This window comes from Quercus robur, chromosome 2, assembly GCF_932294415.1.
Source record: "Quercus robur chromosome 2, dhQueRobu3.1, whole genome shotgun sequence".
NCBI lineage: Eukaryota > Viridiplantae > Streptophyta > Magnoliopsida > Fagales > Fagaceae > Quercus > Quercus robur.
This window is the reverse complement of record NC_065535.1, coordinates 73412408-73530243: the sequence shown is the minus strand read 5'-3', so window position 1 is coordinate 73530243 and position 117836 is coordinate 73412408. Positions and strand designations below refer to the sequence as shown.

Below are 117836 nucleotides of genomic sequence, written 5' to 3'. Positions count from 1 at the left end.
CCTATAGTGAGGTTTATAAAGACCTATAGTGGCGTTTTGTAACTTGATATCCATGAAATCGAGTTATAGGCAATTTAATTGCCTATAACTCGATTTCATGGATATCAAGTTATAAAACGTCACTATAGGTTCTTAAAAACGTCACTATAGGGCTCTAGAATTTTTTTATTTTTTAACTCGATTTTGAGAAACTCAATTTTCAAAAGAGGGGCATTTCCCTATTTAGTTTGGGAAGAAGGGCAAAAGGCTAATTATTTTGCCCAGAAATGGCAGAAGCCCATTTTGTCCCTCAATTTTGTATATCTTAAAATAATATATTACGATATTGATGAATTCTGGCAAATCAATTCAAGCTTATATACACACATTTGGAGGGGGCTGAGCATCCTGGTTTGTTGATATATTTATTCGTGAGAGTTTTGTGCAACAATTGGAAGTTCGTTCTTTATATTGCTTAGTTTTCTATTATCTTGATTTTCTTCAATATTTGAATTTCTAATTGTTAAAAATGTTATTGTAGGGTTAAGGGCCCAAATCATATATTGGACCTTAGGCCTTGGCCGAGAGCATGAGCAATCCGAGGAGGAACAAAGGGTAATAAATGATTCAGGTTCAGGATTTGATGAGCAAGATACAAATGGAAGGGTGATCCGAGGAGGAATATCTCCTCGGACACAGTATTACAGCTCAAATATGTATTCCAATATCCATAGCGACCTTCCATGAAACTCCAGTGATAGGGATGTGCATCATGAACATACGAGAATGAGGGGAACCTAAAAATATCTAAGGAAAAGTTGCTACCACCGCATTGAATGCACTACAACTACTTTTCTACCCACATTTATGTGGAAAGGACCTCTGAACAGTATTGTCTTGGCTACCGTAACTCACAGAAATCCAAAAAGGGTGTTTAATGGGACAAGTACTCAAATAGGAGCTCAGATGACCAACAAGTGTAGGATCAAGATAGCCCAAAGGAAGCTATATAATGTAAGGGATCCTCCATGAGGAAGGAGAGAGAAAAACAAGAAGAGAACACTATAGCCATAAAAATTATACTTGCATTCAGTCCAATTGATTTATATAAAGACTTACCTCCTCAAACAGTGAATTGATTCAGATCAATGCTTCTTGTCCTTGTTTGATCTTCATTTAAATCCATATTAGCCGTTGTCCAATTCATTAGGGCCTAATTCTTCGACCCACTCTCTACAAATTTATTGTACTGGGCTCACTGGACCAAGATCTCATACATCTTGAGCTTGGGTTGCAAAACGTGTCCCTACAGTTATCTTGTTTTTATTTTTATTGATTACTTTTTAAATAATACGTTATATCATATATGTATATGTTACAATTAAGAAGTTTACAAGTAGAGGAAGAATTGAATGATTATTCCTCAAATATATTGATAAGTTTGAGCTCGTTTTGATGTTGGCTTACCGTGTTAAGGTTCTGCTTATGTATGCACAATTTGAAGGGGTTGAACATCCTATTTTGTTGATTAATTGATGATCAATACTGATTGAGTGATAGTGCACTGTGTTATACGGCTGAATCAAGAGGCTGTTTTTTTTTTTTTTCTTTTTTAAATTCAGTAGTTGTGATGGCAAACTTATTTAATTGTGTTTCGATTTTCTAATATTTAGGGGTTGACGTGTTTTCGAGTTTATCACCAATTTTGAGAATTGTTTTTTTTTAAATATATGGATTAATAGTAGTTAATTCGGTTTTATAATTTATCAGCTAATTATCCATTAATGAAAATAAACTATTGATTAATTGATATTATCCATAGTAGATTGTTAGTCTTATGCATGCATCAGCATTACTTTCTCTTCATTTTCTCACGCAAAATCAAGAGAGGTTCACAGTAGCATTCTGGCTTCCCATGTGCGCGTCTTCCCATTAATTAATCGGATAGTTTACCTTTCATTAAACACTACTACCAAAATCCAAGTGATTTATTTATTAAAACTGCTATTGGGATGACCTCAGAAATAAAAAAAACTAGAGGTGTAGTACCGGTGGAAGCTTTTTTGGTTTAATCTCACACCATTCCTAGACATGTATTCATTGGATGAATGGTTTTGCAGAACAGATTTCCAACCAGGGACAGAATGCTCAAATGGGGTTTAAACAAGAGATACAACCTGTCGTTTCTATCTTTAGGAGTTGTAGTGATGAATGCAGAGATCACATATTTTTTTGAATGCCCCATGGCTAAGAGGATTTGGAGAATCAGCATATATATAGGTCTCTGCCTTGTTGCAGATTCACTCCTATAGTGAAATAGGTCTGTTGTTTAATAGCATGGTGGGCAATTGCTTATAATCTATGGTCACATAGGATAGGAATGCTGTGATTCATGATGGAGAAGCTCCTCTTTTTTTTTTTTTGGTAAACTGGAATAACATTAAACTAAGAAGAAAGATCAGCCAAGGCTGTACACGGTCTTGGGTGATAAACTCCCAACATATCAGCATTCATGATGGAGAAGCTCCTCATTGTCATAGAAGAACGTATCAATAATTTCATTGAAGCCAGGTGGAGACCGGAGAAAAAAAAAATGCTGGTAAAAAAAAAAAAAAAAAAAGGAGACTGGAGAAAAAAGTACAAGCAATGAATGGACTGGATTCCTCTAGGATCCAAAGGATCTCAATTGGGGTTGTTTGTGTGGTACTTGGGGGTTTAGCCATCAGCTTTTGGTGTGTACTGTTTACTATTGAGACTTGCAGGATTCTTTTTGTATTGTCTTGTCAAAGTGTGAACTTTGAAGGGGTATTATTTGTCGCTTTTGATAATTTGACATGGAATTGGGAATCTTTTGTACGGAGGATTGTGTTGTAACTTCTTAGTTGGATTGACCTTTATTTTGCAAGGTTGGGTGTCGGACTTTGTAATGTACTTGTCCATGGAGATAGGGATTGAGATCCCGTCCCGTGCAATAGCACAAATTTCAGCGTTTTATTTAATCTAATGGCTCATTTTTTTGACACCTCACCGAAAATAAAAAGACCCTTCACCCTTAAAATTTTTTGAAGCCCGCCGTTTCTGAGTTCATATTCCATCATGTGTATTGGCACAGAGGGTAGAAAGGTTGGGGGATAAAAATCAAATTATTATTATGCTCTTACTATATTTTGAAACAATTGGATAATAAGGGTAATCTTGTAATTTCATATTCATAGATATTTTCTATCTTCTTTTCTCTCCAATTGGGAAGGAGAAAAATGGTAAGTTCAAGTGAACTGTTTTCACTTACCCAAATTTTCTTTCCTCTCTATTTTCACCCCTACCAACCACACTCCTCATTTGGGCTGATGACACTTTCCACCAGACAAAGGCTTAGAATTTTATTAGGGTTGTAAATAATAATTCAGACTCAGTTTGATAAAAAGTTGGTTCCTGTTTGTTTGTTTATAAATAAGTCAAGTTTGAACTTTAATTTTAAACTCATTTAATAAACAAGTCAAGCTCAAGCAAAAAAAAAAAAAAAAAAAAAAAAAAAAATTTGTTTATGAACATGCTCGTGAGTTACAAGGCTTGATATAAAACAATTCAAGCATAGACTCATTTATAAGTTTATATATGTTAGCTAAATATACTCATTACACATATCTAATGACATGGCTAACATGGGACCACTACCCATTACCTTAATTTTTTCCTTCCCTTTAAATTAATCAAGAACCACTTTAGACTTTAATTACATTTAAAAATAAATTAATTAATTAAGTGGGCCACATATGATCCTTCCCTACCAATCATCTAATGTAAAGTTATAACATATATTAGTATTTTCCCATTCATAATAGTTAAAGACAAGTAATCTAACGTGAACGTAAAAAATTGTATTTTGAACAATTGTTGAAATTGTAGACAAGGTAGGATATATAAATGAATTTAATTATGTAAATTTTTAATTCGAATAATGGTTAATCATAAATAAGCCAAGTACGTAGGATTGGACGCATGATAAAATGAGTATGCTATTTTATTTTCTTCATTTTTTCTCTTAATTTTAGATATTTAAGCATTATCAAGATAATGTAATTTTCTTAGATCTCATGTTAAAAAGTTTGACCTAAGCTCGAGTTTGAGTTTGATATTAAGTTTGAACTTGGCTTGACTAATTAATCAAGCCAAGCCAAGCCAAGCTCAAACTTTTCGACTTTCCCACAAGCTTAAGCTTAAACTTTATTTTTAGGCTTGTCCGAGCTCAAGCCAAATTTGAGCTTTTAACTTTTCCTGACGAGCCAAGTTTGAACATACACTACTTGACAAACCTTGGTTTGCTTACAGCCTTAGGTGGGGTTATATATAATATTGTAAAAATTAATTAATCTACCACTTCCCTCTCCTCTCTTGTTTCTTCTCACTAATCACAAATATTTCAATAGTACTTAGAAGTTGATCACTGCACACCCTTGACGTAATGATCACTCCATAAGTACAAACTACAAAATTCTTGTAGGATCGGTGAGGACAAGAGCTGAAGTTCAAATCAGCTTATTTAATTTAGGCATTTTTGTCTAAAATTTGGTACACCCTAAGTTAAAGAATGTAAACTAGTTTCTTACCACCATGGTGTACGAATGTTTAGTTCACCAGTCTGGATCTCGTAAAAGCCCGCTGGAACTTCCTTTGTCTTGTAGAACTTGAAAGACTTAAGGGGGCACTGGTTTGCAACTTTTTTAGGTGCAGTCAACTCAATCTATGATGGTTTTACCCAATAGATTAAACATTCAAACATTTAAGCATTGTTAATTTTTCCAAAAAGTTAACAAATTGTTATAATTGTGTTGTAAATACAGCAGACCTGCTTGGTATCCTCCAAGTGATCTATCCAATCATGTATCATAAATTGAATCCAAGAAGCTGCTATGATGTTGAATTGTTTTCCTGTGTCTTTGAATTTTCTTCGAGCAATAAGTTTTGTGGCCACCATCTCAGGATCTGGTTTCAATAGCTACACATTTTGCAACTAAATTGTTATCGGAATCAAAACATAAATAAAATCGCAGAATAAAATATGCTCGTCACTTTGCCTAAGAAATGCATTCTGAAAATGGAGTTATAAAGTTTGTACCGATTGCAAATATAGTTATGAAAATAATTTAAAATTGTTTTGAGATTAATTATTATTTAAAAAAAAAAAAGTGGGGTAAATGGGTTCTTTGATCCACCCAAGTGTTAGAAACCATTTTGTTTTATAACATTTTACAATAGGGCATTTTACATAAGTTATTTTTATCTAATATATATATATATATATATATGGAAACAAGCTTTTTCAAGTTTCAACTAAAGAGAAAAGCAAAAAGTATTGATCCAGAGCCCCCCCACCAGTCCCAAAAAATTAAAAAGGTATCCAAGGCCCTATTAAATAAATAAGAGTCCTTCAAAATTGTAAAAAAAAAAAAAAGAAAAAAAAAAGCTGCCGAAATTTTAGAATAATAATTATTTTTAAGAAAAAACTATGAGTGGGTTTTACATTCTTTCCCATCTCCAAAAATGTCCAAAATATATATTGAGATAATAGAAATCTAACCTAATTGAAAACATAAATTATTTTACCAAAAATCTTATGACTATGCTAAATAATTATTAATAATTAATTTTCCTAACAACTTGTAAAAGATATGTTAATAAAACCTAAACACAAAAATTTAATTAGCAATTTTTCATATAAAATAATAATAATATAGAAAGTTAAATAAATTATATTTAATTAATATTTAAATATTTTAAAAAAATACAATAAAGTTTTTCTGTCTTAAGTCTCAAAATTAATTAAGTTGGTTCTATACTGATTAATGAGACCATTTTATATTTTTAAGCCTGTTATACTCTAATGTATAATATTTAATTGATTTAAGAAAAATTTGATTTAAAACTTTTAAAAATTGTAATTTTAATTATATTATAATTTAAAATATTATTTCACACGATTTAATGAAAAAATTTTATTTTAATATAAATTATATAAAACTGATTTGATGATTTTTTATATATACAAATTTAGGTTATACTAATTGAGTTCTTGTGGATTTTCACTTCTTTTATTTATCGAATTATTTTATATTACCTAGAATTTATACAACTCTTCTTTCATGCTTATTTTTTTGGGATTTGAAAGAAAGGTCAGCTCATGATTTCTATTGTATTTTTAAAATAAATTAAGGTGCTTATTTTGTGCTTCTTTCTTAATTTTCTCATGTTATTATCCTTTTCCTACAGAGTCTCCTTTCTTCTAGCTAGCTCGGCCCACAAATAAAAAATGAAGGATTATTTTATTAATAATGTATACACGCACATTAATTAATAATGATATATTCAAAAATATTAGGAATGAAGAAATCATGCAATCAAAAATATATATTTTCATTGGGTTCCATTTAGCTCAACTGGTAAAGTCTCTGATGGTTGTATAAGATATTTGGGGTTCAATTCCCGCCTATACCAAAAAATAATTGGTGTCTTGGTCTGATGATAATGAACTATCATCAGGAGCGGACGCCATAGGTTAAAATTATCTCTAAAAAATATATATATATATATATATATATCTTTTCATTTTTTTTATTTTCCTTTTCAGAAAATATATCATTTCTTTCTGAGTGAAAAAAAAAAAAAAAAAAAAAAAAAAAAAAAAAAAAAAAAAAACTGGCTTTTTGGGAAAGTTAAAGTAATAAGAAATTAAATTACTGAAATACCCTAATCATTGTATTGTAATGTGTTTTCTTGCTCTTTTGTTTCAGTCCGTGCGAATCTTGCAGGCTCTCATCATTCACTTTATAGCCTTTTTAGTTATCTTCGGTGCTTTTCAGTTTTCACCGACCCGCTGATGAGACCTCTCACTCTTGAGTCTCTCTTTATTTGCTCAACCCTTTCTCATCTTCCACACCCCAATAACCTCAAAGAGAAGAAGAGCCTTCATATGAAGGAAGGTAAAGCCTTTTCAACGCTCGAAAAGGTACTCATCTGTGGGCCGTTTTTTTATGTTTTTTTTTCTGTTTTCATCACCATGATGCACTAGAATTTGTACACCCAAAGCTTGAATTTTTGTCGGATCTATATTTAGTGTTTGTTTAGATAGAATCTCTTATTGGGTTTGTTTTTAGGATTAAGCATGTGCATTATTGTTTAACCCAAATTTTTATTAATTTTAAATGCTTTCCCTTTAGATTCTGCATAAGAAAGTTCCTTGCTCTTCCTTCGAAAGTTTACGAAAATTTTAAACTTGTTTTTCGTCAACAAAAATCATGTTAAAATTGTATTATAATATTTTAGTTATAAAGGTTTTGATTATTGGGGTTTCATATTGCACTTAATATTTAGCTAATTAGTGCTTGCTTAAACTTTTATTTTTTGAAGGATTGGGCAATAAAGAGCAAAGACTGGTGGTTCAAGTGTTGGAGGGGGTGGAATAAAGAATGTTTACTCCTAAGCCAACGTGTTCGTGGAATCGTGGAAGTTTGAAGAGAACACGTCTATTTTGGAATGGAAGGATTTCGAAAGAAGGTATTTTTTCAGTTTAAAATTATCTTTACTTCTTAGGCTCTAGTCTTTTATTATTCGTTTGTTTTTTTTTTTCTTCTTTATATTTTTTGACTCTATGATTTTATCTTCAATTTTGTTTTGGTACGAAGGATGTGGGTAATAAGGATGCGTTTGACATTAGCTGTTAAAAGACAATTTATTTTTACTATTTAACCTATTTATGTTATTATTTATGGGCTTATTACACTTTCTAGTATGAGATATTATTTCAGTTATCTTCTAACATTATTTATTGTACTTTTAGTAAAAAAAAAAAATTTTAATTTCAGCTAAATAATATGTTTCCAAACACACTTAAAAGGGAAATTTGGTTTGTGTTTTCAAACAACCATTTATAGTTTTTAAAAAGCATTACACGTATTTTTATATTTTTTTACTCACATATTTCTATAAATATTTGCAAACAAAAATTTTTAATTTTTAAATACAATTTTCAATTTTTAAACACATATATCAAACTAGTATTAAATATTCTTCTTATATTCTTATAATCAAAATATTCCCAAACAGCCTCTAATTGATAACACTAATTATTCTTATAATCTTTTGCAAATACTCTTTGGAAATAGCATACTACTAATTGTGTGACATGATATATAATGACTAACTTTTTTTTTCTTTTTTTTTTGGCCATTCGTAGGATATTATTGGTGGTGTGAGACAGCTTGAATACTTAATTAGGATTTGTGGCAAAAAGCATGAGTAAATGAGCTTAGAAAATGAAAGTTTCAAGTCCTAATGGGTTTCAACTAATGAAACAAAGAGAAAACTTGCACGCCCCGTGAGAAGAAATTTTAGAATCAGTTCATAACATGAAGGTTTTAGAAGATTTTTATAAAAACGAGAAAAATATTTTTCGGTGCAACTTATAAGAAATTAAAGAAAAAACAAACACATAGAACATAGTAAACAACAAATAATTGGATTCAACTGAAAGCAAAATATTGCATTAGCAAAATATATTATTTATTTTTATTATTATTATATGACTACAAACATTGTAATAATGCAGGAGATCTAGTAAGATTTTCTATAACTCAACCCTTTATAAATTGTATTATTGTGATTATTTTTATAATCCTTTCTACTTTGTTATTATCAATTGTTACATCTAATCCATTTCACAATAATCCATATCCACATGGGCAGTATATATAAGAACAACATTGTTCATCACATCACAACCTTCCTAACAATATCCTCATGTAGGTGATTTATGCACGCCGCCAAATACATGAACATGTGCTCCAAACTCTGAGGAAGATGCATCAATTGAGGACAGTGGGGAAGATGCAGAAGATGCAAAAAATATGAAGGTGTCATCAGATAATGAAAGTGACGAAGGTGGTAATTATCCAACAGATTTTGATATTAGAACACGGCCAAGGTGCATAGGAAAAAGTCTCTTTTCTAAGACGGTTGTACCTGTGCAAAGTACCTTCAACGAGGAAATAGGCATCCTCCATGTTGTGGAACACAACAAAAATTTCATGTACCTTATTGTGGCAATCACTAATCAATATAAAATGGAGATGTCATCAAATGATGAAAGTGATGAAGGTGGTAATTGTCAAACAGATTTTGATATTAGAACACAACCAAGACGCATGGGGAAAAGTCCCTCTTCTAAGATGGTTGTACCTGTGCAAGCACGAAGATACCCTCAACGAGTAAATAGGCTTCTTAATGAGTAAATAGGCATCTTTCATGTTGTGGAACACAACAAAAATTCATGTATCTCATTGTGGCAATCACTGATCAATGTAAAATGACTGTCTATTAAGAATATATTAAAGTATTATTGTTGTTTATGCATTATTGTAGCAAAAAATATTATGCCTATATAGTATACATATCACGTTATACTACTAACTACAAGACTTGCAAAAATAAGAAATGTGTATGCATGTCTTGGTATTTCAATTTAGTGTCCAATTAATCTAATCTTACATTTATTTAATATTATTGTCCAATCCTACAATTTTAACATAAATCTGTGTAGCCATAAAAGTAGGCGCAGAATAGGCAAAAAAATAATGTGTCAAACTTCTATTTTTGTAGTTGATCTTTTATCCTTTGCATGATGACTACTATGAGAGTTTTTGGCTAAATATTGTAAAAAACGGAGTTTATTGTTGTTATAGGCACTATTCAAAGTTATTTAGCAAAATTAGGAGAGAGACTGAATTTCGGCAATACTATTGCGGAAATTGTAAGAAAAAGTATGAGAGAGAAGAAAGTTGAGTGATGTGATTGAGAGGAAGAAAAAAATGAATTTCAGTAATGAGATTACCGAAATTTTTGTCCTGTCCAAGCTCTGCTCATGAAATGTCCAAGTGGGAGTGCTTAAATGATTTACCAATTGTGGCAACCAAGTTGCCGAAATTGTAGATAATTAAGGAGAGTGAAAATATGAATTGTGGTAACCAAGTTGTCGAAAATGGGAGGAAAAAAAAAAGTGGCTGTCGAAATCTGAGGAGGAATTAAAAAGAAAAGGTGCTACGTTTACAATATTTTTACAATATTTTCACAACAAATCACAGGTAATTAGTTGTTATTAGTTTAAATTTGAATTTAACACTGAGATTACTTTTTTAATCCAACAATAACAACCAGTAACAACCTACCATTTAGAATTTATTGTAAAAATGGTGTGCACATCATTTCCAAAAAAAAAAAATGTGGCAATTGATTTTGTGGCAATGACATTGTCGAAATAGAGGGGAAAAATAATTTATGGCAATGGATTTTTGGCAATGGCATTGTCGAAATAGAAGGAAAAGAAATTGTGGGAATGAATTTTTGGCAATGGCATTGCCGAAATAAAAGGGAAAAAATTTTGTTGCAATTGGTTTGTGGCAATGACAATGCCGAAATAGAGGGGAAAAATAATTGTGGGAATGAATTTGTGGCAATGACATTGTCGAAATAGGAGGAAAAAAAATAGTTGCAAAGAAAAAATTATTGTTGATTTTTGGCAATGACATTATTGAAATAGGAAATTGGAGGAAAGAGAGAGAGAGAGCTATCTAAATAAAAAATAAATATAGTACACATATTCGTATTCTTCAGTAGTTTTTTTGACCTGTTTTGTTTGTATGTCATGTTCCTTCCTTGTATTGTAAATGAAGAGTCAATCAACCAATTACCTCACCTCTTCATCTGATTCTTATTCTCTGCTTGGAATATATTCATTGATCATTCCCAATAAAACCACCTATTGATATCACGCCTAAATCTATCTTAGAGATTCTTTTTTGTCTTTTTATTTCTTCTATTCGTAATAAAAGGCAAGTAACCTTGTCTTTTTATTTCTCCTCCCTCGCTGAAGGATTGCATTTCCTCACAAAGTTACATCCTCCGATTATTCAGTTACTCTCTTGCTTTGCTTTAGTGTGCACAGCTATGGATTGTAAGTTTTTGGTTAATGTAAGTTTTTTTGTTTTGCTTATTAACTTACAGCTCTTAAAATTAACAAATTTATTATTATTGTATAAATATATACTTTGTAAATATTAGAAGCTAATACATTGTAAAATATTATGTATTGTTGTAGTTAATATTATTTGTATGCCTATGATTATGATTATTGTTGTTGTTGTTATCATTCAAATTTTAGATTAATGAATTATTTTTTATGGTTATCTGATTGTGTGTGTGTGTTTTTTTTTTTTGGCAAGTATCACACTATAATTCTCACTCTTTCAGTTGGTATCACAATTGTGGTAAGCATCTCAACTCTTTAATTAAATTTATGTATGTGTTTTGTTAATTTTGAAATTGTGTAATATTATTTAATATTATTTATTGTTATTATTAGTATATGATCACAAAAATTGTAATAAATTGTATTATTGTGATATTTTTATAATCAATTTTACTTTGTTATTATCAATTTTTACATCTATTACTTGGAAAAAATATATTGCATAATATGTTTATTGGTTTATAATAAAAATATGTATGTGCATTATTATTATTATTATTATTATTATTTAGTATAATAAATCGTACATTTGTGTTTTTTTTTCGATCTTTAAAGTTTAGTTAGTATAAAAATTATTAAGTTTCTTGAATCTTTACTTTTTAGGGTGGTTATAGGTTGGGAAATGGTTTCTCAAAAAAAAAAAAGTTTGGGAAATGAAAATTAATTATATGCTTTATAAATATTATACGCTAATATATTGTAAATATTATATATGGTTATATTATAGTTAATACTAATTATTGTGTGTATGATTATTTTTGCTAAAACTGTTATTACTATTATTATTATTATTATTAAAAATTTTGCTTCATAAATCCTTTATTTGAGTTTCTTTCAATTTTATTATGAACCACAAGCATTGTAAGTTACATTTAATATTTAGCATAAAAAACTGTAGTAGTTACTATATATTAATTTTATTATTTTTTATTATTGTTCTTTTGATTTTATTTAGGATTTTTTTTTTGAAGATATTTATGAATATTTGATTGTGTTTTTTTTGTTCTTTCTTTCTTTTCTTGCAAGTATCACTCTATAATTCCTACATTCCTTCACTTCATATCGCAATTGTAGTAAGCTTCTCGGCCCCCTAATTTCATTGGAAATTATTTTCTTAGTTTGTAATTTTTTATATAGATGGTTTGTAAAAAATATACCTTCAGATGGATGTTGCATGGTTTAACTCATTGTAGCATTTAATGTAGGATATATTTGAAATGAAGCCTGGGCCATTCGATCATTCTTTGCTAACCCAACAACAATATCAAATCTCTAATGATGCAATGGAAGGTAATGTACGTTGCGAGATTAAAATTTATTAATGTCCTAATAATATCTACAATTGTTCAATTTACATGAAAATAATTTCAACATTAACAATATAACATTGTACATTTAAAAAAAAATTCAAGTTTCCACCTTATGACTGCAACCCCAACAGTTTGCAACCCCCCCCCCACCCCCCCCCCCCCCCCCCCCCCACCCGGCAGTTAGGCAAGTGCATCACCCCATATTTGCAACAATGTAGAATATACCGTGTTACCCGCCTACCACATATAAATATTGACTGGGGTCTTATCACTTCTTTGGTGGAGCGGTGGCGATTTGAAATCCATACATTTCACCTATCTACTTGTGAAATGTCGATCACTCTATAGGATATATCAATCATTGCAGGATTGCCTATTGATGGCAATGTAGTGTGTGGGCCCACTAATTTGGATTGGGGACAAGTTTGTGATAATTTACTTGGGGTGACACCACCTGCAACAGCATTGGTATATGGTGGCCCTAAAATAACATGGGTAAGGAATACATTCTCAAACCTACTAGAGGGTGCCAATGTTGTAACAACCCAACAGTATGTTAGGACATACATGTTCTAGGATTTGGCTTTACTATTGGGAAATAAGAGCTAAAGTAGATTGCATTGCTGCTTTCTCCAACTATTAGAGGACTTTGGTGTAGCTGGGGTAGTGCCATACTTGCTTACCTTTATAGAGAATTGTGTACTGCTGCTATTAAAAAAAGTACGGAGGTTGCAGGTTCTGATTTCATATTACAATTATGGGTGTGGGAGGATCTTCCATATCTGACCCCAATTCCAATATATCCAACAAATTTAAATGACGACGACTTATACGGTTGCAGGTATAATATTTACTTTCTATTTCTATATAATATTGTATACTATAGCGTTTATCCTTGATACTTTTAAAGCCTAAAATCTGTGGCAATCATTAATTGTGTATAGCTGGGATACCAAGAGAACGTTTACTCACACACCAACGCATGTTCTTCATTTTACTTCTTCTAAATCAAGGCAAATTATATAATGTTCTCATGCTTTCATACGATAATTATCAAACAAATTTCTAATATTGTACAATTTTCTTTATTATTATTATACGTAAAACTTAGATATTAAGGTTTATGAGTATATACTAACCTTTTTTTTTTTTCTTATAGCATACATGTATATTATAGGTTAACAAACTAAGTATTTCTTTAAGGAAATATATGTCAATTTTGAAATATATTTTTGCTATATGAAATTTTAGGCAAGAATTCATGGACAAATAATTTAAAACATATCATACAACTCAGTTCATCTTGCAAAACACATAATACAAAAACAAGATTTTCATGAACAAATAATTTAACAAAAACAAGATTGTCATACTTAGCTATACCCCTAAAACATATCAACATGAATATTATAAAAAGAAAAGTAACTACTTAAGAGATGTAACTCACCTTGTAAGAGATAAAGAACAGATAGATATTTGCAAATGTTGTTCCTTATAGTTGTTTGTAGAATGTATGGCATGCATGAATTGAAAATGATTGGTAGAATTATGAGGGGAATAAAAGTGGAGAAGAAGGTTGATGGAATTTTTAGGGGAAAAAGAGTAGAAAATAAGAACCGTGGAAATTTCAGTAACACTAGTGCTGTTTAAATAGGATGCAAGTTTCATATAGTTAAATTCTTAGATTTTAAATTGTATAATTAGATACGCAATTGACCAAATACAACACAACACAGATGGGACACTCTAATACAAATAAATTACTTAACTATTAATATATATTTACTGCAAAGAATCTCCGCAAAGAATCTCTGCAAAAATCTCAATTTCTTTGTTTTTTTTTTTGGTTTACAGTGTGCACATCAATCATTTTTTTTCTTCCGTATTGTAAGAATCTATGTATTTTTTTTTTGTTTATAGCGTGCACATCAATCATTTTTTTCTTCCGTATGATAAGAATCTATATACTTTCTTTACTTTTTTTTGTTCACAGCGTGCACATAAGAATCTATGTACTTCCTTTGCTTTTCTTTTTGTTTATAGCGTGCATATAACGACCCAAGGAAAAGCACTAGCCACATCTGCGCTATACCTCAAAAGGACTAGTCACAATTAAGGCTCCTTGTAGTTGTTAATAAAGCCCAGTTCAACCCAGTAAATACCCGATGTGGGACTTATCACACACCTACACACATCACACAATCAATCAAATTGGGGCATCACAATCTCCCCCACTTAAATCCCTAATGCCCTCATTAGGGCCCACTTTGTGAGGTAGTGTCTCTGAGCCCACATGGAATTACCGGGTCAGCTCTGATACCATATGTAACGACCCAAAGAAAAGCACTAGCCACATCTGCGCTATACCTTAAAAGGACTAGTCCCAATTAAGGCTTTTTGTAGTTGTTAATAAAGCCCAGATCTACCTAGTAAATACCCGATGTGGGACTCATCACACACCCACACACATCACACAATCAATCAAATTGGGGCATCACAATCTCCCCCACTTAAATCCCTAACATCCTTGTTAAGGCCCACTTTGTGGGGTAGTGTCTCCGAACCCACACGAGATTACTGGGCTGGCTCTGATACCAGATGTAACGACCTAAGGAAAAGCGCTAGTCACATCTGCGCTATACCTCAAAAGGACTAGTCACAATAGAGGCTCCTTGTAGTTGTTAATAAAGCCCAAATCTACCCAATAAATACCCGATGTGGGACTCATCACACACCCACACACATCACACAATCAATCAAATTGGGGCATCACAATCTCCCCCACTTAAATCTCTAACGTCTTCGTTAGGGCCCACTTTGTGGGGTAGTGTCTCTGCCCCAATTTGATTGATTGTGTGATGTGTGTGGGTGTGTAATGAGTCCCACATCGGGTATTTATTGGGTTGAACTAGGTTTTATTAACAACTTCAAGGAGCCTCAATTGTGACTAGTCCTTTTGAGATATAGCGCAGATGTGACTAGCGCTTTTCCTTGGGTCGTTACAGTGCATATCAATCATCTTTTTCTTCCGTATTGTAAGAATTTATGTACTTTCTTTGCTTTTTTTGTTTACAGCGTGCACATCAATAATTTTTCTCTTCCGTATTGTAAGAATTTATGTACTTTTTTTGCTTTTTTTTTTGTTTACAGCGTGCACATAAAAATCTATGTACTTTCTTTACTTTTTTTTTGTTTACAGCGTGCACATAAAAATCTATGTACTTTCTTTACTTTTTTTTTGTTTACAGCGTGCACATCAATCATTTTTTTCTTCCGTATTGTAAGAATCTATGTACTTTATTTGATTTTTTTGGTTTACAGTGTGCACATCAATCATTTTTTTCTTCTATAAGAATCTATGTACTTTTTTTGTTTTTGTTTTGTTTACAGCATGCACATCAATCATTTTTTTCTTCCATTTCATATTGTAAGAATCCATGTACTTTTTTTTAGAATAAGAATCCTTGTACTCATTGTACTTGAATCTATCATTATTTGTTTCATAGGGTACTTTTACAATACGAAATAAAAAGAAAAAACCAAACTGCTTCGGTCAAGGGTACTTTGTGAAGAGATGCAATCCTTCAGCGAGGGAGAAGAAATAAAAAGACAATTGTACTTGCCTTTTATTACGGAGAGGAGGAATAAAAAGACAAAAAAGAATCTTTGAGATAGATTTAGGCGTGATATCAATAGATGGTTTTATTGGGTATGATCAATGAATATAAACCAAGCAGAGAATAAAAATTAGATGAAGAGGTGAGGTGATTGATTGATTGACTCTTCACTTACAGTACAAGGAAGGAACATGACATACACATAAAACAAGTTAAAAAAAATTATTGAAGAATAAGAATATGTGTACTATATATATATATATATATTTTTTTTTTTTTTTTTTATTCAAACAACTCTCTCTCTCTCCTCCAATTTCCTATTTCGGCAATGCCATTGCCAAAAATCAAACAATTATATTTTCTTTGCAACAATTTTTTCCCTCCTATTTCAGCAATGCCATTGCTACAAATTCATTCCCACAATTCCCCCCCCCCCTCTATTTCGACAATGCCATTGCCACAAACCAATTGCAACAATTTTTTTCCCTCCTATTTCGGCAATGCCATTGCCACAAATTCATTCCCACAACTTTTTTTTCTCTTCTATTTTGGCAATGCCATTGCCACAAATCCATTGCCACAAATTTTTCCCCCTCTATTTCGGCAATGACATTGCCACAAATCAATTGCCACTTTTTTTTTTTTTTTTTGAGAAATGATACGTGCACATCATTTTTACAACAAATCCTAAATGGTAGTTTGTTACTGGTTGTTATTGTTGAATTAAAAAAGTAATCTCAATGTTAAATTCAAATTTGAACTAATAACAACTAATCACCTGTGATTTGTTGTGAAAATGTTTTAAAAATATTGTAGACGTAACACTTTTTTTTTTTAATTCCTTCCCAGATTTCGGCAACCACTTTTTTTTCCTCCCATTTTCTGCAACTTGGTTGCCACAATTCATATTTTCTCTCTCCTCAATTCCCTACAATATTGGCAACTTGGTTGCCACAATTGGTAAATCATTCGAGCACTCCCACTGGGGCACTTCACGGGCAGAGCTTGGGTAGGACAAGAATTTCAGAAATCCCATTATTGAAATTCATTTTCTTCTCCCGCCCATTTGCATTACTCAACTTTCTTCTCTCTCATACTTTTTCTTACAATTTCAGCAACGGTGTTGCCAAAATTCAGTTTCTCTCCTCATTTTACTAAATAACTTTGAATAGTGCCTATAACAACAATAAACTCTTTTTTTTTTTGGGTAATATTTAGCCAAAAGACTCCTACTGTGGTGTACATTTCTATTTTCGTTCTCCACAACCTCTCTTCCAAACCCTTGTAAAAGTGTCAGAAAAATAAAACTTTCACCATATAATTTTCGTCCAAATTTACTGCAGCAACTTGTGAGTTAATTTCGGTCTTCAAAAATTGTGATTTTCAAAAAACTCAAAACTGGAAAGTTGTAGATATTTAAGTCACAATTTCAGCCCATCCGGCCTTGAGTCAATTGGATTTTGGAGGAGAGAAATACGTCCAAAATACTGATTAGTGCTCAAATCTGATTTTTCCTCTTCAAATTGTGGCCCTTTGATTTCTTTCTTTATTTGAAGCTTTCAAACATGGCAAATGACCCAAGCACTCCATAAAAAGTATACATTTTTTAAGGTGTTATTGAATCCCTAAACTGGAATATGCAATATATACACACAGACACACACGCAGACACACTGACACACAAAAAAAATGTACACTCTAATCCAACTTGTAGTGATAGAAAACATCATAGCATATATGCTTGTCAGTGAAATTAGCACCAACTTGTTCTTTCAAATACTACAAACTAACAATATGTACCAACTCCTAAAAAAAAAAAAAAAAAAAATACGGTCCAACCAATCCACTGAAGTAGATTGAATACTTATGTTGGGTCATTCAGATTGACTACTAGTGGAGCTAGCCACAGTTCGAGTGGTGCATGTTCTTCTATTTTGGCCTTCTTGCCTACAGAGATTGCACAATGGCCTTGGTTGATGCTCTGTCCCTAAATCCATTTCATTTTGAAGTCGAGTTGACCTTGGTCGACCTTTTGCACGGTACAAATTGACATTAGGATACAAGACTGGAAAGTCAGGCTTATTCGAATGTACACTGTCTTGAACCATGCGAAATCTAGGTACATAACAAGCAACTTGTTCTTTCAAATGGTAGCAGCGGTCGATATATCGTATTACAGAGATGCTTTGATATTTGCACACGGCAATGACATGTGAGCACGAAATTTTATAAACCTGCCATTTTTGACAACTACAAGTTCTCTGCCTCAAATTTTCCTCATGACAATGATTACCCCTATATGCAGAGTTAGGGTTTATTGGTGTTCTGACTTCAAACAGATCTTCATGACTGAACACAGTAACTGAATGTTTTGGTGCCTTTTTTTTTCCCATTTATTGAATTTATTCTTTGCGTAGGCTGTAATGAGTTCACCGGTTGTAACCTCTGCACGTGCCTTGGTATATTGATCGGCAAAGTGGGCTACACAATGGTAGTATGTAAGTTCGACTAACGCAGTTATGGGCAGATTTCTAGCACTCTTTAGATTATCATTGAAGCTTTCACACAAGTTTGTGGTTATTGCCCCGTAACGATGTCCACCTTCGTGTGCTAACGTCCACTTTTGCAGTGGTATGTATCTTAAATACTTATCACCATTTGCATTTAATTGAGTAATTCTATCCTTGGTTATTTGATACTTTCGTAGCTGATTCTCCTTGCCTACCCACATTACCATAGCCTTCTAGTTTTTATTCCCAATTTGTTGATTGAAATTGCTAGCCACATGGCGAAGGCAAAAACGATGATACCAACATGTCGATTGACATATAGTCTATATCGCTAACATTATACTAGGGTGACGATCAGATATGACACATAATCTATCCCGATTAGTGACATTAATCTGAATACGACACAAAAACCAATACCAGCTATTATCAATTTCCTCCTCCACAATGGCAAAGGCAAGTCACCATCCCACGTTGACGCAATCAGTAATTTACCTTTGTACTTACAATATAGGAAAGTTCCATCTACACTAATCACTGGCCTACAATGTTGAAAACCTTCAATTGATGGACCAAAAGCCTAGAACACTCTCTCGAATATCGCACAGCCTGACATAGTAGCAGGTATTGTTCTCCAAATAACCCTACTGCCCAGCTATGAATCAGTCAAAGCTTTCAACCATTTTGGCAACAATTGGTAAGATTTGTCCCAATCACCAAATGCTCTATCAATTGCCTTTTGTTTCGCCTCCCACACCTTAAAATAAGAAGGCCGGTATTGGTACTTATTGTGAAGAGTTTGTTGAAGCGAAGAAATCTTTATGGTGTGATTATTTTTGACAACATCCCTCAACTCTTTCTCAATAATATGGGTCTCTAATTGCTCGTGATCTTGTGTAAGCATGGACTCTGTACATGTGTGTGAACCATTGTATTTCCTAACCTCAAAGAACCCATGTGTAGCTCGGAAGCATGCTCGAAGACGCTAAGAACAACGTTTGCACCTTGTAGACCAACATACTGGATCTAACTCTTTTAGACTAAATGTTTGGTTCCTCTTGAAGTGATATTGTTTAGCAGCAGCTTGTAGTTCATCCTTATTAGCAGAAAGCAAGCCCACATAAAACTTTGGGTAGGGTCCCAAGTACTCTGAATGGGCTTTTCAAATGGTGGGGTTGGATCAATCATATTATCCCACGTGTTCTATGAAAATTTTAGTGATGAAGGTTGACGAAATGTCATTGTTGGACTGCTTTCATGATTAGGTTCATTGGGAAGCTTCTGTTCATCTCCAACATCATCAAGGATCTCGTCGTTATCAAGTTGGTCATCACTATCCATGGCCCGCATCCTTTTTGATAATGTATGGACCGCATTTTGAGTAGTGGCAGTTATGCGGTGTGTATCATTGGGATCATTAGCAGCTCTCTGAGGGGTGGTTTGGTCATACTAAGCTTCAAACTCAAAACAAGTAGTTTCTGGGTTGAAATGTTCAGTTGGATTATCATAGTCAACATCACTAGTGTTCATTGGCCGATAAGGAACATGTTGGTCCTCAGTTGCAACATGGGTATATGGAGCATGATAGTTAGCACCAATAATGTTGATTGGGGAGTGAGCCGCATCTTTAGAATAATAACATGTATGAGTGACATATGGATCATGAAAGTGCCTGCCATGTGAATAATTAAACGATGCACTCGGTCCTTCGTTGGCATATCGAATGGGAAAAACATTTTGGTGGCTTCTTATGGGCTCTACACCCATGTACAACTTTGCACCTACAAATCCATATTGGCAGCCTAACATATCAAATATTGCATTGACACCATTATCATTTTCTACCAAAACTTGCTAGTAAATCACAGGATGTGGATGACATTGAAAAGGAAATCTATACCAAATAGTAAGTTTTGAATCTTCTCTATTTATATGAAGCGTGGATACTATTCCATTACATAGATCTTCAAATGTAACACTCCGGCTTAATGGAAGCATAGAAGGAGGTGGCCCTTTGTAATAAACCCCATTTTCGCCATGTTTAATTATTCCACCGGAATGGATGAAAAAAATGAACAATTTTTTTGCCATCTACACTAAAACATAATAATAGTATTAATATATTAACACTGCACAACTATTAAAAAGCAATACAAGGTAATCCATTAAAAATATTCAATGTTTAAATAGCTAAAACTGAGATAATTCTATTAAAGAGGATTGGTTCACTAATAATTTATTACTGTCCATCATAGTAGTTAAAATTATTTTTTGTTTCCCTTTTCTTAAGTAACTTAGCATAACATTAACATTTAGAAGGATCTGCTACAGTTATGTTAATTATTTTATGTACCTTTTCATTTTGCTTATTCTAAAACAAGACAAATTATATAATGTTTTCATGCATCCATATGATAATAGATAAATATTTCTAATATCGTACAATTTTCTTTATTATTATACCTAAAACTTAGATTTTATAGTTTATGAGTATATACTAACTTTTTTTTTTCCTTATAGCATACGTGTATATTATAGGCTAACAAAGTAAGTATTTCTTTAAGGAAAATTTATGTCAATTTTGAAATATATTTTGTTATATGAAATTTTAGGCAAGAATTCAAGGACAAATAATTTAAAACATATCATACAAATCAGTTCATGTTGCAAAACACATAATACAAAAACAAGATTTGCATGAACAAATAATTAAAAAAAAAAAAAGATTTTCATGCTTAGCTATGCCCCTAAAACATATCAACATGAATATTATAAAAAGAAAAGTAACTACTAAAGAGATGTAACTCACCTTGTAAGAGATAAAGAACAGATAGATATTTGCAAGTGTTGTTCCTTATAGTTGTTTGTAAAATGTATGGTACGCATGAATTGAAAATGATTGGTAGAATTATGAGGGGAATAAGAGTGGAGAAGAAGGTTGATGGAATTTTTAGGGGGAAAAGAGTAGAAAATAAGAACCGTGGAAACTTCAGTAACATTAGTGCTGTTTAAATAAGATGCAAGTTTCATATAAGTTATATTCTTTGATTTTAAATTGTATAACTAGATACGCCAATTGACCAAATACAACACAACATAGACCAAAATCAGACACTCTGATACAAACAAATTACTTAATTATAAACATATATTCACTGCAAAGAATCTCTACAAAAATCTCAGTTTCTTTGTTTTGTTTTGTTTTTTTGTTTTTTATTTTTTTTATTTACAGTGTGCACATCAATAATTTTTTTCTTCTATAATTTTCTCTCATGCATGGACAAGAATCTAGCATTGAATAAGAATCTATGTACTATTTTTTATGAGAATAAAAATCAATGTACTTGAATCTATCATTATTTGTTTCATAGGGAAAATCATGCAAAGAATACTTTTATAATACGAAATAAAAGAACATGACATACACACAAACCAAACTGCTTCGGTAAAAAAAACTACTGACACATGGAAAGAATAAGAATATGTACACGTGTACTTTTTAGAATAAGAATCCAAAATATTTTTTTTTATCCAGACAATTCTCTCTCTCTCTCTCTCTCTCTCTCTCTCTCTCTCTCTCTCTCTCTCTCTCCAGTTTTCGGCAACTCCATTGCCACAATTCTTTTTTTTTTTTTTCCTTCAATTTCGGCAACAACATTGCCACAAATCAATTGCCACATTTATTTATTTTTTTTCCTTCCATTTCGGCAATTCCATTGCCATAAAAAATATTTCCCCTCATTTTCGGCAACTTCATTGGCAAAATTACTATTAAATTCCTCCACCGGTTTCGGCAATTCCATGGCCACAAATCAATTGCCACAAATTTTTTTTTTCCTCAAATCCATTGCCAAAATTATTGCATTGATTTCCTCCCCATGATTTCGGCAACTTGGTTGCCACAATTCCTATTTTCTCTCTCCTCACTCCCCTACAATTTCGGCAACTTGGTTGTCACAATTAGTTTCCCTTTCGGGCACTTCACCTAGCACTTCACTTGGGCAAAGTTTAGGGTAGCAAGAACTTTAGTAATGATGTAAGGTTGAATTTATTCAACCATCTAATTGGCTTTATTCCGTGCCAAATTTGCTTGTAATTCAGCATTTAGTAACCCTGTATTTAGGTGGGTTTGTTGTAAGGGTAGTGAGTGAGATAGAGTGAAGTTTGCTCAAGAGTGTGCAAGAAAACAGAGACTCGCGGTTGGGACTCGCGGGTGACTCGCGGTTGCAAGCCGCCAGAAGCAGCACACGTGCCAAGCATGCTGGAAGATGAACAGTCATGCTAGCTGGAGCACTACAGGACAAAACAGGACAACTGGCCATACGGTTAACTCGCGACTGGATCTCGCGACTTAGTCAAGCCGCGAGGTCAAGCCGCGAGCCACCCCTGTTTTGTAAAACCTGACGTTTCACATTCCTCTCCCACTCCAGTATAAATACCCCTTTAACCCACGATTGAAAGAGAGCTTCCAGAGAGAATTTTGAGAGAGAAACCCTAAAGAAAAACAAGATTGTTTCACCCACAATCCATACCTTAGAGTCTCTTCAAATTCCTTTACTCTCTTCCTCTCCATTGTCAAATCCTTGAGAGGCATTATACCAAACCTGGTTCTCACCATCATCATCACTGTAAGACAGTTGTTTGGGTTTCTGGGAAGCAGTTAGGAAGGAGCCAATCTTCATTGGTTGATGCTACGGTCTAGTAGCGGAATCCGGGAAGCTAGAAAAGAAAAAGGTTCGGCGCAACCTCGTTGGAGCAAGAAGCTTGGAGGGCTTAGGTGCACTGGGTAGATTAGGCTTGGAGGGTCTATTGCTGTCCTTGTATCCCAACTGTATTTTCTAGTGGATTGATTACCGCTTGGAGGGCGGCGGAGAGGTTTTTCGCTGAGGACTTCGGTTTCCTCTTCGATAACACATCGCGTGTTGTCTTTGTGTTTGCATCTTCCTTCCTCTCTATCTTTGCCTTTATTTTATCTGCTGTGGTTTTATTATGTTATGGCTTAGATAGATTTTAACCATTTTCATATTATAGCATGTGTTAAGTTTCCGCACATTAGTTGTTTGACATATTGCTTGAATTGGTTAAGTTGTAATTTGGGGGTCTAAACGTTCAAAGATGTTTTGTACACGTTTTTGAACTTTCAAATGAGATTACCGAAATTCAAAATTTTCTCCCTCTTTTCTCCCTCGTACTTTTTGTTAGAATTTCGGCAACGGTGTTGCCGAAATTCACTCTCTTTCCTCAATTTCCTAAATAACTTTGAATAGTACCCATATCATAAATAAAATCGATTTTTTGCAATATTCAGCCAAAGGACTCAGTCAATATGTGTATTATCTTTATCTATATATAATATAAAACTGAAACTTTTGACTTTAATTTAACTTTTCATAATTTTGACAAATGAACTTTGCAAGATTCAAAAATGTACAAATCATTCTTATTTATTTTATTTTTAAATTATTTTAATTAGACTACAATACAAAAACATAAAAGCCAAAAATAACATGCTAGTTAAAAAAAAAAAAAAAAAGAACCCAGTACTATTGTTGCTGATATAAAGGTAATGGATGTTGCCAAAGTATCTTCATATTTCTTTAAAATCATAGAGGTCCTCTCTGTCCAAAAAAAAAAAAAAAGGTTAATTTAGTTTGATTTATCGACAATTTTATGAAGGTAATAAATGTATTCAAAGCATCTTTTTATTCATTCGTTTTTAACTCATTGTAGCATTTAATATAGGATATATTTGAAATGGAGCCTAGACCATTCGATCTTTCTCAACTAACTCAACAACATCATATCTCTAATGATGCTTTGGAAGGCAATGTATGTTGGGAGATCAAAATTTATTAATGTTCTAATAATATTTACAATTATTCAATTTACATGAAAATAAATTCAAAATTACCAATATAACGTTGTTCTTTTTTCTTTTTTCTTTTTTTTTTAAAAAATTCAGGTTTCCATTTTACGAGTACGATGCCAAAGGTTTGCACTTCCCAAGCAATTAGGTGAGTGTATTGCCCTATATTTGCATAAATGTAAACTATATCATGTCACTCGCCTACCGCATAGAGATCTTGATTGGAGTCTTATCACTTCTATGGTGGAGCGGTGGTGATCGGAAACCATACATTTCACCTACTTACTTGTGAAATGACGATCACCCTACATGATATAGCAATCATGATAAGATTTGGACTAGGGAACCTGTTAGGTTCTAAAGACTTCGGATTTTATGTATTTAGAACTCTAATGTGTATTGTTAGCAAACCATGATCAAAACAAGATGTTTAGTCGTGTTTAGACTTGCTTAAAGTTGGTTCATTTATGTAAAGTTGGAATAAGTTGATGCAGAATTTATTTATGCTTCTTAGCCTGGTTCAATCAATTGAAGTTTAGGCTCAATCAATCGAAAATCGGGTCAAATGCGTTTTCTGCAGAATTCCAACTCAGCCCTAGTTTGTTTTAAAACGTTTAGGGTTTTCTAATTTGCCCTAGATATAAAAGGCAAACCCTAATCACGTTTTAGTGTGGCTCATATTGTTGTTTGTGTAAATCTCTTGTGAGATCTGTGAGGAGATTTCCTTTACACAAGCTTAGGATTATCAAGAAGGAGATTTCTTCAAGAGTTTAATGATCATTCAGTTGCTGCCATAAGAACTTAAAAAAACACAAGCGGGTGTGTTTGTACTTGCAGGAGAATCCAAGAAAGAAGGAGTCTGTGGTTTCGGAGCTTGCACGTGGTCGTGTCAGTAAGTTTCTACTAGTGGGTAGCAATAGGATGTTAGTGGTCTAAGTCCTATTGAATAACTTCGATTCTTTCATAGTGGATTCAGGTTTACCTTTAGGATAGCTAGGTTAAATCCTCCCTAGGTTTTTATCGGTTTGGTTTCCTAGGTGATCATATCATTGTCTTATTTATCTTTCCGCTGCTTTGCACGATATGATTGTTTTGATTGTGATAACCTAGATTTGTTAATTTGGACTAAGTAACAACTTGGCTAATTACCTAGGTAAATCCAATTGTGTTTTTAAGGGGTCTAAAATCTATCAAGTGGTATCAAAGCAGGTAGCTCTTTTGTTTTAGATCTTTTGATCTAAGAGCTGATCCTTGACCCCTGTTGTCATGGATAATTTGAAGTGTATTTCTGATCATGTTTCTGCTCTTGCTTCTGTTGATTTTATTGATACCTGTGAAACTCTTCGTAAGGAATTATTGGAATCTATGAAAATTGCTAAGAAATTCAAGGAAGAGTTAAAATTGGCTAATCTTGAAAAAGAGGAATTGGTTGTTAGATTAGATGAATTAAACAAAAAGAATGAATTTTTGAGAAATTAAATTTCCTCTCAAGATGAGAAGATGAAAAGCTTGGAATAAGAGTTAGTTGAATCTAAAGCTAAAATTGAAAATTTGACAAGTACCCAGCCTGCTATTGATAATAGAAGTGTTTCTGTTTCTCTTAAGCCTAAAACTGAGAAAGTTTATATCCCTCCTTTCAAGAGGAATAATAAAGAAAATGCTTATTTTTCTAGGTTAGATAAAGGTATAAGTTCTGATGTAGACGCTGAAGTTTCTAAACCTATGTCTAAACTTACTGTTAGAGAGCACAATAAATCTGTTTTTGTGCCTACTTGTCACTTTTGTGGTGTTGTTGGTCATATTAGACTAAATTGTTCTTTGTTGAGGCAAGAACCAAAACCTGTGACCGGAAACCCCACTAGGAATACTAATGTTCCTAAATTTGTTCCTGTCTGCCACTTTTGTGGTGTCCGTGGTCACATTCGTCCTAATTGTCATAAACTGAATTTTAAGCATTCTGTGTTTCAGTCTAGGATATGTGTTGATAATTCTTCTGCTATAAGTCCATATAAATTGTTTCATATTCTTTTGAAAATTTTGAGCTTGTTGGCTTGTGAAAGGAATTTGAAGGATTTCAGCCTCTCTTAGAAGATTAGTGTAATCCCTCAAATACACTTTGCTTCACATGGATTTTCACCTACAAAGCCGAAGACTTGTGGTATATGGGTGAGAAAAAATTCTCTAAGGTGAGTGTTGTTGACTTGTCCCTGATTTAATTCTTTCGTTTATTTGTGGACATGTCTTTTTTCTGTTTTTGGTTGTTTTTTTAGGTTGTTTTTTATTAAAAAAAAAATCCAAAAACATTGAAAATTTTTTCAAAAAGACAAAAATATTTTATTTTGTGTCTTGTTTTATTTTTCTTGAGGATTACATAAATTATGATATCTCTTTTGATTTAGAATATGCTTGACATTGTGGAGAAACTTGAATAGTATGTGTTATATAAGTGCTAAGTTTTTTCTGATTTTGTGTGAGTATATACTAGTTTGTACATGTACTCAAGGGTTAATTAAGAAATTGATATTTCTTATTTGTGTACCCTCTATAGCTTAGTTAAGCATTGTCATGCATTGTATTTGCATTGTTCATTTAGCATAATGTGTGCTTTTTGTTTTTGGTCATAAATTTTTTTAAACTAAAAAGATTTTTGTGTTTTGTATTTCACATCTTGGATTTATAATCAAGGATTGGCCATATTATCTTTACATAACATGCATATGTACCTTGTTTAGCTTGGATGAGCTTATTTTTTGCATTTTTCTAGTTTGAGCTTTGTAGTGCATGTTGTGTGGGAGATGTTTATAGTTTTTGATCACTTTGTCTTGATCTTGAAGTCATATGTTTTTTTTACTGTCGGACTTGAACCTTTTGAGAAAGGCATAAATAACCATCTCACCACTGTTTACTAGCCAATCATGAACACCTTAGTACATATCGTAAGATTTTATGTTCGAGAAAGTGTAGCACATGCACAAAAAGAACATATGGTGTAGCGTCAGTTTAATTGTTAAAATTGGTGTGTACATTATTGGACTTAATGTTAAATCAATCAAATAAAAATTGGTGTGTACAATATGAGGCAAATCAAGAAACTTACATGATTGCAAGCTTGTTTTGTAGGAGATGTGGGAGTTATATGATGTAACTCTTTAGGTGATAGTCTCTTTCAAATTTATGTGATGAATTTTGTAGAAATTGTGCTTAATTTCTATTTACATATCACCTCACATGTATCTCAAGTTTTTGCTAATTGCACACATTACACAAGTTACTCTTTGCTAAACTTGGTACATTATATTGTGTGTGATCTTGTTGTGGCCATCCAAGATTAAAAGTTCCTTGATTTTAATGCAAAATGTGTTTAATGTTTAAGCTTTGAGGGAAAATTGATTGAAAATCTTGTTTTTGGAAGATTTGGGTTTAATTCAAGTGTTTTTGAAAAACTTTTAATCTCATACTCATGCATTTCATTCATGAAATATTGTGCTTTGAGGAGTTTCTACATTAAATTGCTCTGTTTTTTCAAAAATTTGATTTTTCCAGATTTTCGATCAATTGAAACTGAAAAATTTCAGTTTTTAAGTATTTGACAAAAAAAAATTTTATGCATCATTTATGTTTAGGGTTTACATGCATTGCATTGATTTTTTGTATTCATTTTGCAGTTTTGCAGTCATATCTCTCATTGTTTTCACACATAACATACATACACTTTACTAAATTGGGTACTCAACTTGATTTAAAAATTGATTGATTAATTTTTAAGTCATTTGTACATTTTAGTATATGCTATTTTTATGTGTGGACTGCAGAAAATATTTTTCTTAAGAGATATGATGGATAATCAATGTGCAAATATTTTCTCTACTCATGCAACTGTTTATGGGTCACATAGTGTCAAGTTTGCATTTATTGAAAGAGAGACTATTTTTCTTCATGTGTATCCTCAACTTAGTTTTTAAGTTTGGTTTGTGTGTTTTTCTTTTCACTACCTCCTAAATTTTCCCTAAAACTGTTTTTCCCAATACTTGTTTTGTGTTTCCTATTTTTATAGGGGGAGAAGCTTGTTTTTAACCTTTGTTGTTCCTAGGGGGAGTTGTCTCTATTATCTATAAAGTTGAATTGTTTTGTGTTTCCATGATTCTCTATTTTCTCTTGCCTTTTGTTTACTCTTTGTTTGAGTTGTCTTTGTCAATACGTGACAAAAAGGGGGAGATTTAGATGAAATGTGGGAATATGTGTGGAAAATACAAGAATGTTCTGTTTAGAGGGAGTTAACATTGTTTTTGATGTATCTAACTTAGGGGGAGAGTTAGTTTGCATATTTGTTGATTTACTGTTTTCGTTTTTCTATCACACATACGGTTATGCATTTTGTTTAAGTGTTTCAGGAAATATACAAGTTGATTTAATTGAACTGCTGCCTACACTTGCAACTGATGGATAGTAGTTAGGATTGGATTTGTGTTTATAAGCATTATTTTTGTAAAGGGCTTTTCTTTGTAAACTTTGAGCTTAGTTGTGTTTTGTCACGGGTTGCCAAAGGGGGAGTTTGTTAGGTTTTAAAGACTTAGAATTTATGTATTTAGAACTCTAATGTGTATTGTTGGCAAACCATGATCAAAACAAGATGTTTAGTTGTGTTTAGACTTGCTCAAAGTTGGTTCATTTATGTAAAGTTGGAATAAGCTAATGCAGAATTTATTTATGCTTCTTAGACTGGTTCGATCGATCGAAGCTTAGGCTCGATCAATCGAAAATCGGGTCAGATGCGTTTTCTGTAGAATTCCAACTCAGCCCTAGTTTGTTTTAAAACGTCTAGGGTTTTCTAATTTGCCCTAGGTATAAAAGGCAAACTCTAGCCACGTTTTAGTGTGGCTCATATTACTGTTTGTGTAAATCTCTTGTGAGATTTGTGAGGAGCTTTCCTTTACACAAGCTTAGGATTATCAAGAAGGAGATTTCTTCCAGAGCTTGATGATCATTTAGTTGCTGCCATAAGAACTTAAAGAAACACAAGCGGGTGTGCTTGTACTTGCTGGAGAATCTAAGAAAGAAGGCGTCTGTGGTTTCGGAGCTTGCACGTAGTCGTGTCAGTAAGTTTCTACTGGTGGGTAACAATAGGATGTTAGTGGTATAAGTCCTGTTAAACAACTTCGATTCTTTCATAGTGGATTCAGGTTTACCTTTAGGATAGCTAGGTTAAATCCTCCTCAGGTTTTTACCGGTTTGGTTTCTTGGGTGATCATATCATTGTCTTATTTATCTTTCCGCTGCTTTGTATGATATGATTGTTTTGATTGTGATAACCTAGATTTGTTAATTTGGACTAAGTAACAACTTGGCTAATTACCTAGGTTAATCCAATTGTGTTTTTAAAGGGTCAAAAAACTATCAGAACCTTTTTCAAAATTTACTTGGGGTTAGACCCCCCTGAAATAGCATTAGACTATGGCAGCCTTAAAATAACTTGGGTACGCAATACATTTTCAAACCTAGTAGGGTGCCAATTTGGTAACAATCCAACAGTATGCCCCCATACATATTCTAGATTTTGGCTTTACTATTTGGAAATAAGACCCAAAGTAAATTGCGCTACTACTTTCTTCAACTGCTAGTGAACTTTAGGGAAGCTGGGGAATATAGTTGGGGTAGTGCCACCTTTGCTTTTTTATATATAAAGAAATGTGTTCAGTTGTTATTAAAAAAAGCACAGAGGTTGCGGTTCTTGTTTTCATATTACAATTATGGGCATGGGTGTCTCTTCCATATCTGACTCCAATTCCAAAACATCCAACGAATTTAAATGGCGATGACCCATATGGCTGTAGGTATATTATTGACTTTCTATTTCTATACAAAATTGTATATTATAACGTTTATCCTTAATACTTCTAAAACTTAAAATCAGTGGCTATCATTTATTGCGTATATGTGGGCGACCAAGAGAACTTTTACACATACACCAACGCACGTTCTATGTGCAAATTGTTCTAATTACAACACACATCATAATAAACAGGTGATATATGTTGTCACATTGCATCAATGATTAATTTATTACTAATGCAATTTTCTTGATTGATTATAAATTTATAACATAATCATTGTAATTGGAAATGCAGATTGTTCGGACTTCCTACGATAATTATTTGCATCCATAGTGTCTTTCAAAAAAGCATATATGGATTATTTCCATCGAGAAAGAGTAATGCGACAGTTTGGATTGTAGCAAAGATGTTCAAAGTTGCCTACTGACAATTTTGATAAATTCATGCATTGCATAAAATATTTTCTTTTAAGTTTACATTCTAATAATATTTTACATAGAGCCAAACACCCCTAAGTTACAAATTAAATTTTCTTTTCAGGGATTGTATTCAGCTTTTCTTGGATTACATGAGGGGTGTTAAAGTGGATAAGTTATTAAAAACTCACAACAAATTGTACATTCTTTGGCAAGTAATGTGACTTCAACATGACTTAGATTGTATAAGAGCATTAGTATCCAGTATCTAAAATATATCATATTTTACCATCTCAAAAGTTACTTTATCTATTATACCATACCATTTTACAATACATTTAACATCGCAACTTTTATTTTAAAATACAACACATTAAAATAATATAAGTTATATAATAAAATAATAAACAAATTATCTCTCTCTCTCTTCACTTTCTAATTTTTGTTATGGCCTCTTTGTCACTCTTTCAACAACCAAACAACCCAATCACCACCATGCCCCAACCATGCCCCCCACTGTCCACCGAAATCCCATCAGAACCAGAAACCTAAAAAAACAAAAAAAGAAAGAAAACCCACCAACTACTCACCAAAAACCCAACAAACCCATATAAAAAACAACCAAACAAACCACTGCCCACCACACCACAACCACTGCTCACCACGCCAACCAAACCAACCAATTCCAAATTCAACCCATTTGAACCCAAAAGTCAAAAATCCATAGTGAAAAATCAAACAACCCATCATAACCCACTCGCCATGCTGTAATCATGTTGTGACCATGCTGATCTCCGCCATGCCATGACCATTCCGAATCCAACCCAGCTCTGGTGGCACGCTTTGAACGAAAGAGAGAGATGTGAGAGAGGGAGTAAGGAGTGAGGACTAAAGGAAAGAGAGAGAATCAGAGAAAAAAATAAAAGAGACAAAGAACTTATTGGCTGATAGAGTGAGAGAAAAATAATATAATATTATACAATATACTACGAGTAACGTCATACAAGTAAGACGGTATTGTAGCAAGATTGTAAAATTTTTTACAATTAAAAGCCCAAGTAATGCATGTTTTTTGTGCCTTGATGTTAAAGTATAGCATATTATGAGTTATACCAGCCCGGATATTAATGCTCTAAGCATGTTTAGGTGAAGAATTATTTTAGAACATCGACAAATCAAACTTAAATATTGATGGCTTTTCTCTTGGGAATCATGGCTTGGCAGGTAGGGGTGGGCTTATTATTAGGAATCATCAATCATCTCGGTGAGCGGGCGGGTTAAGGGTTTTGCCCTCTCTATAGGTCATAGAGATGGGCGTTCTCTTTCTCCTTTTGATGATTCTTGGTTCCTTCTAAGCAAGATTCCTAATGCCGAGTGAAGCAATCCTATATATAAAGAGGCAAACAACTGTGCAAATGTATTGGCAAAAGTGGTGCTAAGTTATTGGATGATTTTGTTATATTTGAAAACCCTCTTTGTATTTTGTTAGTACTTAATCAAGATGCTGTGAGTTGTATAACCTTAAGGCGTTGTATCGACAATGCCAGTATTGTGTGTCTCTTCTTTACTTCCACGACAATTTTGTTTATCTTAAAATAATGGAAAAAATTGCCAAATGCCCTTTTCGGGCAAAAATAGCAGCTCCTTGCCCCCTTTCCCAAACTAATTAGGGAAATGCCCCTCTTTTGAAACTCGATTTGTAATCAATCGAATTAGGCTCTATAGCGGCGTTTTTAAGGAGCCTATAATGACATTTTTAGGACCTATAGTGGCGTTTTGTAACTCGAACTCTATGAAATCGAGTTATAGGTAAAAAAAATTAAAAAAAAAAAATTGCCTATAACTCGATTTCATGGAGGTCGAGTTACAAAACGCCACTATAGGTTCTTAAAACATCACTATAGGTCCTTAAAAATGCCGCTATAGGGCTGCAGATTTTTTTTTTTAAAACTCGATTTATCTCAAATTGAGTTACAAAAGAGGGACATTTCCCTAATTAATTTGGAAAATGGGGCAAAACGTTTCTTAGTTTGGGAGAAAAGGGCATTTGCCCATTTTCTCCTTAAAATAATATATTACGATATTGATGAATTTTGGCAAATCAATTCAAGCTTATATACACACATTTGGAGGGGGCTGGGCATCTTGGTTTGTTGATATATTTATTCATGAGAGGTTTTGTGCAACAATTGGAAGTTCGTTCTTTATATTGCTTAGTTTTCTATTATCTTAATTTTCTTGAATATTGAACTTCTAATTGTTAAAAATGTTATATTTTTTTTTTATTGGTTACTTTTTAAATAATACGTTATATCATATATGTATATGTTATAATTAAGAAGTTTACAAGTAGCTAGAGGAAGAATTGAATGATTATTCCTCAAATATATTGATAAGTTTGAGCTCGTTTTGATATCATGTGCATTTTGGCTTACCGTGTAAAGGTTGTGCTTATGTATGCACAATTTGAAGGGGTTGAACATCCTATTTTGTTGGAGAAAATGGGCAAATGCCATTTTCTCTCAAACTAAGCAGCGTTTTGCCCCATTTTTCAAACTAATTAGGGAAATGCCCCTCTTTTGTAACTCAATTTGAGATAAATCAAGTTAAAAAAAAAAAAAAAAAAAAAAATATTAGGACCTATAGTGGCGTTTTGTAACTCGACCTCCATGAAATTGAGTTATAGGCAATTTTTTTTTTTTTTTTTTTACCTATAACTCGATTTCATAGAGGTCGAGTTACAAAACGCCACTATAGGTCCTGAAAACGTCACTATAGGCTCCTTAAAAACACCGTTATAGGGCCTAACTCAATTTATCACAAATTAAGTTTCAAAAGAGAGGCATTTCTCTAATTAGTTTGGAAAAGGGGGCAAAGAGCTGCTATTTTTGCCTGAAAAGGGCATTTGGCAATTTTTTCCCTATTTTGTTGATTAATTGATGATTAATACTGATTGAGTGACAATGCACTGTGTTATACGGCTGAATCAAGAGGCTATTTTTTTTTTTTTTTTTAATTTTATAATTCAGTAGTTGTGATGGTAAACTTATTTAATTGTGTTTCGATTTTCTAATATTTAGGGGTTGACTGCTTATGAGTTTATCACCAATTTTGAGAATTGTTAAAAAAAAAAATGGATTAATAGTAGTTAATTTGGTTTTATAATTTATCAACTAATTATGCATTATTGAAAATAAACTATTGATTAATTGATATTATCCATAGTAGATTGTTAGTCTTATGCATGCATTAGCATTACAACATATTTGGTTCTCTTCATTTTCTCACGCAAAATCAAGAGAGGTTCACAGTAGCATGCTGGCTTCCCATGTGCGCGTCTTCCCATTAATTAATCGGATAGTTTACAGGGGCAGCTCCAAGAGCAACCTAGGGTTCAAATGAACCCCCTGACCTGGTCCCCCCAAAAAAAAAAAAATTATATATAAATTTTTTTTTAATCTTATTTTGACCCCTACAAAAAAAAAAATATGAACACCCGGACTTTAAATTTTTGGTTAAGCTCAATTGAAATAAGCATGAACATGATCCTTAGTTTTTATGTAGTCTTAGTTTTTCTCAATGTTCAATCAAGTAATTTGATAAGTGCTCTACACATTTCCAAGCTCAAGAAATCTTTTACGCTTACTCCAATTCCAAAAGAATGACCTCGTGTATATTTATAAAACTATATACTTCAAAAGCAAAAATTTATTACTGAAGTATTATTTTTCTTAGTTTCACAGTTACTCCTAGCCCTACTCCTAACCATGTTACTATTCAATTTTTTTTTTTTTTTTTTTTTTTTATAGGTAAAGCGTTTAGAATACTCTACTATTGTTATTTATTCTATTTTATTTTATTCAATTGATATAATTTATAAATATAATAAGTTATTATTAATTTGATAAAAAAAATGTATGATTAGTTATTTAGTTCTATTTGTTTACGCATCCAATGATTGTTATCTTAAGACTCTTAACGATCTTTAAACGGTTAATAATTTTTTAGAACTTGGAAGTTGTATATGTAGAAAAACCAAAAACAAAAATTAATCATCTTATTTTTTTCACTTGCATTTACCCTTCACCAATAAATTTTTGGCTCTGCCATTATTGACCTCCTAGAAAAAAATCTTAGAGCTACCGCTGATAGTTTACCTTTGATTAAACACTACTACCAAAATCCAAGTGATTTATTTATTAAAACTGCTATTAGGATGACCTCAGAAATAAAAAACTAGAGGTGTAGTACCGGTGGAAGCTTTTTTGGTTTAATCTCACACCATTCCTAGACATGTATTCATTGGATGAATGGTTTTGCAGAACAGATTTCCAACCAGGGACAGAATGCTCAAATGGGGTTTAAACAAGAGATACAACCTGCCGTTTCTATCTATAGGAGTTGTAGTGATGAATGCAGAGATCACATATTTTTTTGAATGCCCCATGGCTAAGAGGATTTGGAGAATTAGCATATATATAGGTCTCTGCCTTGTTGCAGATTCACTCCTAGCTATAGTGAAATAGGTCTGTTTTTTTTTTTTTTTTTTTGATAATCAAGATAACTGAACTTTCATTAAACTGAGGTCATACTCAAATGAGCTACATCAAACAACAATTGATTTGCAATAACAGGTGGAATATCTTCCACCCATATACAACAATCAGTTACAGACTTGGTAAACTTTGCCATGATATGTGCTGCAGAATTTCTAGTCCTGCACACGTGGTTTACTTCCCACGAATTAAAAACACTAAGGTCCATTTTAATCCCTTCTATCACCTTTTGGATGGCACTCATTGGACTATTTGCATTGAAAGCTTTTATGACAACCTGTGCATCACTTTCCACACTGATATTTCTAAGACTGAGGTCCCTTGCAAATATGATGCCCTCCTCCACTGCTTTCACTTCCGTTTCCAAAGCTTTCAATGGCAGCTCCACCCTTTTACTCATCGCTCCCATAACCTGTCCTTCCTCATTTCTGATGACCACGCCCACCCCACAACAGCCCAACTCTTTGAATACCGCCCCATCAACATTGACCTTGTATTGCCCCCTTCTTGGCGGAGTCCAATGTTGCCCAGCAGGGCGTAAAGGCCTACTCTGCACCTCCTTTTTCTGCTTAACTTCCTTAGCATATGCAGACGCTTCGCGCACTATCAAATTCGCTGCTTTACTCTTCCCACCATGGCAGGTTGAGTTCCTATTGTTCCATAGGCTCCACGCTATGACCACGAACAACTCCCAGTCTATGTCCGGCTTCTTGATCTTTGTTTCCCACACAACATCAAAGAAATCTCTAGGCGTAGTCTCAAAGAAAGGCAACTTCAGTCTTGTATTTCCCCATACTTCCCCTGCCAATTTGCATCCCCACAAGGCATGTCCTGTTGTTTCACAGCAGCCACACAACACACATTTATCATCCTGCCCAATTCCCCTGCATCTTAGCTGGTATTTTGTTGGGAGTATGTTCAGACATGCTCTCCACATAAAGTGTTTTATCTTGTGGGGGCAGTTCAAACTCCATATCAGCTTCCACAAGTTTTGCATACCTGAATTGTTTGAGGTCTCCCCCCATTCCAGCTTTTGGTCTACCTCTCTCAACAGCAACTGGGCCACTTTGTATGCACTATTAACAGTAAATTTACCACTTGGAGTCCAAGCCCATACCAGTGAGTCTTGAGGGAGTCTAGGACTGATGGGAATGCCTAGGATTGCTTGGGCTTCTTGGGTCATGAAAGTATTTCTCACTTTGGGTACATCCCACCCTCTCCTATCCATATCAATGAGGCTTGCCACCAGCTCAGAATCAACATGAGGAGGTCTTTGGCTTACAACTTTGAATGAACTCGGGTTTGGGAGCCAACGATCTTTCCAAATGTGAACTTGTTCCCCGTTTCCAATAGACCATTTTGACCCCCTTTCTACTACCTCCCTAGCAGCCATGATGCTTCGCCATACATAAGACGGCCTCCTTCCCAACTGAGCTTCCATAAAGGAACGTTGTGCAAAGTATTTCGCTTTGAACACCCTAAAGATCAAGGAGGTCTGGTTTTTCTGGATTCGCCAGCCTTGCTTAGCGAGAAGGGCCAAGTTAAAGGCTTTTAAATCCCTAAAGCCCATACCTCCCCTTTCCTTTGGAGTGCACAATTTTTTCCATGAGACCCATGCCATCTTTCTTTCCCTATCCTTTTGTCCCCACCAAAAATTACTAATCATGGAGTTTAGTTCGTTGCACAACGAGTTCGGAATTCTGAAGCAGCTCATTGTGTATGTAGGAGTGGCTTGGGCCACCGCCTTGATGAGTATCTCCCGACCTGCATTTGACAGCAACTTTCCTTTCCACCCCGCTAAGTGTCTCCCCACTTGATCCTTGATTCGGTTAAATGCTTTACGTTTCCCTCTACCAATTAAAGGAGGCAGTCCTAGGTATTTCTCGTGGTGATGGACAATTTGAGCTCCAAATCTCCGCTGTACATACTCTTGGGTCTCTCTAGGAGTATTCTTACTGAAAAAGAGGGAGGTTTTCTCCTTGTTAAGCTTCTGTCCCGAGTCCCCTTCATACTCCTCCAAAACACTTATAAGCCTATCACATTCTTCCACTGATGCTCTACAAAAAACTATGCTATCGTCAGCAAAAAGCAAGTGGGCCACACGTGGAGCACCTCTGCATACAGCCACTCCTTTAATCTGCCCCTCTCTCTCTTCCTTCTTAAGCATAGCAGATAACCCTTCAGTGCACAGCAGGAAGAGATAAGGGGATATAGGGTCCCCTTGTCTCAGGCCTCTAGTTGGATTTATTTTTCCTTTTGCTTCCCCGTTAATCAAAACCGAGTACTCCACTGTGGTCACGCACATCATAATGAGAGAAATCCACCTCTCATGAAAGCCCATCCTCCTCATCATTGCCTCCAGATAACTCCATTCGACCCTATCATATGCCTTACTCATATCTAGCTTCACTGCCATCAGAGCTTCTTTCCCCTTCCTCCTCTAGTCTATGCTGTGCATAGTTTCGAAAGCCACCAAAACATTATCCGAAATGAGCCTACCCGGAACAAAGGCACTCTGGGACTCATCAATAATCTCTGCAAGCTTACTTTTGAGTCTATTAGCAAGCACTTTAGAAATTATTTTATAGATGACATTGCATAGGCTTATCGGTCTATATTCCGTAATTTTTTGAGGTGATTTTACTTTAGGGATAAGGCAGATATACGTTTCATTAATTCCACAAGGCATCACACCAGAATTAAGAAAATTTAGAACACAATTAATCACCTCAGGACCCACAATATCCCAATATTGTTGGAAAAAAATCGGGGACATACCATCTGGCCCTGGGGCCTTTGTAGGGTGCATTTGCTTTAATGCTCGCCACACCTCCTCTGCCTTGAACTCAGCTATCAGGCTCTCATTCATCTCCGGAGATACCCTTTGGTGTATAGCATTTAGGCTTGCATCGGCATTCGAAGGTTGCTCTGGCTTGAAAATACCCTCGAAGTACTCAAGAATAATGCTTTCAACATCCTCCTGGTTCTCCTGCCATTCCCCATTCGCATTCTGTAACCCCCCAATTCTATTCCTTCGTCTTCTTTGGCTAGCCGTAGCATGAAAGAATCTTGTATTGCGATCACCCCATTTAATCCACGCCGCTCTAGACCTTTGGCTCCACATGATCTCTTCCCTGACCAGCATTTCATTAATTTCTTTTCTTAATTCTTGAATTTCCTCTGCTTTTTCGTGAAGGCTGCTCAGATTTTCCAGTTGCTGAAGTCTTTCTTGGTTTTGCTTCAAAGTTTTGTTTACATTTCCGAAAACCCTCCAGTTCCACCGTTGTAGGTTCGCTTGGCAGCTCTTGAGTCTATCTGTGACCATGTACTCCTCATCCCCTCTGTACGGATCCCATGCTTCTTCCACTACCTCCCTGCACCCTGCCTCTCTAACCCACATGGCCTCAAAGAGAAAACGCTTTCTAGCTGGTTTCTTCTGTTGCCCAATTTTCAGTGTAAGAATCAGTAAACAATGATCCGAGCTTGACATTGAGCGATGACGGACTCTGGCTTCTTGGAAAAGCGCAGACCAGCTTGCGTTAGCCACCATTCGGTCAAGCCTAATCCGTGTTCTCTGGTCCCCCAAACGCCCATTACACCAAGTGAAATTTTGCCCCACAAAACCCAAATCAAAAAGACCACACCGACTTAAGCATTCCCTGAAGCTTTCCATCTGATTAACATCCCTTTCTAACCACCCAATCTTCTCCTGTTGGTGCGTGATTTCATTGAAAACACCAAAAACAACCCATGGCATCTCGCACTGATCTCTCAAAGTTTCCAGAAGTTGCCAAGAAGCATGTCTCTTGCTGGCGTCGGGATGGCCGTAAAAGCCGGTAGCGCGCCATAGGAACGGCGATGACTCTTCTCGGACTACCACATCTATGTGGGAATGCGAGCAGCTCTTGAAGGTCACCGCCGAACCCTCTCTCCACAGCAAGGCCAAGCCTCCGCTCCTTCCATCACTCGGTACCACAATCCCTTGTGTGAAGTTTATTTTGTTTTGAATCCCCTTTATTCTACCCTTACTCGCCTTTGTCTCTGATAAAAAGACCAACAATGGATCCATCTCTTTCACCGCATCGGTGAGAGTACGAATTGCCAGGGAGGATCCGAGACCCCGACAGTTCCAGGCAAGGATACTCATGAGGCTCAGCGGTGCTGCGTCGCAAGCACCGCCACTCCGCCATCCATACTCTCCATTTCGTTCTCTGTATTTCCATTCTCTAAACTCTCATTCCATTTCAGACCTTTCCTGCGTTTCTGATCTAAAGTGTTGGGATCCAACTCTTGTAACGGGGTTGGGCCCTCCCTTTTTCCAGACTTCAAGCCTTTTTTTTCTTTGGGCTTACTTTGATTCACCTCACGCGCAAGTCTTTTCCAATGTTTGCTTTTTGGGCCGAGTTCAGCAGCCACCTAGCCTTCATTTGGGTTATAACTTAACGCCATTGGGCCCATTGCAGCGTCTTTATCACTTGGGCTTTCCACATGGCTTCCCACCTTCTCATTTGGCGCCACTACGTATTTGAAGATGGGTTCTTTCTCTGGAACAGGTGCCTTCTCCCAATGCATAAAAGCTGACTAGTCACCATGATTTGTGGATGAGGCCGAGACACATTCACTTGAATTGGCTATCTTCTCATGCTTCTTTTCCACACTTTCGCACTCCTTACCATTTTCGTGTAAAACATCCTCTGCTTGATCTGAAACACCAAGCTTTGACTCTCCCGATGTGATTGGTGTGTTTCCCCGACCTATCATCTTCTCCACGTAAGCCCTACCAATCTCAGTTTGGGGTTCTGGTATTTGCGCCGTGGCCACCATTTGTTCCGTTCCACCACCTGAAGCCGCCTTTCCGTTTGGTGGATCACCACGCATTATCGGTTTCAAAACCTCATATCCACCCCTCCTGCTTGGTTCACCCCTTAACCAAGCCCCATACTGCAGTTGGCTATCATCCGTTTGATAGTTCACCCCAACTAACTCCGGACAATCCTTAATCGCATGGCTAAGGAGACCACATCTATAGCAGAAATTAGGTAGTCTTTCATATTTGAAATGTACCCATCGACTCTCCCCTCCCTCAATAGTGATCTTCTTCCCACGCACTAGTTTTTTTGTAACATCAATCTTAACTCTTGCCCGAAGATATTTTCCCCATTGCACACCTGAGTCAGAGACATCCACCTCCATCACTGACCCCAGCTTAGACCCAATGGCCCATGCCGTCTCCTTTGTTCTGCATTTGAGTGGCAAGTTGTAAATTTGAACCCAAAACGGAGACCATCTCATCACTATTTCCTTCGGTGTTAGTTCCCCCCTCAAATTCCTGTAAGAGGACAAGTTGTTTCTCATAGCTCCATGGGCTCATGTCAAGCACCCTTCTCTTCTCCCTTTTGTCCCCAAATTCGACCAAGAACAAGTCCGCTTCAAGTTCACTAAACTTTATGCTCTTGCTTGGTTTCCAGAGCATATTCAGAGTCTTTCTAAGCGCTTCCACGTTAACACATCTGTGGGATAGGATTTTTAGAACCACACAAAACCTCCCACGATCTCTGGCTGCCTTAGTACTGTTGCTTCCCAGATTGATGCCCTCGTCTTCCTCCTCAGTAAAAGACAGCTTACTCCACAGCTTCTCTAGTTCCTCTGCCATGTTTTCTTGCAGTCGAAAACCCACTTACACACACACCCTCTCACGCCCCACCAAAGGAGGGCACGCAACTTCTTGCACAGGGCAAGAACACTCAACTTCTTCTACGTGCTCGAAAGCCCGAGAGCACTTTTAACGATTAAGATTTCGATCCTATAAATTTGAAAATAGGTCTGTTGATTAATAGCATGGTGGGCAATTGTTTATAATCTATGGTCACATAGGATAGGAATGCTGTGATTCATGATGGAGAAGCTCCTCATAGTCATAGAAGAACGTATCACTAATTTCATTAGAACCAGGTGGAGACTGGAGAAAAAAAAAAAAGCTGGTCAAATAAAAAAAGAGACTGGTGAAAAATGTACAAGTAATGAATGGACTGGATTCCTCTAGGATCCAAAGGATCTCAATTGGGGTTGTTTCATGTTTGTGTGGTACTTAGGGGTTTAGCCATCAGTTGTTGGTGTGTACTGTGTATTATTGAGACTTGCAGGATTCTTTTTGTATTGTCTTGTCAAGTGAACTTTGAAGCGGGTATTATTTGTCGCTTTTGATAATTTGACATGGAATTGGGAATCTTTTGTACGGAGGACTGTGTTGTAACTTGTTAGTAGGATTTACCTTTATTGCTTTGCAAGGTTGGGCATCAGACTTTGTAATGTACTTGTCCATGGAGATAGGGATTGAGATCCCGTCCCGTGCAGTAGTACAAATCTCAGCCTTCTATTTAATCTAATGGCTCATTCTTTTGATACCTCACCAAATATGAAAAAGACCCTGTAAGGTTGAATTTATTCAACCATCTAATTGGCTTTATTCCGTGCCAAATTTGCTTGTAATTCAGCATTTAGTAACCCTGTATTTAGGTGGGATTGTTGTAAGGGTAGTGAGTGAGATAGAGTGAAGATTGCTCAAGAGTGTGCAAGAAAACAGAGTGTCGCGGCTGGAACTCGCGGCTTCAACCCGCCAGAAGATGCACACGTGCTAAGCATGCTGGAAGATGAACAGTCATGCTAGCTGGAGCACTACAGGACAAAACAGGACAACTGGCCATACGGTTAACTCGCGACTGGAACTCGCGACTTAGTCAAGCCGCGAGCCACCCCTGTTTTGGAAAAACCTGACGTTTCGCATTCCTCTTCACTCCAGTATAAATACCCTTTTAACCCACGATTGAAAGAGAGCTTCCAGAGAGAATTTTGAGAGAGAAACCCTAAAGAAAAACCAGATTGTTTCATCCACAATCTCTACCTTAGAGTCTCATCAAATTCCCTCACTCTCTTCCTCTCCATTGTCAAATCCTTGAGAGGCATTATACCAAACCTGGTTCTCACCATTATCATCTCTGTGAGACAGACGTTTGGAGTTCTGGGAAGCAGTTAGGAAGGAGCCAATCTTCATTGGTTGATGCTACGGTGTAGTAGCGGAATCCGGAAAGCTAGAAAAGAAAAAGGTTCGGCGCAACCTCGTTGGAGCAAGAAACTTGGAGGGCTTAGGTGCATTGGGTAGATTAGGCTTGGAGGGTCTATTGCTGTCCTTGTATCCCAACTGTATTTTCTAGTGGATTGATTACCGCTTGGAGGGCGGCGGAGAGGTTTTTCGCCGAGGTCTTCGGTTTCCTCTTCGATAACACATCTGGTGTTATCTCTGTGTTTGCATCTTCCTTCCTCTCTATCTCTGCCTTTACATTATCTGCTGTGGTTTATTTTGTTATGGCTTAGATAGTTGTTTAACCAATTCCATATTCTAGCATATGTTAAGTTTCCGCACACTAGTTGTTTGACATATTGCTTGTGTTGGTTAAGTTGGTTTTTGGGGGTCTAAACGTTCAAAAGTGTTTTTGTACACGTTATTGAACTTTCAGACCCTTTCACCTTTAAAATTTTTCAAAGCCGCCGATTCTTCTGTGCTTAGGGTCCGTTTGGATACAATTGAAAATTGAAAACTGAAAAATACTGTAGCAAAATAATTTTTAAATGTGTGAATAGCACCATGAGACCCATTTTTAATAAAAAAGTTACTGAAAAATAAAATTTGTGGATCCGTGAATAGTGCACGGTGTACTATAGTTTGAAACAAATGGATAATAAGGGTAATTTTGTAATTTCCTATTCATAGATATTTTCCATCTTCTTTTCTCTCCAATTGGGAAGGAGAAAAATGGTAAGTTCAGGTGAACTGCTTCCACCTACCCAAATTTTCTTTCCTCTCTATTTTCACACCTACTGACCACACCATAAGACTCCTCATTTGGGTAGAGGACACTTTCCACCATACCAAGGCTTAGCCTCTTGTTAGGGCTATAAATGAACCAAACTAATCATGAATAACTTGGGCTCAGTTCGATATAAAGCTTGTTCGTGTTTGTTTGTTTATAAATAAGTCAAGTTTGAGCCTTAATTTTAAACTCATTTAATAAACAAGTCAAGCTCAAGCAAAAAAAATTGTTTATGAACAAGCTCGTGAGCTACAAGGATTGATACAAAACAATTCAAGCATAAACTCATTTATAAGTTTATATATGTTAGCTAGATATACTCATTACACATCTAATGACATGGCCAACATGGGACCACTACCCATTACCTTAAATTTTTTCCTTCCCTCTAATGTGAATGTAAAAATTGTATTTTGAACAATTGTTGAAACTGTGGACAAAGTAGGATATATGAATGAATTTAATTATGTAAAATTTTAATTTGAATAATGGCTAATCATAAATAAGCCAAGTACATAGGATTAGACGCATGATAAAATGAGTATGCTATTTTCTTTTCTTCATTTTTTCTCTTAATTTTAGATATTTAAGCATTATCATTATGATGTAATTTTCTTAGATCTCATGTTCAAAAGCTTGACCTAAGCTCAAGTTTGAGTTTGATATTAAGCTTGAACTTAGCTTGACTAATTGATCAAGCCAAGCCAAGCCAAACTCAAACTTTTCAGTTTTCCCATAAGCTCAAGTTCAAACATTATTTTTAGGCTTGTCCGAGCTCAATCCAAGCTTGAGCTTTTAACTTTTCCTGACGAGCCAAGCTTAAACATACACTACTTGACAAACCTTAGTTCATTTACAGCCCTAGGTGGGTTTATAGATAATAGTGTAAAAATTAATTAAACTACCACTTCCCTCTCCTCTCTTGTTTCTTCTCACTAATCACAAATATTTCAATAGTAATTTGAAGTTGATTACTGTGTACCCTTGATGTAATGGTTACTCTACAAGTACAAACTACAAAATTCTTATAGGATCAGTGAGGGCAAGAGCTGGAGTTCAAATCAGCTTATTTAATTTAGGCCTTTTTGTCTAAAATTTGGCACACCCTAAGTTGAAGTAAGTAAACTAGTTTCTTACCACCATGGTGTACGAATGTTTAGTGCACCAGTCTGGATCTCGTAAAAGCCCGTTGGAACTTCCTTTGTCTTGTAGAACTTGAAAGACTTAAGGGGGCACTGGTTTGCAACATCTTTAGGTGCAGTCAACTTAATCGATCTATGATAGTTTTACCCAATAGATTAAACATTCACACATTTAAGCATTGTCAATTTTTCCAAAAAGTTGACAAATTGTTATAATTGTGTTGTAAATATAGCAGACCTACTTGGTATCCACCAAGTGGTCTATCCAATCATGTATCATAAATTGAATCCAAGAAGCTGCTATCATGTTGAATTGTTTTCCTGTGTCTTTGAATTTTCTTTGAGCAAGAAGTTTTGTGGCCACCACCACAGGATCTGGTTTCAATAGCTACACATTTTGCAACTAAATTGTTATCGGAATCAAAACATAAATAAAATCGCAGAATAAAATATGCTCGTCACTTTGCCTAAGAAATGCATTCTGAAAATGGAGTTATAAAGTTTGCACCGATTGCAAATATAGTTATGAAAATAATTTAAAATTGTATTGAGCTTTATTATTATTAAAAAAAAAAAAAAAAAAAGTGGGGGGGAATGGGTTCTTTGATCCACCCAAGTGTTAGAAACGATTTTGTTTTTTAACATTTTACAATAGGGCTTTTTACATAAGTTATACTCTTAGATGTTTATTTTTATCTAATATATATATATATATATATATATATGGAAACAAGCCTTTTCAATTTTTTTTTTTTTTTTGAGAATCCAACCTGGAAGTCCAGGAAGGAGCTTTATTAGACAAACAAAATTAAACAACATCAGAAGCAACCAGGGGGGCAAGGTTTGTAGATATGTCTTTCAACCAGACCTTAAAAACATTCCCCTCCTTTGCTTTCTTTGCCAAAGCATCGGCAACCTTATTACAAGAACAATTAACAAAACAAAAATCACATCAATTCAAATGAGAAGACGAATGGTAAATATCGTCAATGATATGACCGAAAGAAGAATGTTCAGCCGTTCCAGACTTGATAGCATTGATAACCCCAGCAACATCACCCTCAAAAACCACCTCACGAAGGCTCAATTCCAAAGCAAAACTAACTGCCCTGCGACATGCAAGGATTTCAACCTCAGCTACTGTTTGTGGAAGGGGAATACGCACTGACAGAGCACCTATGACATCACCTTGCCAGTCCCGTATCACCACGCCAAGACCTGCAGAATTTGTGCTCTGGAAAACTGCACCATCGAAGTTAGCTTTGTATTGGTTTAGCTCAGGAGGACGCCACTGAACTGAAGTTGGCAGCTGGTTGGAAACTGGGTTCGGCTCTTGGGCATTAAGAAAGTCCTGTAATAGATCACCAGCTTTTTGGACAATCTGATTCAGGGGAATGGATTGGAGGCCCAATCGAATGTAGTTACGCCTGTTCCATAAAAGCCATGAGATGATTATAAAAAATTTTGCTTTAAGATCATTAGATACCTGCAAAAAATGAGCAAACAAATTAGAAAAATCCCCTGGGGGGATTGCAACTGAGCTACGGGCCCAGCTTAGTTGGCTCCACACATTCTCCAGTTCCTCACATCCCCACACAGCATGGAGAATATCTTCGGTTTGGGCATTACAGACCGTGCATTTGTTCGTATCAGCTATAAATCGACGGAACAAGTTGGCCATGGTGGGTAGAGCCTCATTGCATGCACACCACGCAAAATGCTTCCTTTTGGAAGGGATCTGTAGCATCCATAAGCCTCCAAAAAGACTTCTGGGGGTTAGGATTTGAGCTACTAGTGTTGTTGGCTGAAGCATCACAAGCCAGCAACTTATAGGCACTTCAGGCAGTCAATAGGCCAGAAGGAGTTTTAGACCATATCAGACGATCACAAGGAAGTCTGAAACTCAGCGGGATACTCAAAATGATGTTGGCCTCATGCGGTAGGAAATTTTGGTGAACTACATCAGCTTTCCAAGCACATGAAGTTGGATCAATGAGGCTACTGACCTTGGCATCAGGTGGAATATTGGGGAGAGGAGAGATGACCATTCGATAGCATTGGTCAGGAAGCCATTTGTCTTCCTTTATACTAACAGAGGCACCATTCCCTATCCGCCAAACCATGCCCATTTTGACCACATCTCTAGCACTACAAATACTCTTCCACACATAGGACCCCCCATTCACCTCGGGTGCTTCTAGAATTGAGCAATTCGGAAAAAATCGAGCTTTGAAGACCTTATGGCTTAGGGAATCCGGGTTATTAATCATTCTCCAAACTTGCTTGGCCAAGAGAGCTTGGTTGAACTTCTCAATCTCCTTAAACCCCATACCTCCCACCTCCTTTGCTTCACAAAGCCTTTCCCATTTCACCCAATGAACTTTTCTTGCCTCGCCATTGTAACCCCACCAAAATTTTCTAATCATGATCTCAATTTCTTTTATCAAACCCTTGGGAAGTTTGAAACAACTCATGGAGTAAGTTGGGATTGCCTGGATTACTGATTTAATGAGCATCTCTCTACCAGCCTGAGAAAGGAGTTTTTCTTTCCACCCCTGCAATTTCTTCCAAATCCTTTCTTTGATATAGACAAATCTATGTTTTTTTGCTCTCCCAACAAAAGTTGGCAGGCCTAAATATTTTTCATATTGTCTAATGGAGGGGACACCCAATAACACTTGAATACTAGCCTGAATATCATGATGGGTGTTAGCACTAAAAAATATATTAGTTTTGTCTCTATTTATTTTCTGCCCCGACCCCTTCTCATAAGTAGATAATTTTCTGCCTTTTCAAGTTTCAACTAATGAAAAAAGCAAAAAGTATTGATCCAGAGCCCCCCCACCTGTCCAAAATTTATAAAGGTATCTAAGGCCCTATTAAATAAAGAAGAATGTTAACCAGCACTGCTTGGTGCTGGTTAAGTGCAGAAAAGATAAAAAAAAAAAAAAAAAAATTGTCAGAAAAAGACAAAAAAAAAAAAAATCTTAAATAATACTACAAAACTAAAAAATTGACATAAATGGAAGAAAAAGATAAAAATTGTATCAGGAAAAAGTAAAAATTTGTGTGCTTAACAGGCACCGTATAATGCCCGTTAACACAACCCTTAAATAAATAAGAGGCCTTCAAAATTTAAAAAAAAAAAAAAAAAAAAAAAAAAAAAAAAAAAAGCTGCCGAAATTTTAGAATAATAATTATCTTTAAGAAAAAACTATGAGTGGGTTTTACATTCTTTCCCCATCTCCAAAAATGTCCAAAATATATATTGAGATAATAGAAATCTAATCTAATTGAAACCATAAATTATTTTACCAAAAATGTTATGACTATGCTAAATAATTATTAATAATTAATTTTCCTAACAACTTGTAAAAGATATGTTAATAAAACCTAAACACAAAAATTTAATTAGCAATTTTTCATATAAAATAATAATATAGAAAGTTAAATAAATTATATTTAGTTAATATTTAAATATTTTTTAAAAATACACTGAAGTTTTTCTGTCTTAAGTCTCAAAATGTATTGAGTTGGTTCTATACAAATTATTGAGACCATTTTATATTTTTAAGCCTGTTATACTCTAATGTATAATATTTAATTTATTTAAGAAAAAAATTGATTTAAAACTTTTAAAATTTTTAATTTAAATTATATTATAATTTAAAATATAATTTCACATGATTTAATGAAAAAAATTTATTTTAATATAAATTATATAAAACTGATTTGATGATTTTTTTATATCAAAATTTAGGTTATTCTAATTAAGTTCTTGTGGATTTTCACTTCTTTTATTTATTCAATTATTTTACATTACCTAGAATTTATACAACTCTTCTTTCATGCTTTTTTATTTTTTGGGGTTTGAAAGAAAGGTCAGCTCATGATTTCTATTGTATTTTAAAAATAAATTAAGGTGCTTATTTTGTACTTCTTCCTTAATTTTCTCATGTTATAATCATTTTCCTACATAGTCTCCTTTCTTCTAGCTAGCTCGGCCCACAAATAAAAAATAAAGGATTATTTTAATAAGAGAAATGATATGTTCACAATATTTTTACAACAAATTCTAAATGGCAAGTTGTTATTAGTTGTTATTATTGGGGTAAAAAAGTAATCTTAGTGTTAGGTTCAAATTTAAACCAATAACAACTAACCACCTGTGATTTGTTGTAAAAATATTGGGGACAGCATCTCTTTTTTATTAATAATATATACACGCACATTAATTAATAATAATATATTCAAAAATATTAGGAATGAAGAAATCATGCAATCAAAATATGGACAATAAATATTAGAAATTTTGTATGACAATTAAATTTCTGGTTAGTTTTTTTTTTTTTTTTTTTGGGTTATTTAAACAATTAATTTTTGTAAGAGTTAATTTTAGTTTCAATTTTTTAATCTTGGCCTCTTGGACTAAATCTTTGCTCAGCCATTGACGAGCAGTAGGCCAATAGCAGCACATGTACGTACGTAGAGATAATAATCTTGAACAAAATTTCTGAATCTGCCTCTTCCGGCAGGTGAAAGCCAAAATTAATAATAAACTGGTTTTTTCGTAAAGTTAAAGTAATAAGAAATTAAATTACGGAAATGCCCTAACCATTGTATTGTAATGTGTTTTTCCGCTCTTTTGTTTCAGTCCTTGCGAATCTTGCAGACTCTCATCATTCAACTCACAGCCTCTTTAATCATCTTCAGTGCTTTTCAGTTTTCACCTACCCACTGATGAGACCACTCACTCTTGAGTCTCTCTTTATATACTCCTCAACACTTTCTCATCTTCCACACCCAAAAAACCTCAAAGAGAAGAAGAGGTTTCATATGTGTGAGGCTCGATTGTGCAATATGAAGGAAGGTAAAACCTTTTCAACGCTCGAAAAGGTACTCATCCGTGGGCCGTTTCTTTATGTTTTTGTTGTTTTCATCACCATGATGCACTAGAATTTGTACCACCCAAAAGCTAGAATTTTTGTCGGATCTATATTTAGTGTTTGTTTATATCGAATCTCTTATTGGGTTTGTTTTTGGGATTAAGCATGTGTATTATTGTTTAATCCAAATTTTTATTAATTTTAAATGCTTTCCCTTTAGATTCAGCATAAGAAAGTTCCTTGCTCTTTCTTCAAAAGTTTACGAAATTTTTAAACTAGTTTTTCGTCGACAAAAATCATGTTAAATTTGTAGTAATATTTTTGTTATAAAGGTTTTGATTATTGGGGTTTCATATTGCACTTAATATTTAGCTAATTAGTGCTTGCTTAAAATTTTATTTTTTGAAGGATTGGGCAATAAAGAGCAAAGACTGGTGGTTCAAGTGTGGGTGGGGGTGGAATAAAGAATTTTCGCTCTCCAGCCAACGTGTTATATTTGGTGGAAGTTGGAAAAGAACACGTTTATTTTGGAATGGAAGGATTTCGAAAGAAGGTAATTTTCCGGTTTAAATCTACCACTTCTTAGGCTTTACTAACTTTTTTATTTGTCTTCTATTTTTATTTTTTGTCATTTGTAGGATATTTGTCATTTGTGGTGTGAGACAGCTTGAATACTTAATTAGCATTTGTGACAAAAAATATGAGTAAATGTGCTTAGAAAAAAGTTTGAGTCCTAATGGGTTTCAACTTTCAACTAATGAAACAAAGAGTAAACTTGCACGCCCCGTTAGAAAAAAAAAAAAAAAAAAAAAAAAATTAGAATTAGTTCATAACATAAGGTATTAGAAGATTTTTATAAAAACAAGAAAAATATTTTTTGGAGCAACTTATAAGAAATTAAAGAAAAAACAAACACATAGAACATAGTAAACAATAAATAATTGGATTCAACTGAAAGCAAGATATAGCATTAGCAACATATTATTATTTATAACTCATGTGTAAATAATATATTAGATGCCCAAATTGTTGTCAACCTTGTGCAGTCTAAGAAAGATATTAATAACTCATGTGCTGCTCTGCTCAATGACTGCAGGTACCTCCTGAAGCAAATCCAGCATGTCAAGATCACCCATGTATTTAGAGAGGCGAATAGATGCGCCGACAACCTCGCTAGAGCTGGCTGCTCCTTCTCTAGAAATTTTGTTGTACTTAATGCACCGCCTAGTGATGACTTTTGTAGTATTTTAAATGCGGATGCTAATGGTTTGTATACTTTAAGGCTTTCAGCCAGAACATCGCCATTTATGGCTAGTTAATCTTAATGCAGCTCCTCTTTAACCAAAAAAAAAAATATTATTATTTATTTGTATTATTATTATATGACTACAAACATTGTAATTAGTGGACCGGCACACTATATTGCCATCATATTCCAATGCATTTGCAGGTGGTGTCACTTGATGGGCCTGTGCCCCTAAATTGTCATCAATAGGCAATTTTGTAATAATTGCTATATCTTGTAGATTTTTGAGCGATCGACATTTCACAAGTAAGTAGGTGAAATTGTATGAGTTTCAGATTGTCACCGCTCTACCAAAGAAGTGATAAGACTCTAGTCAATATCTATATGTGGTAGGCGAGTAACATGGTATAATCTACATTGATGCAAATATGGGAAGATACACCCGTCTAACTGTAGGGGGTGCAAATAATTGGGGCCGTACTCGTAAGGTGGAAAACTTGAAATTTTTTAAACAATGTATAATGTTATATTGTTAATGTTGAAATTATTTTCAGGTAAGTTGAATAATTGTAGATATTATTTGAACATTAATAAATTTTCATCTCACAATGTACATTACCTTTCATTGCATTATTAGAGATGTGATATTGTTGTTGCCTTTCATTGCATCATTAAAGATGTGATATTAGTTTTGGGTTAGTAGAGAAGGATCAAATGGCTTGGGCTTCACCTACATTAAATGTTACAATGAGTTAAATCATGTGGCATCCATTACCTCTATATTTGTAAAAAATTGCCTATAAATCAAACAAAATTAACCATTTCTTTTTTTGTCTGAGATAACCTCTATGACATTAATGAATTGACAATGAAATATTATTAAGATCTTGGTCAACCCTAAATTAAATAGAATATTAAAAATTAATTATAATCACACTCATAATTGGAATGGAATCAATCCTAATTATTGTATTCTTAAATTCATACACACATAATATAAAGTATAGTGTAAGTGAAGATGCGCTTTTTTCTTACCCAAAAAAAAAAAAAAAAAAGATGTTTTTTCACATTATCTTTAATATATGAACACTTAGATTAAAAAGTTACAATATCTGAAGGTATATTTTTTTATAAACCGTCTATATAAAAAACTACAAACTTCGAAAATAATTATCAATTAATTACTACAATCGTGATACGAAGTACAGGAATGTAGGAATTATAAATTATAAAGTAATACTTGTAAGAAAAGAAAGAAAGAACAAAAAAAACACAATCAGATAATCATAATTATCTAATTATCTTCTAAAAAAATATAATTCTAAATAAAAACAAAAGAACAATAATACAAAATAATAAAATTAATATATAATGACTACTACCGTTTTAATGCTAAATATTAAATATAATTTACAATACTTATAGTTCATAATAAAATTGAAAGAAACTCGAATAAAGGATTTATGAAGCAAAATTTTTAATAATAATAATAGTTTTAGCAAAAATAATCATATACACAATAATTAGTATTAACTATAATATAATCATTTATAAAGTATATAATTAATTTTCATTTTCCAACCTATAACCACCTTAAAACAAAGTAAAGATTCAAGAAACTTAATAAATTTTTATACCAACTAAACTTTAAATAAAATGAAAGAGAAATGTACTATTTATTGTTCTAAATAAAAATAATAATAATACAATTTATTGCAATTGCTGTGGTCATATAATAATAAATATTATTAAATAATTTCAAAATTAACAAAATATGTATGTAAATTTAATTAGAGAGTCGAGATGGTTACTACAACTGTGATACCAACTGAAAGAGTGAGAATTATAGAGTGATACTTGTAACACAAAAAAAAAAAAAAAAAAAAAAACAATCAGATAATAATAAATAAATACAAAATAACAACAATATTGGAAAGTTCATGTGAATCAGTTTGACCCTTAAAAGAGTTCAAGATATTATATTTATAATGATATCAACAAGTTACTTGAGATTTGCTATGCAAGGCAATATTCTGCAGAGTGAAAATAAAGTATTCCTAGCATAAAAGCATATATATATATATATATATATTTTTTTTTTTTTTGGAGAAGCAACTAAGTCATAGGTTGATTATAAGTTATCAACTACAAAATAATCAAATTCATGTATGGTGACTATTACAATTTATTATGGTAAATTTCAAATATAACTAAAAATGCTTGTAGTCCTAATTGTAAAAAATTCATTAATCTAAAATTTGAATAATAACAACAACAACAATAATCATAATCATAGTCATACAAACAATATTAACTACAGTAATACATAATATTTTACAATGTATTAGCTTTTAATATTTACAAAGCATATATATATACAATAATAATAAATCTGTTAATTTCTAGAACTGTAAGTTAATAAGTAAAGCAAAAAACCTCATATTAACCCAAAACTTACAATCCTTAGTTGTGCACACTGAAGCAAAGTAGAAGAGTAATATAACATTAAACAATCGGAGGTAAGTGAAGCAGTATGAAAAATGTAGGAGATGCAATGCTTTAGTGATGGTGCTTGCCTTTTATAATGAAGAGAGAAATGAAAAGACAAAAAAGAATTCATGACACAGATTCATATCAGTAGCTTAGGTTTTATTGGGAATGATCAAAGAATATATTCCGAAGTACTTGGAAAATAAGAATCAGGAGGAAGAGGTGAGGTGATTGACTCCTCCAAATATATATATTTTATTTGGACAAATCTCTCTCTATCTCTCTCTCTCTCTCTCTCTCTCTCTGCCCTCCAATTTTCAGCAACTTCATTGCCGTAATTCTTTTTTTTTTTTTTTCCTTCCCATTTTGGCCTCCATTTTTTTTCCCTTCCATTTTAGCAACATTGCCATAATTTTTTTTTTCCCTTCAATTTTTAGCCTAAGGTTGTATTTGTTTTGGCTTCAAATTACTTCCAAAAATGTTTTTCTGTAAAACTTGAGTGTTTGGTTGAACCAGTAAATTCAGTCAACTGAAATGCTTTTTCTCTTTGACCGTAAAATAACCTAAAACACTCGTAAAATAATTTTCATTCATATTTTCACTTCAAACCATTTCCACTCCTCACACAACACGGTCTGAGCTCTCTCACAGCAGCACACTCCTCATAGCAGCACAAACTCTCACACGCACTCCTCACAGCTCCACCCACAGTCCGACGAGCGCCAAATGCAGACCCACGGTAACTAAGTTTCCATTTCTCAGTCCCGATCCGACCCACGGTGAGTGAGTTTTTCAATCCAATCCACACACTTTCGATCCACACACCTCTGACCAAAACCTGACCTTCGATCCACATTCCCTCAAACCTATCTAGCCAAAATCCACGGTGAGTGAGTTTCTCAGTCCTATCCACACACCTCCGACCAAAACCTGACCTTCGATCCACATTCCCTCAAACTCATAAACAACACAACCTCCTACCCACCCTCTTGGACCCGATCTATAAATATATATATATATATATTTATTTATTTATTTAGTTGTTTATTTATTTATTTATTTACTTTTTTTAATTATCCATTTTGTAATTATTGATTTAAGAATTTAACTGTTGTTGGTGTTACAATTATACAGAAATAGAATGCAATGTGATTTGTTGGTGTAAATATTAATTGTGATGGTATTATGTGCAGTTATCAATGTGATGATATTGTGATGGTGTAAATATTGATTTCTAACTCTTTACAATGAGGTCATGGCTATGATGGTGAATGGGTATAGCGAAGATATGCTCGCAACTGCGTTTGACCATCTTTGTGAAAATGAGAAGGCAGCACGGGGATTTCTAGCCAAGAATGCTAGGCTGAGAAAGCTATGGTTTGATGATTTTTTGTTCTCATAATTTTGACTTGTCTGTTTCATGTTGACTGTGACGATAGTTTTAGGAATTAACTTTTGTTATAGTACTAGTATTGACCTACCATTGTATTATATATGTAGTCTTTTGTATTATTGGGACGATATAATTGTCCAAATTATGTATTTTTACTGTTCAGATACCACGAGTAGGTATCATTTTTGTACATTATGGAGGTGTAATGCCAATGGTGAATGATTAATGTGGCTGTTTTTATATAAATATTATGGGTATATTCAAATGATTATTTTTGATGTTGAAGTGGATGATTATTTTTGTACTGTTATAGATATGTCTAGACAATACAAATGTTTGAATTTGGATGATTATTTTTGATATTGAAGTGGATGATTAGTTTTGTACTGTTACAGGTTTGTTTAGGTAATACAGGTGCTTGAATTTATAAGGCATTTCATATTTTCCGTAAAATGATCCACAAACCAAACATGGGAATTGATTTTCCGTAAAAAACGAATTCCATTTTTTGTAAAATGTTTGACCGAACCAAACATGGGAATTGATTTTCCGTAAAACAGAAAGCATTTTCCGTAAAATGTTTGAACGAACCAAATACCGGAATTGATTTTCCGTAAAACGAATTCCGAGGCAACCAAACAGCCTGAATACATTTTCCTTTCCCGAAAATAGCATTTCCGGAAAATATTTATTTTCCGGAAAATATTTTACATGAACCAAACACAGCCTAAATCTTCTTTTTTTTCCCCCCTCATTTTTGGCAATTTCATTGCCTAAATTACTATTAAATTTCTCCCCCAGTTTTTGGCAACTTGGTTGCTACAATTCTTATTTTCTCTCTCCTTACCCACTGCAATTTTGGCAACTTGGTTGCCATAATAGGTTTCCCTTTCGAGCACTCCACCTAGCATTTCGGGCACTTCACCTAACGGGCAAAGTATGGGTAGTAAGAATTTCGGTAAAGAGATTACCGAAATTCAAATTTTTTTTCACTCCTTCCATCACATCACTTACCTTTTCTCTCTCATATTTTTGTTAGAATTTCAGCAACACTGTTGCCGAAATTCACTCTCTTTTCTCAATTTCCCAAATAATTTTGAATAGTACCCATATCACAAATAAACATGATTTTCTGCAATATTCAGCCAAAAGACTCTGCATCAGCATTACAACATATTTGGTTCTCTTCATTTTCTCACGCAAAATCAAGCGAGGTTCACAGTAGCATGCTGGCTTCCCATGTGCGCGTCTTCCCATTAATTAATAAGATAGTTTACCTTTGATTAAACACTACTACCAAGAGTCTTTTGGCTGAATATTGTAAAAAATGACATTTATTTGTGATATTGGTACTGTTTAAACTTATTTGACAAAATGAGGAGAGAAGCAAATTTCGGCAACATCATTACCGAAATTCTGAGAAAAAGTAGGAGAGGAGAGAGAAATGAAAAATGAAAAAAAAAATTGAATTAATTGTGACAATTGAATTGCCGAAATTGGAGAATTAAAAAAAAAAGAAAACTGAATTGTGGCAAGAGTAATATTAAGGGAACATACTAATTTACCATATTTTTTACAAACCGTTGTTATGGCAAATTTTTTACTGGTTTTCATTAGGATTCACCAATAATATCACTTTTTTATTTACCAATAGTCACTCATCACATCAACAGTTTATGAAAGTTTTAGTAAAAAAATTTGTATCTTTAGCATTTTGCCAAAAGTGGAGGATTAAAAAAAAAAAAAAAAAAAAAAAAATCAATTGTGGTAAGATTAATGCTGTAGCCATACTTTTGGATGACGAAGGGGGTGTATCTCAATAATTTTACTCCAAAAGTGTGGCTGTAGCATTAATCTTACCACAATCAATTTTTTTTTTTTTTTAAATCATCCACTTTTGGCAAAATGCTAGAGATATAAATTTTTTTACAAAAACTTTCATAAACTGTTATGTAATGAATGATTATTGGTAATAAAAAAGTAATGTTATTGGTGAGTCCTGATGAGAACTAGTATGAAATTGGCCATAACAATAGTATGTAAAAATATGGTAAAATTGCCACAATTCAATTTTTTTTATGGGATAATTACACATAACCCACCTGTGGTTTGGGCGAAAATCACTTTGCCTACCCGTGGTTTGAAAAGTATCACTTAACCCACCTGAGGTCTGTTTCCGTCACTCTCCGTAACCCACCTCGGTCTCTGCCGTTACAAAAACACCTTTTAACCCCAAAACAGAACATAACGCGAATCAAAACCCCAAAAACTCAAACACTTTTCGAGAGAGACACCCAAGGTGCAATCAGGCTTGTTCTTCGCGGTTTGGAGCGTGTGGAGAGGGAGAAAGCACTTGTTTTGCATCATCGAATCTGGGCAAGGTATGTGTGATGTTTTTTCATCTGCATTTGGGTTCTTGATGTCATTTTTTTATGGTGACCCACCCACGTAGTTAGGTTTTGCTGTTCATCTGCACAATAAAATTTTTTTTGTATGTTAAATTAGCATGTTGCTATTTATGTGTAGAATCGCTTAGGATATGCATTTTGCTATTGTTGTTTCTATAATGCATTTTGTCAATGATTGCACTTGTTTGTGAAGTGTGGGTAGTGTGGTCCCTATGAATTTGTTGGGAGTCTGGTTTTGCATGTGCTTTATGTGGTCCTTTGTCCGTGTGTTGTTGTCAATTTGTTGCCTTGTTGTCTCTTTTGGCTTCTTCTCACTTTCTGCATGTCAGTGTGTGTAAACAAAATACTTATTTTAATTGCAGATGGATGATGTCACATTTGACCTTGAAATTCATGTTGGGGGATGTTTTGTGGAGGAGCCAACCATACAATATGTGGGTGGGTCTGTACGTTTACTGACAGAGATTGACCCTGACAAGTTGAGTTACTTTGAAATTCGGGATTTATGCCATCTAGTTGGTGCTCCTAAGGAACACAGTAGATATAAGTATTTAATTCCTGATGGTGATCTACAACATGATTTAAGAGACATAGAAACAGATACAGATGTCGTAAATATGACTAACCTTCATAAGGCATGGTATGCTGAAAAAATCATAATCTATACTGACATAGATGTGGAGCCATTGGCAGTTGAGTATCCTGATGCAGGGGGAGTGGCAGGGGGAGTGGCAGGTGGTGTAGGTGGTGATGCAGGGGGAGTGGCAGATGGTGTAGGTGGTCATGCAGGTGGTGATGTAAGTGGTGATGCAGTAAGGGTTGAAATAGAATTGGATAGTGATGATGATGAAGATGATAAGAATGATGATGAGAGTGATGATGAAGAAGATGTTGAGGATGTTGACATTGATGCAAGAGATGAAGAACAGAATGTTGAAGGAGATGATGATGATGATGATGATTGGCTAAATGAAGGCCTAGAGGGGGATGGCTTTGGTGATGATGTATTTGGTGCTCAAAACTCAGCTCCACAAGGTTCTGGTCCCAATACAAACCCAGAATCAAGCAATGCACCCCACACAGCCCCAGAATCAAGCAATGCACCCCACATAGACCCTGAGTGGGCTGAGCCAGCCCTTGAGGATGACCTGGTAAGCATGGATGGGTCTGATGATGAGCAGGTACCTGAGCAAGTGGAGTTTAATGCTAAGAGTGACATGAGAAATGTTGTACTGAAGAAGGAGATGAAGTTCCCTAATGCAAAGGTGTTCAGAGCTGCTTTGAGGGAGTATGCAATCAAAAAACCTATTGACATCAAATTCAAGCTTAATGAGAAGACCAAGATATCAGTTCACTGCAAGAATGGGTGTGGGTGGAGATGTTATGCATCTCAAATAAGTGGAGAGCTAACATTTCAAATTAAGACCTTGACTAATGACTGTACTTATCCCAAGTCTTTAAAAAACAGCCAAGCAACATCAGCTTATGTTGCTAAGAGGTTCATTGAGGATTTTAGCAAAAATCCAAATTGGGAGGTGAGTGGTGTACACAACCATGTGATGCAAAATTTATCTGTTGACCTAAGTGTAAACCAAGTGTATAGGTCAAAGAGAAAGACAAAGGATTTGATAAATGGAGATGAGCAACTGCAATATGGTGTCCTTAGGGACTATGCACAAATGATAACCACTGTAGACAAGGGGAGTAGGGTTATATTGCAGACAGAAATGGCTGAGGAGACTTCCCAGCCAAAATTTAAGAGGATGTATGTTAGGTTCAATGCTCAGAAGGTAGGATTTTTAGGTGGATGCAGGCCATTTATAGGTTTAGATGGTTGTCACATAAAGCACAGATTTGGTGGGCAAATCTTATCTGCCACTGCCAAGGATGCAAATGACAACATTTTTCCAGTAGCCATGGCTGTTGTGGAACAAGAAACCAGGGAGTCTTGGATATGGTTTTTGGAAATTTTTGCTGATGATATAGGGAGGCCAGAGGAGCTTCAGTTGGTCTTCATTTCTGATAGGCAAAAGGTATGCAAGTTTTGTTTTGTTCAGTTACACTTGAATAGTTGACTTTGTTTGCTGAACTAACTTGTTTTGTTTGTTTGTTTGCTTGCTTATTTACAGGGGCTTATACCTGTAATAGAGACACTATTCCCTACCGTGGAGCATAGATACTGTGTGAAACACATCTACAACAATTTCAAAGTTGATCACAAGGGATTGGAGCTGAAGGATGCATTGTGGAGGTGTGCTGCTGCCACAACAGTAAGGGAGTTTGAGAGATGCATGCAGTACATAAGGGATTTGGATGAAAAGGCATATGAGTATCTTGCAAACATTGCACCTGCACAGTGGACAAGGTCACACTTCACTCATAGGGTCTTAACAGATTGTTTGGTAAATAATTTGAGTGAGTTTTTTAATGCAATGATATTGAAGTTTAGGGACAAGCCTATCTTGGCAATGTTGGAGTGGATTAGGGTTAGACTTATGACTAGGCTTTACACAAAAAGGGAAGGGATACAGAAGTATGCTGGAAAGTTGTGTCCAAGCATACAAGATAGGTTGGAGAAATTGAAGGTTGAAAGTAAGGCATTTAGTGCTACCCCAGCTGGTAGTTTCCTTTATGAGGTAGGCAGTCAGTATGAGAGGCATGTAGTTGATTTGGTGAAGAAGACATGTAGCTGTAGGTCTTGGGATTTAAATGGCATTCCCTGCAAACATGTCATAACAGCCATTTATACAAACATTGAGACACCAGAAGACTATACCCACCCATGCTACTTCAAAGAAACTTACATGGAGATATACAAGGAGGTACTTCCTCCCATGCCTGGCCAGTCAGAATGGGCTGAGACTGGACAGCTTGCTCCCCTAGCACCTTACATATACAAACCACCAGGCAGACCACCCAAGCAAAGAAAGAGGGCTTCTGATGAGCCTAGGAACCCTTACAAAGCAAGTAGACAAAATAGACCTGTAAGATGTGGGAAATGCAAAAAGGAAGGGCATAACTCAAGAGGGTGCAAGGCTGGCATCACTGGGGAGACACCATGGCAGAGGAGACAGAGACTTCAAAGAGAAAAAGCTGTAAGTAATTAGGATTTAAATGGCAAAAAACAAAAAAAAAAAAAAAAACTTGTTTTTAAACTTACAATAGACACTGTATTGAAACTGGGTTTTGTTGCAGGCAAGGGAAGGGGTGCCTGCACCTAGATCTGCACCTCAGCCTGCACCTCAGCCACCATCCCAGCAGCCTACACAGACCTACAACATGATGTCTGCCACTCAGCCTTCATCCTCACAGTAAGGAAATCAACCTAGGCCATCTCACAAGAGAGCAGGATGGTTCTCTTCCTCACAACTAGAGTTTCACACACCTAGGGAGACCTGGGATACCTTACCAAGTTCTTCACAGGTAACTTAGTCCTGGATGGTTGTGTAGCTTGGGATATTTTTTAACAAGTGGATCTATTTTTTATTTTGTAGCCTTCACATGCAAGTGGGAGCACTGGTGGTGTGAGGACTAGAGGACAGCTTGCTGCACAAAGGCCACCAAAAATGAATCCAGTGGGTGGAAAGAGGAAAGAGTAAAGGCAAGAAATGAATGAAGCTAGTGGGTACGCATGCCAGCATTGGGAGTAAAGCTAGTGGAAACATGTGGGCCTTTTTGGTTTTTTTTTTTTTTTGTGAAGACCACTGTTGGCCTTTTGTAATTATCAATTAGTGTAAAAAACAGTCACTGCTGGCCTTGGAATGTGCTTTTTTGTAATTACTAATTAGTGTAAAAAACAATCACTGCTGGCCTTGGAATGTGCTTTTTTGTAATTAAGGTACAATATGGAAGTTGTGATATTACAGTTTGTATGGAACAATATTTGTCCAAACTAGATTATATGGAAGTTTATTTATTGCTACTACAAATTGTGTCCAAGTATATTATTTTTATTGTGGAATGGTATGCACAACCAAATTATATGAAAGTTTATTTATTGCTACTACAAATTGTGTCCAAGTATATTATACCTGCAATAGAGTGTATGGGAAGTTTTTATTGTGGAATGGTTGTTATGGTATGCACAGCCAAATTATATGGAAATTTATTTATTGCTACTACAAATTATGTCCAAGTATATTTTTCTAATACAGTGTATGAAAGTTTTTATTGTGGAATGGTTGTTATGGTATGCACAACCAAATTGATAATTGACCATTACTTCTTCCATTGAATGGTTGTTAGGATATGCACAAAATACTCAAGAATTGACCAATTCTTCATTCATTGACACATCAAAACATTACATCAGTAGGCTAGTGCTATTACAATGCAAATTCATTAACACCATTGCCATAACTATCTCTACTAACCAATTAATTACTTCAGGGGCAACAATCTAGGTCTCTTCACTCCAGAGAACTCAATTGAGCCAAAACACAACAACATAACAATAACAAAAAAGATCCATGACAAAATGCATGCAGACTTCCACATTCTTTGCTTCTCTTCAGCAAGAATGGCTTTTTCCTTAGCTTTTGCACAGACAGCTCGAGCCTTTCTCTCCCTCTCCTTGGCTTTGGCTTCCTCTTCAAGAGCCTTTTCTGCCATTTGCCTAGCTTCTTCTGCCGTTTCCAGAGCTGTCATTTCCCTCTCATTTGCAAGTTGGAGAGCAGTCTGAAGCCTAGACATCTTCTCTAGAGCCAAAGGTGCAGCTTCATTCCCACGAGGACAGGTTGGGTTATCAATCCAAACAAAGAAAGGACACTTAGGACCAACCTTATAACGGCTACAACCCAAGAACCTCCTCCCAAAATTGTGCAAACTCAAACTTGTTCTCAAAACACAAGTCTGCTCATTGCACATATGTCCACATGAACCCGAGAAATTACCACTTGATGAAGACATCTCAACATACCACGATTCCTGGATTTAGACTTTCACACAGTAAGTTCACACTTGAACAAAATCTGAAACCCTAAATCAGGAACAGACCCAAATGCAGATGAAAAAATATCACACATACCTTGCCCAGGTTCGATGATGCAAAACAAGTGCTTTCTCCCTCTCCACACGCTCCAAACCGCGAAGAACAAGCTTGATTGCACCTTGGGTGTCTCTCTCGAAAAGTGTTTGAGTTTTGGGGGTTTTGATTCGCGTTATGTTCTGTTTTGGGGTTAAAAGGTGTTTTTGTAACGGCAGAGACCGAGGTGGGTTACGGAGAGTGACGGAAACAGACCTCAGGTGGGTTAAGTGATACTTTTCAAACCACGGGTAGGCAAAGTGATTTTCGCCCAAACCACAGGTGGGTTATGTGTAATTATCCTTTTTTTTTTTTAATCCTTCGATTTTAGCAATTCAGTTGTCACAATTATTTTATTTATTTATTTTTTTATAATTTTTGGCAATATCATTGCTGAAATTCTTTTTCTCTCTCCCACATTCGTCACATCATTTCTCTCCTACTTTTTCTTAGAATTTCGCCAATGATGTAGCCGAAATTCGCTACTCTCCTCATTTTCCTAAATAAGTTTGAACAGTACCCATATCACAAATAAAACTTCATTTTGTACAATATTCAACCAAAAGACTCCTACTACCAAAGTCCAAGTGATTTATTTATTTATTAAAGCTCTTCACTTGGCGAGCCTACCAAAATATCGTACCTACGAAAGCAAATCTATGCCATCGCCACGTCCTTGATAACCCCATTTGTGAAGCATGTGGTCTAGCCCCGGAGACTACTGGACACCTTTTTTGGGATTGCCATATTGCAAAAGAAACATGGAAACTCTCTGATATCCCTTTTGATAAACATGGCCTCAGCTACAGAGATTTCATGGATTTTCTTTGGCATTTGGTTTTCACTCAACATGTGGGTACAAACATTCTTGAGCTTACTGTTACTACAGCATGGAGTATATGGTTTAGTTCAAACAAGACACGACTCGGAGCTACCTGCCAACCACCTCATGAGATAATGACCAAAGCCCCTTTTTTGCTTATGGAGTACCAAGACACCCACCTTCAGCCCTATGTTGCACGAACACGGACACGGGGATACGGCAATTTTTGAAAAATAAGGACACGACACGGTGGGGACACGGTGGTTAAATAATTAATTATATTTTATATTTAGGCATATTTTTTAATATTTTTAGACATAAAATATGTTTATGTCTAGAATTTAAATTATGTAAGAACTACAAATAAGTAAACTGACACCCAAAGTAGTAAAATAATACACAATTTTTAACTTTAATAAATAAATAAAACAAACTATAGCAGGACACATTAAAACAAAAATCACTAAATTCATAATAAATATTATAATTTATAAGGCAAAATAAAAGGCTGAGTAAACAAATACATTAACTATGAGAGTGGGATTAAAAAAAAAAAAACACATTATAACTTATAACTAAGTGAGTAATAGTACTGTGTATCACCATTACCATTCAGTCACCAAAATTGATATAAAAAAATAAAAATAAAAAAAAGAGAGAGGAGGTCGGAGTCGTCGGACCTGTTGTCCACGCCGAGAGAGAGAGAGAGAGAGAGAGATTGCTGGAAGGGACAGGGTACGGTGTCTCTCGACGTCTATGGAGCTCGCTGATCAGCCCGATCTAGCTCCGGCGAGGGACAGAGGGCAGCGGCAAAAAAAAAAAAAATAAAAAAAAAATAACAAAGAGAGGAGGTCGGAGTCGTCAGACCTGTTGTCCACGCCGAGAGAGAGAGATCGTTGGAAGGGATAGGGCACAGCGTCACTCGACGTTTATGGAGCTCGTCGATTGGCCCGATCTAGCTCCGGCGAGGGACAGAGGGCAACGGCAGAGGTTAGAGGGAGGGTGGGTTGAGAATTTGAGAGGTGGGTTTCTCAAAATGACTTCTCAGACTCAAAATCTGTGATTTTTTTTTTCACTGCTAGAGTGTCGGACGCGTCAAAGCTGTGTCGGCGCATGTCAGAAAAATGAAAAAAAAAAAAAAAAGGAAGACACTCGCCGGACACCGGAATCCGGCGAGTCGTACTGATTCCAGTGTCCGACATGTGTCCGACACCGACACGACGTCAAAAATGGCGTGTCCATACAACCTAGCTTCGGCCCATGCTGTTCAAGGACACCACAGACAATCGTTGGGTCCCGCCTATTTTTCCGTGGTATAAGGTGACTGTGGACACCACTGTCTTCGCTCATCTTGGCATGGTTGGTATTGGCGTTATCATCTGTGACCATAAAGGTTTTGTGGTTGCTGCACTCAGTAAGCGCCTCCCCTTCCCACTTGGTCCCCTAGAAGCAGAAGTGAGGGCCATGGATGAGGCTACGCTCTTTGCATGGGATGTAGGAGTCATTGACGTAATTTTTGAAACTGACTCAATCAGTGTTTCTCATGCTCTTGCGGACCCTGCAAATGCTAAGATTACTATTGCTAGTCTTGTCGTTGGGACCCGCTCAAAGCTACAGGAGTTTCGTTCCTTTGAAGTTTCACATGTCAAGAGACAAGCCAATTTTCCTGCACATGCTTTAGCTGAGTTTTGGTTTTTTCTCATGTCTGTTTGGTTGGAGGGGTGAAAAAGTGAGAGGGTGAAAAATTCTTTTGTTTGATTGGAGAGAAAAGTAGGAGAATAAAAAATATAGTTTATATGAATTGACTATTATGTCCTTGTTATATAATATATTAGAAATAGATATATTTACATATTAAATAATATAAAAATGAACAAAAATACATGTAAATTTATATTAATTATTTTATTATTATAATAATTTAAAATTTATGGCCCCTGCTTACTGCCTGGGAAGACAATTTCAACCAAAAAAAAAAAAAAACAACAACCACAACAGAATGACATAACAAACTATTGGCTTGCACTTTTTGTGTCTATTGTTTAGTTAAATTATATATGTGTTGTGTGAATGGAAAAAAAATAATATTAATCAAATATCAATGGAGAAGTTGGAATATAATGAGGATAGGGCAAAAAAAAAAAAAAAAGAAAGAAAAAAAGTAGAGAACCTGGAGACGTGCTGTGAAGAGGGAGAAGGAGTGAAGTTGCTGAGAAGGTGTGAATTGATAGGTTGTCAAGAGATGGGAAAGTGGCGGGTAAATGAGTGCATTAAAGGCAAGGATATTTGAGTAATTTACTACCCGTATAATTTTTTTTCTTTAGTTTTCTTCCCAAATTGGGAGGACAAAATTTTGTAAGGCCGGAATGATTATTTTCCACACCATTTTCTTGTCCTCTTTTTTTTTTCCTTAATCAAACAAGGGAAAATTTCATTTTTCAACCTATTTTCTTCTCATTCTTTTTCATCCTTTTTATTTTCCCTATTTTTACCCCAACCAAACGGGGCCTAAAGTTGCTATTGGGATGACCTCAGATTTTGAAGAACAAATTTCCAACTAGGGACAGATTGCTCAAATGGGGTTTATACAAGAGATACAACCTGTCGTTTCAATCTAAGGAGTAGAAGTGATGAATGCAGAGATCACATATTTTTTTGAATGTCCCATGGCTAAGAGGATTTGGACAATTAGCATATATATAGGTCCCTGCCTTGTTGCAGATTCACTCCTATAGTGAAATAGGTCTGTTGATTAATGGCATGGTGGCCAGTTGTTTATAATCTATGGTTACATAGGATAGGAATGCTGTGATTTATGATGGAGAAGATCCTTATAGTCACAAAAGAACATATCACTAATTTCATTAAAAGAGACATTAAAGCTCAGGTGGAGACTGGAGAAAAAAGTACAAGTAATGAATGGACTGGATTCCTCTAGGATCCAGAGGATCCAAATTGGGGTTGTTTGTGTGGTGCTTAGGGGTTTAGCCACCAGTCTCTGTCTTTGGTGTGTATTGTCTACTATTGAGACTTGCAGGATTCTTTCTGTATTGTCTTGTCAAGTGAACTTTGAAGGGCGTATTATTTGTCGCTTTTGATAATATGACATTGAATGGGGAATCTTTTGTACGGGTGATTGTGTTGTAACTTGTAAGTTGGATTCACCTTTTTGCTTTGCAAGGTTGGGTATCTGAAACGAGAGAGGCCAGCTGTTCAAGTTTTATTGGTAGAGCATGAAGTGAAGCACAATTGATGAGACAGAAAATTTGGACTCTTGTAATGTACTTGTACATGGAGATAAGGATTGAGATCCCGTCCCGTGCAATAGCACAAATCTTAGCCTTCTATTTAATCTAATGGCTCATTCGTTTGACACCTCACCAAATATTAAAAAGACCCTTTCACCCTTAAAATTTTTTAATGCCTGCCGTTTCTTCTTTGCTTATACAAATTTTCCCTTTTATTTTGCACAAAAAAAACTTATTTTTTCTATTTTACAAACTTATTTTTACAAAATATCTACATCAGTTTGTCTATTTTACAAATTCTTTTATTTAAATAATATTTTTTTCACATTTTTTTATTATTTCACAACTACCCATGGCCTCACCAACTTTAACACACACGCCAACTATATTTGATCTCTATCTTTCTTTTTTTTCTTTTTTTTCTCCATTTTTTCTTCTTCAGCATCTTCTTCTTCTTTTGCTAATGCTGATACAAGAAGCTAAAGAGAGAACTCTTGATGGGTCAGCTTTTATTTTTTTTATTTTTTATTTTTTGAGAAGATGGTGGGTAAGCTTAAAAAGAGCATAAATTTAATGTTTTGGTCTAGGTACACTGAAGAGACTGTGATGAAGTACTTAGAGGCTTTGAGTTGTTGCTAAGGAACACTAAAGCCACCATTAGTAATGCTTGTTCTTCTACTATTTCTGCATTTTCTTTTGTTCTTTTGCAATTTCGGTTTGATTATTTATATGGGTATGATGATTTTTTTTTAGGAGAGGGTTTGATGAATTTTGGATCTTGATTTAGATCAAGTTTGAAGAATTTTATGATTTGTTGTTGGATTTAAGAGAAGATAAAAGGATTAAGAGGGTAGAGGAAGAGAGAGATTGGATGAGAGAGGAGAGATAATCAGAAGAGAGACGATAGAGGAGAGAGAGAAAAAAAAAACTATCCTCTGTGCATGTGCTTATGCGCGTGTCTCTTCTATTTATTTATTATTATTTTTTTTTTGTAAAAGTCAATAATTTGAATCCATTATAATTTGAGATTACTACATTTTTCAAACCTAGGGGTGTGATGAGTAAATTATTTTATCCAAAACGTAAAACACTCATCAGACTCTTAGGTATTTCTGTGATTGAAAAATGTAGTAATTTCAAATTATAATGAATGCAAATTATTAACCTTTACCAAAAAAAAAAAAAAAAAAAAATAGAAGAGCAATTTAAAAACCATCAGGAGAGTGGTCTTGTTTTGTAGGCAATATTTTAGTGGGAATTAAAGATATATTTATTTATTAAAAAAAGTGTATATATATCTATTTAGTTTAGTTTTTTTTTTTGATATTTAGTTTTGTTTTTGGATAAACATGGGGTGTTTTTTTAAGGAAAAGTTGGTTAATGGAAGAGTGTTCCAATTTTGTAAGCAATGTTTTAGTACAAGTTAAATATGTATTTTTATCAGACTATCCTTTAGTTTTGTCTCTACTTAAATCTAGGGCTGTATGGTATTTTGGAACAAAAAAAAATCCTGTCCAAATAGGAGAAGCCCCTTAAATAGCAGTATAGATAAATAAAAGAGCTACAGTAAATATACATTTTTACACCCACTGATGTGGGTTTTTTTTGCTCAAAATGTGTAAAATGAGCAACTTTTTCTATTTTGCAAGATTTTACACATACTGACGCTAATGCTCTTATGGGTCTAAGTTCATATTTCATAAAATCAAATTTCTCTCTCTTCTGCGCAGTTGCCCTTCTCTATAATTGCTTTCTGCCTCTCCCTCAACCAGTCGTCACTACTGCTAGCATACCCAACTTAGACCTATCAGCCAAAACATAGAAAAAATTGCATCTTATCATCTAAAATTAATCCCAAACACTCAAACTCAAACTCACTCTCCCTCTTTCTCTGTCTCTAAGTGTGAAGCTGTCTCAACTCTCAAGGAGTGAAGCTCTCTCTGAAGCGATGCAGCCAATGGCCAAATTGGTGGTTCTAATGGTACTTGGCCATTGTATCATCGGTAAATCCCCAAAATCTCATTTGGCACAGTCACTGTGGGTCCATCTTTGATTCCTAAGTTGCTTCCGACATCAAACGACTCAAGGAGGTGAGTTTTCTCTTTTGTATACATTGAATCAAAATAAAAATTATTTTTTGGGAAAGAGGAGAGTTGGGTCAAGGGGTTAGGAATTAGGATAGTTGGGGTTTGATTTTAGTTCTATTTGCGATACATTTTTCACCATGGAATCATTATTTAGTTTTTGTTCTGAGGAATATTTTTGGGTAATTTTTTTGCTGCAACTTGAATATTGCAGATTTTCAAATGGATACGTGATATATGGTCTAGCAAAATTTAAAAATGGATGGTCAGTGATACAAGGATATAGCTAAAATCCCTATTTTACTTAGTTCGATGTTACATTGGTTGAATTCTATGCTTTTAGGTCCTGGATGTGTTTAAACTGTAGTGTTTTAGTCTTTGCATTTTAAGTTTGCAGTCAGAATTTAGTGATAAAAATTTACTATCATAGGGATAGAAAATTTTGATAATTGAATGTTTGTCCTTGTATGGGTATGATACACTTAAATAGTTTCTTAAGAAATTTTAGCTTGAAATTGTCCTTTATCAATTGGGTCATCATCTCTCATGATCATTTATTGGTTTGTTGTAATTCTTATATATGATAAGTACAATATTGGTACAACAATTTTTAGCTTTTATTTTCAATGAAAAACATTCATTCTTCTATATTTATAATAGTAAATATTTTGTACATTTGTTAATTACAAGAGTATTCTTTAATTCATTGCATAGTGTGGCGAGAGAATTCTCTTAAAACATGGATGTCAATGCAGATTTGAATCCTACAGTTGGTATGGAATTCGATACATCAGAAGATGCATGCGACTTTTGGGTAAAATATGGAAGGCAAATGGGCTTTGATGTTAGAAAACTTTACATAAATAAAAGTAAGAAGGATGGAAATGTAACATTAAGGGGATTTGTATGTGTAAAGCAGGGCATTCGAGGTACAAAAAAAAGAAGATATCATTCGCACTCGTAATTGAGATGATACAAGGACTAATTGTCCTGTAAAGTTATATGTTTCATTAGTTTGAGAAATTGGAAAGTATAAAGTGTCTGACTTTGTTGGGGAAAATAATCACACCCTTTATCTATCAGAAACAGTTTATATGATGAGATCTCAACGAAAAATTTCAGAAGTTCATGCAAGATTGATTGAGTTAGCATCCTCTTCTGGAATCAAGCCAAAAGCAGTACATGAGTTAATGAGTAAAGAGGCTGGTGGGAGAGCTAATTTTGGATTCATTGAGCTTGATCATAAAAATTACCTTAGAACAAGATGGCAAAAAAACTTGATATATGGTCAAGCTGCATGTTTATTAAGGTACTTTCAGGAACAATGGACTAAAAATCCATTCTTGCAATATGGAGTACAATTAGATAACATCGAGCAGGTAACTAACATTTTTTGGGTTGATGCTAGAATGATTATGGATTATGTTAATTTTGGTGATGTGGTGACATTTGACACTACATATGGTACTAATAAAGAGTTAAGACCATTAAGGGTGTTTATTGGTTTCAATCATCATATAGGGTTAATGGTTTTTGGGACTGCTTTTTTATATGATGAAAAAGCGAAATTATCTTAAGTGGCTTTTTGAAAGCTTTCTAGTTGCACATGCAAGTAAAAGACCTAAAACAATTTTTACAGATCAAGATCTTGCAATGGCAAAGGCATTGAATGAGGTAATGCCTAACACTTATCATAAATTATGTACTTGGCACATAATGCAAAATGGGATAAAATATTTGAGGAATTTGATGAAAGATGGTTCTTTTTTTCTTCAAGTTTTTAAAACTTGTATGTTTGATTTCACTGATGAAATTGAATTTGAAAAAACATGGGAGGACATGAAAAGCCCAAGGGAAAAAACATCAAGAAGATTAATACACTTACCCATTGCAATTTTTTTACACTAATACATGAAAAGTCCATCCAACCACCATTCATTGGTTTCAAATCTAAACAAAAGCTATAACATAATTACATATTACACCAAGGACATACACAGGCTTACCTCAATCAAAAATTCAATAACAACATATTGAGACATACCCAAAGCACATTAATGAGTTGTTATGGTTTTCAGTTGAGTTGTGGAAGTAATACAATTTATTTAAAAAAAAAAAAAACATGTAACTGAAGTGACTATAAATTAAATCCAAAAAGACTAAGATTAAAGAACCAATTCCATTATAGAAATTATAAATAACAAACTTCATGGATAATGATATGCATCTGTAAGAGTTTCTAGGGATGCTAGGACAATTGGAAATCTGAAAAAGTAAATTTTGTATAATTAAGAATTTGATCATCTGTGCTACCCATTTAGTTTCTTCTATGTCTAAGGAGTGACTTGATATGAATCATTCAACACAATAAAAGCATGCCTTTTTAACAGCAAATTTACAAGAAGTCTTTAAAGTCAATATTATGTAATTATCTCCAAATGGAAATATATGCTGTCAAATTTTTTTTTTTGTGAAAGCCTTTTAGTGTATTGAACATTCATGTTTTGGTCAAATAGCTCATAAAAGTTCAAACTTTCATCATTAGGAACCTAATAATAAGCCCATTGAATACAAATTACAAGGATTTAAGCATTTTTAAACAATTGACAAAAACGTAGGCAATATAAGACTTGATTTCAATTCCTAAGCTAAAAACCAAAAACATAAAAAATAAGAGAAAATAGAATTAAATTTAGCACCAATCAATCAATCAACAAAATTGTGACACCATTATTTACTTTCCTTCCTTTCCTAGCAATCAAATAGAGATTTATATATATATATATATATATAGAGAGAGAGAGAGAGAGAGAGAGAGAGAGAGAGAGATAAAAGAAAACCTATGGGTGGTGGTCTCTCTGAAACAAGCCTAAGTCTCTAAACCAAATCAACAAGGATGGCTCATCACAACCACCACCTCCGATGGTGGCTTCTTCTTTCCTTCAACCAAACACTCTTTCTCTATCTCTCAATCTCGTTTCTCTCCATAGATCAAACTTGAAAAAACATCAACTTCTTTCTTACCCGATTCTCTTCAAACCCTAACCCTTACTTTCTTTGATTTGGGTTTGAAAAGCATCAACTTCTCTCTACACTCGATTCTCTCCAAACCCAACCCTTACTCTCTCTCTCTCTCTCTCTGTCTGATCTGGGTCTAAAAAGGGGTGCAACTGTTTGGGGGTCGGGATTTCAAATGGTGAGTTTTTTCCTTGTTTTTGCTAATGGGTCTAAGTTGGGTATGCTGGAAGTAGTGATGACGGGGTTGAGGGAGAGGCAAAGACCAAGCATGGAGGTTGAGAGAATGGTGCGTTAGGGAGAGTGAGGGAGAGAACCTAGTTGAAGTGAGAGAGAGAGGAGAGAGAGTTTTAGTGAAATTCAAATTTAAGAAGCTGAAATGAAAACAGAAGTGAGCATACGGATTGCCAGCTTGGATTGGTGAGGTGTCAAAAAAATGAGCCTTTAGATTAAATGGAAGACTGAGATTTGTGTTATTGCACCCGGGGTGCAATACCCTAGGTATTGTACGGGATCTTAATCCTAGAGATAGTCAATATGTTGTACCCTATGATGTAGGGTTTGCTCTACTGTCAGTTTGGCTTTTGTTAGTGTTTTCCTTTCTTGAATACAATTTCTTTCTGATTCCTAAATTTTTTTTGGCAAAAATGCAAAACTGACCTTCTAACTTTTACATTTTTTCATTTCAGTCCTCTAATTTTTAGTTTTGTCAATTTGGTCCTTTAACTTTCAATTTTTGTCAATGCAGGACTTCGTTACAACTCAGTTAATGGTTGCCGTTAATGTCACTGAAACGACATCTTTTTGCATTTTTTTAAATTCGGAATTAAAAGAAAATAAGAAAAATCTAAAAAAAAGAATAGAAAAAAGAAGGGGAACGACCCTTCCCCTGAAATCAAAACACACTAAAACTATTCTTGTGCTTATTCTTTGCTAGGTGAAGGTATTTATGAGAGAAGTGTTGGTGGGGTGCAACGCAGATGACCCATTTATATATAGATTAGTTTAGTTTAGTCATTAAGCTCTAACTAAATGCATCACCAAAATAACCCATATCCAGAAATTTGAGGTCTTCTTTCATTGCTGGGTTTTTGAGGCACTCTTCTACTGAGCAGTCCGAGTGAGATCGGGTTTTGTTGTTGTTGTTATGTGAGATTTGGGAGCTGGGTTTTGTGTAGGAGGTTGTTTGTGATGGTGGGTGTGAAATACCATTTGGATCTGAGAGAGATTTATTGAAAGAGAATGAGAGAGTAATGGAAGGGAACTTTGTTATGGCTTTTCTTTCGCTCTTCTTGATCTTCCTACTCTCTCCATTATGCTTGATTTCAGCTAACATGGAAGGTTTGTTTTGATATTCATATACGTACTCTTATTCTTTTAGTGTTTTTCTCTTGCTTTGATCTTTGTTTGTTGATTTCTAGATATGGGTTTTTTAAAATTTTGGCAAACTAAGGAAAAAAAAAAACTTTTAGTGTGTTTTGATTTTAGGCATCATTCCCTTTAATTTTTTTTTTTCCAGATTTTTCTTATTTTCTTTTAATTTCGAATTAAAAAAAAAAAAAAAAAAAAAAAGAAGAAAAAGAAGAAGAGCAAAATGGCGTCATTTCAATGACATTAACAACAGCCACTAACTGAATTGTAACGGAGTCCTACATTTACAAAAATTGAAAGTTAGAGAACTAAATTGACAAAACTGAAAGTTAGAGGACTAAAATGAAAAAAATGTGAAAGTTAGAGGGTAAGTTTTTCCTTTTTGCCAAAAATTTTATTAGCAAAAGTTTCAATTAATATAAATTTTTTAAAATATTTTTATTATAAATATTGTGTTTTAATATAATAAAAAATAGTGGCATAAACACTATACATAGGGCTTGCGTTAATTGACTCAGTACATTCATAAAATTAATGTGTTTTTATTGTATAACTCACTAATTATTAAGATATCTTTGATGATATTAGTAAATTATTTTCTTTTATTACATGAATATATATAATGTGCATTAGAGCACTTGCAGCAATGGAGCTAAATAGCTATATAGCTATTTTAACTCCACCAAAACACCAAAAACAGCCATGTAGTAGTGGAGCTAAAGGTATTTTTTTTAGCTTCGTTCTATAGATGTGCATTGTAGTTGAGAGCTAAAAATAATAATAATTTTTTATTCCCAGCCCGATTAAAATATTATTATTATTTTTTTTTTCTAAGAACTCTCACAATCTCTCAACTTTTAGACCCAGCTCCGACCACGGCAACTCCCACCACCACATCTTCTCCCATCTCTCTCTTTCCTCTCTTCTTTGTCTCTATCTCTCCAGCAACCACCACATGAGAAAGAGGAGCTTAGCCACCCACCACCTCACCACCACACACACCCCAACAATCCCAAAAAAAAAAAAAAAAAAAATCAGCAACTTCTCCAACACCATACACACACCACCACCACCTCCAACACCCAAAAACCCACAAATCCACCACCACTAAACCCATAAATCCACCATGAACCACCACCAACAACAACCAAAGCAACCCCAAAACCCATTAAACCCACACCACCATCAACACAAACAAAACCAAAACCAACAATCACCAAACCCATCTCAAAAAAAGGGAGGAAAAAAAAAAAAAAAACCCATCGATGAGCAAACCCACCCACCACCACCGATCTATATGAACCTAGACCCATTCCACGGACCAAATCCATAGACCCAAACACACGAACCCAAACCACAACACCTCTACGGACCCACTATGCTTAGCCACCGCCAATCTACACGGAGCAAAGTCACCTCCACGGACCCACCATGTTCAACCATTGCTGATCTACATAGAGCAAGGTTTGAGAGAGCCGATATGAGAGAGAGAGAAAGAGAGAGCTGATCTGAGAGAGGGAGAAAGGTTGAGAGTTGAGACTGGTGACTGAAGAGAGAGAGAGAGAGTTGATAGAGACCGAGGAAAGAGAATAGGGTTTTTTTTTAATAATATTTATTGAGAGAGAGAGAGAGAGTGAGAATAAAATATTAATTTTTTGTTCTATATCCTCAGACTCACTGTTCACAGTTGGTAAATTTTTTGGGTAGCAATTGCGGTGGCAGTGGAAGAGTTGGTGGCGGTGGCGGTAGCGGTAGTGGTAGCGGTAGCGGTTGCGGGTGGTTGTGATTGTTGTTTATTGTAGTGGATATATTATTTTATTATAGTAAATATATTATTTTATTGTAATGTTTATATTATTTTATTGTGTTGAAAGTTAAAATAAATCCACTGCTGCAGCATGTTTTGTAAAGTGAGTAGGTAAAATAGATAAAATAACTTTTTGTAGTGTCAAATAGCTAAATTTTTAGCTCCACTGTTGTGGATGCTCTTACATGGGCATATTACTAGTACATATTTTTTTTTCTTCTCTTTAATTTTTAAAACTCTACCTCTTTTTTTTTTTTTGCAGTCTCTCTCTTTCTATATATCTATCAATGGGTCTAACTGACTTGGGATTCATTTATTTGGGTAAGTATTATTCCATATAGTGTGTGTAATGTGTTTTATAAATTGGAATTATGTCTTTAATCACAATTTCAGTTGACAAATACACTGTGTGTGCACACTTGTCACCTGTGTGAACTAAAGACACCCGGTGTTTCAATTTTGTGTGTTAGTGTTATAGCCGAGCTGCACGCTCTTAGAGCTGCTGTTATTGTTACTATTTTAAACAGCTCAAATAACATTGCTAGATCTCTTTCTCTGATGAGTGCAGGACATGCAGGATCTTTCTAGCAGGGTTGATGATATAGCTCAACAACTGTGTAGGCGCACTGGCAAGAAGTGGTGCTAAGCTGTTGGATGATTTTTGTTATATTTGAACACCCTCCTTGTGTTTTGTTATTACTTGATCTGCAGGATGCTATGGGCTGTGTAACCTTAAGGTGTTGCAGTGTCAATGCCAGTACTGTGTAGTGTGTGGCTCTTTTTGGCTTTAATCTATCTAGTATCTAGTTAACTAAAAAACGAAGAAGGAATGGGTGAAATTACTATTTCAATGACAATTTCAGTTTATCTGAAATTATTATATTATGATATTGGTCTATTTTTGCATATCAATTCAAGATTACCTATATAAACAAATTTGGAGGGGATTGAACATCCCATTTTGTTGATATCTTTGTTCACTAGAGTATTGCATGATTTTGAAACCCGGACATTTCAAAGAACTGAAAAAGGGAGTAGTTTAAGGTTTTAGATGTTGGACCAAGGTTCAACTGAGGTTGGATTGTGATGACATCATAATGAATTAATAATTAAATAAAATTTAAATAAATTAAATAAATTTTAAAAAATGAGCAATCTTGATTAATATATATATATATATATATATCTAAGCAAAATAAAATTATTCTCAAGCATATTTTATTCTCAAACAATTATAAGAAAGTTTATAAAAATAATAAAGCACAAAAAACATTAAAAGTTATAGTTAATTATTTAATTATAAAACTATGAATATATTTGAAGGATTATAACTACAATTATTTCAATATATTCCCCCTTTTGAGATAGATAATTAAAATAAATGATATAATAAAATATTATTAATATTGATTATAATAAAAATATATAGTAATGAAAGTTTAAATTATTCTTATGACATTCTTTTAAATATACTTCAAATATATTAGTTCGCCACAACGAGCATAAACAAACAGATATGGCGTAGTAGTTAGGATGTTAATTAAAATTTACAGCACTAGAACCCACGTTCTCGACGTGGTGCGATGCTTTTATTTTTTATGAATTAAAAGTCAAGCTTTGACCATGGTTGAATCGTGATTGGTTCTGTTGAACCATCCGGTCTAACTGCGGTTCAAGAGGTTTACTAATTATTTGAAAATTACAGTTCTATGTGCTTAAAAACCAAATTTCAATTCGGTTCCTAGGTTAACTTGGTTGGACCGCTTGATCCAGTCTGGGTTTCAAAAGAATGGAGTTTTGTACAACAATTGATTTTTTATGAATTAAAAGTCAAGCTTTGACCATGGTGGAATCGTGATTGGTTCTGTTGAACCATCCGGTCTAACTGCGGTTCAGGAGGTTCACTAATTATTTGAAAATTACAGTTCTATGTGTTTAAAAACCGAATTTCAATTCGGTTCCTGGTTAACTCGGTTGGATCGCCTGATCCAGTCTGGGTTTCAAAACAATGGAGTTTTGTACAACAATTGGAAGTTTTTTTTTTTTTTTTTTAATAATAATTCTTTTATAGAGCTTAGTTTCCTTATTTCTTGAATATTTGAGCTTAATTGTAAAAAAAAAAAAAAACGTTTTTCTTTTTATTTCTATATGTTACATTTTATGCAAAACCTTATATGCATGTGTTACAATCATAGTTTTCAGACCCAGATCATTCAAAGAATCGGTAAAGAGAGAAGTTCAAGGTTTTTAAGATTGAATCAAGATTCAACTGAAGTTGAACTGTGATGATGTCATAATTAATTTAATAATTAATTAAACTAAAATAAAAGTATTAAATTTGTAAATATTAGCAAAATCGACTAAAATATCTAAAAAAATGAACCAAACTTTCAAATAAATTTTCATGATTATAAGGTTAACAGAAAATAGTAGAATTCGATTTTGGGGATATAAAATTTTACATAGGACTTGATTTTGTTAAAATCAAGTTTCCAAATAAGGGCATTTTGTTAGTTACTTTATAAATATGATTATTTTGCTAAGTAAGCCATTTTCCCCAACTTTCATGAACTAAATCGATTTAAAAAAACAAAGAAAATGTTATAAAAATTTAATTCTATCCTTACCCCCACTTATCTGGCACCAGCGGAGTGACTGGCGACTACTCCCTTCCCTGTCCGCAGAATCGTCGCGTTGGCCGCCACCTCTCATCGCCGCTGGGTTCTTGTTCTTTCGCGGAGCTTCTGTGTCGTTGCTAACCACCCCAAGTCTGAACAAGTAACCCATCTCTCTCTCCTTTCGTTATGTTTTTTTTTCATTTGGGCTGTTTCTCTCTCTGTTCATTGTTGTCAAGATTGTGAAACTTTCTGAGATTGTTTGATTTTAAAGTTATAGTGCTCGGTGAAATGGGTATCTTATGTTATTGATGCTAGGCTTCAGCCACTTCTTGAATTGAAGTGGGGTAATAGTGAAAATACAGTATTTGTTGGTAACATGTGAATACAAGGTGGTATTTGTATTAACAGTTAGGTGCTCTTGAGTAACGATAGATAGCATAGGTAGTTGGTTAAAACTTAAAACTATATGATACTTGAAACCGAGAGTATTTTCTGTGTTTTGTTGCATTTTTTCAGTGCTTATTATTGTTTGAGAATACAAAAGCTGTCTGCTGGTAATTGAAATAGAGGAAAATGGGGATTTATGCTTTAATAGCTTTAGAAACGAAACTACATGTTATGCAAGTAAAAATGTGTAATAGACTAATAGCTACAACATCTTCCCTAATATTCCCTTCATTGCTCTTCTTGCTTTTCCATTTTTGAGCTCAAATAAGTTGTCCCACTAGAAGCTAAAGATTGCATTTTTAGTTTTAAGCCTGGCTCTTTCCTCATCCTTCTTCCTATCCAATTTCTTAGTTAGTCAATTATAAGAAATGGGTTTATCTAGAATTTGGTTTCCTTCAAGTTTCCATTAATTTTTTACTCTCCCTGTGCTTGCTAAAACTCAGGAAAATTGAACATTTTTAATATTTACTTCTGTATTTGTATTGTTTTTTCTGCATTTTGTATTTCACGCTCAGGTGTCCTAAAGAGTAAAGACCAGTTTCCTCTGTAAATATTTGCATGTTGCCTTGTTTTGAACAAGTAAAAGCCTTGGAGAAAGTTCGTTACTTTTATGCTATATGATTTTGTGGGTTGACCTCTTATTCAATGTTTAATATCTCTATTTTTTAAATAATATTGTTATGTTGTTTTATTTTTTACCTAACCTTGTTATATATGCCAACCATGGATTCAGTTGTTCAATGCATAAGAAATGTTTGTCAAAATGTCTTACTGACATATGAATTGCTTCTTAAACTCTATCATCATGTTAAGGAAAATGGTAAGAGTTAGTTGTGGCAAATGTCCACCCATGCACATAGCACACATGAGGGCTTGGGGCCTATGCATACACTTGGAATGATTGGCATGCTTTAATTCTTGAAGTGACAAATTCAATAATATCTTATGCATTGTTATTTCCATTTGACAGTTCAAGAGACGTGGAAAATGGTGTCTTGGGCTACATCAAAATTTTTGTCAAATCAATTTATTCCAATTTCTGCTGTTGTTACTGCTGCAGCTGCTCCGTGTTCTAGCAGCACCAATTTCTTGAAAGTATGTGGTCCAAGAAGCGGAATGTATGGTTTATCTGTTGCTGAAAGCCAGTCAAGAGTGAGGGCTTATGCGGTTAATTCAAACCAAGCTTCTTCAATGCAAATTCGACCAGGAACTTGGGAAGATCCTGATAATGGCAGTGGTAGTGAATACGATGAAGATAATGAAGGAGAAGAAAATGATTGGGGTCATGAGAGTGACTGGGAGGAAGAAATAGATGCTTCAGCTACAACTAATGTTGATAAGTCCACAATAAATACGTATGAGGAGGATCTTGTGAAAGGTTCTTACTCTACTAGAACCTCTTGTTCCCATTAATACCATATTTTTCTTTGACATCATATTTATTTGTTTTCAAGGGAGGTGTTTTGAAGTATAAAGAAGCATGAAATCTACCGTCTTTTACAATCTTTTTCAAATAAAATTATAGGAAAAATATTAGCCTCTAATCATGAAAGTTTCAAGAACTATAGCTGAAAACCAAGTAGATGATCCATCCCTGTTGTAAAGTACCATGTAGTATTGATTATTTTACTAAATGATTGCAAGTTTATAAAGTACTTAATGGCTAATTTTCTCACTAGTTCTGCATGAATCCAAGGACCAAGAACTTTATACTCTCCATCTCAGGCACATAAAAAGTGATGGTTAATGATATTGGCTTTGTATGTGTACCCGGAAGTCAGAACCATGTTATGAAAAGCATGTTTGAGTGCATTTTTTTTCTTTAGTTTTATATGGAGTTGGTGGGGAAGACAATTGATTGCCAATGATGATGAATAAAAACAATATTCCCTGTTTTCCTTTATTCTGGTCTTCTTTGTTCCATGTTGACTAGGAAGGGATGCTTGAGCTATTTAAAGAGCTAAAACTCCTCTCCGTGTACATAAGCATCTCAAGTTGTTCCTTAGTTTCAAACTTAACTGGCAAAGTTCCATTTAGCCTCTGTAGGTTTCAAACTTAACTGGCAAAGTTCCATTTAGCCTCTGTAGTTCAGGACAGGACCAAGCTCTTCCAAAAAAATGAATTAAACTAATGCAAACTGTATCATTTTAGTTGAATTTTGAGGTTGCATTGGACCAAATTGACCCATTGTTTGTTTTGCAATGCTGCCGGCATGTATCGAATAGGAATTATTACTTTATTTTGAAATTGCAAACCATGATGAATTGCTCTCTTTTGTATGGATTTTTCTATCATGTTTTTGGTGCACTTTAGCCTTTTCCTTTGTTATCTACGAATGTTGTAATTGTGCACATCTATGCATCTGCTTTGTCAGCTCTGCCTAAAGTTCAAGCAACTGTTATCAACGTTTGATAATTGTTGTAGAGGTTGAACTGCTTTTGGGACTAGAAGAAAGAGCAATTTTGCAACAGAATGTGAAACCCAATCTGGGAAAAATATCAACTGTAAGTATTGAAAACATAGAGCAACTTCCCTTTTTACCTTTCCTTACATAGTTTTAGGAGAATGCAGTCTCTCTTGCCAAGAGGCATATAACTCAGTGGCGTTGCCATAGGAAACACATTTATGGAACTACCTACTACTTGCTATACAAATTTATATTGAATAAGAAATTAAATATGTGGTTTCTAGTTGACTGAGGATCTCTTTTCAATCTTGTGGATTCTTTTTTCCCAACTGCTCAGGCAAAATGGAGCCCACTTCATACTCTTGCACTATCAGGACAGATTCCTTTCATGGATAAACTACTTGAGAATGGGCTTGATATTGATACTGTTGATCAGGTGAGTTGTGTTCATATATTAGTTCCGCATTTATGTTCAAGTTAGTAACATCTTTTATCCGGGCTTGTAAACAGGATGGTCTCACTGCTCTTCATAAGGCAATTATTGGCAAAAAGGAGGCTGTAATTAGTCATCTTCTAAGGAAAGGTGCAGACCCTCATGTCAAAGACCAGGTGAGGATAAAATTTTCATTTTATAAACATGTCCCAGTTTCCTCTATACCTCCATATATGATATACCTGAGAACTATGGGTTATCTTCATACTCATGTCAGGATGGAGCTACTCCACTTCATTATGCAGTTCAAGTTGGTGCCATCCAAACTGTGAAGTTATTGATCAAATATAAGGTTGATGTCAATGTTGCAGATAATGTGAGTATAGTTTTTAAATTTTCATATGGCCAATATCCTGTCGATTATCTTCTTTATGAGTTCTTCTTTCAGGAAGGGTGGACTCCATTGCATGTTGCCATCCAAAGCAGAAATAGATTTATAGCAAAAGTCTTGTTAGTCAATGGCGCAGATAAAAACAGAAGAACTAAGGTAACTTTCTAGAGCCGTGCATATCCCAGCAAATTGTAAAAATGTCAGTTCTGGTCCTTCTGGCTCAATTTTTATTGCTGATTGATATGAGAGAACCTGGCCAACTATATGCTAGTGAATTTGTGACTAACTTCATTTTCCTATTAACAAAGGCTGGAATAATTGGTTAGCATTGTGAGACTTGTGACTATATGTGCTAGGTAGTTGAAGCTAATCTGTTGATTGAGCTTTGCCACAGGAGTGAACTGCGTGATATCTTGTTGGCATCTTATATGTATAGAATTGTTAGAAGTATACTTGTCAAAAAAAAAAAAAAATTGTTAAGTATGAGCTGACATTTTGCTTCTGCTTCGTATTATTTTCTATTGTATTGTCATGCTTGGTTAATTTATTTTCATCAATTTTTTTTCTTATAGACCTTTGGTGAAGTATTGGAATTATTGGCAAAAAATTTCTCCTGTTTGCTTTCAGTGAAGGTGTATTTAACATTGATGGGTTTACTGCTTTTAGGATGGAAGAACACCCATGGATCTGAATTTTTGTTACGGAAAAGACTTCAAGTCATTTGACCTTGCCAAGTTACTGAAGATAATGCCAGCTAACAGAGATTTTTGATGGAGATGGTAATGCCATAATGTTGAGATAGAATCTTCAGCTGGGAGAATGTTCATGGTATTTGGTGCTAAAACCTTGTCAACATTCTTGCATTGTGATGCGGTGTGAGCCCATCTTGGATCTTGATCTTGAAGTTGCCATACGGGCTAATTCATCTCGATTTCCTCTCATGTCATGGTGTTGAACCACATAGGATCATGCCTGCTTCACTAATAAATGTGGACAGTGTCTTTCCATAACTGATTGCATATGATATTCATTTCGTTTGTATCTTGAAGTACACTAGTGAAATACAGACCTTATGAAGAGTTGGGGACAGATTTGTTTGACAGATATGCAACTAAGGGAAGCAAAGCTTGGGCAGGTTATTAGTGCAGCTAGTGATTTCTTATTGTCAATCTGTTTTATATGTATGGGTTATGGAGGACAGGGACAGATGGTGTCTTATTCATATCAATGTGATGCCTTGATCAAGGAATGCTTATAGTTAGGATTAACTCCATTTGTAGATCTAATTACAAGTTACAAGCAAAATTCAGAAACTCCATTTGTAGATCTGATTACAAGTTACAAGCAAAATTCAAAATCGGGTTAATTTCAATATTATTATTATTATTATGATGAGAAATGGGTTGGTTTCCTTATTCTATTCCTTTTACATTGGAATTGGATTTTCGGAATCTATTTCCTTCGTTCTTCTCCTTTTTGTTGTTGTTGTTGTCGTAATTATTAGCTTTTTGGTTTTTGTTTTGCTAAACATTATTTTAACGCTAAATACCCGCCAATATAAAAGCCATGTTTTCTATCTAATTTTAATTCTGGTGCCAAGTGAATTATTGAGTGTGAAAATTGAGGAGTTCAAATTCAATTAGATTTTAAATTGATTTCAATTGGAGTCTAATTTTGTGTTGTATATTTCATTTAATTTTAATTTTTACGTCCAGTGAATTATTGAGTGTAAAAATTAAGGAATTCAAATTCAATTATATTTTAAATTGGATTTCATTTGGAGTCTAATTTTGTGCCATATGTTTCATCTAATTTTTAATTTTTTTGATAAAATGAATTATTGAGTTTAAAAATTGAATATTCTAATTCCAATTAAATTTTAGTAGAAATTACACTTTATCACCCTAAACTATACCAGTATGCCTCATATTACACTTTGTACCCTAAACTATTTAAATTAGTGATGGTTCTAAGAATTTTTCTCAGGATGTTCCTTAAGAAGGATAAATTACACAATCTAATAAAATGTTAAATTCATATATTGACAACAACAATAATCAAAAACATGCAAATACATAAAGTATTTGTCCATAATTCTAGCAAAAGAATAAACAATAAACTATAAGTTCATTTGAAATATTAATAAAATTATTAATTATTGTTCTTTAGTTGTTTTATTAATTTGTTTGTTTTTTATAAACTATAATTTATTATATTGTTGTTTCATTAATTATAAAATTATTAATTGTTGTTTAGCCTAACATAATTTAATTTGTTTGTCTTTTATAATGTATTGGTTAATTAAATTATTAATTATTGTTTATTAGTTGCTTCCCCCAATTAATTATTGGTTAATTAAATTATTGTTTATTAGTTGCATTAGTACACACCCCATGTGCATTTACTTCCCCCAATTCAAATATCTTACTCCGGCCCCATGCCCCCATCTACCCCCCACTTAACAGACAAGCCCATGGCCCCTAATCACAAGATTCAATCAAATAAATTCACAATCACAAAACACTAAAAGACAATTAATTGTATCTCACCAACACTAACAATCACCAACACCAATGGATAAAGCCAAAAACAGGGGCAAATATTAATAAAGAGATAAGGTAAAGCTAAGCAATCAGATAAAGTTCCAAAGAGAGAGAGAGAGAGAGAGAGAGAGAGAGAGAGAGAGAGAGAGAGAGAGAGAGAGAGAGAGAGAGAGAGAGAGAGAGAGAGAGAGAGACTATTATTTGCTTTCAGTCTTCAGATAAAAAGAGAGAGAGAGATAGAGAGTCTAAGAGAGAAGGCCATACCCATTAACCCATTAACCCATATATGTAAGAGATTAAAGAGAGAAAAAGATGAAATACCTTGAGATTGAGGGAGCAGGGAGGCCTGAGGCTGAGCTGAGGGGCGGCGTCGTTGGGCAGCACGTTGAGGAGTGACCGATCTCCGATCTTCGATGCCCGATGTGCTCTAGAGCTCGAGTTTGAGGCCTGATCACTGATGACTTATGTGCTCTGGAGCTCGTGCCATTCGTTGGTTGTTGTCGTTGATGGTTGATGAGTTTTTTTTCTTTAGGTTAGGTTTTTTATTTTAGTTTTTGCTTTACTCGATGAATCGGACGCGTATATTGGGTTTTGGTTTGTTGTTGTTGTTTTTTTTTTTTTTTTTTGAGAATCTGTTGGGTTTGCATCTGGAATTCGTGGGTTTGCTACCATTTGTAATTTGTTCATTTTGATGTTGGGCTTTTTTTCCCTAGTGGGCTTGCTTTGTTACAATTTATTTTATTTTATTTTTTCAGATTTTAGTTCAATTTTTATTTTTGGGCTTTTTTTTTTTTTTGCTTGAAAGTAGAAAAAATATATATATATTTTTTTTATTTGAGGGTGTTCCTAATTTTTTTTAAGGGTAAACAAATAAAAAATTTTAAATTATTATATATAATTTTTTTTTCAGGTCAGGGTATTCCTGGGAACATCCTGGATTGAATGTGGCGCCGCCACTAATTTGAATGCACAATTTACACCTTAAACTATGACTCTTATTACACTTTGCATCCCGAGGATTTTTTTAGAAAATAACAATAAAATTCAAACAATATCATTAGTTAGGAAACGTTTGAAACTAATTTGGAATATAACAACTCGAGTTCAGAATCCACGATTTGTATGCTATAAAATCGAGTATGGTTTACTCGATTTTCCTATTTTGCACTGTCTCCCAGGTGGGTCTGATATGCCAGAAATCGAGTTCGTAGGAGTCGTTTTGTAAGACTAGAAAACGAGTTCAATTAACTCGTTTTGTATGACTGGAAAACGAGTTCAATGAACTCGGTTTCCATTCTTGCAAACCGAGTTCATTGAACTCGGTTTGTTTTCAAAAAAACCACCCACAACCATCGCAGGAACCCAAACACACAAAAAAAAAACTAAGTTCAAACTCTCATTCCCTCTCACCCCTGACTGCACTCTCAGTCTCTGCCCTCTCTCACTCTCAGTCTCTCTCTCTCACGAGACGTCTCTCTCTCACTCTCACACGAGATTCCGAGCCTGTCGCTCTTTCGCCGGCACCGTCGCCGTCATTCTCTCTCTCACTCTCAGAAGGGGATGCATTATATGAGTTCTGTTGTACAAATTCTGCTTCGCCTGTGGGATGGGAGTGAGAATTGGACTGGTTTTGCATACAAAGAAATCGAGTTGAAAGAACTCGACTTCTCGCAATAATAAAATAAAAACCCAGGACATCGTCCTCTCTGAACTCGAGTTGTTATATTCCAAATTAGTTTCAAACGTTTCCTAACTAATGATATTGTTTGGGTTTTGTAGTTATTTTCTGAAAAATCCCTCCCGACGTTAGTTTTACTGTTACATTTAATGAAAATATGAAGTATGTGACTTGCGTGTAGTTTGCTTAATTGATACGAACTTAGAAGACCAAAAACTCCCTCTTCCCAATCACTTAAAGACAAAACTTCTTTCTTTTTTTTCATCTCTTTCATGGGTATCAGCCCCTCTCCCCAAATCAAAACTGTGTAATCCTAAATTCCCAAATCCGAATCATCTTCACCACCGCGACATAATCACACAACGACTGTTCCCAAGACTGGCAATGCTTAAAACAGTTGCCTTTGCCCATCCTTAACCATAATAAAAGGTCATGTAGGGTCCATCGTGGTCATAACTCGTACAATTCTTATAACTATTGTCCTCCTAGTCCCCAATAGTATCTAGACTCTAAGTTACCCATACGTTGTCGCAAAACAAAGTTTGCAGAAAAGAGGCATAAAGACCATGAGGTGAAGAAGTATTTGAGAGAGAAACAACATTTGACCATGTGACAATTCCGACCCATAGCACGTGGACCCCCTATCATAACTTGCTATAATTGCTTGAGCCCATTGCAACTATATGCAAAATTTGTTCTCTTCAAAAGGAGATTTCATCCGCTTAGGTCCAGTGTTTGTTTAGAGTTGGAATATAAAGGAATTTTTGTTTTTAATTGATTGGGAAAGGGGGGTTTTTGGTCTTTTTTAAGTTCGTAACAAGAATTGTAGTTTAGGGTGTAAAGTGTAATCCAGAGCATAGTTTAGGTGTTGGAGAGATAAACACCTTGGAGAGTTTCCTTGAATAGTTAATATAACATATAGAGATATACTTTAATCCAAAGGCATAAACTCAATGAGTATGTGCTCAATACATGTGTAAGTGTAACCCAACAATCTCCTCCTTATGTGTGAGTCGCTGCCTCTCTGTGGGCTTCAAGACCTCTTTATGGGTTATGAACAAGTCCTACCCACTTCCCCTTCCCTAATGGGCATTTTCCTTCACTAGTGCATCATCCATATAGACCTTCACGTGTCAACTCCGCATGTTTTTTTTATCCTCCTTGGGAACCTCGCACTTCATCATTGTCTAACACTATTGGCAATAATACTCCTTTGTTGATCTTGCTTCAATTGAGAAAGGAATCTCGATAATCTTGCCACCTTTGCCCCACAGCATCATGAGCTCTGATACCACTTGTTGAGGAGATAAACACCTTGGGGAACTTTCTTGAATAATTAATATAACATATAAAAAAACTTTAATCTAAAAAGCCTAAACTCAATGGGTATGTGCTCAATTACGTTATATTAATTACTCATTATTTTCATCATTATTCAATGTGGGACTTCACTCACATATGTTACCTAACAATAAGGTGGTAAAATGTAATTTACCCTATATTTTAAATTGGATTTCAATTGAAGTCCAATTTTACCCCACGTATCCATTTGATTTTTTAATTTTTTTGGTAAGTGAATTATTGGGTACAAATATCAAAGAGTCTAAATCTAATTAAATTCTAATATATATGTATATATATAATATGAGAAATCATTACATATTTTAGAAATCTATGGTTTAAAAATGGTGTAAGCTAATACCATATATAATTTCAATATTTTTTATAAAAAAAATGTATAATTTGAACCATTTAATTGTGATTATTTTTAATTGTACCTGTACATATGCACTAGGTTAAACATTGATTTCATTAAAATATGAAATAGTATTGTTTTTAATTAAATGGAGAAATTATGATAGAAGGGCATCCTATTATAATTAATGGATTCACTCTGGTTTTTAGAACCTCTTTCTTTGGGCCCATTTCTCACAAACTTTCAAGCATTTTGCCCCCTTTTCTCAAACTATTTAGGGATATGCTCTTGTTTTGAAACTCGATAATGTGAGGGTTGATTTATCATATAAAACTCGATTATTTTATAAGCGAGTTACTAAAAAACTCAATATTCATATGGTCGAGTTAGTTTGAGCGTTATGCCACGCTGGTAAAGCAAGCGTGACTTTTTCCAATAAAACAAATACTCGTGTGAACATGCATAACTCAGTAAGTAGAAAATCGAGTTTGCCTTAACAATTTGAATCCCTAACGTCTCACAACGCCTGTTCACTCTTTCCCTGGACACTCTCCCTCGCTCTCTGCTCTACGATCACTCTTCCCCACTCTCCCCCACTCTCCATTAGTCTCACTCTCCCTATCCAGCATCCCTCACCCTCTTCGATTAGTTGTCGTTACCGGAAACCTAGTGCTTCCATCAAACCCTCACCGTACTTGCTGCTGTTGATTACAGGTACGTTGCTCTCCTCTGATATCTTTTCTGATTTTGGGTAATATTATGTTGTGTTTTATGTGGGATTTTGATTATTTTGTTGAAACTTACTTAAAAGTAGTAAATTTACTAATTAAGATGAGAATTTTGTTGTCTTTTATATGCTGCAATGATGATGATCAAAAGTATTTTTTGCTATGTGGTTATTTTTGTGTTATTTTCTCATTAATGAGTTTAAATGTGCTTGAGATATTGTTGGAATTGGGGTTTTGATGGGGGTTTTGGCAAATCGATTGGTGGTGTTGTGGTAACATCTCTGGGTTTGTGTAAAATGTGTCTTATCCGATTTTGGTTAATATAGGGCTGTGTTTTGTGCGAGATTTTAATGATTTTGTTGAATCTTAGTTAAAATTAGTAAATTTACTAATCAAGAAGACATTTTATTGGGTTCTGTGGACATTTTGTTTTGGTATTTTATATAAGCGCGTGTTTTTGTTAGAATTATATGGTTGAGACATATCTTTAATTTCAAATATGGTTTGAATGGTATTTGCATTTTCCTTTGCATATACACACAATGTTAAACTGCTACCGTAAAGGCAGTGTCCTTGAGCCTTAGGTAAGTGAGTAATACTTTCCAATCCTAGAATCAAAACTGCTTATTATTGACCATCTCATCAAGAGTATTTGTTTCTTTTTCTCCTGTGTGTGCACTATCTATATTGATTCTTACTGCATAATTAGTCATCCAGACATAGTCAAGTTTCTATCACAGCCATTCTGATAGGGACTGTTACATGTCTGGGAAAGAAAGATGGAGAGAAAAGATCTGATGGATGGGCTTCCCATTTATTGGATTAATATCTTTGGAAGGAGTCCATCGTTGCCCGATTTTATGCTCTAGTTATTATTCGAGCAACATCTGGACTCTACATCCCAACTAATGTTACCTAAAGACCGAGACAATTTCCATACTCATAAAAGAATTTCATTCTATAATAAAAGAATTTCATTGAAGAATTTCATTTCTTTTAATAAAAAATCACATTTTCATTGGATAATGAGCTGCTCAAAAGAAAAAAGAAAAAACCACATAAACAAGTTGCTTCTTTTAATAAAAGAAATTATTTGAAAGGGCCTTTTTTTTTTTTTTTTTTTTTTTGTTGTTGTTGGTTGGTGACTGATTTTCATTGAAGTGCGACAAACGTCACATTGTCTGCCTAAAGATTGTCATATGTTTGCTTGCTGTCGTTCATGAATTAGAACGGTATGTCGTTGGCGAAATGGTTCGATAATAAACACGGGATTTTGCCATTGCATATTAAGGCTGTGCATGCACAATCATGAACCACCTTACCCCATATCAAAATTTGCCATTTTTTTTTTTTTTTTTGAAGTAATAGGAACAATCTGCTGTGCACTAGTACTGATAAAATCAGTATAACTATCCTGCTTGAGATTTTAATACCCCAAAATGCTTCAACTAGAGCTGTACACGATTCTCGCTTATACCAAAAACCAATTATTATCTTGATCTAATGATAAATAGCTATCATCAAACGTTGTGTTTGATGAATTACCATTCAGATTATTTATGAATTACAACCTTCCTTTCTTTTGAAGAATCAATCAATAGTTTTGAACGTGCCTAAGGATCTAGATTTTCAGATTAAATTATAATCCATTAAATGCAATGACTATGATTATAAAAAATTACTATAAGGTTAAGAGAAAATTTAGGACTACAATTTCTTTTGTCACAACTTTAATGTGGTAGATTGTGAGTAATGGACAAAAAAAATAGTGGTTTTTGTGAAAATGATAAGTAACCACTCATAGTTGTGACAAAATTGTTGCCAAAAAAAAAAAAAAAAAAGTTGTGTTACTAGACAACTAAAAATGGCTAAGTAGACAAACAAGCATACACTTCCTCTCTATATGGCTAAGTAGACAAACGGGTTTGTGTTGTTTTGGTGATATCTTTTCTGATTTTGGGTAATATTAGGTTGTGTTTTATGTGGGATTTTGATTATTTTGTTGAAACTTACTTAAAAGTAGTAAACTTACTAATCATAAAAGGTCTGCAACTTGACCTTTTATATGTTGAGAAAATTGGAATGTTCGGCTAATAATAATCTCTCTCAACCAGTAATCATAAAACTCAAGCATACACTTCCTCTCTATAATTAATAACAATCATTAATCTTTTCTAGTTCTATATGTCATGTTTTTTTTGTAGTCATGAATTGACGCATATTAATCAAGTTTGTGTTAATGCGGATCAGTCACAGGTATAGTTGTCATATCTTTTAAAACAAAAAATAATTAATTGTGAAGATGTTTATCACATTTCACGTTACATTGGATCCCATGCTTAGACGACATGATTTGCTATTGTAATTACATCTTGTCATAGAGTGAATCCTTAATAATTGCTAACAATCTATTTCCTGTCATGTTAGATATGCAGGCATTGGATAGAGTGGAACCTGGACCCGACGATGATACCTAGTTGAGCTGGCAAGTGGATCATCGGTCAACTTTGCTTTGGAGGCACGCCGCCGGCAAGATATGTAGTTGTATTATTAATACATCTCCGTTTTATAATTACCTCGTGTGCACTACCTAACACAATGCTCGTCCGTGTGCAGGAGGTGCTTGGTGTTGTAAAGGTTCGACGCCGTAAATGTGTACTATCACGGGGTGGGCTAGACCCATGTATCATGCAAGTGGTCTATCCTTGTTGGGAAAAGGATAAGATACAAGTGGCTTGATGCACAGTTTGCCGCTCCCCCAGCTACAGACGTCGGTGATGAAGTAGTGTAGCAACATGCCCGCTACCACCTACTTGTTTGGATGGGGCCCCTGTTGTTCATTGACAAGTTGGCGGACCGAGTCTCACTCCTACCTCTGTAGTTCCTTAACCCAATCAACAATGCGAGATAGTATAGCTGGGGTAGTGCATCATTGGCTTGGCTCTACAGGCACCTTTGTAGTGCATCGAAGAAGGATGTGATGCAGATTGGAGGAGCACTATTGTTGGTGCAGCTGTGGGCCTATTCAAGGTTCTCACAAATATTCCCAATTGAGAGGCCGCCTTTACCGCCAGTGCACTCAGGGCCCCTTGCCATTAGGTACGTTCATTGAGTTCTCATTATTCAAGCTAAGTGTCTGTTAGGATTAATTATTTATGTGTAATAGTATATTATATTATATTTTTCTCTTTGATATAATTTAAAATATGCCAAATTAACAAACAAAAGAAACTTATCAATGCTTAGATATTGAAGTATATGGATGTGAAATATAAAGCAAAGTTTGTTAAATGTAAAGGAAGAGAGAGTTCACTAACAACATTGTTCACAGTTCATCACATGAAAGTTCACTAACGAGCATTTGTTGAAACCCCATGTTTGCTAGGTGGAGTGGGCCAAAGAGCACCGCACAGCATGCCACACTTGTCCTTGCTGCGTACCAGACAGTGCTGTCTACACTACGGGCAAAGCAGGTATTCGATTAATTTAGGTCCTCAATTACATGACCACATTCTATCGCATGACCACATTTATTTCGCCACAATTTGAGATTTTTATTTTTGATTCCCTCAATTGCATGACCATGTTTTTATTTTTATTTCTGTTTCAATTATTTGGATTGTTGTAGGAATGAGTTGATTTAAGAATATTGGTTCCTTTCTAGGTTGGTTATGCTTTTATTGAAGCCTTCTGGTTTATTTAGGATTTATGCTTGGTATTGATGCTTCCTTAGATTAATTTGAATCATGGTGCTGATTGTCATCAAGTTTTGTATTAGTGAATGCTGTCTTTAAATTCTACTCCTGCACCCTAAATTACCTATTAACAATAGAAAAAAAAAGGGGGAAGGAATTGACTGAAGTTAGAGAATTGAATATGGTGATTCAAGGTTCTTATGGGGATAAGAACCTTGTATTGATGTAGAATATTGTTGTAGTTTTATGTTAAGAAGCTTAATAATTAACATTAATATTAATTAAAAAGAGGTAGTGGAGATCTTAGGGTTTATTTTTGATGATATTAAGTTAATTTTAGACCTAAGGGGGAGGGGAACGAATGTCAAAATTTTGATTGGAAGGTTGATTTTTTTTTAAAAAAAAACATATATTTTCTTCATCACTTTGAGACATTGAAGGATAAAAACTTAAAGTGCCCTAGGCCCCAAGCTTTTAAGTGCTCGAATGTCCAGGTGTAGGGCTCAAGCATCTTAAGCCGTAAGCTGTATTTCATAGAATAGATTAAAACATAAAAATAAGGCCAGGCTAACATCATGTCTCACATCTGGATTCATTACTCTTCTATGAGGAAAAGGCTGTAGCTTGCCATTTGCGAGATTAATTAAAAAAAGAGTTGTTATTTAGAAAGAGTATTTGAAGCTAATAGCTCCTACTTTTCATAACTTGTTCCAATTATTCTCAAAGATTGTATTAATGTTAGTATTAATGGTTAGAGTTCCCGCTCACATGCTATTTTTACTTGTGTTGAATCCCGATGCAAGTTAAATGCTATCCATGTTTAAGAATTATAGATGATTGGGTCATTAATTGCTATTTGCTATTTTTTGGTGTATAAGTTAGATTTAACCCTGCAAATTGATTAAAATTAGGTTGTTTAATGATTTTAGACTAGTTGGTTATACCTTTTTTGTTTTTGTTTTTGTTTTGTTTTCCTGGGGGAAAGGAGGATTACACAACTTCGTCTCTGATATGTCTAGTTGCTATGCTTGAAAAGCCTGCATTGAGTCTGAAATTTATATGCAACTTGTACATGACTGGGTTAACTAGTTGCTTGGTAGCATTTTTCTAGTGTGTATTTTGGGGGGAGTATTGGAGTTGTCATAAACCTGCTTGTTTTTAAATACTGCTTGCAAAATCAACACTATAAGAATGATGCTATGGATTGCCTGCTATTTATTTTGGACTCCCTTTTAAGTATTTATTTTCTTAGTTTATCATGTGATAAACATTTTTTTTTCAAAAATTTAATTGTGCATAATAACAGGTCTGTGCTTGTTGAATTTTCATGTGCCACGTGTGATGTAAGATAGAAGCCAATTTTGATGTAGAATCTTTAGGAATTCAGCACTAAATTAAGGTTCTTGATGAGATCTTGAAGGTTCTTGATTAGGGTTGGTGTTTAAGGGTTTACGCCTAGTTAAGTAATAAAAAAAAATCGGATAGTGATTAGTGAATGAGCTTCATAACCTTTAGATGTTAAAAGTTAAAACCATGAATAGAACAAGAAACAAAGCAAGATAAACCCTAGAAATAACATCTAGGTTTCCTAAACGAAATCATTCATTGGTAGGAGAAGGCAATTACACTCTTAAGCTGCTGGAATTTTATTATAGTTAATCTCGCTATCTGTTTATTATTGAATACATAAAATACTCTTATATAGGCTATTTGCCAATACTACTTCTAGAAGGAATAGGATTGCTAAATAACCTTTACCTAGAAAGACTGAGACTCCTAATTATAAAGAGAAGTAATTAAGAACTTTTAAACCAAAATAGAAAATGGACTCAAAACATAAAATAAGACTCATGTGACTCTAGTACAACCCATTCCAGAAAAATGCAGTGACCCAGTTTAGTGTGTTAAGAATCTATTGCTAAACTCAATGGGTATAACTCGATTTCACAAAAATTGAGTTATGCATAACTCGATTTCTCATTTGTCGAGTTTTTAAATTTGCCATTTGAAGAAGTCAAATTATGATTCATTACCCAGGGACCACTTATCAAAACCCACGCACAACTCTGGGTGTTTGAGTTCTAAAAAGGTTCAGAAAAGCTTGAGAGGTCAACTGTGGTCCGAGCATGTTGGCATTTTCCTTCTCACCATTGCATCTTCACCAAGTGTACTACAACTATGGTCCCCTTCTTCTCTGTTATGGCACATCTCCCCTGACAGGTACAGAGTTGTAAATTTATGAGACTGCAACTATATCCTAACTTTTGGAAAAATTGTGATTACACTTACTGTGACACTTTAGTATGAATGTGATTACACTTTAGTATGATTCTGACACAGTGTTTGTGTGTGTGTGTGTGTATATATATATATATATATAGATATATCTATCTATATATAAACAAACATATCTACTGCTTGCTCACTCCCAAGTGCAGGAGATCGTAGTAATATAATTCTCAGAGTACCGAGGTCGAACCACAAGGAGTAGGGTAAATTCAAAGACAATATAATTAAATAACAATTTGGATGAAGAGGAAAAATACTTTTGTTTGGTGATTGTTAACAAGAATAATAATAAAAACTGATTTAAATCAATAATGTAAATACTAGGGTATCGGGGTGTTTCCCTATATTGATATGAGATTCTTTGTGATCTAAGAAAAATATCGATTTCATAATTGATTGTTCTTATACAATTAAAAACTTATGATTCGGTTGAACTGAGACAATTCAAGAATACATGATAACCTCGATTAATAATGTGGTTAGAAAAGTTTTCAGAAAAAACCCATTCACTTTAAAACTTGATTTCTATTTGAAACTATTAGAAATTCATCTAAACAATAAGAAAAACATGATTGAACTTATTGAAAGTATGGAAGAACTAATACATCAAAAGAAATCTAATTGAAGAATCAAATATGTTATTGATAAAATCCTAGAAAGAATCACATTGAATATTCATACCGTATAGAAGAAACATAACCCCTAGCCCTAGCAAAGAGTTTAGGCTGCCATTAGAGAAAGAAAAATACAATATTTTCTCCGCCCAAAATTTGTTCTCCCAGCCTCCCTTCAAAACCCTAATGTCTAAGTGTCCAAAGAAAATAAAACATTTACTATTTTAATTTCCGTCCAGGTTTACAGCAGTAACTTGTGAGTTAATTTCGGCCATCAAAAATTGAGAATTTCGAAAAACTCAAAACTGGAAAGTTGTAGATATTTAAATCATGGTTCCAACCCATCTAGCCTTGTATCAATTGGATTTTTGAGGAGAGAGATACGCCCAAAATACTGATCAGTACTCAAATTAGATTTTTCCTTTTCAGATTCTGCCTCTTTGATTTCTTTCCTTATTTGAAGCTTCCAATCATGGTAGACGATCCAAGCACTCCAGATGCACCTCCTTAGACATTTAAGCATGGTCCTTTAGCTCCACTTCAATTCTAGTTTGGCTTCCATTCTCTCACAAATTCCTGTAAACTCATCTTTCTCACATGATTTCCTGAAAGTAGAAAATTACACACAATGAATAGCATCTTATTCAAGAAATTATGTAAAGATAAATAATAGGGACTTGTACGGCACCGAGATCCCAAGACCAATGTAGGTCCTGGGCCGGAATACCCTTGTTGCCCTGGGCCCTTCTAAGAGGTGTTTGGCTCAAGCTTCCCGAACAGGCATATGAACCGTGTCCGGGAGAATGGGATATGCTCCGTAAACTACCTTGCCGAACATAATCGATTAGGTTGGAACCAAGTTCCAAGGCTATAAATGCTGCTCCCCACTCTCACCTAAACACCCACTTAAATCGGATAATATTGGACCTTCTATTGCACTAGCGGTGGCTGTAATAATTTCTCCCCACTAACCTTAGCTATAAATAGCAGAAGTTTAGGAGAAGAAGGGGTTCAGAAAAATGGAGAGAAAACAGTGAAGTGAGAAAGTATAAACTGAGTGTTGCTTTGAGTCTCTCTGCTGAGAACGACCCATAGTAGGAAATCCTCAAGCCCACTACAAATAAATTGTAAGCCCAAGTGATTTAAGGCCCAACAGCCTCTTACTTGGTTCCTACAATTGGCGCCCACCGTGGGGCTCTCCTACGAAGCTGTGGTTCGACTGAGACTCAAACAAGGGGAATGTCTGAGGAGCGTTCAGGAGGGCATGCACCGAGCAACTCCATAGGATCTTCTCAGGGATCGATGTGGAGGGAGAGAAGGCAGAAACGGCGGGAGGATAGGGAGCACCCAAGAGGAGAGGAAAGGTCCGGATTGGGAGAAGGGTCGGCCCAGACACACCGAATGGTTTCGGGCGTCTCGGCGCACCGGCAGTATAATGATAGAGACCAAGAGCTGGAGTGGTTGCGCAGACTGGTAATGGATTTGGAGCTGGAAGCAAGGGTCGGCGCTAAGAAAGGAATTGCAACCCCCAGCAAAGGAGAAATCGGGGCGAGGAAGGCTCCAGCCGATCTGGTACGCAACGATCCCAAGAGCGATCACGCTCTCAAGAGTCACACCGGTACCCCCGGGAACCACGTCATCAACGGGACCGTTCACGGTCGCATGGATACGATGACCGAGGATCAGAATCGCAGGAGGAACAGCAGCACCACAATGCCGCCATGGACGCCATGAGCCGAGCCTTGCGGATGGCAGCCCGGTCTCCATTCTCCGATGAGATTGAACGGGCCCCTATGCCGAGCAGATTCACGCGACCGCCGTTCAATTCTTATGAGGGGAGGACAGACCCCGTGGAGCATGTCAGTCATTACATCCACATGATGTCCTTGCACGCACACAATGATGCATTAATGTGTAAAGTATTCCCCTCTAGTCTCGGCTCAACCGCCCTGAGATGGTTCAATGGGTTACGGAAAGGCTCCATACATAGCTTCGCTGAGTTGATTCAAGAGTTCGGCAGTAGATTCATGACCTGCAGCCGAGTGCAACAGCCGGTTGACGCACTACTTTCCATGAAGATGAAGGTCGGGGAAACCCTTCAGAGTTATGCCGGCCGATACTAGGAACTCTACAACGAGATTGGTGGAGGGAACGAGAAAATTGCGGCAAGCACCTTCAGGATGGGTCCTCCCCGAAGACTCTGAATTACGGGAGTCGTTAACGAGAAGACCCTCCAAGGACATGAGGCAACTGATGAGATGCATAGAGGAGTACAAATGCCTGGAGGACGACCGGCTACAGAGCAGGGGGAAAGCTCCATTAATCGGGAGATCTCGACAAGGCGCTTTGTCGACAAAACCGAAAAAAGACTTCAGAATGCAGGAACCAGAGGTGCAAATCGAAGGGGTTAATGTGGTGTTTAAAGAGCCCGTACACAAAATCTTGGAGCAGATCAAGAACGAGTCATTCTTCAGGTGGCCAAACAAAATGGGGGGCGACCCATCTCGAAGGAATCAAAGCCTATACTGCACCTATCACAGAGACAAAGGACACACCACCGAGTAGTGTCAGGTATTAAAAGATCATCTCGGACAGCTAGTAAAGGCAGGGTACCTGAAAGAGTTTGTAGTAGACTCCGCTGACCGAGAAGCCGGACTGGGCGCCCAACAGAAAAGGAACCCACTCCCGCCTCCACCGGGAGTAATCGAAGTCATCCACACCGCACCAAGAGGAACGGCAGCAGCAAAAAGGGTTTTGACAGTGGCTTGCACGGGGGGAGAATCAGCCGAGAAGAAGAAGAAAGTTGGACGGCTGACCATCTCGTTTGGAGAAGACCATTTGGAAGGAATGGTCCAACCTCATGACGATGCTTTGGTGGTGACAGCCCAGATAGGTGGATTCCTGGTGAAGAGGGTAATGATTGATCAAGGGAGCGGGGCTGACGTCATGTACCTGGACCTCTTCGAAGGGCTCGGATTAAAGACCCAGGATTTGGCGAAGTATGATACGCCGCTGGTCTCATTTGACGGGAGAGTAGTAATTCCCGAGGGACAAATCTCTCTCCCGGTGGACATGGAAGGCAAGGGAGTTATAGTTACCTTCATAGTAGTCCGATCATTCTCACTATACACCGCAATCCTGGGGAGGCCGTGGATTCACGCCATGAAAGCTGTTCCGTCCACCCTCCACGTGAAAGTAAAATTTCCCACTGAGTATGGAGTTGCCGAGGTGAGGGGGAACCAACAAGTGGCGAGGCAGTGCCTTGTCGCCACGGTCAGATGGAAAAATGAACAGCTCGGACAAGCTGAGCAGGCCGAGAAGGAAACTTCATAGCAATTACAGAGACCCCGAGGGGAAACAGGGACGGACGTGGCCGAGGAGGTATTGAAGGTTAGAATTTTTCCAGATACTGACAGGTATTTCCAGATAGGCACAAGCATGAATGACCGGGAAAGGGTAGAGATGTTGTTGTTCCTTTTGCAGAACGTAAATGTTTTCGCATGGAACCCATATGAAGTGCCCGGCGTAGATCCCGAGTTCATTGTCCACAAACTCAACGTGGAACCATCATTTCCCCCGAAGAAGTAGAAATCGAGAAGAGCAGCAAAAGAACACGTCGATGCAGTAAACCTGGAGGTCCAGCGGCTGAAGGAGGCCGGAGTCATAAAAGAAATATTCTTCCCGAGATGGCTAGCAAACACTGTCGTAGTGAAGAAGAAGAACGACAAATGGAGAGTTTATGTGGACTCCACAGACTTGAATAGGGCGTATCCCAAAGATCCATTCCCAATGCCCAAGATTGATCAACTAGTAGACGCCACGTATGGGCACCCGAGGATGAGCTTCCTGGGTACCTTCCAAGGCTACCACCAGATTGCCTTGGCGCCCGAGGACCGAGAAAAGACAGCATTTATATCCCTGAATGCAAACTATCACTACGAGGTCATGCCGTTTGGATTGAAGAACGCCAGAGCCACGTATCAGCGAATGATGACGAGAATGTTCCGAGAAAAAATTGGATGTACGGTTGAAGTTTATATTGACGACATGGTGGTAAAAGGCAGAAAAGAGTCACAACATACAGAAGACCTCCGGGGGGTATTCGAGATACTACGGCGGCACAAACTGCGCCTGAATGCCAAGAAGTGCACTTTCAGGGTAGAGGCTGGCAAGTTCCTGGGTTATCTGATCTCTACTCGGGGAATAGAGGCTAACCCCGACCAAATAGAAGTTGTGAACCGCCTCAAACCACCAAGCAATCCTAAGGAGGTAAAGTGCTCACTGGAATGCTAGTCGCCCTGAACCGATTCATCTCCAAGTTTGCCGATCGTTGCCGGCCGTTTTATCAACTTCTGAAGAAATGGAAAGGGTTTCGATGGGACGAGGGATGTGATGAGGCTTTTTGAGAGCTGAAGGAATACTTGGCAAAGGCGCTGAGGTTGACGACCCCAGAGCCCGGGGAGGATTTGTTTATGTACTTCTCAGTCACCGAGCATGCCGTACGTGCTGTGTTACTAAGGGACCAAGGAGTACAAATGCTGGTGTATTACGTAAGCAAAACCTTGGTAGATGTCGAGACAAGGTACCTACCCCTAGAGAAGTTAGTTTTAGCCCTGGTGCATGCCACGAGGAAGTTGCCACACTACTTCCACACTACAACAAAAGTGGACTATGGTGACGAAACCTTTCGTCACAATATGTCATTATTTCGTCACCAAATACATATGGTGACGAAACGGCATTCATCACCTAAACTCTGTCACAGAATGTATTGGTGACGAAAATGTTTCGTCACCAATAAAAAAATGATAGGTGACGAAATTTTATCATCACCAATAAAAAATGATAGGTGATGAAAGTTTTTCGTCACCTAATATTTTCGTCACTAAACCTTATTTTCAGTGACGGAATATTTCGTCGCCAAATGTATTTTTTTTTTCCAATTTCAATAGATTAGGTGACGAAGTTTTGCGTCACCGATTTTTTTTTATTTTTTTTATTATTTTTTTTTAATTTCAATAGATCAGGTGACGAATTATTTCATCACCAATTGTTGCTTATAGTCAGATATGGCGAAGAAAATTATCATCACCAATTTTATTTTTTTATTAATATTCTTTACATTTACTTGCCATTACATTAACCTGTTCATTTCTAACCAAATGCATAAAATAAAAACACATCCATTCATTTCTAACCAAATTCATAAAAAAAACATCCATACAATCTAATAATGCGATAAAGATGTTCACAAAGTAATTACAACCATTTATATACAAATGATGTCTTAGCTTCCAAAATTTACAGAAAATTATTTGAGTTCAAGTAGTCCCACAGAAGCTATCTTTTTGCCACCAATCCCATATCTGCACAAGTATAAAGGAAAATACATCAATAACAAACTAGACTGCAAACCTATAATGCTAATAAGATGTACTACAACCAAAAAAAAATAATTTATTATTAGTAAGACAATGCAAAAAATGTCCACAGAATACCCAATAACAAACTAGACAAAATAATCATAATGCGACATCATATGAAGCCAAACTGTCAAAGAAAGAAACCCACAACATTCTCATCAAATAAAAACCAAACCCACGTAACAAACCATGGAGAAATCATAAAGAATGCAGAAAAATCCCAATTTAAAACAAAACAAATAAAGTGAAATCCAAAACAAAAACCTAGCCACCATCATAAACACAAACCCAACCACCACAAAGAATAAAAAATCTAGCCAACACTATTTAAAAATAAATAAATAAATAAAACTAGCCACCACCATTAAACAAAAACCACAGTCACTACTATAAACAAAAAACTCATCACCACCATTAAACAAAAAACTCAGCCACCACCATAAACAAAAAACCCACCACCACTATTAAACAAAAAACACAACCAACACCATTAACACAAAAACTCAGCCACTACCATAAACAAAAAACCCAACCACCACCGTTAAACAAAAAACACCGCCACCACCATTAACACAAAAACCCGTTAAAATTTACTCCCAAGACAACTTCTAGCTTTCATCAATGAAGGTGTCACAACTTCTGCTACAATTTACTCATGTAGTAAGTTATGATTGGTGAAAGAATGTCTCCATATAGACCTACAATGTGAAGAGGTGATAGTGGGTTCATATGAGAATAGTTCTTCACCAATTATAACTCGCCATATGAGTAAGTTGTGGCATAAATTGGGGCAAAATTTGCCAAACAGTGAAAATTCTAAAAAATTTTAGTCGAACAGTACGCTTTCAAACTTATTTAGTTAGTTAGACTGTTTTTGAAAGTCGAGTTTGGCAAACTCGACTTTGGGCTGGAATACAGACACAATAGTGGCGTTTTTTTTAGTGGCGTTTGTCAAAAACGCCATTATAGGTTCCCTATAGTGGCGTTTTCTATAAACGCTGCTATAGCCACTAAAAAAACGCCACTATAGTGTCTGTTTTCTAGCCCAAAGTCGAGTTTGCCAAACTCGACTTTCAAAAACAGTCTAACTTACTAAATAACTTTGAACATGTGCCACGCGCCTAATTTTTTCCCAAGAATAGTCTGTTTGGCAATTTTTTCCCATAAATTGTGACATAACTCCCCACAAAAAGACATTTCCTGGATTCACGTCAGTCAATCAATCACACACGCCACTGTACACTGTATTTGGTACACCCTTAACTACTCTGTGAATATATAATATATAAACACTAACAACTTTAATTTATAGTATAATTGGATTTATCGTTAAAAAAGTCTAGAGAAGGACACTTGATGAAGGTGATAATAAACTAATATAGAAAATGGAAAATTAATAAACATGCATGCTATACAAAGTAAAATGTAGTCCAGATTAGTTCCTTAAGGAAACTTGACACTCCTGTCATGTCCCAAACTATATATATTTCGTTTGACGAAATCTCAAAATGCATATTCACACTTCCGTAATTTTAGTTTGGGCTAATACCAAGTACTGCTAAGACTTCTCAAAAATATCTAATTTGCTCCCTAAGCCCAAACAACACTTAACACTGCTTGAAAGTTCCCTGCTCCTCTCTAACTCTTTTAATTTCTTCCAACAACTTGTTTTGACTCTATACCAAAAGATGGAGAAAGAAGTAAGGGTGGTTAGGGAATAAATTGGATTTTTTTTTTTTTTTTTTTTTTTAAGTTTTGGTGCTACGTTTAAAATCCGCTTATTTTACTAAAACTGCAAACTTTTTATTGAAGTATGGTAGATAAAGGTAAATGTTAGCTGAAATAATATAGTAGGACCCATGAACAGTACCAAAAAATACAATGAATCTTATAAATAGTAACAAAAATAAACTGAATAATAAAATAAATTGGCAAAAATAATCTTTGATGTACTACGCCCAAACTACTTACTCTTTTTTATTGGCAAAAACATAGGATTATTATTTATTGCCATACTACTTTAATCTTTTTTTTTTTTTATTGGCAAAAATATATTACCCTTGCATGAACAATTTTAAAAAGTGAAATTAGAGTTATCAATTAGAGTTAGATAAAATAAAACTAACTGCGTGTTGGTTTCAACTGTTTATCTAACCTTTTGTACAAAATTTTTTATTGAAATTGTGTTAAAATATATTTATATTTTGAAAAACTTTGAAAATGTAAAATTTTAAAAAGTTGTATATAAAAGTTAAAAATTAAAATCCCTAAGCATTTAGCCTTGTCCAACAGAAATGATCTTTAGTCCTAATGAAAGCAACAATACAACTGCACATAAACCAAAAGTAGATATAATAAAACATTCATTATAGTTTTCCAAATATCTATCATTGGACTCATTACTCATCTATATTCTTAAATGAGTGAAAGAGAAAATCTCCAGGATGCATGATTTCATTCCAATGCATTAAAGATGCATAAGAAAAAAAAAATGAGCAGCATAGAAAAAGATAGATTAATAAAACCTTCAAGAATCCAACTTCAATGACAATCATAACATGTGCAAGGTCCTCAAGCTCTGACTGACGTCAATTTGCCACAAATTTTGAACCTAACAAAGAATAATGAAATATTAGAAGATAAAGGATGGTGCCTGACTTATTAAGTTCAATAATCTTCAAGAACACAGTCATTTTGTTCTATTGCATTGTAATCACAGTTTTTATAAATTCAAGAAATCTAGCAAGCACACAAAATAGAGAAATCTGAAGGTTAAGAAGAGAAGAACATGAGATTGGAGGAAACTCACAAATTTTAATGAACTTCAACAAGATAGGAATCAAATCAAAACCCTAGTATTACAAAATTCTTGGATTGTCTATGTCCATCATTTAACCACTCTGGCAGCAAACAATAAGAAATATTTAGTTTTTTTTTTTGTTAAGTGAGCATCAGATGGAAACACAAAACAAAAAAAGAGAGAGTAGCAGTGTTTTGTTTACACAAAAAATAGAAAAGAAAAGTAAGACTCAACTACAATACTAAGATACTATTACTTAGATCTCTTGCTTAAGATTTTATAACGTGGCTATTTTCTCATGATGGAAGTGTATTTTTAAAATTAAGTAGCCACATGGAAGCATCTTAAGAGAGAAACTTAAGCAACATCACCTAAAATACCGTACATAAATTTTATCCAATAAAAAATAATGAAAAAAAAAAAACCTAAAAAATTTAGAACCCGCCTGAAAATTGGTTACCGCGCAAAAAGAAATCAAAAAAAATTCACTACGTGCTGTTCAGTACTCAAAAGAAAAAACTAAACCTCTACTTTTAGTTTACAGAGTGTGTGCTTCACTGCTTTGTTAGTCTGGTAGTGCTATTTGTATACACAACAAATCAAAGAGAGCCACACCTTTGTTTTTTAGTTTTTAATATAGAATGAATGAGAGCCACATATAAACAAATAATAAACATTTTATTTTTAAGATTACAATTCAACATATGTGATGGTCCATTTTGAAGAAAAATAATTAAATCTAATGAAAGTATCACTAAATGTTACATTTTTACATTTTGCTATTTTTATTTTCTAAATATAAGATGTGAAAACCGACATAAATCTTTTGCAAATTTTTACCTCGATATTATTAGTAATAAACTCATTATATTTTTTATTTTATAATTATAAAATAAATATTTATGACATCACTGACCAGACCAAAAAAATGATAACCAGTCACTTTTTTGGTTCTTTGTTTGTATCGGTTTTTAAAACCACGGTAGGCACTATCATGGTTCTTAAAAATGTTACACCATCCAATAACTTATTATTAAATTCATATTTTCAAAATCCAACCGTTAGATTACATGCTCTATATGTTCTTAACATGCATGCCAATTTTCATGCCAATCAGGTATAATTTACCATTAGATCTTTAAACTCATCTTTTATTCGTTCTTTTAAACTACAAAACTTGAATTTAGACAATTGATTGATGACATGTCTATTTATCTTTGATCACCTTCAAATTTTGTAAGCATGAAAAACATATGAAGATAATGTAATCTAACGGTAGATTTGTCAAAATTCACATTGAATTAAGAAATATAGGGCTGGGTTCAAGTTACACCTGATGTAACTCTAAAAAATGTTACAAGACCTAATAACTTATTATTGAATTCATATTTTAAAAATCCAACCGTTGGATTACATGTTCTATATGTTATTAACATGCATTCCAATTTTCATGTCAATCAGGTGTAATTTACTATTTGATCTTTAAACTCATCTTTTATGCGTTATTTTAAACTACAAAAACCTGAATATAAACAATTGATTGATGACATGCCTATTAATCTTTGATCACCTTTAAATTTTGTAAGCATGAAAAATATATGAAGATAATGTAATCTAACGGTAAATTTGTCAAAATTCATATCGAATTAAGAAATATAGGGCTGGGTTCAAGTTACACCTGATGTAACTCTAAAAAATGTTACAAGACCTAATAACTTATTATTGAATTCATATTTTAAAAATCCAACCTTTGGATTAAATTTTCTATATGTTATTAACATGAATGCCAATTTTCATGTCAATCGGGTGTAATTTACTATTTGATCTTTAAACTCATCTTTTATGCGTTATTTTAAACTACAAAAACCTGAATATAAACAATTGATTGATGACATGCCTATTAATCTTTGATCACCTTGAAATTTTGTAAGCATGAAAAATATATGAAGATAATGTAATCTAACTGTAAATTTGTCAAAATTCACATCGAATTAAGAAATATAGGGCTGGGTTCAAGTTACACCTGATGTAACTCTAAAAAATGTTACAAGACCTAATAACTTATTATTGAATTCATATTTTAAAAATCCAACCGTTTGATTACATGTTCTATATGTTATTAACATGCATGCCAATTTTCATGCCAATCGGGTGTAATTTACCATTTGATCTTTAAACTCATATTTTATGTGTTATTTTGAACTACAAAAACTGAATTTAAACAATTGATTGATGACATGACTATTAATTTTTGATCACTTTCAAATTTTGTAAGCATGAAAAATATATAAAGATAATATAATTTAACAGTAAATTTGTCAAAATTCACATCGAATTTAAAAATATAGGACTGGGTTCAAGTTATACTTGATGTAACTCTAAAAAATGTTACAAGACCCAATAACTTATTATTGAATTCATATTTTGAAAATCCAACCATTGGATTACTTGTTCTATATGTTCTTAACATGTAAGCCAATTTTCATGCTAATCGGGTGTAATTTATCATTTGATCTTTAAACTCATCTTTTATAAATTATTTTAAACTACAAAAACTTGAATTTAGACAATTGATTGATGGCATGCCTATTAATCTTTGATCACTTTGAAATTTTGTAAGCATGAAAAACATATGAAGATAATGTAATCTTACGGTAGATTTTTCAAAATTCACATCGACTTAAGAAATATAGGTCTTGGTTCAAGTTACACCTGGTGTAACTCTAAAAAATGTTACGCCACCCAATAACTTATTATTGAATTCATATTTTGAAAATCCAACCGTTGGATTACATGTTCTATATTTTCTTAACATGCATGCCACCCAATTATCCAATAATCAAAATTACCAAATTGCCTTTAAAACTTGCTAATAACCAAAGTACTCCTAAAATCCTCTAAAATTGCTAAAATGCACCCAAAACCTAAAAAATGACCGAAATACCTTTAAAATCATAAAATTATCAAAATACCCCTAAAACTTAAAACATTACCAAAATATCCCCGGAAACTGAAAAAAAAAAAAAAAAAAAAAAAAAAAAAAAACCAAAATACCCCCTAAACCTAAAAAATAACCGAAATACTCCCGGAACCTTCAAAATACCCACCGAAACTTAAAAATGACAAAAATACGTCATAAACCTAAGAAATGACCGAAATATTCCCCAAAACTTGAAAATTACCAAAATACCCATGAAACCTAAAAATGACCAAAATACCCTCGAAATATGATAATTACCAAAATACCCCCCTAAACCTAAAAAATAACCGAAAATACCCTCAAAAACTAAAAAATGACCAAAATACCCTTGAAACTTATAAAAAAACCAAAATACCCCCTAAAACTAAAAAAAGACCAAAATAACCATAAATTATAAAAATGAGTATTTTGGTCATTTAGGGGTATTCTCATCATTTTTAGGTTTGAGAGTATTTCGATCATCTTTTAGGTTTAGGGTGTATTTTTATCATCATATAGGTTTTAGGGCCATTTTTGTCATTTTATAGGTTTCAGGGGGTATTTTAGTCATTTTTAAGGTTTTGGGGGAGTATTTTGGTCATTTTTTTAGGATTAGGGGCAGTTTGGTAATTTTCAAGCATCAAGGCTATTTCGGTAAGTTTTTAGGTTTCAGAGGTATTTTGGTTATTTTGGTAATTTTTTGTTTCGGAGGTATTTTGGTCATTATTTAGGTTCGTGTGTACTTTGGTCATTTTTTAGGATTTGGGGGTTTCGGTCGTTTATTAGGTTTAGGGGATATTTTGGTAATTTTTAGTGGTTTTTGAGCATATTTGGTGATTTTGGGGGTATTTTGGTCATTTTTTAGGTTCTTTCATGGGTATTTTGCTCATTTTAGAGATTTTAGGATATTTTGGTCATTTTAGTGGGTTTTTAGCATAATTGGTGATTTTAGAGATTGTAGGAGTATTTTGGTCATTTTAAAGGTTTTGTGGGTATTTTGTTTATTTTAGAGATTTTGAGGATATATTGGTCATTTTAGTGGTTTTTGAGCATATTTGGTGATTTTATAAAAATCGGCTTTGGGTAGGGTATGGATATCTATGGATAAACAAACCAGGTAACAATTGGGTATATATGGATACTAATTGGGTAAGGTAATCAGATATCCATGGATAAATTAATTGGGTTGGGTATATATGGGTATACCCTACCCATGGCCATCCTTAATTATTTGTAAACAACAGGTGACGCACACTTATTTCTTCACCAAAAACACCTCCATCTTAATATTGGATGATGAATTTGGAATTTCATCACCTCCGATTAGTCTTTGGTTAAGCAATAGGTGACGAAAATTTATTTCGTCACCAAAAACACCTACATCCTAATATTGGGTGACGAATTTAGAATTTTGTCACCTTTGGTAAGTCTTTGGTGACGCGAATATTTCGTCACCCTAGGTTTGCCTTTTTTTTTTTTTAGACCTATAGTGACGAAATAAATATTTTGTCACCAATTTGTACATCTTTGGTGACGAAATATTGATTTCGTCACCAATTAGTACAGCTTTGGTGACGAAATATTGATTTCGTCACCAATTTTAAAATTTTTATAATATTTGGTGACAAATTCTTCTTTTCCTCACTAAATGTTATCATTTAGTGACGAAATTGTTTATCCTCACTAAATTTCGTCACCATAACCCACTTTTGTTGTAGTGCTAGGCTCATACGGTGTTCGTCCTCACCGAGTATCCATTACAGTCACTGTTAAAGAGATCAGACTTCACAGGTCGAATTGCCAAATGGGGGACTCGATTGGGGTCGTTTGACATAAGATACCGACCTAGAAGCTCGGTGAAGGGACAGGTTCTCGCAGACTTCATCGCAGAATTCACATCCAAGAATGACGGCAAGGTAATCTGTAGTGCAGAAATTCGACCGTGGAGGGTATTTGTGGACGGCGCATCAAATGCTCTGGGGGCCGGGGTTGGTATTGTCATAATCACCCCTGATGGCATACGACTAGAACACTCCTTCAGATTGGGATTCAAAGCCTCAAACAATGAAGCCGAGTATGAGGCCCTACTGGCCGGTTTGAGGGCCGTATTGCATCTGGGCGCAAAAGATGTAGAGATTTACTCGGACTCTCGGCTGGTTGTTTATCAGATCACGGGAGACTTCGAGGCTCGGGACTCTCGAATGAAAGCTTATCTGAGCGCGGCCAAGCAGATCATCAACCAATTCGGAACGGTAAAGATATCCCAGGTAGCTCGGTCACAAAACAAGCACGCCGATTCCCTTGCCACGTTAGCCTCATCGGCTACCGAGGACACGCCACGGCTAGTCACAATAGAACTTATAAGGGAGCCAAGTATCAGTGTGAAGAGTATTCCCGACCAAGCTAGAGTAGAGGTTGCGCAGGTAGCAGTAGCTAATCCGTGTTGGATGAAGCCGATCATAGATTTCCTTGCCGAGGATATAGTCCCGGAGGATGAAGACGAGGCCAACAAGATTCGTCGGGTGGCTCCCCGGTACTGGCTGTCTTCGGATCGCAAATTGTACCGAAGGTCCTTCGCAGGCCCTTACCTTTTGTGCTTGCATCCCGAGAAAGTCAGAGAGCTTCTGACCGAGCTACATGAGGGAGTGTGTGGCGGACATGTTGGGGGACGGTCGTTAGCACACAGAGCGATGACCCAGGGGTTTTGGTGGCCACAGATGCAGAAGGACGCCGCTGAATATGTTCGGAGCTGCGAATAGTGTCAAAAGCACGCCCCTTTGATCCATCAGCCAGCAGGATGTCTAAATCCTGTCAGTAGCTCGTGGCCGTTCGCGCAATGGGGGCTGGACATCCTCGGACCATTCCCCCGAGCAACGGGGAACCGCCGTTTTGTATTGGTGGCTGTAGATTACTTCACAAAGTGGGCAGAAGCTGAGGCCTTGGCCAATATCCAGGATACTGACATGAAAAAGTTTGTATGGAAAAACATAGTCACAAGGTTTGGGGTGTCAAATTTGCTAGTAACAGACAATGGGCTACAGTTCGACAGCAAAGCTTTTCGGACCTTCTGCAGCGAACTCGGCATCAGGAACAAGTATTCAACCCCGGCTTACCCACAAAGTAACGGCCAAGCTGAGGCAGTGAACAAGACTATTTTGAACGGGCTCAAGAGAAGGTTGGACGAGGCGAAAGGGAGATGGGCAGAAGAGCTACCCAGTGTATTGTGGGCTTACCGCACGACCCCCAGAAGATCCACGGGGGAGACCCTATTTTCTTTGACGTACGGAGCAGAGGTAGTGATACCAACCGAGGTGAGCTTATGCAGCGCACGGGTCGCCGGGTTTGACCCCGTCCAGAACGCCGACCTGATGATGGAGCGTTTAGATTGGCTAGAAGAATGCAGGGAGGCCACGACCATACGGCTCGTCGAATATCAGCAAAAGCTAGCCCAAAGATACAATCGAAATGTAAAGGGGAGGGAATTCAGTGCCGGAGAACTGGTGCTAAGAAAGGTTGTGGGAAACATGCGAGACATAGCTGCAGGGAAACTTGCTCAAACGTGGGAGGGACCATACAGAGTTACAGCCATCGCGGGTGCAGGGGCCTACTACTTGGAAAACCTCGACGAGAGGCCGCTTCCCCGGCCATGGAACGCCAACAACTTAAAGAAATTCTATGCATGGTCATCCGTGTAAGTCGGAATTTGTATTTCGCTGAAATCAAGGTTATGATGAACTTATTTGTATATGCTGTTTTTAGTTCCATGATTGCACACCAAGAGAATTGCAAATAATATTTCTAAGGACAGAAGCCTGGTCCTCGGCTCGATTAAAATCGCCGAGCAGGTGGAAACCTTACAACTAGAATCTCTAAGGACAGAAGCCTGGTCCTCGGCTCGATTAAAATCGCCGAGCAGGTGGAAACCTTACAACTAGAATCTCTAAGGACAAAAACCTGGTCCTCGGCTCGATTAAAATCACCGAACAGGTGGAAACCTTATAACTAATATTTCAAAGGACAGAAACCTGGTCCTCGGCTCAATTAAAATCGCCGGACAGGTGGAAACCTTATAACTAATATTTCAAAGGACAAAAACCTGGTCTTCGGCTCGATTAAAATCGCTGAGCAGGTGGAAACCTTACAACTAGAATCTTTAAGGACAGAAACCTGGTCCTCGGCTCGATTAAAATCGCCGAACAGGTGGAAACCTTATAACTAATATTTCAAAGGACAGAAACCTGGTCCTCGGCTCGATTAAAATCGTCGGACAGGTGGAAACCTTATAACTAATATTTCTAAGGACAGAAACCTGGTCCTCGGCTCGATTAAAATTGCCGAACAGGTGGAAACCTTATAACTAATATTTCAAAGGATAGAAACTTGGTCCTCGGCTCGATTAAAATCGCCGAGCAGGTGGAAACCTTACAACTAAAATCTCTAAGGACAGAAACTTGGTCCTCGGCTCGACTAAAATCGCCGGACAGGTGGAAACCTTATAACTAATATTTCAAAGGACAGAAACCTGGTCCTCGGCTCGATTAAAATTACCAAACAGGTGAAAACTTGATAACTAAAATATTTCAAAGGACAGAAACCTGGTCTCTCTAAGGACAGAAACCTGGTCCTTGGCTCAATTAAAATTGCCGAGCAGGTTGAGACCTTATGACTGAAAACACAAAGGGTAGAAGCCCGGCTCTCGGTTAAGCTAAATGGCCAAAACACTAGCATAATCCACATGAAACATACAAATAGACAGTCATTACTTAAATTAACGGATTAAAATGAAAGTCAAACGGAAAACATTTTTACCAGTCAAACAAATAAAGGTAATTGTTCATGCACCACATCCCGGTGCCTTAGGCAAATAAACCATTAAATTAGAAATATGATGAAAACAAGTAAAAGCATAAAAGGACTGTAAGAAAATCAGCTGGAGGGTCGGGCCGGGTCCGTCGCTTCTGGCTGGTCAGTCAGGAGGAAATGCGGGTCTTCACCGAGAAGCTCCTGTACAGTTGGGATGCTGGTGGCTTCCATTTCCTCGGGCTCGACATGAGCGTCAATTTGTTCGACCAACTCCCTCATGCTGGTCGTTTCCTTCTCGTCAACACCAGCCGGGGTGTCCTGGACGGTAGCGACAGGGCTCGGAAAGGGAATTTGGCCGGGGTCTCTCAGTTGCGAATCCTCGGGAACGCCCATTGCTTGGAGAGCAGCGAACCACCCGGCCTCAAAACCCGGATTCCGAGCCCGAGCCACTACCGGCTCTGCAGAATTCTCGGCGTCAGCGAAGCCTTCGTTATACCATTTTTGCTCCGCAGCCGCCAGGGCTTCCCTGAGGTCGGCTAACTCCTCAGCGTTAGCAGTATTGAGGCTGATGGCTTCAGCTAACTTGACCTCCGTCTCATTCTGCTTGGCCAAGAGCTCCGCGCACCTCTTTTCGGCCAATGCCCTGTTCTTCTCCGCGGCAGCAGCCTTCTTCTCGGCGGACTCAGCTAACTTGAGCTTCTCCTTTACCGTTTTGGCCGCTGACTCCCACGCTCCCTTTTCGCGCTCGACTTCCTCGGCGAAATCCCGTGTCCGGCTGGCTACTATGTGAGCCAGTTGCGCAGCCTAGCATGCACAAAAGTTAATAAAAAGCAGAAGTGAATGTATAGGAAGAAAACGAATAAACTAAGTAATTACCGCAATGGCGTGCCACTCTAACCGGCGCCCCACAAACTCCTCAGATCCCTCCTCGAAGGCATGAACGTCCTCGGGAAGAAGAAGACCTTCAGCCAAAGTTTGAGCTATGCGACCGCCCTCGCCCTTCTCCCACATCCGAACACAGGCGGTTGAAGGCAGCGGTTTGCCGTCCAACAGGAACTTGGGCTTCCACGCTGGAGCCACCTGAGAGGAGGACGCAACCTCCGTACCAGCCTGGGTTGGTGGCTCACGGATAACGATTCCCCTTGTGGGTTGGGGAGGAGTCTGGACGGCGGCATCCCCCGGACCCGTGGGAGGTTGATCGGTTACCTTCTGTTTCTTACGGGCCCGTCCTGCCTGCGAAGAGGGTGGAGGCTGAGGCACTTGACCCCGACCTTGAGAAGGTGGGGGCTGATTGGGCTGCCGAGCACCGGGCACGAACCGGTCGATGGTCATGACCTTCCTTGACACCATCCTTCCACCAGGTTGGATGGCTTCAGCTAACAAGGCGGCCGCTTCAATTACTTGTTGTTGAGGCTCGGCGGGCGGATTCTCGGGATTAGGTTGCTCTTGGACTTGGCCTTCTTGCTGTATGGCTTCGTGGGCTATCTTTCTGAGGCGCCGAGATACCTGTTCTGCGAACTCGTCTCGCAAAGGAGCTAGCTCGTCCGAGCAAGTGAACCGCCGACCAAATTCCCTTGCCTCCCCGGTTGTAAGTTTCAGCGGTAAGAAGTTTGCGTACCGAACGTCTATATACAAAAGCAACGGGCTATCAACAAGAAGTGCCTGCTTAAAACTTTGCCAAGTGGAATAAACTGGCTCAACCCCGAGGATCAAATGTGAAGCCCGGAGTTGTCCGTCCCAATGCACGTATATCTCAGAACGAAGGATGAAGTTCAAATCCTTGACATGGACGGTTCTGATGTCCGGAACGAAAACTTTGCCATCTGCAAAAGAGTAAGTAACATATTAATATCTGACAATAAAAATTTACTTCCATAAAATGAAAAGGAAAAGTGGAGGAAAGAAACTAGATCAAGGGATTGGTACAAACCCACTTCACGCCGTGAAAGGGGGCAAGGGACGTCTCCGGCAAACCAGTTGCTGCGCACCCGAACAAACTCCCTGGCGGAGTTTCTGTTCGAATCAAGTAGGCATGATATCAGCCGTACTCGATTATCTCTCGTCTTAAGGTAATAGTTAGTGGCTTTGTTCCCACATAGGCTATACATATGGTTAATGTCATGGTGGTTTAACTGCAATTCAAAGATATGGTTCAACTTACTGACACAGCTAACTACCCGGTAAAAGTTGGGGGCAAGTTGGTCGAGACACAGGCCATAGTACCTAAGTGTATCTGTCAAAAGAGGGTCCACGGGGAACCTGACCCCGCCTTCTAAAATTGACATCAAAGGGAAGAAGGCTGAGCCTTGCCCTCGGTGGAGTTCAATATCACTCTCGTGGCAGTAAGCCATGTCCACGTCATCGGGAATATTAAATTTGTTCCTAAAAGTGGCCAAGGCGGCCAGGGACTCTAGAAGGTAAGAGTAACCCATCTATGACTCTAAAGATGTAAAAGGGAACTTGAAGAAATAGAGCTGAAGGAACAGAAAGGGGAAGAAAAACTTACTTTGGGTTCTAAGGAGGAAAGGAACACTGGGCAAGTAGGTAGGCGCATAGAAATTTGGTAGGCAGAGAGTAAGCGTGAAATATCAGAGGTGAAGTAAAAAACGATAGAATGTTGGGAAGGAGACTATTTATAGAGCTGAAAAAGGGGGGGGGGGGAAGGCGAAGAAGCGTTCAATCAAGCAATAAATGGGCACGACTTACGAACGGCCCTACGAATGCCAAACGTAACCAATCTGCACGCCGCTTCGGTTCACGAACCGCCAGGCAATAATGGCAACTGTACCTGACGCCGCGAGACAGCGCGTCTTTTGAGATGAACATTAATGAGAAACCATAACCCCGGGCCAAAGCAATAAGATCTCCGAGGTCAAAAGGTTCAACCAGCTCCTTGATTCCTCCCGGCAACCGGGTACGAATCAAGGGGGGGCTAATGTACGGCACTGAGATCCCAAGACCAATGTAGGTCCTGGGCCAGGCCCAACGGAATACCCTTGTTGCCCTGGGCCCTTCTTGAAACTGCCTTAGCGCAAAAACAAATTTTGGGCCCTGAATTCTAAGAGGTGTTCGGCTCAAGCTTCCCGAACAGGCATATGAATCGTGTCCGGGAGAATGGGATATGCTCAGTAAACTACCTTGCTGAACATAATCAATTAGGCTGGAACCAAGTTCCAAGGCTATAAATGCTGCTCCCCACTCTCACCTAAACACCCACTTAAATCGGATAATATTGGACCTTCTATTGCACTAGCAGTGGCTGTAATCATTTCTCCCCACTAACCTTAGCTATAAATAGCAGAAGTTTGGGAGAAGAAGGGGTTCAGAAAAATGGAGAGAAAACAGTGAAGTGAGAAAGTATAAACTGAGTGTTGCTTTGAGTCTCTTTGCCGAGAACGACCCATAGTAGGAAATCCTCAAGCCCACTACAAATAAATTGTAAGCCCAAGTGATTTAAGGCCCAGCAGCCTCTTACTTGGTTCCTACAGGACTAATGCAAATCATGGCTTAATTATACAAATTAAGCATAGTAATAAGGAGATAACACCCATATAAATATATAACAAGTATACATTTTAAGGCGTTATCACCTACCCATATATGATCATATATATATATATATATATATATGTATATATATACACACACACACACACATACATACATACATACATACATATATATATATATATGTATGTATAGATATATCTATATATAAACAAACATACCTACACATATATGATCATATATATATATATATATATGTAATTGTGACACTGTATACATACATATATATATATATATAGTTATGTATGTTTAGATATATCTATATATATATACTTCTACATTCCTACATAGGTATCAACAATGATGTAACAAACAATCATGGGTTTAAATTGTTTGGTTTGAGTGCATGTTTTTGTACAAATGAATCAAGTTTTTTTTAAAATACTTAGGATATCATTATAATGCGTCTGTAAAAGTTTCATTGTATGTTCATGTGCGTAAAGATTAATTACAGTTGCGTTAACATGACCCCTTATCTTCTGCATGATAACCACAATTAATTATCCTTATCCAAGTCTGCCATGGGTCATCATTACTTCTACGTTTACTATGATGGGGAGCAGTATTACCATGACTTGCATAGGCTGTCCTATAGAGGCGAGTCAATGAAACAGAAGTTCATTAAGTTCAAATGCAGAACACACTTGAAAAAAATGCACCGAAAGATAATGGTAGCTCTAGGGTTGGACAGGGAGTCACATAAGATATCCATCGTGTACCATGCTCTTCAACTACTCGTGAATACTAAGGTTTTCTACAACTCAAGTCCGTTGGAATGCGATGCAAACATGGACACGATGTGGACAGTGATTAAGTGGACCCCCTAGTTCATAGCGTTCGACTTGTATGTAACTGTTGAGGCTATTGGGTTCCATGTCGGTGCAAGCTCGCAGCATGCCAATGGGATGGAAGAGCCATACTCATTTCTGCTTGATGTGTATCCTTTCGTTGCTGATGCCACGCCTTTGCCCTACAACACTCAACCATGTAGTGCGGTTGATGATTTGGACAACACTGAAAGTCAAAGTGTTGGGCGCCATCCAGACACATGACGTGGGAGGGTCTAGTCACGCATATGAAAATGTCCAAGCCTATATGGATGGAGGACTTGATATTGATGCTAGCCAAGATGTGTACGAAGAGTTCATTGATAATGATGGACCAGTGGACAATCCAAAGGTCTTAGATGAACTACAGTTCGAACACAACGAGGAGGCTTGCCTTAATATAGTTCCTATTCCAGAATGGTTCACATTAAACACACGGGACAATATTAATGACCCATCACCTTCATTAGGTATAAGACAGCTTACAAGTTGGCATAAAGGTGACTAGCCAGCGAAGGGGATGCTATTCAAGAATAAAGCCTTCGTTCAATACGTGTTGACCCTCTACTCTCTAGAGAATAATAAGCAATACAAGTACATCAAATCTGACACCAATAGGCTGGTAGTGTGGTGTATACATGATGCATGCTCGTGGTCAATTCGGGCTATTTGCAGCAAGAAGCACGTGATGCGGTTAATCAATAAATGTAAGGGTCCTCACAGTTGCACATCTCTCCAGGTAGTGACTGATGGACGAATGATGGATTCAATGTTCATTTCCATTGCACTTGAGCAGTATGTATGGAAGGACATTGCAAGATCCAAAAGGACCTACGTAGTATGCTGCATGCGAAGCACGGGCATGAAGTAACTATGTACAAGGTTTGGGAAGCCAAACATAAGGCAATTGCGCGTATTTACGGGGATTTTGATGAGTCGTACGTAGAATTGCCACGGTTTCTAGCGGCACTGGACGATGTAGATCCAGACACTGTAACTTTGTTAAAGTGCGACCCCTGTGTCCTGGGGACTTGTATATTCAACTCCACGTTTTAGGCTTTTGGTCTGTGTATTAGAGGGTTAGGCATTGCAGGCCGGTGATAAGCATAGATGTGACGCACCTCTATGGCAAGTACAAAGGAAAGCTATTGATAGCAATGGCAACAGATGGTAACAACGAGGTTTATACACTCTAGGCTCCACAACGTTCACTCTTCCATCTTCAGCCGGTCTATTCTGCACTCCCCTAGCGGCATTCGTGCGTTAGAACATTGGGATAGTAACGATCAAAATGCCCCACTCCTCCACATTCATAACAGTTACCGGATCTCCTCTGCGGAGCCTTTTCTTATCTCCTTTGTAGCAAGCTCTGTCGGCCTCGCGCTCCAAAGTGATGGCATCACGACGTTCTCCTTGACGTCGCCCTGGCGCTCTCCCCTTTTAAGAAGTTTGTAAAAAGGCTCACGTTTTTTGGCTTCTTATTCCTATAAAGCACAGAGACATGGGGATGGTTCTTGGCATGCCTGCTGCCCTATGTTACGGATCAGACCAATTTGTGTATAATCTTCGACAAGCATCATGGGATAAAATCATGCTTCGATGACACCACTAGGAGCTATTTGTAAGCATCCTTAACCCATCAATGGTATTACCTGCACCATTTAGTAAGCAATGTTAACACTAAGTTCAATAGTTTGGCGTTGAAGAACTTGGTATGGAAGGCAGCAACTGCGAATCAAGCTAGGAAGTTTGAAAACACAATGGATTTAATCAAGAATGTCAATCCGGTGGCGTACGACTATCTTAAGGTTGAAGGGAAGGAAAAGTGGACACTTGCACATTACCATGGGCATCAATATGGGGCAATGACAACCAACCTGTTAGAGTGCTTCAATGGGGTACTTAAGGGAGCACGCAACTTGCCCATAATCGCAATGGTGAAGTTCACATTTTACAAGGTGAACTCGTACTTTGATGATCGTCGTAACAAAACCCTAGAGCAGACGGAAGAGGGGCAAGAATGTTGCAAATATGCCTATGACAAGTTTGAGGCAAATCAAGAGAAGACAAAGCTCCATATCGTTAGAAGGATGAGCGTGCAAAAGCACTTATATACAATGGAGACACAGTCTAATCTTTTGGCTATTAGCGGGGGAGCTCACACCCATAAGGTTGATCTCATGTAGATGACGTGCACATGCGGGAAATGGGAAGCATACAAGATCCCCTGTTCACACTTAATAGCAGTTTGTGCTAAGTATAAACACGATGTGATGGAGTTTTTGGATCGTTTCTACCGTGTGTCCAAACGGTACCATAGCTATGAGCTGATATTCTAACCATTGAAAGATAGGTTAGAATGGCCAGATTCAAATGAAAGGAGAACAATGATGCCAAACCCGTAGTTGATCCGAAAGAAAGGTCAGCCTAAGTCCACGAGAATACGCAATGAAATGGATGACGAGGATAGGGAATTACCAACCTCTTTGTGGATTGAGAATAGATTGAAGTCAGAGTGTGGGTTGTGTCGCTAGGAGGGTCATAATCGTCGTAAATGTCTGACTCAAAATGTGAAATCAACAAGCCGTAGTACTACATAGCAGGTAACAATTACAAGTCATTGTAACAAAGGGGGATATATCATAAGCTATTCTCATCATCTATTGTCAATTAGTCTTGTTACAAGCATTGTGCCGACATTATGAATTCACATGTTTAGGTGTGCATGATGCTAGAGGTCTAAACTACGATGATATATTTATTGGTTAATAATGGACGAAGGAGTTGATTTTTAATTGGCGAATTTAGTGTTCACTTACATTTGTAGATATTAAATTATATAAGTTGTAATTAACATTCCTGGAGTAAGTTTTAGATTGGAACCATGATAATAATATCAATGTATCAAATTTAGCTTAACTTTGGGCAATCTTTTGATTAGTTGTTCAAGTAGTTGCTTTTTCTAGTAGATGCGGTACTGATGTATTTTTCTATGTACTTGTGCAAATATGGGATTTGTGGCAAAGAGACAGTTTTTGTGGTGCTACTTGCACTCAAATCACTTTTTGTAAACTATGAGAAGACATCATTTATATGTAAATGGTTGTACTTACATTGTGAACAACTTGGTTCAATGGTTTAAAAGTATAATGGCTCTTTATTTCCTTTGTAGATTTTATGGATGTTTTTTTTATTTATGTGGTAGGAAATGAAGGGATGATTTGTTCATGGATGTGGTTGGAATTGTATGGATGATTTGATTATGGAAGTGGTTGGAACTATATAAATGATTTGTTTGTGAAAGTGGTTGTGAATAGGTAAAATTTTATGACGAATAAACAGGTAAAATTAGTATAGGTGTGAACAGTTCTGTATGAGTTCTTAGTTTAAGGCTGTATATGGATGCTTCAAATAACTTGATATATAAGATATCGAGTTATATAGCACATAACCCGATTATTGGGAAATCGAGTTATTCACAAGACCCCTCTGGATACTTGGATTGCATTTGGATCAATCCAAAGTCCAGGGTTGGACCTGGAACCAAAGGGAGTAACTTGATTTTTATGTAATCGAGTTATATTGCACGTAACCCGATCATTGGGAAATCAAGTTATTCACAGGAACCATCTGGACACTTGGATTCCTCTTGGATTGCATCTAGATTGGTCCAAAGTCCTGGGCTAGAGGTGGTAGTAACAAGGAGTAACTCGATTTTTTTGTAATCAAGTTATATTGCACGTAACCTGATCATTGCGAAATCGAGTTATTCACAAGACCCATCTAGACAGTTGGATTCCTCCTGGATTGCATCTGGATCGGTTCAAAGTTCTAGGTTGGACGTGGTAGCAACAGGGAGTAACTCGATTCTTGAGTTATCGAGGTAAGTTGCTTTAAGTAACTCGATAACTTGAAAATCGAGTTACTTATAAAAACTCGATCACCAATAAAT

The 117836-nt window shown here is 35.8% G+C and overlaps 5 protein-coding genes and 1 long non-coding RNA gene across 12 annotated transcripts; 5 read left to right on the top strand and 1 right to left on the bottom strand.

The window, feature by feature from the left end:
• Positions 1-6793: 6793 nt before the first annotated feature.
• Positions 6794-54458, top strand: LOC126714958 (uncharacterized). 5 transcript variants are annotated; one of them, XR_007651715.1, is made up of 3 exons: positions 6794-6982; positions 7384-7530; positions 8779-9384. XR_007651715.1 is itself a non-coding variant. In XM_050415376.1 (3 exons), exons 1-3 carry the CDS (start codon positions 6854-6856, stop codon positions 54008-54010), a joined length of 297 nt encoding a protein of 98 aa, XP_050271333.1. In that variant the 5' UTR covers positions 6795-6853; the 3' UTR covers positions 54011-54458. The 5 variants fall into 5 exon arrangements, 3 of the variants coding, with proteins under 3 accessions (XP_050271333.1, XP_050271330.1, XP_050271332.1); XM_050415376.1 differs by lacking the exons at positions 7384-7530; positions 8779-9384 and adding exons at positions 49467-49611; positions 53988-54458 and having other exon boundaries at positions 6795-6982; XR_007651716.1 differs by lacking the exons at positions 6794-6982; positions 7384-7530; positions 8779-9384 and adding exons at positions 48846-49042; positions 49467-49611; positions 50155-50491.
• A 2499-nt stretch (positions 54459-56957) lies between these two features.
• On the top strand, positions 56958-59536 carry LOC126703091 (uncharacterized). Its single transcript, XM_050402005.1, has 4 exons — positions 56958-57630; positions 57679-58628; positions 58725-59417; positions 59507-59536. Exons 1-4 carry the CDS (start codon positions 56958-56960, stop codon positions 59534-59536), a joined length of 2346 nt encoding a protein of 781 aa, XP_050257962.1.
• A 40-nt stretch (positions 59537-59576) lies between these two features.
• Positions 59577-60497, top strand: LOC126714954 (uncharacterized). The gene is made up of 3 exons (XR_007651714.1): positions 59577-59690; positions 59791-60018; positions 60090-60497. It is a non-coding gene; the product is annotated as an uncharacterized LOC126714954 (long non-coding RNA).
• A 356-nt stretch (positions 60498-60853) lies between these two features.
• Positions 60854-61929, bottom strand: LOC126707141 (uncharacterized). The gene is made up of 2 exons (XM_050406746.1): positions 61622-61929; positions 60854-61521 (listed from the first exon to the last, which is right to left on the bottom strand). The coding sequence occupies exon 2, from the start codon at positions 61501-61503 to the stop codon at positions 60976-60978; it is 528 nt and encodes a 175-aa protein (XP_050262703.1). The 5' UTR covers positions 61504-61521; positions 61622-61929; the 3' UTR covers positions 60854-60975.
• Positions 61930-68512: 6583 nt separating this feature from the next.
• LOC126703083 (protein FAR1-RELATED SEQUENCE 5-like) lies at positions 68513-74612 on the top strand. Its single transcript, XM_050401993.1, has 4 exons — positions 68513-68702; positions 68857-69152; positions 69337-69447; positions 74535-74612. The coding sequence occupies exons 1-4, from the start codon at positions 68513-68515 to the stop codon at positions 74610-74612; spliced, it is 675 nt and encodes a 224-aa protein (XP_050257950.1).
• A 1926-nt stretch (positions 74613-76538) lies between these two features.
• Positions 76539-81634, top strand: LOC126714953 (ankyrin repeat domain-containing protein EMB506, chloroplastic). 3 transcript variants are annotated; one of them, XM_050415370.1, is made up of 9 exons: positions 76539-76744; positions 78002-78409; positions 79456-79535; positions 79776-79874; positions 79949-80047; positions 80149-80247; positions 80320-80418; positions 80929-81015; positions 81051-81634. In XM_050415370.1, exons 2-9 carry the CDS (start codon positions 78019-78021, stop codon positions 81051-81053), a joined length of 957 nt encoding a protein of 318 aa, XP_050271327.1. In that variant the 5' UTR covers positions 76539-76744; positions 78002-78018; the 3' UTR covers positions 81054-81634. The 3 variants fall into 3 exon arrangements, with proteins under 3 accessions (XP_050271327.1, XP_050271326.1, XP_050271328.1); XM_050415369.1 differs by having other exon boundaries at positions 80929-81634; XM_050415371.1 differs by having other exon boundaries at positions 76558-76744; positions 78092-78409; positions 80929-81634.
• Positions 81635-117836: the final 36202 nt, after the last annotated feature.

Excerpts from the sequence above, each read along its gene's own strand:
- LOC126714958 (XM_050415373.1), top strand. The coding sequence starts at position 48,913 with ATGAGACCACTCACTCTTGAGTCTCTCTTTATATACTCCTCAACACTT. Across the intron at positions 49,069-49,466 it reads CCTTTTCAACGCTCGAAAAG|GATTGGGCAATAAAGAGCAA; the intron begins GTACTCATCCGT and ends TATTTTTTGAAG. Across the intron at positions 49,612-53,987 it reads TGGAAGGATTTCGAAAGAAG|TTATCAATGTGATGATATTG; the intron begins GTAATTTTCCGG and ends TATTATGTGCAG.
- LOC126703091 (XM_050402005.1), top strand. The coding sequence starts at position 56,958 with ATGGATGATGTCACATTTGACCTTGAAATTCATGTTGGGGGATGTTTT. Across the intron at positions 58,629-58,724 it reads TCATTTCTGATAGGCAAAAG|GGGCTTATACCTGTAATAGA; the intron begins GTATGCAAGTTT and ends GCTTATTTACAG. Across the intron at positions 59,418-59,506 it reads ACATGGAGATATACAAGGAG|ACCACCCAAGCAAAGAAAGA; the intron begins GTACTTCCTCCC and ends ACCACCAGGCAG.
- LOC126707141 (XM_050406746.1), bottom strand. The coding sequence starts at position 61,503 with ATGTCTTCATCAAGTGGTAATTTCTCGGGTTCATGTGGACATATGTGC.
- LOC126703083 (XM_050401993.1), top strand. The coding sequence starts at position 68,513 with ATGGATGTCAATGCAGATTTGAATCCTACAGTTGGTATGGAATTCGAT. Across the intron at positions 69,153-69,336 it reads AATTAGATAACATCGAGCAG|CGAAATTATCTTAAGTGGCT; the intron begins GTAACTAACATT and ends ATGATGAAAAAG. Across the intron at positions 69,448-74,534 it reads TGGCAAAGGCATTGAATGAG|GACATGCAGGATCTTTCTAG; the intron begins GTAATGCCTAAC and ends TGATGAGTGCAG.
- LOC126714953 (XM_050415369.1), top strand. The coding sequence starts at position 78,019 with ATGGTGTCTTGGGCTACATCAAAATTTTTGTCAAATCAATTTATTCCA. Across the intron at positions 79,536-79,775 it reads ATCTGGGAAAAATATCAACT|GCAAAATGGAGCCCACTTCA; the intron begins GTAAGTATTGAA and ends CCAACTGCTCAG. Across the intron at positions 79,875-79,948 it reads ATATTGATACTGTTGATCAG|GATGGTCTCACTGCTCTTCA; the intron begins GTGAGTTGTGTT and ends GCTTGTAAACAG.